Source organism: Melozone crissalis, unplaced genomic scaffold (assembly GCF_028551555.1).
Source record: "Melozone crissalis strain CALT ecotype California unplaced genomic scaffold, PUWL_Pcris_2 ptg000016l_1, whole genome shotgun sequence".
In the NCBI taxonomy this organism is placed as follows: domain Eukaryota; kingdom Metazoa; phylum Chordata; class Aves; order Passeriformes; family Passerellidae; genus Melozone; species Melozone crissalis.
Window position 1 is genome coordinate 22,168,620 of NW_026535794.1, and position 144,179 is coordinate 22,312,798.

Consider the following 144,179-nt stretch of genomic DNA (forward strand, 5'->3'; position numbering starts at 1 on the left):
ACATTTTTCCCACTTAAATCTGAATAAAATATATAATACTATGACACGTCCAATTTTTGTCCATATAATTTTTCTAGGCAAGGATATGCCTGGTGACATGGTAACAGTGCAAGTAATCCTTCCCTCACTGACTGGCTTTGATTGGACAGTGACCGTTTGCCACGCACAAAGAGCCCTTTGTGAACTGAGTAAACTCAGCTTAAAAGTGTTCAGCAGTTACTGATTAGCTACCATACATTATCATTTTTTGATAACTTGAATTAATGAAATACTAAACTGAGTGTTAATGCCCATTAGCAAGAAATAGGGAAAATCTTTGTGGGCCAAGGAGTCCTCAGTGAGGTAGGGTAGAGCTGGTTTCTGCTGCCCCTGGAAGGAATTTTCATTGGGACTGAATTACTGTCTTTCAAAGCCCTGCTTTTCCCTTAGGGTTTTATTTCTTTTCATGATGATATTTTTTTTTCTCTTGAATACCTAAACTGCCGCTTAACTCCATTTCAAGAGACGTACCTCTGTCTGCAACCTTTCTTACCTTGCAGAACCCCAGTTTTATCAATTTTTTTGCAGTTCTTGCTCCAAATTAAGCAATTTTCTTAAAGGTCTGAAAGATGGTTACACTTCTGTCTTGGATCACAGACAGCTGAACACCTGAGAAACAAGGAAAGGAGTGTACAAACTCACTATATATGAAATATATAACAGCATTGATTTAATAGTTTATGCAGAAATCAAAGCTATTGACTGATTCCCTTGTACAATATTATTTAAAGCCCTATTTTCTAAATGCTTGCATTCTATTCCATACTATCTGTGAAATGTCTAGATCACACAGGAAATTATAAGACTGAAAAACCTCTCATTCAGCTTTTCCCTAGTAATACTGAATTTCAAGTTTTTCTTTATTTCTATAGCTACAGTTCATTACATTTGAAAGTTCATTATATGTGGAAGACATATAATATCAAAATGCTGTCCTGTCCATCCTCCTTCCTTCAGATAATATCAAATATTACATATTAAATTCTTAACAGGTGTTTGAATTCTGTACCTTCACTGTTAGTTTCCAAAAGCAAAGATGGAGAATTTCAGACTATCTGAACTACTTGGAGTTTTTCTGGATGTCTAAAATGAATTTTTCTTGAGACAAGTTAGACCTGTTCCCCCTTCCCTGTCCACAACAAATAGGAAGAACTTCTTCTTTCACTTCACTTTACAGTACGTTCAAAGTTTTAATGCTGTTTTCACAAGTGTTGCTTGTCATCTTTTGACAAAAAAACCCAACAAAACCAAAACCCCAAACCAAAAGAAACAAACACCCCCCCGCCCCCCTCCCAGTTCCTATAACCCCTCTAGGCAGAATTGGTGTTTTTGGTCTTTGACATTACTACCCTCTTGACACAAACTATTTCAAAGATTTGGGGTTTTTTTTCAGGAAAGTAGCCCCAAACTAAGGGTTATTTCAATAATAGGCAAATATTTTTAATTTCTCTAAGTAATTTGACTTCCACTTTCTGTGGCAGTATGAAAGTATACTTACTTATTTTATTTGATCTTAGACTTTGGATTTCATAGCTGTGGTGAAGTGACTAAAGATAATCCTCTCATAAGACATTGGTTACAGCACTGTGACCATGTTCTGCACGTTGTCTTTAACCACAGTCAAATTGCCTTGTTCCTTTTTGATATTTACAGTAAAACAAATGATTGTGTGCTCTAAGGTAAATGTGTTTCTGCAGGCAATTGGATACCGTGCAGACACATGTTCACAGGCTCCAAACCTTTCAAACGGCCATAACCATAGACAATAGAGGCAATGCTCCCTCATATAAATTTTTCTTCCAGAAACATCTGCCACATGCCACACCTCTACCTTACATGTCAGCACCAATGATGCCTGACAGCAATCCCGGGAGACTCACCAGGAAGATTCCAGTTATGATATCAAGATATGTCTGCTTGTGATCGTTTTGCAAGAAACAGTTCTAAAGAGACTGGAGGAAATAACTCTTCAACATGCAAGATTTCAGCAAAATTAGATTTCTCTATTTTGTAGCCAGCTACATTGTGGCTACAGTAACTGAACAGGCAATTACCTGCAGTCTTTCTAGTGACTCAGATTTGATGCTCTCATGTCTGATTAATCTACCTGCATCTTCTCTAAGTCCCTATTTTCCTAATTCCATAAAGGATCTTTAATCTTAATTTCCATAAATTCATCATAAGATCATTAAAATGTATTTGGATTACAACAAAGTTTATCGTTCTATCTGCAGGTATTATCCTTGTTAAGGGAAAAACATCATTTTCCCATACACTTCCCACTGAAACTTGCATTTATTAGACTATGCATAGCAAATCCAGATTTCAGGGCATTTTTCTTATTTATTTCTTACTGATGCCTAAGTATAAATTTTGTGTAAAAGTGACATAACATATTAAACAGTAATGCAATCAATGAAACTTAAGAAGTGCTAATCACGGCCAAACTCATTTGAGTAATACTAGTAAATTCAGACCTTCCTGCCAAGAAACAAGAAAGTACCCACATAAGATATTTAACTACTCAGCAAGCCTCAGAGGTCTTCCTCCATGTTCTTCCCCTTCCCTGTGTGGACAGTGAAGTCACGACATGATTTCCTACTTCCCAGACAGAATGGAAGATAAAGGCTGCAGTTCAGAGGCAGAAGGACTGGCAGGTGGCTCCCAAACGTTGATATTCATGGGAACCCTTGAATCACAAGGCTGTTGCAGCACCACAAAATGATAATTGAAAGAACAAAGTGATCTCTGCTCATATTCCAACTTCCTCACTCTTTGCACTCTAGACATCCTCCTTTCTGACTCAGCCCTGTCATGACCTCTGTGCAGTTTACATTCTGCTTGCATGCAATGACACGTGAGCCGGTGTGAGCGCCCCGACAGTACATGCAATTCCTTGATTTCTTTTTATAGTCAACAATAAATCACGAATGATTAACAGCTCACCCTGATTGAATAAAGTGTTCAGAGCAGTCCTGTTGCCATAACACCACTCACTGAGGACAAATGAGTTTGTTAGTATGGAAAACATTCAAGAAAGCAACTCTCAGCATCTCATTTGAGCACTAGTCAAACCAAGATATCTCCTATTGTAAGGAGAAATCTACTCTCCTTGCATTCATTGTCTGCACCTGGCATGCAAGGAATGCTGTTCCAGTAGAAATTAGAGAACCTAAGGCAAAGGATCCAGAGAATCGCTGTGGGCAAGGTATGCTCATTAAATGCTAATTGAGATTCCTCAATGGGAGCATCCTCTGGGGTTCTCTGAATTGTCAGTACTATGAAGCAGAACCAAATTTAGAAAATTGATCTCTTTTAAACTACTTCTGGTGAGTATCTATGAGATTTGGCATGCAAAAAAAACCCTTTTATCTAACCAATAGAAGAAAAAATCTGGCAGTGACTCCATGTCATGGGCCATTTGCAAAAGACATTATAGGACTTTTCGTGGTGTCTGTAGATGGATATATTGCTAAATTACCCCACACCCTAAAGAAGAAATATGATTTCTGCAGTGATCATGCATGGCTGACAATCAGTTAATGAAGACATCCACCGAGCTGGAAGTTATAAGCAGGTGTGAGCAGAACCAGGCCAAGTTCTATAATGAAACTGATTCCATGGTACGGTGCACAAGAGGCAGGAGAACGTATCTGCCTAGGTTATTTATGGAACACCTTGGCAACACATTAGGAAAGAAAGATGCTTATTACTGTATGTGACAAGACCATAAAAATTACTCACACACTAATGGCATAATCTAATGTGTATATGAAATGGTATGTTTACAAGAACAAAAATAACTGAAATTCAGTACTTCATTTTGTTCCAAATATATACGTGATAAAATCTCTTTCTGAATACTGGTGTGATGCATTGTTTCACAGAATAGACTTACAACCTACTTTCCTAATAGATTTCCACCTATAGTCACATATCAAGTAAATAGAACTATTCAAGAGTAGTAGATCTCTCAAGAAAAGCATGTGTACATGTTTCCTTCAGGCCCAAAAATGAAACTAAGTCTAAGTCATCATGAGTGCATGTCTTTTCATGAACTGGGGGTTGGATTGTGTTATCGCATTTAATTTGTTGCAGAGTTCACCTTGCTCCATTAAATCCAGAACTAGAACGGACAATTTCCTCTGTTTCACAAAAGGGTGAAGTTGGGCAGGAAGAATAATGCTTACCTCAAGATTTCATAGTAAGATGTTCCCCATAAACATTCTAACCCCAAGAGCAGTAAAAGTTATCTTGCTCCTTTTTATGTGCCACCACTATGGTAGTCATCAAAACATCTTTTGTGAGACCACAATATTCATAGTAGTGGCTATTCTGCAAACTGATCTCCTCACAACAGATAACATGGATACAGATAAGAACATGACTGTCATGCCATATCAGATGACTCATATACATTAATGTTAAACCATGATAGGAAATAGAAGAAAAGAATAATTACATTGTTCAACTCTAAAAATCCCTTCTTCATATATATTTAGATGAATACATGAAAAAAGAGGGGTGAACAATAGAAAAGGAAAAAATATATGTATATCTTCTATATCAGCAAAATATGAATGGAAATAATGGCAAATTCTTACAAAAAAATGTTACCTCTGTTTTGCATCAGTTTTAATCTAGCTGATAATAAGAACATTCAGGCTTTTGTCTCTCTTTGGATCTGTGTGTATAATACTAGTCTAATGGTGTTTAAAAGTAGATTCTCAGTTTCTGATTGCTAGGTTTACCTTAAAGTTTCTGCAGTTAACCATTTACTAACTTGAAGACACACCCTGAAACCTCTACTGCACAGATGGATTCTGCACACTCAGAAAGCCATTTTACTTCATTACCAGTCACCCAGAACACAACTGACAACTACACTACAAGGATATAAGGGAAACTCAAACCGTAACTATACTGAAAATTCAGGTTAAAGTGAAAACAAAATAGGCTTTTAAGACCTAGTTATGATGTTAAAACCAAAACAGTGGTAAAAAAAGAATGCACCCTGCTGGTTCCTCCTGATTGGGTTTTGCTGTTCCTAAAATGTGGGAGATTATTATAACAATAGCAGCTGACCTGACTGCAGAGCAAGAGGATTTGCTTAAAACTTGGGGCCACTGAATTCAGAAACTTTTAAAATGGGGGTTTCGGGGCTAAAGGATTAGTTTTCCTTAACTAGTAAAGATTGTACAGCCTCAGAATGGAGTATGATTATCAGCTATACTGCAGGAACAATTTTCTGCAGGAAATTAAGTAGGTAGATGTCTCAGAACAGTTATCTGAGCAATGCCAAGAGACTTGGCTAGCAGGCTATTCCACCTAGAATGCTATGAGACTGTAAAATATTGTGAATTCTAAGATAATTGTTATTATTGGCATCTGGGAATGTATCTGGTGAAATAGAACCACTGTCTTTCATTTGGCAGTTTTACAAGACTTAAGCTAGAAAGAGTAATTATCAGATGTGGGAATCAAGCAGAGCTACAATGGAAAGAGCTGCAAATTCAGCTTCAGCAGGTATGGACAAGGAAAATGGCAAGGTGACGGAGGTAAGAAAGAATACAAGGAAATCCCAGTTCTGTGGATCTCCTAAAAGGAGATGTCTACACACTGTAGACTATAGTTTTCAGAAATACAGCCTTAAATGACCCAGTCTCCATTTAAGATAAGGATAAAAAGGAACAGAAAAGGAAAAAACAATCTTCGGTGTGGGTTAAGCTCTTTATGTAAAAAGAGGTTGTAATGGTAACTGCAAAATATTTTTGGACAATACAATAAAAACTTCCTTTAGGGGACAACATTGAAACTGCTGGAAGAAAACATTGTAAATTTGAGAAAAAGAGGCAAAGCTTTCAGAAAATGGAATGGAATACATAAATTCCTTGCTGGCTCCTTTTGTCAAGCAAATAAAAAATCATGAGGAATGAAAACTATGGAAAATTATAGGTCCCTCTCAGCAAAGCCCTCAGGCATCATCTCTTCGTCTCAGTAACAAAGTGTAGGGAGACTCTGCTGTCTATTTGCCCTTGGTCTAGGGGTAAAATTGCAATATAACCAATGGAAATGGCCAATAGCCATATCAGTACTGGGTAGTCAAGGGAAGAACATTAACTACCACTAGTGCCATTCTGTTAATTGATACTGTAGTGTCAATAACCACTCTCCTCAACAAATATTTATTCCAGCTATAGCTCAAGAAAGAGGGAAAATAATAAAACTTGCAGCACTGTATGCATGAATGGATGTTCAAGTACCTGTATTAAGATCTCTGCCTGCAGTTAAATAGCTGCCAAGTTCAAGAGTCCTCCTGTTTCTTCAGGAATGGGAGGATCCCTTTTAGGAACACCAGGGAATTATTGGCACAGCCTTGTTGAAACAAAATGGATTAGCCACAGATTTTGCTACGGATGTTTGTGAAATTGGGCCTGACCAGTGGGAGGTGAGGGTGGAGTGATTCCTGCAAGTCATTGATGCTTTGTTATTAAGAATCCGGAGGAAGCAAAACCAGTGGATATTTGGGTAACAGAATTTCCTCAAGTTTTGTGTGTCTGTAATTTAAAATGTGAAAAAATAGAAATTGTGTTTTAATAGCAGAGGAAGGACTCCAATCCACCATCAACAAGTTTACTGGTAAGCAAGATCTTAGTACAGAGACCTATTATTTTAGCATTCTATTTGTCCAGGGTTAAAAGCAAAAAAAAAACGCTAAAAGTGAGATTTTATCACTTAAATAATGTAACCATCTCTCAGGTTGTTTGTGTGCCTGAAATTTGTGTAATACTAAGCAGATTATTTGACTGTTATTTTGTTACTGATTTAGCCAGTGCTTTCTTTGCAATTCTACTAACAGAGCACAGCTGATAACCACATCTAGCTGTGAAAGAAAGTAATGTTGTTTTATCCATGTTCCTCCAGACTTTCAGACAAAATACAACACATACGCATGAAATTACCATCAGAATATGCTATGTCATACCACACATGAATGATATGTCAGTACATGGAAAAACTAAAAGTTTGGGAATATACTCAAGAAGTAGCCAGCATTACTCAAAACAGAGGTTTCAAAGCTAATCATGACAAAACTCAGGTACAACCTAAAGTGAAATACTCAGTCATAGTTTTAGGTCGAAGGAATGGTGATGCTGGCACCACCAAAGGGTAGAACTGACTATGAGAGTCCATGCATGAAAAAATTGTATTTGTTTCACTTTTGCAGCTGCTTACATTTTTGTGAGAATCATATTTGCAGAAATTAGTAAACCACTAACCAAATTAGTGAAGAAATCTCACAAAAAAAGAATAAAAAAAAAAAAAGAAAAAAAAAGAAGTAAAACTGCATTAGTTCAAATGCTGGCTTTTAGATGTACATTACTGTAAGCTGCTTCATGTTCAGCTGGCCACTACCAATCTACACGGTGCTGTTTAAAGAACACAGAAAAAAAACTATTTTGCTTCAAGATTCTTAACATTTATGGGAAAAAAACCTCTATTCCTTATTAAAAACCATGTTTAGCATTAGTATAGGCAGTTAGTTTTGGATAGGCATCACTAGAGGCTGCTTTGCAGCAGTTCATATCACACATGCTCCACTAAAGTACATAATCAGTGGAAAAGTAAAAACTGAATATATAGCAAATCTAGGCTAGCTGGATGCTCACTGGCTTTTATAAATAAGAGTTTTCTGTAGAATAAGGCAAGACTTTATCACTAGCTCTATAGGGTTTTTAATCACTGGAAAGAACAGAAGTGCACTTTACCTTTTTATGTGTCTCTCACCGGATAAAAGCTCCGTTACTGTCTTTGTGCCACAGGTTATTCTGTGTGGTTCACAAATGGCTCCAGTTTTTATCAAAAGTATGGAAAATCCTCTATTAGATATGCTGGGAAAACTAAAAAAGAGCTGTCTGCCTTCACTCTGCACAAGCAACAGAGCCACAACCTCTGCTAATGATGTTAAAAGAGAAACCCAGAGGAAATGACCTAGCTTCATACTTGATTTCAGACCGGATACATCAAGCTTTAACTATTTGGCTACCAAAGTATGGAAATCTGGTGGCCTCTCCATCACAGAAAGGAAATCCTGAACATAGGTTAATAGAAGCACAGAGAAAAAAAAAAAAAAAAGCAGGTCATGTAAAAGCCTACCAAAAAGAAACACAGAGATAGCAGTCTTGGAATAATAGTCAAGCACACACCCATGCCAAGATTGTGGTAGTCCCAGTAGATTTGGCATTGGAAGAAACAGCAAGCTTGCAAACAAACTGAAGAAAATCAAACAAACTGAAGAAAATACAAAGCAAGGTATAAAAAGATAGAGCAATTTACAACATAGAAATGAGGGTTAATGTAGGAAAAGTTTAATAACTGGAGCAAAGTAAAATATAACAACTACAACAATAATAATGGTAGCAATAATAATGAAAGAGAGAGGGAGATAAAACCCAGGAGAAATTAGTGATGCACAAGATAGTTGCTCACCACTCAGTAACTGACGTCCAGCCTGTCCCTGTGCTGCTCCTCCTGCTCCTCCCAGCCAACTCCCCCTCTTATAGGACGTTCTGTGGTAGGAAATATTCCTTTGGCCATCTCGGGTCAGTTGTCCTGACTGTGCTCCCCCTGCTCCCAGCTCCTTGTGCAGCTCTCCACTGGCAGAACATGAGACACTAAGAAGTCCTTGACTTAGGGTAAGCATTACTTAGCAACAACCCAAACATCAGTGAGAAACATCAGTGTTGCGGTGTGTCATATTCCAATACATCAGAAGAAAATGAACTCTATCCTGACCAAACTCAGGACAACAAGTTAGGATACAAACAGACTACACCAGAATATGTGCATTCCTACCTTAGTCCCACATACCATGCAAAGTGGGAGTAAGCATGGTTTCCTAATTCTAGACTCACTGACAAAGGTGGTTGAGGTAGTTCAGTAAAGATAGCTAGAGCCAAGTGTACCACCATGCAGGCATTTTTCATTGTATTTTTCAGATGCAATTTAAACCAATAAATTTATTTGAGACAGGGAACATATATTCCAGGGAAAATCATCAAGGAATTATGTGGAAGCCTGTGAAGAAAAAAAAGGCACGTGTTGCTGTGAACTTCCAGTTCAAGGTAAACTGAATGGCCCAATGGGACTTTAAAAATAGCACTAAACCAAAAAGTGAAAAATTACAGAAAGGTTTGGGATATTGCATCATCTTGTCATTGTAATGACTTGTGAGCCCCAGCTTCTCCCAGTTTCATGTGATTTAGAGCTATGCCTGGGAGAAAAAAAGCCTGCCCAATGTTTTAACTGAAGAATAGCTACTGACCCTACCTAAACACATGGAAAGAGATTAATGTTGCTATAGCAACTCAGATGGGAAGGAATGCTCAATGCACTAATAAACAAGCAAGAATAAACCACTACTTTGCAGAACGGCAAGGAGGATGGTGAGTAATGCCGCATATTTCCCACTCAAGTTTACAGTCTAAACTGTAAATGGGATGAACTAGCTCCAATTATAAACAAAGCAGGATCTCATGTATATCAAGATAAACTCATAAATGGAAAATAGCCTAAATAGTTCCAGTTTCAATTTTAATTATGGCAAGGTAAATAAGCTAACAATAGCTAGAATGTCATAAGTGTTGCTGTTAAAATTTAAGAGTACATATGGGAGGTCTCACCAGAATTATAGCCAGCAGAAACGCTTTTAAAAGATGCAGCATAAATTAATTTTTAAGTTTTGTCTGAGTGAAGTCTGCCTGTTCTTATTTTTATTATTAACTACGTCAGGTTCAAAATTGTGACTATTTGCTTGCATAACAAAGGAAGTAGCAAGCACCCTGCTCTTTATTTATAATAGACCTTATCTGTAGTGACAGTGGAAAACGCTTTTGCACCAAAGACAACGAAACATTAGATACATGTCTCCACTACTTTAAAATTGTGGTAAACAAATGTGAGGGCAGAACATATAGACTGCTTTTATTAAAGGGCCATTGCAACACTGACCCAGAAATGGATTTTGTGTGACTGAGTACAACAAACCAAGAGTTTTTATGGGTACCATTTTTTTTTAGAGGGAGTAGAAATGGTGACTGGAATTTTGAACACAATTATGTAGAAACTTTGAAACCTGATACAGATACACGTATTTGTTTATTTGTATTTCAGTAGAAATTGTCAGAAGATTGTGCTCTGTGTAGAGAAATAAGTAAGCCATGCTTCTCATCTAAATAATTTTAGGTAGACATTTACAATGTTCACCTACACCAGCAGAATTATAATATCCAGAACATCAGCACCCTAGGGCTAACTGGAATCTTTATAATTAAAACATAAAGGAATCACAGAAAACTGAGCAAATAGCTGAAAAAGAAAAAGAGTCACGAGTAAGCACCAAGTAGTGAAAAGACATATTGCTTCAGAGAATCAACAACCACTAAGATCAGGAAAGAATGAAGAAACCCTGAATCTACTATGGTAATTTTAGAGGAGAGTCAAGCACTGTTACAAGAATACAATATTTTAGCCATAAATCATTATCTGTGTATTAACTAGAAGTCTTTTTGTTACAGCTTGCAGTATGTCTTGTAGTGTGTGACAGAAGACCTGGGGCTATCTGGAGCTATTGCAAAAAAGACCAACATAGATTTTGCAAGAAAATCACAAGACTGAAGCAGGGTGACAGTGCACTTACCTGTTCTGAGGCAGTAGCCAGCCTTGAGCAGGCAGAGTGTGAGACTGGGTTCAGAATCACAGAATCACAGAATGGTTGAGGTTGGAAAGTCATTTGGTCCAACCTCTCTGCTCACACAGGGTCCCCTACAGCCCATGACTCAGTATTGCATCCAGATGGCTTCTGAACAGGTGGTTTCCCTTTCAGGGAAGGAGACTCCACAACCATTCTGGAAAGCTGCTCCAGTGCTCAGTTACCATCACAGTAAAGAAGTTCTTCCTTATATTTAAGGTGGAATTTTCTGTGCATCAGTTTCTCCCTGTTGTCTCTTGTCCTCTTCCTTGGAACCACTGAGAAGAGGCTGGTCCATCCTCTTGACCCCCTCCCTTCAGATACTCATAAACACTGGTGAGGTCCCCTCTCAGCTGCCTCTTCTCAAGGCTGAACAGACCCAGTTCCCCCAGCCTTTCCTTGTAAGAGAGATGCCCCTGTCCCCCAGTCATCTTTGTTCTTCTCTGCTGGACCCACCCCAGGACCTTCAGGTCTCCCATGTACTGATGATCTCAAAACTGAACACAGCACTCCAGATGTGGCCTCACCAGGGCTGAGTAGAGGGGCAGGACCATCTCCCTTGACCTGTTGGCAATTCCCTTCCTAATACACCTCAGGATACCATTGGCCTGCAAGGTCACAAGGGCACTGCTGGTCATGGACAGCTTATTGTCCACCAGGACCCCCAGGTCCTTCTCCTCAGAGCTACCTCCCAGCAGGTCAGTTCCTGGCCTGTACTGATATGTGGGATTATTCTTCCCCATGTACAGGATCCTGTATTTGTCTTTGTTAAATTTCACAAAAGAACCTGAATGAGAGATGCAGGACTCCAGGCAGCTCTTCAAAACACAGTTTATTACATCAAAGACAGTCCAGGGTTGTGAGCGACAGAGCCTGTGCCTACAGCTCTGTCAGCTCCAGCTGCAGGCAGGCCTGGAGACCCTTTGGTTTTGGTTACAAAGCAGTATATACCTTTTTTGCCGAGCATCTTAATACAGAATAACCAATCTATACCTTAACTTTTACCTATAGCCTATCATAACTGCTATAATTACCATATTCCTGTTACTATTCTCCAATCACTAAAAGTTAGGATGTTACAGTTTAAGCTAGAAGTTGTTTTTCAGTTTTCTTGCAGTGGAAAATTCTGAGACCTTTTTTCTACTTGCAACATGTGCTGACTTGTTTGCCTGTGCTATCTTTCTGCTTGGTAAAAACATCTTCTTGTTTGAGGTAGGTTTATCCTTTGCTCTAAGTTATAAAAACCTCTTCTAACATACCTTTTGCCTTCTTAGTTATCCAGTAAGACTGGCTCAGCCATTCTTTTCCTCTATATCAAAAGTTGCTTTCATTTCTATTCCTTCTTCAGATTCTACATTCAAAAATCTTTCTGCCAAGTATACATATCTCTGAGACTTTCTTGTCAAACTTTTATCCTTCCCAACACAAAAGGTTCTGCTCTGCCAATCCCTCCAGCCTGTCAAGGTCCCTCTGAAGGGCTGCATGGCACTCCAGGGCATCAGCCACTCCTCTCAGCTTCGTGTCACCAGTGAACTTGCTGAGGAGGCATCTGCCCCTGCATCCAAGTAACTGATGAACAAGTTAAACAATTCCAGTATTGAACCTTAGGGGACATCACTAGTGACAGTCCAACTAGACCCTGTGCCGCTGCTCAAAACCCTCTGAGACCTGCCATTCACCAGATCTCAACCCACCTCACCATCCACTCATCCAGCCTGCTCTTCCTGAGCTTGCAAGGCATGGGGAATTGACAAGAAGCTTGCCAAGGCAGAAGATTTTTATCAGTAAATATCCTAAGCATGATATAATAAATATTTGCTTGCCTTGAACCCAGACAGAAATACACTAAACCAGCAAACCCAGCAACAACAAACTAGTATTTTGTAACACAGCTAATTGTACAGATAATATGGAACCACAGAGGGACAGAGACTTGGGGTACAGTTTCCCACAAGTGATACAGAAAAACATTCTCAAGTAATAAAATCTGAAAAATAAGAACTAAAGATGCAGAACAAGTGGGAAAGAAGCCTGGCAAAATCAGAACAAATTCTAGTCCTAAAATAAAGAAAAGTTAAATTATTGGTAGCAGACACAATCCTCTGCTTGTTTTGATTGAGAAGGGGTGTGAAACATTAAAACTTCAAGGATGGGAGAGCAAGAACAGAGAGAAAAATCATTCACTTAAGTTCTACCCTTACTGAAGAGCTCTTAAATCTGGCTACCCCAACATCAGTGATTGAAAACCTTGAGAACTACAACAGCAATTGCCACAGCATGCATCTATTCATTGCAAAAAGGGATATATTACTCCTGTGTGTGTAGGAAAATCATGTCCATGTTTGAATTGCATACCCATGAAAAAAAGGGATCTTAATTTACATTTTTTGTCTTCTATTACTGATCAAATGAGGCCACCAAGTGGCAATGTAAATATTTTAAATCACAAAGGAAAACGGTAATAACTTTTAATAACATAACTTTAGAATATGTAGAAAAAATAATCAAGAGAAATGAACACAGATCAAATTTTATGTGCCATGTCATAAAGCCATTTATCTCACAAGTAATCTCATAAGCATAACTTTCAAAAGCTACAGTCTTTTAGTCAAGATGTCTTCAAATATTGCTTTCTTACTCATTTCAGGCAAGCAACCTTAAACCAACTTGAGTTTAAAAACTCAGAGATTGAAATATACATCCTTCCAGTCCTAAATCACAAACCTACTTCATATTTTAGTGTTTCATATTACTTTTCCTTGGCCATCTCTACTACAATGATATAATTTTGTAAAATTCAGGTTTGTTCTTATTCTCCTTCTGGTCATGACTGTCACCCAAGTATGCTCTAAAAAGGCATATGGTACTCTGCTTTCCTCAATTCCTTTCACTCCTTCCACAGAACTAAGTATCAGCAGTATGCCAAAAAAAGAAGGTGGGTGGAATTCCATGTTCTAACATGCCTTCAAACCTTCCTTTTAAAGGCTCCTGTACAGATTTTCTAAGATATAAGGATAAGTGCCAAAGGATATAAGGATAATAATGCCAAAGTACGAGATCTACAAATAACCTGAAAAATGGACCCATTCTGAGAATTCTCGTAGGATAGAGCAATTTGGGAAAGTGCAACTACAACTTCAAATTATACCTATTATGTTTTAGTACAAAGATGTTGGCAAATCATATTTGTAGATACCCAGATATGCTGCCAAAAAAAAAAAAAAAAAAAAAAAAAAAAAAAAAAAAAAAGCCCAGCAAAGCAAAAAGTAAAAAAGTAAGCCCAAACAATTTCAAACCATGAAATTAAAAACAGCAAGGGTGTATGCCTCCTACATACACAGAATCACAGAATTGTTCTGGTTGGAAAGGGTCTCTGCAGGTCATCTTGTACAGACCCCTGCCAAGACAGGGTTGCCTGGAGCAAGAGACACAGGAACATGTCCAGGTGAGTTTTGAATGTTTCTGGTGAGGGACACTCCTTGACCTCCCTGGGCAGCCTGTGGCAGTGCTCTGCTGCCCTCAACATAGAGAAAGTTCTTCCTTTATGTTGAGATGAAATGTCCTGTGGTTCAGGTATGGTTCATATACAAAGCCAGGCAGCTGGCTGGAATCCATGAGATGTGTTCTGAACTATCAGTATACTCAAAATTACCCTAAAGCGCAATAGTAAAATATATCACATCTCACATCAATTTGTGTTTTGCTCCTAACTGAGGGAGTCTTATGTGATAGCTTGAGATCATTTTCTCCTGCTATAAATGACAATACAGTGCCAACTTGTGGACTAATCCTGGTCAGCAGCTAAGGCCCACACAGCCACTTATTCACTTCTGCTCAGTGGGATGGGAGAGACAGAATTGTACTGGAAAAGGAGCAAAACTTGTGGGCTGAGTTAAAGACAGTTTAATAAGGGAAGCAAAGCAGTATATGCAAGCAAAGCAAAATAAGGAATATATTTACCGCTTCCCATCAACAGACAAACCTTTAGCCATTTCCAGGAGAGCAGGGAACAGTTACTTGGGAAGACAAATGGTGTAACTCAAATGTCCCTGCTTCTTCCTTCTCTCCCTGAGTTTTTGCCACTGGACACAATGGCATATGGTATGTCATGTATCAGCTGGAATCAGTTGTCCTGGATGTGCCCCCTAACAGCTTCTTGCACATCCTCAGTGCTTAAACATCTTTGCATCAAGAATTTTTCCCAATATCTGTCTTTTGTTGCATCTTTTGGCAATTGCCCCTTGTCCATTTGCTCCGCACTCCTCAGAAAACCTCTTCCTCTATCCTCACATTGGATAATTGAAGGCAGTAAGATTTTTCCTTAGTCTATTTTTCTTACTGAGAGGCTTTAAAAATTCAAGACTTACCACTGTATACTTCCAGATAAACTTATTGAGCTTTCCAAAGCAGCTGATGATATTAAAATTATTATTTTTTATTCTTTTGAAGTCTTCTAGAACCTTTTTACATTTTCTACTTTGATAAGACAGTAGTGGAAGATAAACTATGTTTGAAAGAAAGCAACAATTTTTAAGGAAATCCATTTACTTGAGGACAAAAACCTATTAATATTGAAAGCTAAGGCTTGGTCCAGCAGACAAGTCTGTTTTAATCTTAAATCTCTTTCAAGTATAAAAATAAAAACTTGCAGTTTCTGGGGGAAAGGTGAAGAGAGAAGATACTTCTGGTTTTGATCTATGTAGAAAAGTTCTCCTGGCTTTTTTGGTTAAATACCAGTAATTATCTAGTATGTTTATCATCAGTTCAAGAACAACAAACCTGGCACCTGAAGTTGCTCATCTGCAGAGATTAAATCTACTTCAGCCTTAGCTTGGATTTAATTGAAAGTTTACTCAATCTGCACAAATCTCTTAACAGAAGCTACAGAAACAATGGGCCTTATAAAAGCCACTGGGAAGAGAAAGAAACCCGAAGACAGGCTTTTAATTTCTGAGAGGCAACAAGTAACACATGCAGCATTTCCCCCTGATAGTTTGAAAGAAAAAGTAAAGAAAAACAGCTTGTTTCAATCTTGTACTGGTAAAGCCACCAAAAATGAATTGTAAAGGTATTATTCTTGATTCCAATGTAGAAAGGATATCATCCTTCAGATTCACCTATGCTTCTACTTCTTTATGATGTTTCTGGAGCACAGAGGAATAGAGGCAGAAACAAAATAATGAACTACCTTATAGTGAATTTGAATGGTAAATATGCTTGGAAAAAAAACCACTCAAGCAAAGAAAAAGATTTACTTTAGAGAAGGCACAACAGTTTATTTACCATTTCATATGAAGTTCAATGAAGATAAAGATTAGGTCAAATTTACTCAGTTACATGTTGAGAGAGGTGAGAAAACAGCATATCAAGTAATATATGATGATATTGGAATTTTTGGTAAGTGGTAATACTTTAATCAACTTATGAGATATCTTCTGATAAAATAAGTTTATATGCTACTACATTTGAAAAAGAGCCATCTATATGGTAATCTACTTTTCAAACTTCTTATGTTAACAAAATTCCTCTTCAAGTAATAAAATTGTGCTGGACACATTTCTAGTTTGACAGGAATTGTCAGAAATAGGTTCATATCTACAAGGGATATTCTCCAAAGAAACCTAAATCCAATGGGGTTTGCATGTCAGTAAACAGAAATTTTTATGCTTCATTTATAGGAATGGGTAGGTTGGAATTTAACAGAACCATTTAGGAGTGTTATGTATGTAACTCAGTAGAAGGAAGAGTTGTGCCAAAATTTATTTCACCACTCACTCTCATTGCAAACAAATAAAGTTTGTAAATCAAACAGAATTATTTTCTTAGGCTGAAAGGGAACTTCCTCCCATAGAGGAAGCAAATCAAATTAATCCATACCATTTCACACCTCCCCAGCTAACCAGCCAAATCTACTCCTTCACAGCCACAAAGCACAATTATTTTACTGCTGGGCTTTCTTCTGCAGTGCTTTGTCTTCCTGTCTTCCAGTGACATGAACGTCACGCAATTCTGCGTCCTGATGCCAAGGCAAAGTCCTGTAGCCAGAGCTCTTCCAAGCATGTCTTAGTTCAGAGCTGGGCCAGCCATAGTTTGGTGGCAAAGTGTATTCCCACAAGCATGGCCTGTAAAGCTGATATATTTCATAAAACATTGTCCAGCACTGCAACAGACTGCCCAGCGAGGTGATGGAGCCACGTCCTGGAGGCATTCAAGAAGCGAAGTGGCACATAGTGGCATCTAGTTGACATCGTGGTGTTCAAAGGTCGGACTCGACCATCTCAGAGGTTTTTTCCAACCCTGTGATTCTATGATCCTAATTAACGACTGACAGCATTTCAAACTCTAAAAGCTACAACCAGGGAAGGTCTCACATTCGAGACGCCAGCGGGCTAAGCAGGGAGAGAACTGGTAACAATTAAAGGAAGACCACATTTTCACGGGCGCTTGCAGAGCCGCAAGGCTCCCACGGGGGCCCCCTCAGGTGCGGCTCTCCCCTGAGGAGCGCCCGCCGCCCCCGGGAGCGCCGCCAGGCGGCGCCGCCGCCGCGCCCCCCGCGCGCGCTGATTGGCTGGCGGCGCCGGCGCTCTGCGGCGCTGTGGCGGCCCGGCTGCCGGGAGCGGGGGGGCCGAGCCGCCCCCGCCGGGGGACCCCGCGCATCCCCGCCCGACCCGCCGCTGCCTCGGGCGCGCCGGGACCGGGCGGCGGGAGGAGGAGCGGGGAAAGCACGGGGGCCTCCTCGTCCGCTTCCTTCTCGTCCGCGTGCCGCGGCGGCAGGCGCAGCATCCTGGAGAGCGGGAGGCCGGGAACAAAGGCTCCGCGCCAGCACCGGCGGCTCCACCTGCCCTGCCCAGCGGAGATGGCGTCCCTCGGCTTAGGGGGGCTCAACGTCTCCGCCCGGAGGAAGAGCGTCCCGTCCCGCAACGCCGCGGTGGAGAGGCGGAACTTGATCACGGTGTGCAGGTGAGCCGCGGGCCGGGGCCCTGCCCCGCCCGAGGGGACCGTGCCCCTCGCTCCCGCCGCAGCCCGCGGGGCCCGTCCCGCCCCCGCTCCGCACAGCGGGGTCGGGGGCAGGAGCGCGGGGGCGGCCCCGCCGCAGCCCTGTCCGGGCAGGGAGGCCGGTGCCGGTAGAGCAGCCTCCTCCATCCATCCTGACTCAGCTCCTGGGAGCGTGTCCGGGCGGCGGGGAGGGCAGGGGCTCACGGGGCAGTGCCTCTGCTGCGGGGCGGGAATGGCCCCATCTGAAGCGGGGGACTGACGGGTTTGTTGCCGGCACCATGCTTGCGTGCTCGGGCCAAAGGCGGTGCGGAGCAAGGCAGGGGAGGGTGAGCGCTCGTCTGCGCTGGACTCGTGCGGGCACGGCTGCTGTAGCTGCCCTACGATTGACGGTCCGGCCGCGGGTCCGGCTCCGAGTCAGTGCGGTGAGGATCACAGTTAATGGGATGGATCCAGGGGAAGAGGTTCGGGCCGCTGACCGAGCGCTCCTGCGAGCGCGCCGGTGCCGCAGGACCATCCCGAAGAGGCTGCGCTCCGGGATATTTTTATCTACGAAATCTAGATCAGGAAATCTGCAGTACTAGAGCTACTGTATTCAAATTAATTTCTTTTTTCTTTCTTTCTTTCTTTTTTTTTTTTTTAAGCATCTTAGTGCTGAGCTTATGCAAGCTCAATAGCAGTTCTATGACGCTCTATTTAAGCGTTTCCACTGCTGTCACTGTGGAATTTGCAGCATTTCCAGGTGTGCAGCAGTGACCTGTAACGTCATGGCAAACTTTTAAATACGTGGATGTGCTGGTAGCAATGGCTCCGTTCGGTCGTTTGTTTCAATTGCTCAATTTTGACGTTATTAAAGTAATTTGAATATTATCTGGGAAAGGTTTTCAACAGATTCAAGAGCGTTATGACACAATTTTAGTTCTCACAAATCTTTCTGAAGTGACAGGACAACTATTGGATAATTTTGTACCATCATCACTTAATGCTGCAGCAGGGTTTTTAAAAACCCATACAACCTCATATTTTCCACTCTTTTTTTGTTTTTTTTCTCTTGTGCTATACTGTTAGCAGGTTTTACAAAGGTTGACTGTATCATCCATCTCATGAATTTGCTTCAGTATTCCTTCCAGTCATAGTATCTGTGTTTGAGTAGCATCAGCACTATTCTGTCTTTTCCTGGGCTTGTATGCTTATCTCTACTCCTACCTGTGAAAAAGATACGCAACAAAAAAAAATTGAACAAAGTTTTATCACACCTGCTGAAGCAGCTTAAATAATAGAAATAGAAGTTTTCAGTTTCAGCTGTTGTTACAGAGATGCAGATACTGCCAGTCTGTGTGCTCAGGAAAACACCGGTTTTATCAAGTAATTACACAATTGTACAGGATATAAACAGTTCTTTTTAAAGAAATATATTGTGTTCTACAGAACTTGGGGGTTTTTTTGCCTCCCAGTTGAGAAGAACTCTTCTGTACTCTTGCTGTTACATTGTTTATTTGATGTCCCTGTCCTGAAGTTGAAGTGATGGTGTAATATATTTAAAAATGCCTAGAAATCTGAGAGAATTCACTTAAACACATATTAAAAAAAAAGAGCTACTGCAGAAACTGCTTGAGATTGGTGTATTTTTATTATTTTCAGTAAAGCGACTTAATTTTGCTGTTCTTCACAAAACCTGAAGTTCTCAGTTTGTGAATACACATAAGAATTTGGAAAAAATGTTGAGGAGGAAGGATTTGCATTATTATGATGTATGTGCATTTATTTATATTTTTATTTTGCCAGTGTAAGAGTGTTTAAAATATCTCTGTGCTTTACTGTAGTTATTACACATTTTCTATTCTAGAAAAGTGTTACCTGTTAGGAATGGCCAAGTTAGTATTGAAAAGTGTAAAATAATAGTCCTTTCCAATCAGAATTCTATGAAAATAAGACATTGTTCTGGTAAAAAATAGCTCCAGTCAAGTGAGTCAATCAAATTTAGATGGTATGGACTGTTCCCCAGTGAAGGGGAAAGATCACAAGGAAGATACTCCTCTGAGTTGCCATCCGTTAACAGTCTCTGATAATTTAATGAATTATTTTTTTCAAAGCTTCAATTTAGCATATTTTTACTTAATAGTTATACCAGACTTTAAGGTTTTCATATTTTCTTACAGTGATGATATCTAACTCCTCCTGCAGATGTGGATAGTTTCTTATATTTGCAGTTTTGGAAGGAACAGTTTATTGCCACTGAAATGCTGAGTGTCACTGTAGCCATGGAAAGTGACATAGATACTTAAGCTCCATAAACCAATTGCTTGTGAAAATGAATGGCTGTGGTTTTGTAACTGCACAGCCCTGATTTAAATTGGAATACTTCTCAGGACTTTTTGTGAGTACATAATGCATGTTCTAAGCTTTTTCTCTCCCCTTACCTGTTTTCCCTTAAGTTTGATCCCTTTCATGTTCCAGTAAGTGGCACTGAGATTTTTTACTAGTTATAGATTGTTCAACTTGGTTTAATCTAGTCTTCAATAGGATCCATATAGATACAGAACAACTGAGACAGACCTCAGAAGTGACATTCATGGCTTAAATACAGAGAATTGAACAACTATTAGGAAATATGCTTTTAAAAAAGTGATTTTGCTAATACACATAAGACCTGATGCAGTGACATGGACCCTTAGCTGAACTGTCTGGTTTCATGATTGCCATGTTCAGCCTAAGGCATATTGTTTCATAATCTTAGGGATTATTCTATAGTAATAGTTTGAATTCTTTAAAATAGTATTTTAATGACACTTCCCAAATTGCTGGCTAAATAATCATGACAAAATCTGCTGTTTTGGAAATAAGCCTATAAATGTGGGATGTATCCACAAAATGTTTGGCTTTGGTTTGGAGTTATTCAAGAAACTTGGGAGACTTCTTGCACATCTTGCAAGGATGTCGTGGAACAACATCTTGCAAAGTTGTAGTGGAACAACGTACCCTAAAAAGATTGGTTTAAGTCTTTTTTATTCAGGAATGTCTCCATCTTACATAATTCATAAGGTCTTTTTAAGGTTGGGAGAATGCTGCTGTTCCTACATCTTCTTTTTGGCTCAAACAAGTGTAGAGAAAATGTGACAGAGAAAATGTGTAATAATCCAAAAACATCAGAGCTCATAAAGGTAATTTAGAAACATTGATATTGAAATCTCTAATTGCAGTTACTGCATTAAAAAACAAGTAATAAAAGTTGGGGAGTAAAAGTTGCAGTAACACAATGAGAAATGTTGGATAAAATACTTTATTTTAAAAAAGTCTTGAAGCAACAGGTGTTATAGCAAGAGAAGCTACATTACTCATCTGCTCTTGCAGTCCCCTCAGGAGTTAATCTCTGATGTGTAAGCAGTCTGGTGCTCTGGAGTGCAGTGCTGCTGTGGCAGCCCAGTGGAGAAAAGATAGAGTGAGGTGGTGCTTGGGCTTTTTCCCAGATAGCAAGTGACAGGACAAAAGGAAAAAGCCTCAAGTTGCACAAGGGAGGTTTAGATTGGGTATTCAGAGAAATTTCTTCACAGAAGGGGCGGTCAGCCATTGGAACAGAATGCCCAGATAAGTGGTAGCATCACCATTCCCAGAAGCGTTCCAAAAAAGTGTGGATGTGGCCCTTGGGGACATGGTTTAGCAGTGCTGTTAACGGTTGGACTCCATGGTCATAAAGGTCTTTTCCAGCCTTAGAGGTTCTGTGAAGATGGGAGCAATACAGGGAACCAAGGAAACAGCTCGAGCTGTTTGGACCTTTTTTCTTCATAGCCCTTGTGTACTTTAAACCTGGCCTTCTGTTTCTTGGCTTTCAGTCTCCACGTGGCTCCGCATAACTGCAAGAGCGTGGAATTTCTGGTCTGGGGCCCCACACACTGGAAACACCTTCAATGACTGAGGAGAATTGCTTACTTAGTGCTTACAGTGTAACCTTTTTTCAAAGGCATAACTTCTATATACCCTTAATCCTTTTTCCAATATACATGGTAAACATGGTGTAGTGTGAATATCTAATATGCAAAATGTGCTCATGACTTTTAATTTGCACTTAAATACATTTGCCTCTTTGTAGTATTTAGAGAAAAAAAGATAGCAAATCAGTATTTGCCTAAAGGGTTATTTTTAAATCTCAAAAAAATGCTTCTAGTGAATCAAATTTTGCTTGGTAGTGCTGTTATCTTCCTGGTTTGTAGAAGTAAGTACGTACTTGCACTCCCTTTAAGTTCTCCTAAAAGCCAGTCTAACCCAAGTTGACTATAAAAGTTTAGGGTTTTGGTGAAAGGGTAGAGTAGACAGATTAAAATTAACATTTCTGATGTTATGGAAGTAATATGAGCACTTAAGCACCATTTTGATGATGAGCTCTTAGACTGCCTTTTATTATCAGACCCTAGGTATATAAAATTTTTTTTTCTAGTATTTTTTCTTTAAATACTAGATATTTTTTTTCTTCAGTCGAGTAGCAGAATGCTTTAAAATAAAAAAAAAAATAAAGCTTATCTATGATTTTTAAAGTGTTTGTGAAATTGCTCTTAAGTGTTTCTTCTTGAATATATCTCCATTTCTGAATAGGTACTCTATACAATATTAATTAGTGAACTTTCAAGTATGACATTGAATACAGGAGAAGTAGACATATCTTTATATTGTACTCTACTTGATTTTGCAGGTTATGGATGATCCTGTCTCTGAGTTTTATGGTGATATTTCTGCATACAGGGCAGTACATCACTGCTAACTCACTGTCTATCTTGTGTATGGATCTATGAGTGCTGTGCTGCACTGGATCTTTTTCAGACCTGCATGGTGTGGGAGGACTTATCTTGTTACAGTTAATATTAGCTTAGGCATTTGTTTTTCAAAATGAAGGGGTTTTTTTTAATCAAAAATTTCTCAGCTCTGATATGGCTTTGAGGAAGCAATAAGTTCTGCCATTAGAAGAGTCAATAGCATTGACTGGTGGGCATGCATGTCTCTCACTTACTCAAAATTGGTTAAAAATATGGAGGAGTTCAAAACTGAGTCATAATTTGGCACTGCAGGAGAAGCTTCCTCCTCCACCCTAATTCACTCCTAATTCCTGTTCTGCAAAAAACTCTACAACAATAGAAGCCTGCAGGAAAGGTAAAATAGGGAGTTGTTATTCAGAAGTTTACTGAGTAAAACATAATTGAGTGGAAACTCTTGAGCTGTGTGCCAGTTCAGTTTGAGCACATTAGTTTTGTGCTGACTCCACTAAGGAGGCAGGTACTGCTGTAGTGCAGAGCATTTCAAACTACTACAGGTGTCAGGAGCTTCATTCCTGCCCTTGCTTGTAATGCTGTGCTGCTTCTGCAGCTGTGCCATAGAAGTGCTTGTGTTGAGATGCTGTGAAGGATCTTTTTTATGAATGTATCTGTATTTAAGAGTCACTTCTCCCCTCCTTTCCAGTACTGAAAATCTAGAACAGTTCATAGTGAGCACCATAAAAAGTAGAAGTGGCAAAGCTGAGGAAGCCAGCGCTCGCTCAGGTGTGGGATCTGGGAGGAGCAGGCAGAGTGAGAACACCCTGAGTTGATACTGTTGACATCTGGGTGTTGTGAAAGCTATCTCCTCAGGCTGAAGTATGCCTCTATTAATACAAACAAGATTGTTGCAAAAAACATAGTAAATGCTTCAGATTTAATACCTTGAAGTTTGAGAAATTTGTCTTGAAAATGAAAACTGGAAGAACAAGCTGAAGAAAGGAAAATAAAAATGGATAATGATAAAAATTATGAAGGCAAAAGAAAAATATTTTTTGTCATATTTGTTGAGGTTTGAACTATCCTCTGAATAAGAATAAAAGTTTGTATAAATGTAACTAAACACAGCAGGCTGGCCAGTTGACTAATTACATCTTGTCTGCATTTTACAGTGACTTGATTCAGCCTTTCCAATTTTAGGTGTTGGATCATTGAAATGGAAAGCTTTTCTAGCATAATAATGAAGTAATACAGTGCTGAATAAGGATTACCCTCATTCACAGGGAAATCAGCCTAAGTGAATGCAGATTTAACAATGCATAAAAATTCATTGTTTTATACTATGTCTAGATTATTTTTGAATTAGGATGAAATTAGTGTTCTCATAATAGGATAAAGTTTGTATTTCTGATTATTGAACATAGATTTTGGGAATAAAAGGAGCACTGACAAAATGTCAAGCAAAAGTATTTGTGTTTAGGATTACATAGAAACTGATATTGGATGTTTTTGGGTGCTTGTTTTTCTCCAACTGCATTAAAATACTTTAGAGAAGAGAAAAATAATTAACTCATTTCTGTGTGGAAAGGGTGGGGATTTTTGTTTTCTTTCTGTTTTTAAGGCTTTATGCCTAAGACCAACAATGCCAATTGCACTTCCATGCTATACCTGAACATTTTGTGTGTTCCTGTTGCCGTGACTGAACTTGATATCCTTGGTTCCTTGCTCTTTTGGTTTACACCAACTACTGCCCTGCTATAGAGAACCACTAATTATTCATATAATATGTGATTATCTCATATTTTTTGCTCTAGGTTTTCAGTCAAAACTCTCATTGACCGTTCCTGTTTTGAAACTATAGACGACACTTCCCCTGAATTTAATAATTTTGCAGCCATTCTGGAACAGATTCTAAGTCATCGACTGAAAGGTATGTTAATTAACTTCCTTATTGATGATGATTTTGCCATGAGAATTTGTTTATACAAAACCCATGTGCATCTGTACAAACTCCTTGATGCTGAATGAAAGCATTGGCTTTCTTTGTGGGTCTGTCCTATTGCTGTTACCTTCCTGATTTTCTGCATTGGTATGGAAAAGTGAAAGCAACTATTTCTGTGAAACATATTTCCAATGATCCTGTTGGAAGCCTTCTGGGCTGGTAATTAAGCAAGTGAATGTTGCCATGGTGCTGAGCTCTGTCTGCTTTTCTGCTTTATGATAAGGCTGTGTCCTAAGAGTCTGAAAGACAATTATATTATCTGCTTCAATAGGAGCTACAGAGTGTATCTGGTGCTGCTCCCATTTCTTCCTCCCTTGCTTTTGTTGCCTTCTTTTCCAGAGACTGTTTTTAGGTCCTTTCATTCTGTTGCCCCACCCTTCAGTGAAGCTGTTTTTTCTGCTGGAATGTCCTGAAAGAGATTGCTTTTTAGAAAGGTCAGTTGTTGATTTTCTTCCTGTATCAAGTTCTAGTTCCAGATAATGTCTGTTTGCATTTTCCAGTTGTTCCAGAGGAAGCTGCTTTGCTCAGAGAACAGTGTGTGCTTTAGTAGTAGCAGTCACTAGAAAAGGACCTTGGATGAGTCTTCTCTTTCCTCAGTTCTGTGTACAGTTTCTGAAATGATTTGAGGATTATGAAGAACATCATAATCATCTAAATATAGATGTGTAATATGACAATCTACTCATTTTCATACTTTTTAATATTCATAACCAAGCTTTGTGAACAATACTGTGTGTAGGCTGACATTTGAATAGCACAATTACTACCTGCTGTGGTTCTGTCAGAGGAGGAAAGAAATGGTGCACAGTATGGTAGAAACATAGGGTTTGTCACATTGTGACAAAGATTTTTGGAGTGATTATGGGTACTTAGCAGCTTGACTCTGCAGGGAAATTGCTCTCTTTTCTCCTTCTCCTGCTCCTCCAGCTTCAGCAGTATTTGTACAAAAGTCATTGTAAATTCTTTTTTTTCACCTACATTCTTTTGCTTCACAGTCTTTTATTCAGAACAGGCAGTACGGAGAAGAAGCCTTGACAAGTTGGCAAATGGAATTTGCAAGTAAAAAATAATTTCAAGTAAGAAATAGAGAAATTCAAATAGCTAAATTTTCTTTCAGTCTTCCCCTTGTAATTGCTAGTATAGTTTTCTATGTTTGCAGAGTTAAAATTACAGAAAAAGGTGGGAACTTGTGGATTGTGTTGCAAATGGAGAATGTTTTGGTAATAAGCTAGTTGACTGCTTGTAATTTTTAACAATTTTAAAATAATAAGGCAGAAATTGAGATAAGAAATGTACTGTGACACTTCACATTTTAAGAGGGTATGTATTTTACAACTCAGAGCTTGAAAGAAATTGTATTTTATTGATGAAATTTACTAATATATTCTGAATGCATACTTAGTGTCAGTAGGAAGAGACTATATGTAAACTAGTGATTGCAGTGAGTTGTATTAAGTGTTTTGAAACTGGCAGAACATACTTGATCTGTTAGTCTATGGTAAGATAAATAGCTTCTTTGTATCAAAGTTGTCAGGATAATCTCATGGCACTATAGTTAAATGGATGATCCAGATTTGAGAGTTTAAGTATATTACTTTAAGGCCATGGCAAACGACAGTTCTTAATATTTAGCTTCCTTTGGAAGTACTGGGTGAGGAAGGAAGAATAAAAAAAAAAACACTTTATGTTATTAAGTATGAAGTTTGCCTTATTAGAAAACTTTTACTGCTAACTCTTCTGACGTTAAATTTAATGTATTTTTAAGGAGCAAAGTGTAGTCTTGATGGAATATAGTGACGGTTTCTGTTTATTGGTTTCATGCTTAATTAGGATCCAGACAAAAAAATCCAAACCCAAAATGGCAGGAAGAAGGATGGTTATTTTAAAGGGAAAAGAGTTCAGCTACAAGGATTAGAATTTTATGCTTTTCCTAAAACCGTTGCATTTAAGAATTCTGTAATAGTAGTTGTCCAAGCCTTATCTTCCTAGTTCTGGAAAAAAATGGTCGTTGTAGAAACACAAGGACCATGTAAAATGGATTTTTGTTAGGTACCTGATCTGATGCTCCCGGTAGCAAAATGGTAATGAAATAGCATTTTTTATTTAACCACCATGAGTGGTTTCATTGTTTGTTTTTTTTTTTTTTTTTTTTATATTCACTCTCATTGAATAATTAAGTTTTGGAAAGTTTTTAGAATGTCATCCAGTCCAACCACTTGCTCAAAGTAGGGCTGTCACAGATTACTCATGACATTGTCCAGTTGTAGTGAAAAAGTCCATAACATTTCTTAAACTCAGTGCAGTTTGCTACAGATTTTTATTTTCCCCCTTACTGCCCAGCTTTGACTTTGCACTTACCTTTCCTGGCTGTGGGGCCTTGTAGTGAGCCAGACCAGGAAGTCAAACAGACAGAAAACTGATGACTTTCCCCATGAATGCACTCTTTAGCCCAGCTGCTCATATTCTTAAGAATATTTTACATATGGATATTTACTTAGTAGTAAAATGAGCAAACCAGCTCACTACAAAAGTTCTGTAAATGCTGCTTGAATATATGTATCTGTTTGGGTGATACAGAAGACTTGGCACATATGGCACCAAAATAGTGCCAAAAAAGGTAGCATAATAAGCTATGGCACTGCCTTACAACTACATGTTCTGGCAATAAGTATCAGTCAGGAATAGGCCACTGTTGACAGTAAAAGCAATCTGAATTGCCCTAAGGATGAGAGTTTGAGCAAGCTGTACTAACGGGTTTTTAAGGGACTGCCTTAAGCCCTGGAAAGGGGAGAGCTGTTTCCCTGTGCTGTGTAACACTACATGTGCAGTGTGCCTGCTACTTCCTACAAGTGCTGGAGGTATTGAGGACATGGAGGCAACCAGAGATTGTAATGAGGAGTTTATAAGGCATGTGTTCTTCTTGTCATTGGAGTAAACTGCAGCATCCCTCCTGGCAAGATGTGATACTACTGGACAGGGCAGCTGAAAGTCTTGAAAAGGGAGGAGAGAAGAAGTAACAGAAAAAAAGATGAGTGACTAATTACTTTTATTTCTTCTTAGGAATAAGCTTTTGCATGGTTTTACAATACAGCAGAGGTTAAGTGTTACTCTTGGGGGGATACAGGGACAATGTATTTGAAGGTCCAAATAAGACCTATAGTCCTAAAAGGGGTTTTACAAATTTGTGTACGTGTGTTTGATAGCCTTTAAAGCAAGGTGAATCCTGTCAGGAGCCATTTTTTTTCTCATACAGTTGTTTGGAATTTTTTCCATTCCTAATCATTCTGTACTGTGGAGATGAAGCAGTATCTTGTAGTGATCTGTGTGGTTTCTGGTTTTCATTTCTGGCCACAGATTTTTCAGGTATATTTCCTGTAAGTGTCTTTTTTATCAGGTAGTGCAGAAGTGGTACGACATCAAAGGTGTTCAACAACAGTACTTGGGATTTGATCTCAGATATATCCAAGCTGATTTAAAACCTGAAGTAATTTCAAAATGATGTGTATTATATCTTTACTATATAACTAGGTTGTATTTTTTTCTGCCTTTTCTTATCACTTTAAGTTAGTATTAAGTGAGTTACTACTGAAAAACATGAATAACTATTGTAGATTTCTATGGCCATAATCTCAAACATATCTCTGAAAGCTAGTCTCCTGGATGTATTTGCTGCCTTACTATGTTTTCACTAATATCCTTTGTGCAGCAAAAATGTTGATATCCAAACTGCCAGACAGCATGTGTGTTTATAAAGAGTGTCAGGTGTCAGTGTGTAAATGTATCTAGTGCATTTTGCTTGTGACTTGTGTAATTTTTGCATGTCATGGTTACTGTGAGCAGACTTGTCATCTGTACACTTACTTGCATTTGCCACCATGAGGACACAGAAAATGTGCTGTACTGTGCTATTTTGACATGTTCACAACTTTGTGTACCTATTTTCCTGTACATTCAGGAGGCACTATAAACATGTCAAAAGCTTCTGCTAGGATTGTCCGTGGAAGCTGCTTTTATCTATCCAATTTATGTAACTCCTAAATTTCAGGAGTTCTTTGAGTCAGTAAAATGCCGCTTGTAATGCTCCTTGTTCTGAGAGAAACAAGTCTCCTGGATTAAATAATTTAGGTAATGGTGATATAATGGCAGTGAAAAAGGTAGGTTAAGGATATAAGAACTAAAGGCACTACTATTTTAAAAAGACAAAATAAACATACTGCTGTGGTAGCCCTTTAATTGGTGCAATAATGTTGTTAGCAGAATAGCTTTTATTATTAGATTTAGTATCTATACACATATACTGAGTTATTCTTTTTCACTAAGAAGAAACAGGAAAGCTCTTGTGTAATTTGTGGTTTAGTTCATTCTTCTTGTATGGAGTAAATATGTAAATGAACTCGTAATTGTCTTGGAGGACTGAGTTTATGAACTGCTCTAAGTATTTAATGACCAATTCTGTAGGCTCAAAATAAAGGTAGGTATCTCAGAAATTCCTCAAAGATCATGCCAGTTTGTTAGCAAGAAGTTGTACTAAAACTTACTTTTTATTGGATAGAAAAAATTGCTGCTAACTAAATAACATAGTGAAATATGGAGAAGCCTGTCTGTACCTTGGAACATCCTAGTCATTGCTTCTTTGCAACTGTGGAACTTTGTAAATTAAATTGGACAGTAATTGGATAGAGATCAGACTGTTTAATCTTATTTGTGAAAAATTTACTGAGCATGAAAAGGATCTGCGATAACTGTGGATGTTTGTGTCTAGTTGTCGAAACAGAAATGGGTTGATACAAGTAGGTATGCAGCAGTTTGCAAAGATGTGGTGAAAGCAAAAAAAAATCATAGTTTGTTTCTATTTTCTTTGCAGTTCTGTAGACAGGAATGGAATTTATTTGAGCAATGTTTAATATTACACATGCAGCTTCCATGTTTACCTAAGGATTTTATTTGGCTGACAAAACCAACATCATTTCTGTTGGAATACCTTGTCAGCTTCTACATCTTCAGGTGACATATGAACTTCACAGCAAAGACCACATGCTCATTGCCCTGTGCACCTGCTGAGAAACTTCCTCTTTCCTTATGATGTACTTTGACAGAATGTAAGTTCTACACTAAAACTAGCTTTCAATTTTACTGCAATGTTTTAAAATTTAGATATGATTTTGAAATAATAAAACAGCCCAAGTTGGAAGGGTCCTTGAAGAATCATCTGGCCCAATCATTTGAGGATGGGAGTCTAGATGAGAATATGTGGCACCCTGTCTAATCATATCTTGAAAACGTCCCGTGATGGAAACTCTATCACCTCACTGGGGATGTTGTTGCAGTGACTTTTGGTTCTTGCTGTAAAAAAATTTCTTTCTTGGGATGCAACCTCTCCTGTGCAACTTGTATGTGCTGCCTTTTGTCTTCTGTGTGGCTCCTTGTGAGGAGGGAGCCTTCACCTTCTTTAAGTACTGGGGAACTGTGATGAGTTCCCCCACTGAGCCTTCTCTTCCCTAGAGAGAAAAAACCTAGTGTCTTCAGTATTTCCTCATGGGACAGGTTTAACAGCCCTTTGAACATTTTGTGACATTTCTTTGGACCCTCTCCAATCTGATCCTGCCCTTGAATTGTGGAGACCAGAACTGGACACAGTACTGCAGGCGAAGCCTGACAGGTGCAGAGTAGTGGGAGCTGTTTCATTTCTCATTCTTGAGACCTCTCGTGGCTGAGTGCATTGAGTGCATTAAGGGCCAAATACATTTCACATGCTGAAAGATTTTAAAAATTTAGTAAATCTATAGTTTAAAATGTTTTTTGGTATTTCTTAAAATACATTCTCACTATTCTCAGTCAGTCTTTTCCAGCATTTTTCTGTGTATAGATAGATTGAGAAAGTTTTTTTCAGATTATATTAATTATGAGAATGTGGGCAAGATTTAAAGTTGTAGGAACAGAATAGTGAAATATAGGAGACCTTGGTTCACAAAAGGTGCTGAGCTGGCTGTGAGTTTCAAGTGAAGAAAATTCCTGCTGAAGTCTGAAACCCATTGCACCCTCTCACAGAGCTGGAATGAGATGGGAGCCCACTGTAATGTCAGAGTATGTTGAATTATGGCCAGCTGGCTTTCTTGATCAATGTAAGTCAAGTAAGTGCTGGTATGGTTTTCTGTTGTAAAGTTATTTCTTGTTTTAAATGGTCATGTCTTTTTCAGGTGTTCATTTGTAAAAGGAATTGCCATGAATTAGGAGCTTCAAAACACTGGAGTGAAACTGTTTTTTGCTAAATATATTCTGCTCTTAAGATAGTTTGAAAAAAACCCACAAAGTTAATATATCATATGCCTGCCTTTATTAGTTAGAACTGGAACTGATGATATGAAGTCATCTTTACACCATAACTGCATTTAATTTTGTAGATAAAATTTCTAGGGCAGAAATGTTTTTGATTTGATGAAGAATATGAAAAATATCTGTAGCTTTTTCTGCTGTTAAAATGCTGTTGAGTTTTTGTTGCTGTCCACTAAACTTGGCATTTCAACAAAAATTGTAAGTTTGTAAAATTCCACTTACCTTGTGGAATTTCTTTTATTTTAGTCCTCAGAGCTGAGCAGATCTAAAACTACAGTAACTGTGGCACCTTGGAATTCTAATTTTTCTTTGTCATATTGGTTATTATATATGAATTCTTCCTGCTTGTGCCTTTTTCTGTGGTTTTTAAAGTCTTTTATCATGCTTTGAATTTAATAAATGTATCTTTGGTGAAGGAAGCAGATGGACCACCAAGTGACATGCACCCTCTAGGGGAAGAAGAACCTGCCACTTGAATTTCTTCAGCTCGTAGGGGACAGACCTTTGACACTACTTTGGTTATGCTTGAAGCTAAGTCTAGTCATGTCAGATAAAAATGCATATTCTGACTTTTATTTTCAGTATGTATGATTTGCAGTATCGCTCTAATGTATTCTTTCTTGAAATCTCAGCTTTCTACAGAAAAAGAGTAAGAAATCTTTCTCATACATTAGTAAATCTTTGTAAGTGCAATTCAAGACTTGAAATAAGATAAAATCAGCTTGAAAAGAACTCATTTTATATGGAGACAAGGTTTTGCACATAGCAATGCTGGAAGTCATCAGAGGGCAATATTAACCTTACTTGTTCCATACCTGTTTGCAGATATGTCCAAAGTGAGAACAGTGTGATGTTCCCTCTGAAAAATGGGGTTGAGCTGTTGTGCTGCTGATGAAATTTATGTGGAGATGTTGCAAGTGTTATGTAGTTTTGCCTTTCATTTTCTAAGTGCAATACATTGCAAACTGGAAAAAATGTGAGGGATTTTTGTTGTAGTTCCAGAAGGGGTAATGATCTGCTCAATTATTTTCTCTCAGCTTGAGGGAATGTTCTGTGTATGCTCAAAAGAAATTGTGATTGCAAAACTTTTTTGCTTATGCATCAGCTTCTCTTCCAATGAAAGTACCTTTTGAAAAAATACAATCTGTTCCTAAAATAAAGATAACACTATCACAGCAAAGTGGTGGATTTTTTTATTTATGTAATTTTAAGAACAAAAATCTCTCTACTTGACTCTATTAGTGCTATGTATATGCTGCCTGTAGAAAAAGCATAAATAAATAAATACTTCTTGCCTCATACTTTTAAGTCACAAGTTTGTGCTCTGTTGTGATTGAAGGGTTCTGTGAAGGACTCTTGAGTATTATTTTAGCATAATAACAAGAAAAAGCCCAAGAAAATACATGTATATACACAAAGCCCACAATAAACTTCTCTTTGTGCATCACTTTTAAACCAGGATGAACGGCATAATGCAACTTTTTTTACATCTGTGGGTCAGTTTTCAGTAGGAATTAATTTATACATTGTTTGTATAAAATCTTTTCAGTAAAGGCAGTGTATTGGGGAGTATTTAATTCCATTTATCTCCAATAAGAAGAGAGGGAGGTCCATAAATCTTTCTGTGTCTTGTGTTTTGATTGAAGGTCAGATCTCCTGGTTTGGCTATGAAAGCCCTCGCAGTTTCTGGGACTACATTCGCGTAGCTTGCCGAAAAGTCTCCCACAACTGCATCTGCAGCATTGAGAACATGGAGAATGTTAGCTCTTCTAGAGCTAAGGTAGGCAAGAGAAAGGCTAAAGTGACTCTTATTACATCTGTAATTTTTGTGACATTTCTGTACCTGTAAAAATACCATAGTACTTAGCTTGCTCCACATATTTTTTCATTGTTCGAATTTTTTTTAATGTGCCTAGTAAATATTTACTTTTTAAAAGCCCCACTTTTAAATCAAAATGTGTTCCCTTTAAGATTTCTTACTCAGTATGAAAAATTCTCTCAATTCAGTGATTGTGTTCTGTTATAAAAGGATTGTCCTCAGATTTTTTACTTTACATACTTTTCTGAAAACACAGTTTTTTAAGGGAAATTAAGTTCTTCTGGACATGCCTAAGAAATATTAAAATTGTAGAAATTGGGTGATTTTTTTCTTTTCCCTTCTAGTAATTTTACTTCATGTAGAATTTATGCACTGATAAAATAGGTGTGGTCAGCTCTTAAGATTTATTTTGTAGGTTTTTCTGAATTCTGAGATTTTGATAGATATGAATATTTAAATTCAGTAGATAATAAGATGCAAGGCTATTTTCTGAAATATTCTTATAAATAAATAAAAGCTTTCTATTACTCTGTGGAATACTTCATGCCAAACAGCAGACAGAGAACCTAATTTGAGCAGTGAGTGTGGAGAATGGTGTTAAGTTTTTAGGGGAGTATTTTGTATGTCTGGATATGAAAAGATGGTGAGCATGTTGACACAAATACCTATCACATGCATCAGTTTGACTGGTGTCCAAATAAGTGTCCTCCTCAGCCTGGATACTGTCAGCAAGGGTTTTCCTGTGCTAGTTGGCTCTGCTTTCACTGGAGGTGCATAGGCTTTAGTTCTTAGCTAAGCAGCATCATCAGTTTCATGGTTTCAGTCATGTTCTAAATAAATGCAACATAAAGGCAACTATCCAGGTAAATATCCTTCTAATTTCAGTGAGATTTAATTTAGTTTCTATGTTAAATTTTTTGCTGTGCTGATGGTATTTATGAAAGCAATTTTATTTATAATTTCATAGAATCTTGGAATGGTTTGGGTTTGAGATCTTGAAGACTAGCTAGTTCCAATCCCCCTGCTGTGGGCAGAGACATCTTCCTACTCTATTTTAGCTTGAAGCTACTCCCCCTTGTCCTGTCACTACGTGCTCTTGTAAAAAGTCTCTCTCCATCTTTCTTGTAGGCTCCCTAGAAGGCCACAGTTAGGTCACCCTGAAGTGGGATTATAATCTACTGCTGGTTCTGGTAGAATGTCTTATATTCAGCTAGATGTCAGTAAGCACCAAATATATTAAGCATAAAGACATCTTACTACTTTGCATAAGTGTTTCTAAGTTTATATGGTTTACAAGAAGAATTCCTGGTGTTCCCAGAAACACAGTCATAGCTGTGGCAGCCATTGAAATGTCTCCCCCTTGTAAGGCACAATCCCGTGCACCAGACCTACAAACACAGCACAACATGCTTTCCTAAGGGTTATTTTTTGTAGGTATTGCTGTTGTTTATGGAACTGTTCCAATGAAGTTTTGCTTTTGAACTCTGAAGGATTTAGGCCTCTTGGATTTGAATTTCATGTCTGTATTTTATGTACATGTTGTTAGTGAGGGGAAAAAATATTGTACAACACATTTTTTTATGTAAATCTCTCAAATATTTGAATGAACACAAAGAATCACTTTGAGGACAAGTTGCTGCCACTTTACTGTGGAAACAGCTGGATGCTTCCAATGCCATTTGTTTTAAAATGTAAAGCTTTTTGCCCTGATCTGCTGCCTCTCACATACATGAGCTTTTCAAAAGGCTGGAGCACATAATTAAAGAAAAAAACCCTCCACCCTCTCCTGAAAATTTTGGATGACTTAATTTCACAATAAACTTTGTGTCCTTGTAAGAATGCATTTTTTGTTTTCGTTATTGCTGTAATGAAGTACATCCTAGCAACTATTTCTGTTTAATGTTATTTTTGTTAATCAGTCATTTATTCAGGTAAACCAATGGTATTAGTTTTCAGAGTGTAAAACTGTTTCTTTCTGTAATGCTTAAATATTTGATACCTGTTTTGTCTTGCAGGGTCGAGCATGGATAAGAGTAGCACTTATGGAAAAACATTTGTCTGAATACATTTCCACAGCTCTGAGAGACTTCAAAACAACCAGGTATACAAGAATTCTATTTTTGCAATATTTTAGTAAATAAGGATGTCATTAATGAAAGACCTATAACCTAGTGAAAGGTATCTAGAGCTGGTATGGATTTGGTTTTAGCATGGGTAAAACTGGAAAATTGAAAATCTTCTCGTGATTTAAAAAATGTGGAAATAAGCCTGGAATTCTTGAAAAGTCAGAAGCAAAGATAACCTCTCTGAAGTAGGAACTAAAGCTGAAATTGTGGTGTAGTAAGGATAGATGTAGTGTTCCTTTCAAAATTAATAGAAAGACTAAGGACTCAGTGAAAAATAATTTTTATAGAACATCTTTTGAAGAAAAAAGGAAGACAATTCCAGGAACCTCTTGAGAACTGTAGAGCAGCAGAATTAGTGATCAGGCATAGCTAGGATTCTTGATATAATAAAAAAATGTGTAACAGTTTTTTTTTTTAGCTTCTAATGATAAAATCAGGGATGAGAATGTTCTTTGTGATAGGGAATACTCTGGCAGTTTTTAATTGGTTTTAGATAGTGTGATTATTAGGTGCTATTTTATCTCATAACAAGTATGTCTTAGAGATTTTTGATGAAGTCATCTGAGTACAAGTGGATCTGTAACATGTACTTTGTGTTGAACTCTAAAAGTTTAGACATAATGAATGGGCTATTAAAACAAGAGTTTTCTCTAAAAGGACTTCTGTTCATTTAGCATATTGTTTAATACTGTTTGTCCAGAGATCTCCCTATAGTTTGCCAGTATTAAGCTGACTTTGAAACACAACTGGGTAAGCATCCCATTTCATTTCAGTTTCTAAACCTGTTGTCTTATTTTACCCAGATTTGCTTGTATTTACAGTAGACAAGAAGCACGTAAAACAAAGAAAATCTGGAAAAGATTTACTAATATTGCTTCAAACTGAAAAGTCACATGGGTTTCTGAGGAGGAGATGAGGAAGAGTAGGGTCACAGATTATGTAGTTCGGTTGTACATTCTTGGTCCCTGTTTCAATAGTGTAGTTTGTTAGTGGATAGCAATGGTCTTATTTGATTAGCAGTTTCAAATTCATTTATTTAAAAATGTTAATGTTCAATATATTTGAATGTTCTTTCAGTGGTATATCTTTTTGAAACAACTTCTCTTGCATTCCAAACATAGTAATTGCAAAGTTTCTTTTGAAGTAATATTTTAAAATACATCTAATGGAAATAAAAATTACATTTTCAGGTTTTGCTTGTATGGATTTCGAAGCCTCTAGCAGCAATGGACAAATTTTCTTTTCCCATGTGGGATTTCAGATACCTAATAACTGACCTGGATTTTGGGTGATGCTTTGCATCATTTGTTTAGCATTTTAAAACATATATTTTACTATATGCATATTTAATAATTATTAGTATAAACTAAATTTCTTGTGTTACATGTATATGGCATACAAGATTATCTATCATGCTGATAGCTCTTTTTAAACCTCACTGTTGTGTTTAGCTGCCTGGAGTTAGTACTTGAATGAAGCAGCACATTCTTAGTGCTGTATGTGCATATTACACTTGGAAGAGGGGTTGGATTAAGCATGGGCACAAAATTATTTTTTTAACTTATTGGTCAGCCTCTTAAATTATAGCAGGCTGTTGTGTTGTGAGATGTCAAGTGTATATCACTGAATGAAGGTTTGTGGGTTTTCCAAGGGGACTGTTGGTTTGGCTGGATTGCTGCAGCTGTCTTTAACCCTGGCACTGCCAGGCTAACTTCTGGCACTCACCACTGAAGGTGTGCCTTGTCCTTTTTGTGTGATTTCTCCCAAGGCATTATTTTACAAGAGCTCAGTGCAGATTGGTACCTGGCAGTGATTTTACAAACACCAGTGGAATGGCTGGCAGTCTGCATGTGCTGGGGCACTGCTGTTTGTTCACAAATAAGAGTCACTGTGCTGAGTCAAACTGGAGTCCCTCTAGCTCAGTGCTCTGGCTCAGCCAGCCTAGCCTCCTAGTGCCCTTCCTGAAGTGAGAGCCTGCAGAGCTGAGTTTGTACTTCCTAGCCTCATTACTGGGACTATAATCTCTGTTTTGTGAGAGGAAGTCTTACAGATTTATTCCTTCTACTGAGAACATCTGAGATCTTGGACAACTCATCTCTGTGTAATGAATGGGTGTTTGTTTAAAAGCTGCAAAAGTGGGATTTCTCACAGCATGCATTATAACACAGTTCAATTTCTGGAGCTGTGCCTCAAAACATGTGTTTTCTGGATGTTCACCATGCAGCCAACTGGAGCTCTCTCTGAACTACCCAGAAGCTTTCATGCAATTCTTAAAACAGATGGAGTTTTGGTAGGGCAGTGTTGCTGGTATTTGTCTGGTTGTAGTCAGTAATCTGGCACCTTCCTGCACTCATCCTTGCTAGAAGATAAAGGTGAACTGTGCATCTCAGTTCTTACTAAGTGACATTTCAGCCTTGGCTCTGGTACTGAGCACCTCTTGGTTTTCCTCTTACCACATGCAATTCTCAGGGGAATTCTGATGGTTTTCCAGCATGCATCTTCCCAGCATGCAGTATTTTAAGAAAAGGTAAACTAACTGAAAAATAGCTGATTGGTGAAAATACTTTTTTAAAAAAGACCAGCTACTAAGAATTAAAATTGAATGTTGAACTTTAAAGGAACCTACAAGTACAGTTGTGAGAGAGAATTTATTTTCATGTGATGGAATAATTTCTTTATGTACATGAAAGAAATTCTTCCTTTCAGAGGTAAAGTATAACATACCTTCATAATTTTTTTTGCATTTTATTCATCTTGTTCTACTAGTTCATAGGACTAATATTGAAAATTCTTTTTGCTTATGTCTAAATTCTTCTGTGTTTTAAGATTGTGTTGTTTTGTGCTATGTAGTCTATTAGCTTGCTTTCTTTGAAATGGAATATGAATGCCTCTGGGGTTCATGAATTGTTTTAATTTAAACTGGATTTCTTCAGTTTTCTGCTAAATATGAAAAATAGCTGAATTAATTTCTTTTTTGTTGAAGGAGGTTTTATGAAGATGGAGCAATTGTTCTTGGTGAAGAAGCAAATATGCTTGCTGGTATGCTGTTGGGACTCAATGCAATTGATTTCAGGTACTGTATTTGTGTGCTTCACAAAAAAATGCTCAGGGAAAGTACTTACAAATCAATGTATTGTGGAAAACATTCTTAAATTCCTGTGGTAGGTTGAGAGGCAAAACTTAGGTTGAGGCAAAGATGAGGGCAAGGGAGAGATCTTGAATGGTTCTCCTAGATAAGAACCAAGTTGTGCCTTTAGGTAACTGCATGATTATGGGGTAGTTTTTTCAGGTATCAAAATCTTAAAAGGAAAGAAGTATAATTGCAGAAGATATTTCAAACCTATTAAATGAAGCTTATAGACATGACACCTTTTATTTTTAAACTGTAAGGAAAACTGTGTGATTAAGTACTTGGTTGTGTCCTGGTACTCGAGGATAGCACTGTAACTGCAAATGTAGAAGGTAATCTTTAACTTTATCACTTCTCAATTTGAAAAATATAACTTACAAATGACCATTTAATATCAATTGGTGTTAAAATTACCTGCAGCTGAACTACTTACATTAATTGACCTTTGCAATTTCTAGCCAGGCTTTTGTGGGTTTTCCTATATAATTAATTCTGTGATTTTGAGGTAACAAAGGTGCAAGCACACCCTAGATAATAAAAAAACCAACACAGCATGTCTATATATGTACATATATTAAAAAAAAACCATCAGCAAGATATAAAGATTGCAGTGCCTGTAAAAAGATAGAACCTGACTGGTGCAAGTCCTTGTTCATATGCCTGATTGGGCCAATTTAGCCTCAAGCAGAGCCACTGGCAGAGTTTCATAACCCAGCACAAGGAAAAGGAGACTGATAATACTGTTCTTCATTCTTCTGTCAGTTCACTGTTAGTATTTACCTTGTCACAAACCAATATAGGAGGCAAACTGCCAGAAAACAGAATGGATGCATTGAGTGACTGACCATTGCTAAAAGGCCCTTCAGAGATTTACTGCTGTTTATGTACCTTTGTGCCAGGCTTGTTGGACCCTTCTTTGAGCCAGCTAAATGTTGAAGAATGAAAAAACATCCCCAGTAAGAGGACTGGGTAGTTCTTTTTTTTGTTAGCTATTTTGGTTCACAGAAGCCTCCTATTAGTGGCAGAGATTATGGGAGAATAATGCTTAGAGAAGAAAAGGAACAAATAAGAAATGGGCAGTGTTTTCCCTTTCTGGTGGTAAAGAGCATTTAGTTCCGCTGGCTATGGAGCTGCACCTGGGTGGAGAAAGGGGAAAAAAAGGAAACAACCTAAAAATGCAGGTCTTGATGGCTGCTGAACCATCATGGAGTCAGGTAAGTGCCAGTGTAAGGTGGGGAATGTCGTGTTTGCATTTAAGAAAAAAATGGAAAAAATAGGGAGGGAGAGGTTGAAAACACAGGATAGCTTCTTTTTCCAGCATTGTGTCATTAGATTGGCTTAACTACATCCTTAACATATGTTCTGAAAGAACAGAAGTGTGCTGCAGGATGATAAGAGTGCTAGTCTTGTGTACAGCAAAATTCAAATCTTACCAGATTTTATTCGTTTAAGCTTTACATAATCTGAAATTAAACTGCTTCTGTATTAGCCCTGTACTTGGAAGGACTGCAGCTATACATGAATAAGCATTGCAAGATTAGGTCTGCATTATGTAAATCCTCTCATAAATAATCATCAATTGACTGTGTTTGTCCCTCAAAAGCCTAGGTGGTACATACTAGGGTATGAGGGCTTAGTTGTATGACTACTTGTTCTTTCTTTGTCCTCTGATTTCTAATGTAAAGGAACCTGTTAATGGTATTCAGACTGCTGATTGGCTCTTGAAGGCATTTACATTTTGTCAATGCAGCTTTTAAGAGTCTGAGAATTTTCTGTGCAAAATGGGAGCTTAGTACTACAGGAGTGTTTTTATTGTGCCACATATCCCAGAATGGTTCAGGCTGGGAGGGACCACAGTGTGATCCAACCTCTCTGCTCAGGCAGGGTTATCCTAGAGCACATGGCACAGGATTGTGTCCAGATTGTTCTTGAATATCCCCAGTGAGGGACTCTACAACCTCTCTGGACAATCTGTTCCAGTGTGGGTCAGCTGCACAGTAAAAAAGTTCTTCCTCATATTCAGGTGTAATTTTCTGTGCATCAGTTTCTGCCCCTTGACTCTTGTCCTATTGCTTAGAACCACTGAGCAGAGCTTTCATAGGATTGTGATTTGAATGGCTGAGAAGCTGTATCCATTCTTTGCATGGTATATAGGAGATTTTTTTTCAGTTCAGTATCTCTTATAAATGTTGACTAGCTTATCTATGTGGAACTGTAAATATGAATTTGCGCTGGAGATGAGCGAGCTTGCCTGAGAACATAATCTGATTTTTTTTTTCTCCCCTTGCAGCAACATGAAATTAGGTAATTGTGCTCTTGGAGGACTGCTTTTTCACTTTCTTGTTTTTCTTTTTATTTTGGGGGAAAAAACAACAACCCTTAGATGTACTTCCTAAACAGCACTTAAATTACTACATTGTCAAAAATGGCACTTTGCAATTCAGTTAGCAATAGCTGTGACTAACTAGAATCTGTTTATCAATAACGGAGATAGGAGCAATGAGGAATATGAGCCTTGTGGAAGCAGTTTTGTCACTTCTGTGATAATTAAACATAGTTGAAATGCAATAATTTATTTCCAGTAAAAAAAATACAGTGTAAACGAAAGCTTTATAAAGCTACAGCCATTTAAGAACATTTTCCAAAAGTTAGGTTCACTTATATTCTTCAGCTTCATGCACCTCAGCACCTGTAAGTGTCTGAAGGGAGAAAGACCCTGAAATGTTTTTGAGAAAATTACTTTTTACTTAGTAGAATGGTTATATAACCACTCTGCAAAACCTTTAAATTATGTTAAATGTGGAAAATTCCAGGCTTGTCCATAATTCTTCTGTTTCTGCTGCTTCAATTAGTTTTCTGGTTATTCTCTTGCCATCTCCCTGTATTATTGAGAATAAAAGTGAATGTTTCAAAATTAGGGTTTATAGCACCAAAAAATTACAAAAAATGAAGTTTCAGGTTGGTAATATTCAACTGTCACTGTAATTTAATTTTCTTGTAATAAACTTATTGTTGTTGCTCTGTTTTATCAGTTTTTGTCTGAAGGGTGAGGGATTGGATGGAAGCTATCCAGCTGTCATAGATTATACGCCATACTTGAAGTTCACCCAAAGGTACTTCTTAGCTTTACTCTGCTTTTTAAAATTTTATTTCATTGGCAAGGTTTTACTTTTTATTAGGCCTCTTATTTTTCATTTCATATGCAAAATGACATTTATTTCTCAGTACAAACCTGTACACTCTGCTACCTCACTCTTTCAGACTGTTGGGATTGTTACATGATTCATGAAATGTGAGTCATGCTAATTGTGTTTCCTTGATTCAGAATAACAGTTCAGTGGAAAATGAGTGCTGCATCTCCTTTGATGATCACCAGACCAAGCTGTCTTTTTTCTTAGGCCTTTTCTGTGTAGCCATAAAACGAAATAGATGTTTTGTAAATAAAAATAATATATACCCTGATAAATATAAAATATGACATAGACAATATAAGCCATTAGCACATCACAGAAAGTCGTGACCAGGCTATGTAAACTGATTTTTTTAGCTGCATTTTGCTCCTCTGATCAGCCTTATGATTAATAATAAAAAGAATTCTTACTATCTAATAAATCAAGTAGCAATTTGACATCACCAAAAAGCATGGAAATTAATGTTTTCTGTTATTAGGTTTACCAAAAGGAGAGAAGCAGTTAGGAATGGTCTTGAAGATGTACAACTGAACAGGAAACATCCTAGTTACTCTCTTGAAGTTCTTACTAGCTTACATGTTAGTGACAAATTGTGATTCAGTTTGTATCATGGGAGTATCACAGGGTTATGGAAATCACTACTTAAAAAAACCTAGCAAAGTCTGTTAGTTAGGGGGAAATATAGTTGTAAGGGAAGATTTTCAAGTGGGTACTGGTATAAATCAGAATCACAGAATTGTTTGTGTTGGAAGGCACCTTTGGAAATCACCTGGTCCAAGCCCCTGCCAAGACAGGGTCACCTGTAGCAGGTGGCACCTGGAGCAGAGAGGGACACTCCACAACTTCCCTGGGCAGCCTACACCAGTGCTCTGCCACCCTCCATGTAAAGAAGTTCTGCTTCATGTTGAGGTGGAACTTCTTGTGTTGTAGTTTATTGCCATTGCTCTTCTTCCTGTCACTGGATCACTGAAAAGAGCTTGGCAGCATCCTCTTGACACCTGCCTTTGAGATATTTATACACATTGGTGACATCCCCTCTGTCTTCTCTAGACTAAAATAAATTCTTGTCTTTGAGACAGATGTCTGCATTCTCTAGCATGCATTGATTATGGAAGATATGAAGATATTTTTACAATGAGTCTACTTACTATGTAGGGAGATACTTCACAGAATGTAACAGGCACAGGACCTTTGCTATAAACATAGATACACGTTCTGATTTAAATTGATCTTGTTTTAATGGCAACCACTTTTTTGGGTTTCTGCTTTTTTTTTTTTAAGAAACAAAATCTATATTGTAATGCATTTACCCTTTGTACTAAGGAAAGTAGCTCACATACAGTTGTCTGACTTGGCAAAGATCACAAGCAAATTTTTGTCCACTTTTTTAGGTGGTTATAGAAACGAATGCTTGAAATACAAGTTGTGTTTAGCAAACCATCATATCCCAATGCTTCTTTTTTTTTTTGTTTGCAGAGCTTTTAAAGAAATACAATATTTCAATTTCAACCAGAATTTGCATTTTTATAAGCACAGCTTTTGACTTGGCTAATAAATATGATTCTTCAGTTCTGACAGTATCAGCAGTGATGAAGAAGAGCTAAGAACGCTGGGCAGCAGTGGCAGTGAAGGCAGTACTCCAGAGAACATTGGTCCTCCTTTCATCACAGATGAAAGCAGTTGGTACAACAAATGCAAAAGGGTAGAACAGAAGTACCGGCTTGCATTGGAACAGAAGGTAAAAGATTCGTTTTGCGTGGGGGCTAGGGAACCAAACTCATCACCAGCCAACTGGTGACATATCCATCTAAGTCAAGGCAGGAAAATATATTATTAGATGCTGTTTAGCTTCATGTAAGTGGTCCTAAATTTTATGATGCTCAGAGTATCCAAGCATCTTTGCTCACTGATTTAAGGGAAAAGAGGCTTGATGAGTTGGGGAAGAGAGTAGCAATAATTCAGAGATCAGATTTCACAATATAATGTCAAAGCTTTGGCTTTATCCAGTCTTGGAGTTACAGACACTGTATCTCTAATACTGTTAGGTTGTGAGCTTAAAGTTCACATGAATTTTCTCTTCCTTAGAAGTCTCAGATTTTTATTGTAGGCAAACTGACAGTTGAAGTCTTTTTGATGATAGTGATGTTAAACTTTAACACTTAGTCTTGAACTAAACAAAAAGGATCAGCAAAGTAATCTATTTAGATGAAAGGTGAAACTATCTTGTCAGTGATACTGGGATGTGTTTTTAGAAAATAGGTAGTTTTACAACTTGATTGAAGCAGAATGGGAAAGGAAAATGTGAAAGGATGTGTTTGTGTTGGATTTTAATCTAGGTGGCATATTGAATGTAACTACAGAAACCAAAGGTGTGTTTTCCATCTACCACCCAACATACCTTAAGTTAAAGGTGAAGTGAAATATATGTCCAAACCTTTTAGTAATTTAGCATTTTCAAAGCAAAGTACTTGTCAGTTTTTCATAACAGCATTATTACATCCACAGTAATCACAATGCATATTAGCTAGTAGGGAGAGAAGAGGGCAGGCTCTTCATACACACCAAAGAAGTAGTACACAAAGAAAGAAAGGAGGAGTCAGGAAAAATTACAGGAAAAAATTAAATACAACTGGTTAAATTTTTTAAAATTACTTCTATTAGTATTTTTATTGTTCTGTTTTCCTAGCATAAGAATTTGATTTTTGTGAAACTCTGAATAGAGTCAACCATATGAAGGGCTGCAACCACACAAGGATGCTGGAAAGTGCAATTATTTCCCTGAATATGGTATAGGTGGAATCAAATTTGATTTATTTTAATGCACTTGAAAGAAGCTGGAGTTTTTCTAAGTAACAGGTGAAAGAGTCAGATTTACTATGGGATGGTGGATATTTAATATTTCTTTTTATTATATTTTTAAAATTATGCATACAATTATTGCTTTTGTGTTTTGGGTCTCTTAGACTTTGTTTTTGAAATATAACCCTGTTGCATCCAGGTTTCTGGTCCAATCTTCTCAGCTGGTATGGTGTCACTTTCCGTATGGAAAGAACTTGTGTTCCTGGGGTCTTTTCTGGTAACAGAGGGCATTTTCCCTGCTTATATAAAAGCAAAACATGCTGTTCAAAAGGAATCTCTTCAAATACATAAATGAAAACCTTTCTCTTGAACCTCTAGAAGAAATTCCCATCCTTGCCAGACAAAACATAGGATCAGTTTGAGTGTACATTTTTCCCCACCATGAGGAGAGTCTTGTCAGTCTGGAGAAACATTAATGAGAACAAAATAGGTGAATGTTTATTTTTCTTGATATATCCAGGTTGTTAATTTCCAAAGATAGTCCATCAAAGTTGTGACATTCATGTGTAGAAACATGTAACCCACATTCACAGTCAGAATCTCTAGGAACCTTTGTCTGCATAAGCACAAAGATTGTCAATGGCTGTAATGGCAAATGGTGATTTTGGTTTATTCATGAGTCCAAGATCTAGAACCATTCCCATTCCATGGAATGTTATTTCTGGTAACATTCTCTTAATGAATTGCTAACTTCTATAGGTAACTAATATAGAGGTGAATTTAATTCAGTTGTAGGATAAATCTTTGGAAATTTTTGTGCATTTAAACAATTTTCAAAATGGTAGCTACTCTGACAGCTGTTGACACTTTCCTAGTTGTCCTCCTTTGGAATGCCTACTTACAATTGCAGCAGCAAAATAACTTACTTTTCCTACAGTCAGAAAATTTTCTGTTCTCTAATTTTCATTTGGGGATGGGCCTGCCTAGTTTTTATATGATTCACTTCATCTGTACTGCATCTGTTCTATTACAGCTTGAACAAATGACCATTAAGATGGACTGTGTAATAGAGCTCCTTTCCCAAGTGTTTCTCTCCCTTCCCTTTTTTCATGCCAATGAGTTGCACCAACGACTGAGTTGCACTCAGTGCAGTAGGTAGCAGTTCATCAGAGACTTTTTATTTGAACAAAAGGGCTTTCTGACATTCTGTGTCTTGGAAAACTGGGTGTTTGTGACAAAAAGACCAAGTTGTAAATAATGTCTTTAGTAGCTGATACAGTAGGTCTGATGGATCCTTCTTTTGCTCTATTGTCATTCATTTTGCCCAAACAGTGATAAATTCCTTTTGTGCCTGTGGTAGGGATGGGGTCAGGTGTTACTTCAGCAAGCTAAATCCTAGCATTGCTTTATTGCTACACTCTGCAGGTTTAGACCAAGACTCCTTGATCATGCTACTGTCCCATCTTGTGTACTTGACCAAAGCAGATGTGGAGGAAAGAATAAACACAAAGTACATGATTATGCCCCACTTTTCTCCTAATGCACTCGTAACCAATGTACGTCAGCTGAGGGGCTGCCTGAAGCTAAAAAGTTTGTCTGTGTAGTAACCTCAGATAAATGTCTCTGCCAAATACTTGTCAAATATCCCCTCGATTCCATGTAAAATTTCACCATCCAAACATTCTTTTTGGCAAAGCATTCTGTGAATCTACCATCTGTTGTGTGAAAAACTACCTCCTATTCTGTCTTTTGAAATCTGGTTCCTAAGAGCTTGATTTCATGGAGCCTAGCTCTTGCTTTTTAAAAGGTTAGGAACTGTCTCTTCCTTTCTGCCCTGCCCAGGCCACTCTGGAAATATGACAACTTTGTCTTTTCCAAGTTGTCTCCTGTCCAGATCAATGAGTCATACTTTACACATTTGTTATTTATGTGCAATTTATCCCTTCCCTCTTCTGGAATGGTTTAAGCTGTTCACTTTTGAATAGTAAACTCCTGAATTATTTGTGCACTCTTTATACTGGAAGTTTATACGCTTGTACTGATGGGATGTGCATCTCCATGTCATTATAGATAGAGGTATTTACTGTACATAGGATTATGTTTCTGATACTGGTGCTTCCAGTCTAAAATGTTTCTGTAAAATGGTTGGGGTTTTTAAATTTTGTTTTGGAGTTTTTATGTTTTTGAGAGGCAGGAAATTTGTTATGTTGTAATGCAGCATTTAGTACTTTCAAAGTGCTAACTTAGAATTCCAAGGAATATATACTGTAGGAGTTAAGATAACAGTAATATTTGATGAGGCAGAACTTAGGCATACTGAAAAGCTCTCAAGATTCCTTGGAACTTGTACTGAGACTAAAAAGTCCCTGTCAAATATAAATACACCAAATGGATAGAACTATATTTAACAGTAGGATCACAGAATAGTTGTAATCACAAGGCATCTCTGGAGATTGTCTTGTCCATCTCCCCTGCTCAGAAAAAAAGTAGACTAGAGCAGGTTTCTGAAGGCCTTTTTCAGTCAGGCTGTTAGTATCCTGGGGATACACATTCTCTAGCCTGTTTGGACAGGCTCGTTTAGTGGAAAAAAAAGGAATGAGGGAAGAAAAGTTTTCTTTAAATAGTTTCCTCTATGCATGTATTTCAGATTGTGCCCATTGCCTCTTTTCACTGGCTATCATAGAGAAGAGTCTGATTCCATCATGCATACACTCTCCCATTAAACACTGATGCACATTGATATGATTCTTTTCCCTCTTCTCTTCGGCCCTGAGCTGAGCAATCCCAGCTCCTTCTGTTTCTTCTCATCCCAGAGATGCTTCAACCCTTAACAGTCTTTATGGTGATGAATTATACTAGTAGAACTTTACCTGCTAATGTGAACCTGTTTTCTTAACTCAGGAGTTGAGAACAGACACATCCATTCTGTGTCTCTGAAAACTACCTTGTTTTTAATACCTTTTTTGAAACGTGGGGACGTTATAAACAGTTGCACATTTTTCCACAGGTTTCAAGGAATGTGCACAATTTTAGTGTAGACTTACGGTATCTGGTTTTAATTGACAATTTCTAAGAAGTTACTAACACCTGACATGCTGGAACCTTCTTTGTCATTTTAATGTGTGATTCAAAATTTCAAAGAAACTTTAAAATAACATTGGATATTTTATTAATAGTAATTGTGGATCTCTTTCATTAACTATAAAGATCCATGTAGACATAGTCTACTCTTACCCTTGTGTATTATCTAACATCCTGCACCTATTCAGTTGTAGAATTCTGATTTGTTTTCTTGTACTTGTGACAGTTGTTTTTGAAAGATGAATTAGTGTTTCTTGCTGGTGGCTTTCCTGTCTCATTTTTTCATCCATTTTTCTACTCCTCTGCAAGAGTATAAATAAGTATATGATTTTCCTGTTGCCTACTAGGAAATCTCAAACTAATCTCAAGTCAATTTACTAGTCTGTTTAAAAATAAATAATTAAAAAACCTACAAGAAACCCAAAATAAAATTGTGTATATCATAAACCAACAAATATGAACATGTATAATCTAAAGTGATTTTGATAGTGTGTTCTTCAAAGTTTTCTAATAACTTACATTTTCAGGGTTATCTTGAAGAATTGGTACGACTCAGAGAAAACCAGCTGTCTGAATCTGTCTCACAGAATAAACTGCTGTTGCAAAGAATTGAAGACATGGATCTAGCCCATAAAATGGAGAAGGAGCAGCTGGAATATATCATTGTGGAACTGCAAGACCAGTTGTAAGTTAGCATAATAGAGAAGCATTGCTACAGCAGCATTACTTAAATTATTTAAGTTATATAACTATACAATATGTGGAGTTTCTAATCCTGTGGAAATGAGTCAACTTCTTAAAGAAATTGATGTATTTTAGTTTTTTTTTTTTTTTAATCTGACAAGTCTTAGTTTTGGGAATGGTTCCCTGGAAACCGTAGTAGTGTAAAACAGAATAATTCCGAGATAAAATATTTAAATTTTTAAAATCTGAAATAACTTACAGTAACTTGCTTAAATTTTATACACATTTTTATAAAATGTTCTTTATATTTCATTACTTCCAGTTTTAAGGCTACCCCTAAAAGTATTGAAACAAGCTACCTTGTGAAGATCATTTTTTAAAAGTTAGGCAAGAGGGGTAAAAAATATTTATTTTCTTTGGCTAGATTTTAATTTATTTGTGATGGCTCAGACACTGTAGAAGTTAGTCTGTTAGTCCTAAAACTATTCAAATTGGCAAAGCAGTTCACTATCACCTTTTCTTCAATGCAAGGCAAAATGCTAAAACAGTAGAAGGCTTATTTTTTATTTTTATAGCATATGTGATTTCTAGTATGATAAATATTGGAGTATCTTACGATTATTATACAGTTTATCCTCTCAGCCCTGTCTGTTGGGTGGGGAGGAACTCTCCTTTTGCAGACATTGCCACATTGGATGGGTCTCTGAGCAGCCTGGTGTAGGGGAAGGTGCCCCTGCCCATGGCAGGGTGTTGGAGCAGGATGATCTGTAAGGTCCCTCCCAACCCAAGCAGTTCTGTAATTCTGTGTTTGAAGACCCAGGCAGATGGAAAACTCAGTGATAGGTTGCCATGAAACTGCCATTCAACTGCAGCAGTTGAATGTTCTCTTCATAACAAATATAAAACAAATTGTTTTGCCTTAAATCTGGATTAATTTGTTAGTGTCTGAGCCCTGGAGTAACAAGGCAGCCTTCTGAAACAATCCACGATAAAGAGAATAAATGAAGACACCTCCAAAGGGGTCTTTACTATGAAGTAAAATATTTCAAGCTTGTAAGCAAAGCTTTGGGCTTTTTTTCTGCTGCTCTCGCTCTCATAATGGATCATTTTATTGCCAGTGCTTGAAATGGATTTTATTAAAGTGTTCAGGAATACAGAATTGGTATTTTATTTAGGCCAAATGCAGAGTTGATTAAGAAAAAAAGATGTTTTTCCAAGTTTTTTTTTTTCCTTCTGATTGACTGTAAGGTTTTGAGACATACCTATTCTTGAACTCTTCTCTGAACTTGCTGATATGCCTAATGATTCATGTTATACTGCTTTGGCATCCCTGGTTATTTGGGGGATGTGAGGGAAGGTGTAAACTTATTTAAACCTACACTGATGCTGGAAATTTTGAATGCTCATACCTGCTGTTAAATTTTAGCTGAGATGTCAGCAGTCAGACTGTTCTGAAGATCTCAGCCTTTCAGGTTTGATTTTGTTTCATGGCTTTATTGTGTAAAGGCTCAAATTGTGGAATAACCTCTGTTGTATCTTGACAGTGCTCTTGTATATCTGTTTGTGAGACACTGCAGTCAGGAGTCTGAACTACTCTAGATATTTGGGGTATAATTTTACATTTTTATCGCTGTGAGTGTAGTGTGCCTGACAGGTGAGGGAGGGGAAGAAATATTCCTAGCAGGTTTATAATGGTAAACATCAGTCATAATTAGCTTATTTTAACAATATTTGGTGTTTATGTTGGGTCTTTTATTCCAACCAAAGGTAATCTGGCAACAGAATGTGTTTTATCAGTAATATGTCTGTAACGAGGCATGAGTTTTGGCCAATTGCTTTTTATGGTCCAGCCATTTTAGAATGATGTTAAAGTAATACCAAAACTTAGTGTTTTGCTCCCCTACCATCACTGACATTTTGAAGCAGTGAATGTAAGTTGTAATCTGAATTCTTCATCAGCAGATAAGAGCAAATCTGGGACTGTAATTCTGCCCAAGGCGTACTGCATTGCTGTTTGTAAAACACTTTGAGATTGGTTTAGGATCGTTTGCTGTGTAATTGAAACTATTATAAATAAACATTCTATACTTCCTTTTTGATGATGCTCTTCTATTCTACTGGCTGCAGGCATGAAAAGCTAAATGTTTTATGTGTCTTGTCAGTGGACTTGACAGAATCTGAGTCCGTATCTATTTCTGCCTTCTTCCACCAAAAAAAAAAAAGAAGGTGAGGAATAGAGGTCTGACTTTGTTGACAGTATAGGCTGTTGCTGTTGCTGACTTGGAAACCAGTTAACCCAGGATCAACAGATCAACAAGGCCTTCAGGTTAAACATTAGATAAACATTAGATTTCCTACAGAGAAGCTTTTCTATATGCACGTCCACTAAGGGGGCTTGCTGCAAAGCATGAAATAAATATGGGGATAGGACATCAGAAAAATTTGGAAGGAATTTTTCTTTTACAGCTGCTATGCTTCATGTTCTGCAATTTTCAGTATTCTTAACTTTGTCTCACACACTTGAATATTCAAACTACAATGAAAAACATAGCTTCCAATTTAGTTAAAAGATCTCATCCATTTTACAGATCTCATGAATACCACTGTTTGGAAAATGGTGAAGCTGAAAATTTATCATTTAGTTATTCACAAGAGTAACTTTTTTTTTGTGTCTCTCAGCTTAATTGCATTCCTTAGCAATATGCCCACCCGTCTGGGGATTGGACCTCTTACTTTGTTGGCAGGTGTCTGATGGCAAATCTAGGTGGAAAAGTGAATCTGCAATAGACAACCTGATTATCAGTTCAGCACATTTAGGCTAATACACGGCTCATCAGGAAGAAGGTTCAGGCTGGACATTGGCAAACATCCCTTTACCCAGAGGGAGGTCAAACACTGCAGTAGGCTCCTGGAGAGGTGATTGATGCCCCCAGTCCATCAGTGTTCAGGAGTCATTTCAATTGTGTGAATTGTAATAATGATGAGCCACTCAGGGCCTTCATTTTTTTCTTCAGATGTCATCACTGTCATGTGATTTTTTCCCTAGGACTCGAACACTACAGAACAGTGCTTTTGGCTCCACTCTTCTCTAAGAATAGTGCATTTTTACAGTGAGGGTGAGGCAGTTCTAAAGGCCCTAAAGTACATAAAATAAACAGCTCTGAAGTTCTTGAAAATGACAACTCACAGGAGAACATCCAGGAGAAGCCTGTGATCCATGGCATGCCTAGATGAAGAAAATAGTTCAAATTCTGTAACATTCAAATTACAGAATTATCATTTGATGGGATAGGGATCCCAAAGCATCAAGAAACTGGATCATGGAGTATTTGAAATGTGCAGAGGCAGACATTCCTGCCTCCTCTATGTTTCTGGAAAGAAGTGTTGAATGTCTCTTGAAGCACAGGGACATTTGATCGCACACCCCATCAGTAAAAAAAAATTCTAAGAACCACCACAATATAGGTATAATTATTTATAAATTATATTAATATACTGTTGTGCTAATATATTATTTGCATTCTTAAACATACAAAAATAGAAAATGAAGAGTATAAGATAAAGATGAAATAAACAATTTACCTTGTTATGTAAATGTTACATTTTAAAAAATTTGTTAGCAGTACAAGAAGGGTTTTTTCCAGTACCCCAAAGGATTATCTTCTGCGTCCCACTTTGAGACCACTGCCTTGAAGGACTAGTTAGCTCAGTCAAAAATATGACTGGACAAAATCTGGAACCAGTGGCCCACAATATCCTTGCATTAAAACTCTTTAGCTCAGCTTAAACAGGCTTTTTTCCCCCCTTAGGGTGATGTTTAGTATTTCTTTTGACTAACACACAACCTGTGTTACGACAAAATCTGCTTTTGTTACTTTCAAGTTCAGATTCTGCATCTGAAGGTGATATTTATATATGTTAAATATTGATGTATGATTACAAGAGAGATTCATCAATTTCCTGATGGGCTCATTTTCTGCATATTGACTCACTGATGTTATAAAAATTGATCTCACTGATGTTATAAAAGTTGATCATGTCAACATGCAACATCTTTTTAAACAAAGTGAAAGGAAAAAGGAAAGCATTGTATGCAAAGCAGAAAAGCTCTCAAAATGCTTTAGAAGTTTTTTCTTCTGTTTTGATTTTTGCTGAAATGAGAACGGTGATTTGTATAATGTTTACCACCACAGGTTTCCTCTGAAAGAATTTTTTTAAGTTTTCAGGTTGGTGTGCCTGGTGTAAGAAGTTGTGGCCCCTTTGTCCCCAGTGGTGTAACTTTTTAATCAGTTTATCACATTTATGGGAAATTTGTTTTGTACATTCAAAATAACATATGTTTTATGTACATACAACTATGCTATATTTTATACCATTCTTTTTTATCTCCCACTACTGTTTCTTTGTAGATCCCCATCTTGTTATAGTATTCTGTGGAGGGGAGAAAAGTTAGGGGGGAGAAAAGTCAGTCTTCCGTGTTTGGAATTCTTTTACTGGTTAAGGCATAGATAAGCATCAAATTAAATTGAAGGGACACTCACATCTTATACTGTATTAAGCTTGACTGTGGAATTAAGAATTTTTTTAATGTGTTGTCATATCTTAAAGATAGGTTTAATTTGTCTGGCTGTTTCTTCAGAATTAGCCTTTTCAAGGTCCAAACTATGCTGTTCCTCCATTCTTAATGTCAATATAATGTAATATTTGATTATATTAATAATACTTAATATTTTAATATCCAGCAATACTACATTTTCTATCTGAATAATACAGCTGTATTTGTAAAGAGAGTAAATTCGGATGTGATTAACTCCAGGTAAAATTGGCTTCTCTGTTTCAAACACACCATGACCTACCAAGTCTATTATGGACTACATGAAGGAAGATACACTATATTCTCTGTTAGCAAAGATGATTTCTTTTCAGTGCATGGTCATGCCCCATTTGGTTAAAAACTTGCTTATTAAAATAGTATCTCTGCTTGTCCTCGCTTTGTCAAAATGCTGTTTGTAAACACTCTGGAGTCTGCAGCATGCTGCTGTGAGCAGGCAGGGCTCAGAGAGTCAGAGGGGAAGGCACAGGGCTGTAGAGGATGCAGGCTGTAGCTGGGCTCTCAGGGACAGGGCTGTAGAGGATGCAGGTTGTAGCTGGGCTGTCAGGGCTGTGGAGGATGCAGGCTGTAGCTGGGCTGTCAGGGCTGTGGAGGATGCAGGCTGTAGCTGGGCTGTCCGGCTGTAGAGGATGCAGGCTGTAGCTGGGCTGTCAGGCTGTAGAGGATGCAGGCTGTAGCTGGGCTGTCAGGGCTGTGGAGGATGCAGGCTGTAGCTGGGCTGTCAGGCTGTAGAGGATGCAGGCTGTAGCTGGGCTGTCAGGGCTGTGGAGGATGCAGGCTGTAGCTGGGCTGTCAGGGCTGTAGAGGATGCAGGCTGTAGCTGGGCTCTCAGGGACAGGGCTGTAGAGGATGCAGGCTGTAGCTGGGCTCTCAGGGACAGGGCTGTAGAGGATGCAGGCTGTAGCTGGGCTGTCAGGGCTGTGGAGGATGCAGGCTGTAGCTGGGCTGTCAGGGACAAAGCAGAGAGAAGCTTCTCCTATGAAATGAAAGCAGGAGGGTCTGAGCAAAGGCTTTGAAATTGTGTGTTGTGTCTCCTTGTGAGTAAAACTTTATTGTGGGTTGCCTGGCTTTGTAATCCTAGCTCAAAACCTAAATCATCTGGAGAAGTAGAGAAGCTGGATCAATTTTTTTAGCCCTCTTGCTTTCATTTCAGGCAGTCCCTCTTTTAAGGCTTTTTTCAAAGAAACTGAATTCTTCAACTGCTTAAGTACAGTAAATCCAATTTGTTGCAGCTGCTTTACTTCCTCACTGAAAGGAAGTTGAAGATTAAATTTTAATCTTTGATCTTGGTAAGTTTCTTTCCTAGAATGTGAAAACTGAGAATGCTAATCCTTTCCTTTTAAAGCTTTAATGGATCCTGCTATCAAACCCTAATTCACATTAGCCATGCTTTTATTTGTAATGCTTCCTGTCTGTCCTCTGCTTCTCCCTCAAGTTTGAGCAGCACTTTGAAATCCTGTTTGGTTGATTTTCAACTTGTATGCATGTGAGTTTTGGGTTTGTTGTTTTTTGTTTTTTTTTAACATCACAGAAAAAATATTACATAGTCTGATAAAACTTATTTTTGGGCAGTGTTTTGAATTTTTTTGGTGTAACTTTTGCGTTTCAAGTTTGCTGCAATATCGTAATCCCATTCTATTTTACAAGGGTGTGACCTGACAGCAAGAAGGGAAGTTCTGTTTTTAGTGAGGTGGAAACCCAAGAAGTCATGGGTGTTTCCTTTTTTGCAAATATAACTAGGAAAAGTTCAGCTGGGCATAGGACATAGAGAGATTCCTGCAATTCAGAGAGAAACATAAGGGCAAGGTACAGAACTATGCACAGTTAAACAATGTGTAGTCAAGCCTCCAACATGATTATTCTGTTCTTAGAATCCACATGGGTTTGTTGTGCAAAGGGAAACCAAAAGTTTCTGGGCTGATAGCAGCCTGAAGGAAAGGGTTTACTCTACAGGATGCAGTAGATAGGGAGGCATTTATTTTTAACCCCTCATATTTTAGTATCTTATTCCAAACTACTAAAAGGGGGTGTTAAAAGGTCTATTTTAAAATAAACCTTAACATTCTAAAAAAAGTTTAAAGTTTTTGAAGCTATTGGTGTCTTCAAGGATGTGTTGGAATATTTACAGGAAAATGTTTTCTGACTCCAGAATGAAAAATACTTTTGTAAGGAGTCTGCCTTCTGCTTCCTTCTGCTCTGCATTCCCCTTGGTGGGTTAGAGACCCACAGGGACTTTTCTTTCCCCATTTTGCATACTTAATGACATTAGCATGGCAGTGTGTCCCCTTCTAGGAATCTAATGTGTAATACTAAACTCTGTTTTTATAGTGGCATCTTTTCTCTCTTCTCCCATAGTTTCACTTCTATGGATAAAGGTATTGCATGGAAGTACCAAGCAAGAAAGCTTTAAATAAGTTACTTGGACATTAGCATCTTATGCATTCCAAAATCCAGAACATTTGTCCAATGTAGAATTAAAAGATTGGGAACAGGGAAAAATAAGGCCTTTCAGAATAATAATAATGACAAGTATTGAGCCTCTGAAGGCGTCAGTGCATTGCAAATGACGTGCATTCATGATAGGAAAGCAGATTGTGTGGATTATGAGTTCCATCCTCTGTCAGTATACCTGAACTGTGGCAGAAGAAGGGTACTTGCTTTGGCATAGCAATCCAGCACACATCTGTGTCTTCCTCTTCTGATTTCACAAGAGAATTGTCTCGTGTGTGGAACCTCAGGTGAACTTGAGGCTTTGTTGTCATGAAAGAGTTTGAGTGACTTGATGCTGCAAATGGAGGGATTAAAAAGAAACAGATAAAAATTATGGTAAATTAATCATGGTGACTGCTGGATTGCAGTCACAGAGCCTGAATTTGATTTCTTTGTGCTTTACCTGTTTAGATAAATAACCTTGCATTACCATTTGCTTCTGAGAGTCACAGGGTTTTGTGCTTAATTTCTTCACCTTCATATTCATCTGCTGTGCATTTGCTTCTGTATTCCAAAAAATACTGATGGGAAAAGCAAATATTTCATATTGCTTATACATAAATGAGAAAAGTTGAGCAGAATTTAATATTTTCTAATATTTTTAATGCTAGTTACATGAAATTCAATATCAAACTAAATGGGCTTTACATGACAAATAGTGAAAAAATCATCATTTTTTAAGGGTGGAAGAACAGTACCAGGTTAGAATGGGGAGGAGAGGCTAGTTCTGTATTTGCAGACATTTTTTTATCATTGATATACTGAAGGAGTATCTCTGCAATTCGTCAGACAAAAGAAATTGATGTTTAAATTATCCTAGCTTCAGATTTATCTTATTAGATTTATTGGTTTAAATAAATCAGACCAGGAATTAAGTTTCATCCAGTAGGAAAAGAGTGCAAATTCCTTTTATACTTTCAAAACAAAACTGTAAGTTTCTCTAAAATACAAATAGTTTGTTCAAAAGAAAGATGAGTCACAGACCAGTGTGCATACACATGAGTGCAAAAATGTTGGAGGTTTTTAAAATTATGAATGGTATTTGTAAATTTAGGTTACAACTTGTTTTTCGAGTTTTAACTGTGTGTCTTGTGTTTCTTCAATATTTTGTTAAAATAAAGCACAGTCTAAATGAGTTCCAGAAAGGCTTTAAATAGATGCAGGGAAATGCCTGAAGTTATAACCAAGAAAATACAATCAGTGTGCTCCCTGGTTCCTGAGCAAGAAGCTTGTATTAGCTGCTGTCCTCTTTTGGCTAGCAGGTGGTTGAGATACAGACAGGTGCTGTTACTGTTGGCCATTGAGATGTTCTTATGCAACCACTTAACACTGTAATTTTTCATTTTGTTGATTTCCAAATTATAACTCAAATTATGTTGGCAGATATTCTGTTTCTAGTGTTAATATCTGATTGTGGATTTTTGCTTGGTTTTTTTTTTTTTTTCATTTCTTTGCCTCTGAATCAGACTTTTGCCTCCTCTTTTTTTATTCTGCAATTTCTAGGATTTGGAAGCTCTGCCTTACTGTTTGCATAGTTTGGCAGCTTTATTAATTCACATTCAACTGCCAAGAAGGACTTATATTACTCAAGGCTCGCTGCTAATAATTTAATTTTTTTGTTTGTAATTAAAACCTTTGTATTTTGAAAGAGATTATATATGCTAGTTTTGGGAAGTGCTTGCCTATGTATGTAGAAGATTAATCTTCTAATTACCCTGTTGGACATCTCTCATGAAACTCTTGCTGTCTTAACATGATAGTGGAATTTTAAAGAAAAAAGTGGTCATTCAGTAAACCTGAAGTTACTTAACCATTTTGCAGTTGTTTCTCCTGTTTTTACTTAATTCAAAGGAATCAAGCTAAAATGATAAAAAACTTTTTGAGAATACCAGTTTTCCTGATCTGTTAAGAAGAACGTTCTTGATTTATTTTTTTCCCACACCCTTGTAGAAATGTTTTTTTAAAAGGAATTTAGCTATAAACAGATATGTTGCATTTACATCACTGATATAAGAGGAAAAGAATCCTTAAATGACAAACTGAGCCTGAGATGATATTTACAGAAGGCAAATTAGACAATCTGTCAAAAGAAAGCTTGTTTGCTAAGAATCCTTCATTTCCCAGCAGAAATGAGATGATAGTTGAAGAACTGAAATCTGCTCTTTACTTTCTCAGTAGTTTAGTTGCTGGTCAAGTTCATCATTCTTGTTTTCTGTCAAGACCTACTGTCTGGGAAATTTGCTTGTGTTGTGCCTGCTGTCCTCCTCCAGAGAATCAGGCCTGGTTATTTGTCCATGGACATGAAGAGTGTCAGTCACATACTGCAGTGCCCTTTTAGTGAGCATATGCAAAGTTAACATATTATGGTATGTTTTGGTCCATTCTGGATGTTCAGAAGCAAAGTCTCCACTGCAGTTAGCCTAGAACTCAGGAGTTCCAGCTGCTGGTATTTCTGACAGTGTAAACTCATTCAAGTTATCCAAAGGTCAAGAAAATCTAAGCCTGTATAAAACTGATAACTAATTTTGTTAGGATATAGTTCAGGATCTCTCTAAGAGACAATAAAAGAGGATTTAAAAAATGCTGAAAAAGCTTCAAGGGCATCTGTTCTGTGGCCCAAATAGTGCCATGGCTGTGACACATGAAGATCTGTTGGTCAGTCAGAATAAGAAAATATGTTGCAGTAGGGACGTTCCTGCTTTTTTTTTCACTGCAGCAACTGCCTTTAGAAAGTCCTGGCATCTAACTGGTCTGGCATCTGGTTTGGGGAATGGTGTGTCAGTGTACAGGGCACAAATCTGAGAGAGATGCTGTATTGCAGCATCAAAATCTACTGGTAAGTAACTTGTTTTCATACCTGCTGATCTAATTTCTCAAAGTCCAATGACATACCAGTCCAGACAGCTCACTGCTCTGCTAGAGTACTGACAGCTTGGGAGTTCCCTTTTTATTTTGGAGTTGCTTTTACAGATTTTAGTTATATTCATGTATGCTATCAATTTGAGTTTGCATTCCATATTCCCTGTCCTAAATAAAGGTTTTTAAAGCTTGTTCTTATGCAAATGTTTTTATTTTTTTTAAGCTTTTATTTTCACTTTTACTTTTCACTACTCAGGTAGTTCTTGAACTGGAACACCCATCTGATGTAATTCCCTTTCTTAGGGAATTAGTCTGTTTGGTTTATTTCCTGTCTTCATCTGCTGGTAGGAGGGCAAATTGCCAACTGGACTGGCATTTTCTGGATTTGGAGAAATTAAGCTTGCAGGTAAGAAGTTACTGGTTTTTCATAGGTATAATTGGAAACAGAACTGACTTTTTTTTTGTTGAACAAAAAAAAACTTATGTAAATGGAACTTGAGCAAAAGGCTTCCAATGAGTCTGTATTTGATGCAAGGGAAATTGGAAATCTGGTATAGCTGAAATGACACCAGAAATTCTATGTAGTTATGGAAAGGCTTTTCTATATTAGCTTGGGCTAAGCTTGGATTGAATTTTATTTACTTACTTATTTTTAAGTTCCCATATAGTTACAGTATAGTAGTAAGTGACCAGCTATAGTCACTTATATAATTTCTGTTGTGCATGCAGGAACCCAACATACAGGTTGTCTTATGTCCCTCTGTCTCACTGTTAAGTCAGGTCACACTTTCAAGATGCAGAAGTCTCAGATGTGTTAATTCAAAGCAGTAATTTCTTAATCTCTTGAGAGGCAGCTGAGCTGCCATAAGCAATGCTAGTGCAAACAGAAGTGTTTCTGGGTTTATCTTAAGAATTAAATTTTAGAAACATAAACACAAACAAACAGAACAACAAAAAAAAGCCTAGTAAAAAAAAAAGCTATTTTTGATGCTTCATTTATACAGTGGCCCCTAACATGATTGTGCCAGAACTTAAAGGCAACATGGATGGAAATGGGCAGTAATTTGTCAATTGTGTTTTATTTTTTTGTGTGTACTGTACAAAAATATATCCTGCATGTGCTTAATACTCTCACAAAATGTTAAATCATTAAATAAACATCTCGAAATAATAAAAGTTGAGGAAATGTGCAAGTAAATATTCTGGAGAGTACCTGACGAACACAGGACAAGTGAACAGTAGAGGAGAAGGATGTTTATTGGAAGACTTCACCAGTCTTACATTTCCTAACTTCTTAAATACACAATGAAAGTCAAGAGCATGCAGAGATATTTCTGGGAATAGCTGTGTAAACCTGATTAATGCTTTGGCTGCTTCTGTTACTCTTGAATAAATGTAAGTAAATTTACAGGCCTGGAGGGAGCATATGTATCTGCAGTCACTTATTTCCACCCTGGGAGTATGTTAGTATTGATTAGTCTCATCAGTAATAGGCAGGAATTCTTCTCTTTTGTAATAGGCAGGAATTCTTTAGCAGGATGTTTTTACTGAACAGGTTTTTTTTTGTTTTTGAACAGGAGCTTAATTTTAATAGTAGTTCTTGGTATCGAGAAAAAAAAATACAAATGTAAGGCAAATATTGGTTAGTTTTTAATAATGTACTTTAGTACTAAGATGGTCTCATCTCTTTTTCTGGTTGTTTTGCCAAGGAAATTATTACTTCCAATAGTATTTTCAATTTGTGTGGAGTTTTTTCTTTTTTTCAGATATAAAAAAATCCCACCACAATTCAAGTGGCCTAAATGTTATCCTGGGACAACATGGGAGACTTTGTATATTATACTTCCCATATATATATATATATATATATATATATATATATATATATATATATATTTATGTTTATGTTTATGTTTATATGCATTATGGAAAAATCTATGCTGTGAAGTAGTACAAAGGGTATTTGGTCATTTTAAAAGAAATGCCCTGCTTTCAGCTGGGATAGAGTTAATTTTCTTCCTAGTAGCTGATACAGTGCTGCTTTTTGGATTCTGTTTGAGATTAATGTTGGTAATAGACTGATGTTTTGATTGTTGTTGAATGTTCTTTCTCTGCCTATCTCTTCACTATTTCTTTATTTTATAATGTTTGCAGAACTTGAAACCCTATATGAAGTTATCTTACACAAGTGTTGTTTGGAGTAAGGATTGCTAAGGGTACATCTGTTAACTTTCTGCAGATTATGGAACAGCTACTGCTACTGTTTTTGCCAACATGATTGCAAAGAGATGGAAATAATTGTAATCACAGAGGATACCACTTAGTTGGATGAGAGAGGGGAAGCTCACAGGCTCTCAGGCAATCAAAAATTTTTTCATGGCTAGATTAGAGAACGTACCATAAATGGATTTAACCCCCCTGCTCTCATAAGTTCTTACATAATCCTCCTGCACTGCACAAAACCTCTGCACTCTGCAGTCCCACTGTGTGAGTCCAGGATACCCTGTTCAGCCATATCTCACACACTGCCTGTCTTTCATCCAAAACACAGCCACACAATCTCTTATCCACTGTATTCTCCACTGCCTTCCTGAGATCACTGCTTTTAGCCACTGTTTTTATCTTCTTTTCCAGGCTGAAGAAAAGGAGTTAACAGCTTGGTGTATATGCTTGTTTTCACTCGGGTTTAATTGTATTTCCTTGGTTTTTAACTTCCTCCTTTAGTAAATGCTATTATTTCTCTTACTTACCCTCTTTTCATTTTGGAGTGTCCTTGCTTTTACTCCTACATTAAATGGCTTGACATACTGTCTACAAACCTTATATTGCATCATCCTTAAATCCTCACAGCTACAACATCAATAGAACCATATTTTATTGAACTTTATTGAAAAATGGAACTGCATACTCCTTCCAGTCCTGGTGCAAGGAAAAGTCCTGCCTGAAACCCTGCAGCACCTCTGCACAGAACTGGCCAGCCTGGTTACAGTGTTTGCATTCTGGGGAACAAGAGCACCACTGCAGAAATTCAATATGCCTTGGATAAAATAAGTTGCTGTCCTTGGAGAGCTCTTAACCTCTAGAAAGTGTTTTTCTTGTCTGAACAAGAGCAAGACAGCACTAGATAGCCTTGCACAGCTTCTTTTCACATTGAGTTTTGAAATTTGTATTTGCTTTTTTCATTAAAACTTGATCATATTTTCTTCCTTTTTAACTTCTTCTGTAGCAAATGCTTTTGTATCCACCTCTTTTCCTGTTTCTGAATACTTTTGTAGCAGGATCATTTTTCCTCATGGTGATTAGGAGTGTGAGGATTCTGTATGCTGTGTCCACATGGCACTTAGGGAGATGGTTTAGTGGGGGACTTGGCAGTGGTGGGCTTATGGTTGTACTCAGTGGTCTTTTCCAACCTAAATGGTTCTGTATTTCTGTGCTCTTTAATACTTTCACTCTACAAATAAATTTGGTTAAACAAAAGCAGTGCCAGTTTTTGCATAGCAGGAGAGTTGCTGTCTGCAGGCAATGCCTCTATAATGGCTCTCTGCTGCAGTGGAAACTTATGAAAAATGTCTGCAGAAGAGCTAAGAGCTAAATAATCTACAAAGCTGGTAAAATAGATAGTAACTAATAGCAGCTGGTGTGAATATTTTGTCTAAATTTTATTGCCTATGCTACTATTTTAGATATATTTGATACTATGCTTGGACTGATTTTATAATTTCAAATCTATTTTTACATATTTTTAAAGATTCAAAATAAAAGCTCTAAGAGGACAATATTTAGTTCTCAAGTATTTAAGAGGAGACTATTTAGTTCTCTTCAAGTTTATTCAACTTTATGCCTGGTTTTCTTCCTGAGCATGGTAGAGTGGTTTAAGAAATGATTAACTGAAACTATCTTTAAATGTTGTGTTAAAATTCTTGGGAAATTTTGGTGACTCTTTGCTTCAGAATTTCTTTGTTCACACAGTAGGATGTAAAAATTTGTGGAATATAGAATATAGAAATATTAGATATATTCAATATAGAAACCTATATCAAATGCAAAAATTCCACTGTTATTAGGAACTTGTCTGCAGATGTGTGTCTGTGATAATGTGTCTGTGATAGCTTACAGGGGTTGTCCAAATGGAAATTTTCATGTCCATGTTACATGTGTAAATTTGTATTTAGACCCTGTGGGCATAGTTGCTCATATAAACTGTGTCCTGTTTTGAAACTCCTGTGAAAATATTCAAGATGTCCTTCTGAATAAGGAGGTGATGTAATGTACCTGGCAAACCTCAGAAAAACTTGCTATCTCTGTGTTTCAGTTTCCTCAAATCAACAAGCTCTGTGTAATGCTCAGTGTTCCCAGGGGATTGGGGTTTTTACATGGGGAAGTGAATACCATGCAAGATACTTGAAATTATTGAGAGCTTTGGGTCAGCAAAGTGGTTATTCCTGAAAACCTCTTAGGAGGGTGAGGGTGTGGATCTCTAGGTAGAAAGGTTGATTCTTTACCTGTATGAATACTGAGGGAATTAGTCATCTTGTGAGAAATTCAAATTCTTGAAACTAGTTTTAATCACAGTTGTGCTTCATCCTCTTTTTGTGCAATAAAACTCAGAATCTGTCTCCTCTGTGAAACTCAGCTCCTAAAAGTTCCTTACTGAGCTTACTACTGTCTTTGTTTTGTTGGAAATTTTGGCTCTTTGGGCACTGTTATTTGCCCTTACAGAAGTTCCTGTCTAAACAGTTCAAATATCACCAGAATAAAAACTTTTTTGTAAAAAAAGACCTGTTGACAATGTTATTGGAAAATTCAAGTAAATGTATGTGTGCCATGAATAGTTATTTAATTTGCTGTGCAGTTGGCATTTTGGATAGCAACATGGCATTTGGCTTTGAACTTCTGAGTACATTTGCTATGGAGATGAGTAAATTAGCTTTTTGCTTCAGAGATCGTCAAATTCCTTGTAGAGCAACATTTTACTATTGTCTAGTATTTTGTGGATTGGAGGACTTAAAAAATCCAATTACAAAATGCTCTTGCTTTTAGTTCTAATTATTCTACAGCAGTATAAGGGCAGATCAGAGGTTGCCTTGTGCTATTGGAAAAAGCCTGATCTTGTCTTGGAGCCTGAAAAACTAGGTACTTTCCTTATTTCAATATATTTCAATATGACTTTTGGCAGGTGATTTCCAATACTGGCATATTAGCTTCTTCATTTCTAGAATTTTAGAAAACTGTTTTGCTTCCTTGGGAATATGAGGCAAAACTAATTTGAGCATTTAAGGTCTTCAGTTTACACTTTTTCATATCAGTTATAGACATAGTTACTAGAAATTGTAAGGTGATAGAAAACAGAGTAACTAAGTGCTATATTTTGCATGAAAGCATACAGTGGACTTAACATGTCCGGTTTTTAGTTCATTCTGGAAAAGTATTGAAGGGGGGATGCAAGGGTGTTCAAACTGCAAAAAAAAATTGGTGTTGTGGGAAGCATATCACATTCCCAAAGTGGGCTTGCAAAAGAGCTGGCCTGTTAATTACCATTATGCTGGCAGAAAGAACCTTCTAAATGCAGTTGCAATTCTTTATTGCTTTTGTAGAAGGATTCAAATGTCAACTTTTTTTTTTTTTTTGGTTCCAAAATATGTCTTAATATGTTTCTAAGTTGCTTCCCTTAGGAAAAGCGAACAGTTTAAGATGCTTTGTGAAAATTGCAGTCTGTTGGTCACTTGAAATAGAACATCTGGATGTGGATGATCACTAGTGGTGTTCCCTTAGGCTTGGATTTGGGGTCAGTCCTGTTTAACATCTTTATTGGTGATCTGGATCATTCTCAGTCAGTTTGCAGATGACACCGAGCTGGGTGGGAGTGTTGATCTGCTGCAGGGTGGGAAGGCTCTGCAGAGAGATATGGGCAGACTTGATCAATGGGCTGAAGACAAGTGCATGAGGTTCAGGAAGGTGGAGTGCCAGGTCCTGTCCTTAGGTGACAACAAGCCCCTGCAGTGCTACAGGCTGGGGAAGGAGAGGCTTGAGGGCTGTTTGGCAGAAAGGGGCTTGGGGTGCTGGTTGGCAGGTGGCTGAACGTGAGCTAACAGTGTGCCCAGATGGCCAATGGCATCTTGGCCTGTATGAGGAAAAGTGTTGATTGCTCTGTACTCAGCACTGATGAAGCTGCACCTCAAGTACTGCATTCAGTTTGGGGCCTCTCCTTCCAGAAAGGACATTGAAATGCTGTGTGTCCAGAGAAGGGCAGCAAGGTTTGTGAAGGGTCTAGAACAAAATCCTGTGAGGAACATCTCAGGGAGCTGTGGGTGTTTGGTCTGGTGGAAGCTCAGCAGGGACCTCACTGCTCTCTACAGGCTCCGGAAAGGAGTTTGTAGTGAGTGGGGGTCGGTCTCTTCTGCTGTGGCTGCAGTGACAGGACCCAAAAAATGGCTTTAAGATGAGACTTAAGAGGGGAGATTCACATTAGATATTAGAAAATTTTTTTCGCTGTTCAGGTAGTCAGGGGGAAATAGGTCGCTCAGGGAGATGGTGGAGTCACCATTGCTGGAGGTGTTTAAGAGACATCTGGGTCTGGCACTGGGTGATGTGGTTTAGGGGTTACAGGGCAGTGCTGGGTGATGGTTGGACTGGATGATCTCGAAGTCTCTTCCAACCATGATGATTCTATGATCATCTATGTCCTGTCTTTCCTTTATCTTAAGGAATTGCATGTAATAGACTCTTTTTTTTTTTTTGTATTCACAGAACTGTGCTAAAGAATAATGACTTGAGATCAAGACAAGAATTAACTACTCACCTCACCAATCAGTGGCCTTCCCCAGGAGCTCTGGATGTCAATGCTGTTGCCTTGGACACTCTACTCTATAGAAAGCACAATCAACAATGGGATGAGTAAGTATCATATTTATTTTGACTCCCCCTTAGAGGAACAGGGAAACTAACAATTATATATTTCCTTCAGCATACTTTGGAACATATCCGATTGGATATAGTTACCAGTGAAAGATCACTGGTAACTAAAATCAGTTTCTCTTGCTTTCCATAAAAATTTTCTTCCTTTGGATTAATTTTTTTAAAAAAGGCAGAAAAATAAATCATTGCTTTAGGAAAGAACTGGCTTTGGAAATAAATAAGAATAGTGTTTAAGAGAAGAAAGATTAACTGCATAGGATTATTTTAGAAAACTCTTTAAGGAGAGTTGAATATACCTAGTTAGATCTTTAAATGTGTTGCTATCAAATATTACTTGCTTTGCAGAAAAAGTTTTCAAAGTCTGGACCAACTTTCAGCAGAAGTCAGTCTTTCTCAATCCTCTCTGGATCCAGGTCACTCACAGGATGGGAAGCAAGATGGAATTAACTTGTTAAATGAAGGTACAGAGCCAGTCTAATGTCCTCCTTTAATTTTGTTCTTCATAGTTCTGGACTTCAGTACCTGTGAGACAAATTTTCAGCGTGAAGAAGATACACATTGAAAAACATGTTTTTCATTGTTATGCCAAGTGTTTCAGTTTCCCTAAGAACTCTGCTTCAAATTAGTTTGGATTTATGAAGATACACACCCCACTCCTCTGTATTTAAAGCTAAGCTTCAAATGTCTTGCATGTCTTCCTTTTCCATCACAGAATCAGTCAGCTTTACCACAAGGGAGATCTGCTGATATCTTTCTGCTCTAACTTCTTGTGTTTCCTTTTTTTGGTTTTAAAATAATGATTAAATGCATTGGATTTGCAACTACCACTTTCATTCTTACATCTTAACATTTATCTGGAGATGCAGCCTGACAGTGTTTCCATTAAAATAGAGAGAGGAACATGATATGAACTGTCTATATAAATGTGACATATACACACACCCCTTTCAAACCTGGATGCTTATCAAAGCTTAGCTGCTCCATCTTGTGGGCAATTCTGAAAAAGCAGGAAAATGTTGGAAGAATTGTGAAATAGTAGTATTTTGGGTATAGAATGTAAACTGTTAAAAAAGAATCCTTTCTGTATCTCATCAATTCTAAGCTTTAAATAGATTTGCCAATACAAAACCTTAGTGTTACATAAGTGCTAAAATGTCTCTTTTTTAAACATCAAGGATAATTTATTTTTTTTAATTGTAAGCAGTATTAAAATCTAATTTAAGGCATGGGTAGAGATCTCTGTACCACCTGGATGGGGAAGGTGTGGTGTAAGTTGTCCTCCCAGTCACATTTATGAAACTTGCCTGTGCTGAAGCATACCATGGAATTCACAGTGTGTAGATTAAACAGCTTTTTGTGTTCTCTCATTTTTTATGGTGAACTAATCTTGTGCTGCAAAAACTATTAGCTGAATTCTTATTTTTCCTCACAGGAAAGGAAGACACTCCATCATTGCTTGGTCTTTGTGGCTCTCTTACATCAGTAGCAAGCTACAAGTCTCTCACAAGCCTGAAATCAAGTGAATACCTTGCAAGTCCCACGACAGAGATGACAAGTCCAGGCTTAACACCATCCTGAGATGCACACAAGAAGGAAGAGCTTTATGTTGTATGCATTTGATTTATGTTCCATGAGATGACTTGCAGTGAAGACTGCTAGTTGCAAGTTAAAAAATAAGCTGCTTTATTTTTTCTTGTATCAGATACCTTTATAATTCACCAATTTGGTCAGTTTTCATTTGCTTCATCTTTCCCCCAGAGGATTTTTCAGATAATCTATTTTAGTCTGGAATTATTTCAATCTCTTGTTCAAGTACAGAATGTATAATCTGATGTTTATGACTGGTTTTTAAAATGAAACAGTTGAAAATCAGACACATACTTAAATGCCATCAGCTTTGTTTCTCCTTGCACTAGCCTGGACTGGCTCTAGCCACTGTACTCTGCAGTGCTTTAAATATTTATCAACTCCTGCAGAAGAGACAGGGAATCCTGAACACCAGTTTTTGTAGGAAAAAAATACCTAAAAATCCAGCTTTTCATCTGTGTATGTTGTGTAGGACCTCAGATAGCATATTTAACCTATCAACAGCTTCTCTCAAGTTGACTCAGTGTTAGGTTTTGCATTCCTGTTAATATGGCACTTAGGAGATGTCCCAGTCACACTGAAACACAAACACTTGAAATTGCATGTGAATAACAAATGTAACTTGATCATATAAATGAGGCATACATAGAGATTTGTAAATGGTGAGCAAACTCACTAAAAATGCTTTTAAGTGGCCTGGGTTACAGATAATCTAACATTATACAAAAAGTTTCTTGCTGAAAAGATGGGGGCTATGGATGATGGGGATAAGCATCTTGCAAAGTCTGGATTCTGTGTTTATTGGCAAGATCCCAAGGAGAGTGAAAAAGGGGAAACAATGTAATGACTGTATTTGTGTGTTAAAAGACTTTTCTCATCCCTGTAGTAGTCCAGTAGGTATTTTTCTTGCTTAGGTAATGCAGCAGAAATTCTCTTAAGTCAATTTTCTCAAAGTATTTGCCATTGATTTAAATTACTGATAGGAGAAAAAAAAAAGGGAGACATTTTTTAAAATGTAACTAACTTACCAGATTACCCTACAGTTTCAAAGTTTGCAAAATAATTTTTGAATTGCAAACTATATTCTTAATTCTTTGTAAGATACAATAGATCCTTTATCTATGAATTTTGCTAATCAAGGTAATGCTTATCAGTATGATTAGTAACTTTTTAAACAAAAGTGAAATGCATGTAAGTATGTTGCATTTATAAGTGCTAGGGAAAATGCTTTTTTGTGCCAAAGAAGTTTCATAAATTGTTTACATGAGTAGCTGCAATACAAGACAGATTTTTAATTATTGCTTACTCCTAGGTGTTTACAGTATGTCACTACACTCTGTACAGGATTAGTTGATTTGCCTCTTGTGATGGTACCTTGGCACTACTACTTTAAACTGGACATCATAGGGTGGGCTTGAAAGAGAGAAGATTCATTCTTGCTTTAACTGAAATATTTAGTCTTTTTAAGTAGGAGGCTATGCATTTCTGGAACTCAAGGCACTGTTGGATTTAGCTAGAGGATAAGAATCCATCTCCTCAACTCTCTAGTCCATGCTGCTGGAGGACACTACATCCATGGCAGGGTACACAACCACTGATGCTACTTTAATGCAAAATTTTAAAGCAGTTTTAACAAAACCACCAGGTCTTTCAAGCCCTTGTGTACCCACACAGGTAATTTCTCTGTAATAAACTCTGACCATTAAATCCTTTCATACACCTTCGGAATGTCCATTACTTCATGGAACTTTTTTCTGTTATCACATTAAGCACCTGTTTCTTGAGTAACATTAAATATAAATTTGTAAATTAGAGATGCATTTTTACTACAAATAAAATGAGGGAATCCAGATTCCACATGTTAACATTCTTCATCAATGTACAGTGATTTAATCGGTCTTGTTTGCTGTTAAACACTTCTCATGCCACATCAGTGTTTTGGGGGGGCAGTAATCATGATCTTCAGTCATGTTCACTGATGGCTCTTTTCTTAGAGCTAAATGTGTTGTTTAGCTGAAGTCTTTTATGTAGTCTGACACGTGTTTCTGGGTGTCATTTTGTGCATGGGCAGTCAGTTATGTGCATCCTTCTCAGTTCTAAACATTAACCATTTTTTAAAAAAGAATTTTAAACCACCAAACTGTATGTTTTGTTGCCTTGACGTTCTATGAATGTTGCATGTAAATTAAAAATTTTGTATCATCACTAGTTACAACTTGTTGTCTCTGTTTTAATCACACAGGATAAAGTAAACCATTCTGTAAATTACAGCATTACTGAGTTTATAGCAAATACTTTTCTTGCACAAGGGGGAGACTGGTTTTCTTGCTCTGTATCATTGTCATCCAATATCTGCTGCTACTATGTTCTCTTGGGCTTTATTTTGTAAATTTACATTCAAAAGTCACAGTGGAAGAACAGTGTTAAGCATCTCCTCTGGCAGCACCTCTTGCCTAATGTGGTACCTAATGTCTTTACAAGTAGAGCATTTTTCAGTGTGTGAAGAATTTTCATCATGAACTCCATTTCTTGGGTAAAGCACACCCAAATGACAGTGTCTTAATGATCTGACTACCGAGTTATTTTTGTATCAGCACCCCCTCATTAAAATACACAAAAAAAATAGAATTCAACAACTGCATTGAAAATGCATGAGAAGAGGGAGGTAGTGAGGATAGTTAAAAAATGATTTAAATCACACAGAGGCAGCTCTGATTTAGTAATTTGAATGCCTACAGGCAAGTGCAGTGCTGCAGCTGATCCTACCAGGAGTGCAGCACAGTGGGCAGAGGGTGGCTGTGCCTGTGGCAGCAACCTGCACACGCTCTTGCCTTCAGAGGGCACGGGGCTGAGTCAGGCTGGCACACCATCACCTCTCCTTATGGCGGCAGCCTTGGCCTTCCAACACAGGGGGCCCCACACAAAGTGTGCATGAGAAGTGTGACCGTGACAACTGGCACCTCCCAGAAACAGGTGCAGGAGTGTTCCTGCAGAGCACCTGGACAGGCCTTCGGCTGCAGTGCATGCGTGTGCTTTAATTTCAAGTATTACCTTAAACAAAAAGCCCCTGCTGCCCTAGCACTGTATGCACCATGCTCTCTCAGTGTCTAATGAACATCAGTGTTTTTCCAGTTTTACAGAATTCTTCAGTTAAAATAAACCTGAGAAGCTTTTAAAATATGCACTTACACAAAATACAGAGCTACGAATAAGAAACATGTACAGAATGAAACACATAACAAGCAGCAAGAATAAATAAGTAAGTATTTATTGAATTCACTCTGTATAAACCTCCTTACTGAGAAATAAATATATCTTACAATTAGAAACCCAAAACATTTTTAAACATAATTTTAAAACCCAGCTAAAATCCTTAGGTTAATTTAGTTATTTTCATGACTAAAATTTTACACAGTGGAAGTCATTATTCTTCATTGCTATGTCCAGGCTCAATTTTTCTTCTCTCCCTCCTTTCTTTTTTCTTTTGTTCTTTCTTCCTTTATTTTTTCTCTCCAGCTGCAAGAGAAGTCATAAAATCTTCAATGATAATTTAAGGGTGATGTGTATTTTCTTATTCTTAATAAAAAAGTGAATTAATCCTTTGTGAAAGTTAAAAATGAAGCTTTATTAGTTACCAAATGTAACGGTAGAAATTCACTAGGAATTCTAGAAAACATCTTCACAGATTTGGATTTGGCACAACTTCCATCATACTTTGCCTTCATACAATTGGACGAAGAAGAATTATGGATGTTGATTCTTTTTTTCATTTAAATGAGAAAAGAAAGACTTTCCATATTCATATGTGCTGATCATTATGGCACAAGCAGGAGCAACTTTAAACAGCCGTGGAGTAATACCTGCCCAGAAGAGAAAGGGAAGTATTCACTATTACTGTTTTCAGACCCAAGTGCTGCAGTACAATGTGTTGATCACAATATATCTATACCACAGTGTATCAGTTTAGACTGGGATTCTACCTGCGCACATGCCTCAAAATACTGAATTTACCAGCTGTAGGTATTACCAGTGTAATACCCTTATGCCCTCACCTCTGCTGTCTTGTGTGGTCTGCCTGCCTCAAGTCCAGTGTGTCTCTGCCCCTTCTGACTCCATGCAACTGGGAGCACCTGGGCCTGCAGGGCTCCTGTGCTCCAGCACACAAGAGGTGGCCTCTACTAAAATGAACCCTGGTCACAGGAATAAATGATGGAATGTAAGTGTTAAATGGCTCCCATTATAGTCAACTGTGATCTTGCCAGTGGAGGTTAGACAGTGATTCAGTTTAGAGAAGGGGAATAAGGCCAAATCCCCTTGTCCACACACAGCCACCCTCCACTTCCACTTGAAATGCAAAGATGTCTGCTGAGAGCCAGCACAGGTGACACAGGACCTATGCAGAACTTGTGTGCCTTTGGAGCAGCAGCAAGGAGCCAGGCAGGCCAACCCCAGTCATCTCAGCTACGTGTGGCCAACTGAACTGAACTGGGCCTGATCAAGAGTATCTCTAAACTCTGCTACCCATGTGTCAAGACTGAAATGTGTTTTAATCTATTAACTGAATTCAGTATCAATATTATTGATACTTTGTGGTGTCTTGCATTCTGTTAGCATCCAGTGGTCTGAAATATGCAAATCCTGTTACTGAGCTATGCCATCACTGTACAGCAAATAAAGCAGTTTAATCTCTTTCAGCAAACACAAGTCCTGCAAGGCTTAACCACCTGTGCAGCCATTCACACCAGGGCCCCAATGAGCCAGTGCAGTGTGGTGAAGTCTGGTAAGTATCCTGGATTTGGAATGTCTCTTGCCAATAGTCATTTCAGTATGAGCTACAATAGGATTTTATCTCAATATTATTTTAATCTCAGCATCTTGTCATTTCTGCCTCAGCCTGCCAGAGTCAGGCTGAGGCAGAAATGCAACAGAGGGCCAATGTTTTCCCTTGTCTTCCTCTGGTCACCTGTAGAAGCCTTTCTTGCTGCCCTTGACATCCCTGGCCAGATTCATTTCCAAACCTGATCTCTGTCTACTTGGACCATTTCTCTGTGACAGGTTACCTGTCCTGGCTTCCTTATTGTGTCTGAGCTTGTCCAGGAGCTCCTTGTCCCTCCATACAGGCCTCTTGGAGTTTTCACCTAACTTTCTCTTTGCTGGGATACATTGTTCCTGAGCCTGGAGGAGATGATTCCTGAATATTAATCAGCTTTCTTGGGCCTCTCCTCCCTGCAGGACTTTATCCCATGGTACTCTACCAAGAAGATCCCAGGAGAGGCCAATGTCTGCATGTCTGTTGCTTTATATATGCAAACTATTGCATAGCTGACAGTGTTCACAGAAATGGAAATATAAAACTTACGCACTTTAGAATCTACAATTAAGAACTCTCTAGTCTGAATTTTTTTAGAGATAAGAAAAAATTTACCTGCAAATAATCCAGTAATCCCATTTCTAGCAGCAATTTTCCTCATAACTGCCCAGGTTGATTTACTGTCCCTCTGTGGAACTCAATACAGTACAAGACAACAGTGAATTAGGCAATCCATGCAATGCCACAGAATGATATTTTTAGAAATCAGAGACAGTCACAGATATAATTGTTAGGTTTAACTCCTTTTTTTGTTAATTTTATCCATCTTATTTATACAGTATGTTAAATTAATACAGTATGCAAATACACAAATTGAAACAGCAAGGCATGGAAAAGACCTGTAATAAAACCTAGAATAAGATGAACAGCTACTAGAGTCTTTACTGGATTGATGACACAGGTGAAAAAAGCCAAAGTAGTTTCATAGAATACATTCATCAGGAATACCCCACAGCCCTTGGAAGCCAAAAAATATTTATGCATAGACAAGAATATCATCAAATATTTTGAGAGACAAGATGTAAATGCATAGTCAGTGTCTAACTCTAACAGTAACTGGATTTGGAAAGAATTAAACTGGCACAAATTAAAGATTACCATAATAGAATTTTAAAAATATAAATTAATCTTATTAGTACTAACCTAATAAATATATGGCAGACACATGTTTCGAAGTGGTGTTAGGAAGGAATTCTTACATTCATCAACACAGGAAAAGAATTAAAAACAGTAACTATTTATATTTAAAACTTTTTTAATACTTGTTCTGCAATCAAATAATAATAATTTCTTTCAAGAATTACTCTAGGAAAAAAAAAATAAACTGAGAGAATGAAACCTCATGCCAAAAAGTGAGCACTTATTTTCTAAGCAGAAACTATTTGGATACTCAGCCTTTTTAATGGTCTGTGTTCTTAAAGCCATGATATAATATTTATTTAGGTTAATGTAAATCCTTCACTGGTCCACATCCCAAGCAATGGAAAAGAAAGGTATTATATACAACTTCAATTTTATAAAACAGAGCAGTGCTCTACTGACAAGAGCAAAACAGAAACTTCCTCTTTCATGCTTTAAAGATGTTGGAACATTCATTAATATGCCCTCAAAAATAATTTTTTTGAAATCTCATAAAAAGAAGGTGAAAAATACACAACCTGAGCACAATATTTCTCTTTCTACTCTAATACCTATCACAAGAATATTGCTATGTAGGAGCAAGTGGTAGTGAATGTTATTTTGAAGACTTCTTCTATAGATCACTGTTCACCTGAATGTTTGCTATGAAGTTAATTTTTTGCCGGTTTAAATATAACTTACTTCAATCATAGAATACTTTGGGTTTAAAAGAACCAAAGAACCTTTATTGGTCATCTAGTCCAACATTCCTGCAGTAAGCAGGGACATCTCAAATTTGCAATTGGTCTGCCTAAATGTAATAGCTTTGGATTCCTTTGTTTCAATTTTGTACCGTCTTATTAAGCTAAATTGTACTCAACACTCACCTTTTCCCTCTTCCATGCCATTAATGAAATATGGTATTCTCCTAGGAGATAAAATGTATCTTATCTAGATACTGCAATTTGGGGAAGAAAAAATGCCTGAGTGATAAAATGTTTGCATATACTTTAGAAGTGGCAAATATTTACAATTCGTACCACAAGCCCTACCCAAACACTAGGTTTTATTTTTTAAAACACTACAGGTTTATTTTTATTTTGAAACACTAAAGGGTTTTTTATTCTTACCAGCAACTTACTTTTTAAAGTCTCACTCTCCCAAAGCTGAGTCTGCCTATGTGTTTTCACTACATCAAATGGCTGAGTTACAACAGCTGCAATCTATCAGGAAATCAGTTTTAATGTTAGTGCACAAAAAATTAAAATTTAACTCTAAATTTTTAAATTAAAGTGCACACACAATTTAAAATTAGATTTGATATTCCAAGCACATTATATTTTTAAGTCTTTTATGTCAGACCACTGTAGTTTATTCAGATTTTTTTAGTCAGGTTGAATGCCACACCACATGTGTTTAAAGTACAAGCACCCCAAAATATACAACATTTCTGAGAGAATAATCTAAAACCATACATTTTAAAAATAGTTTATTAGTGCTAATAAAGAATTGTACTAGAAATGAAATTATATACTTACAGAGCCAGATGCTGCTCCTGAAGTAAAAGAAACAAAAAATGTGGGTTCATGTGCACCAACTTCCTTGCACATCATCTTCTTGAAACGTTCATAATTATACCAATACATTGCTATGATTACAAAAAAATAAACTTGCATTACAACAGATTTGTATCTCAAGTACAAAAATTCTTATATCAAGTCCAGATGTAAGAATTCTACTGTGGCAATAGAAGCAAACAGAAACAAGAGCTGAAAGCATAATAAGTGTCCTATGTGATAACCCATGGACAGATTGCTGTGTTCTCCTTGTTCTCCATATCCCAAATTTCTTCATATGATACAAATTAGCCTAATCAGTTTGTCATTCCCTTAGGTAACCCCTACCTTCATGCAATCTAAACCAAGCCCCATAAAACATTCAATTTAAAATAAATCAAAAGGTAGTCTTCTAATTACTCGCTATGTTTTCAGGCATATTTCACAGATCTCAGTAGTTCTATAAAAACACATTTAATACAAAATGAAATGTTTCTCAGGACTGCCTCATACTTTTTTGAGGCACAGTATAAAATTTATTTCTGAGAGAACCAAAAAAATATGATTTTGCTCCCTGGGGAGCAAATAGGCAAATGCCTCTCTGGGGACTGTCAAAGGAAAGTCCAGCAAACAACTTTCAGGAATAACATCTGTTTCTGTGACCATCTGCTGAACTAAACTGCACTTTTTCTGCTTTCTAACTAAAACTTCAAGTGATATACTACTAGGCTGAACTAGAGAGTAATTCCTCATGGCAGCTGGTTGACTAAATATTGCAAATGACAGCTCCATATCCTGAAAGGTAACCATGTTCAGAACTGAGTTCTGGAGTTTGTGCCAGCAGAAAAATTGCACAGCATTTCCTTGCCATGAAGACTACCAGCACATATACATGGCCCCCAACATTTTACAAAACTAAAGGTAGGCAGTATCTCAGAAGGCATTCTGAGGATTTGAGGAGAATGTTGGAATGTACAAAACGTACATTTATTGAAATGTACAAAACTCTAATTTAATATAAATTATCTAAAGCCAGAATTTTCTTAAGAACCTACAGGACTCATTTCCCTGAATACCATTTACATGTATATTGTCTGTGACACTGCTTAAAGAAGGACTCAAATACTATTATTAAACCAGTTTTTGTGTTTATAAGCATTCATAACTTAAGTTTTGTTCAGTCCAGCTAGCGTCCCAAGGAACATGACTGAAACATGGCATGAACACTTGGGCTAGGAATAGAGCAGAATTCTAACTATCCTGTGCTCCTTGAGTCATGCTGTGCTGTTTGCCTGTTTGCAGTAGGACCTGCTTTCTCAACTCCATGTTACAGTGATTTTAACTCTTGAGATAGCCGACTTGAACTCCCTGCAGCAAAGGTGCAAACTGAGAACACCAGAGATTCAGCTGCTGTTGGGCATCATTCAAACTGAAGAGCTCAGACTGGAGGTACAAAGGGAGGACACCATAGCAGGGAGAGAGCAGTTATGGGGAAGAAATTACCAGAAAACACAGTTGGAAAAGGAATTAAGCAGTATTAAACAACCTTAGCTTTACATAAGCTGAATTTTGTGGCATTTGGGGTTTTTTTTAAATACATTTTCCTCTACTCATGCTTCTACTTGCCTGCTCACTATTGGCTGAGTAGTTCTCAACATGCAGCTACTGCCTTATAGGTTAATTTGTGCCTCTACCATCATGCCCACAAAGTACTGGGCACAGATGAGTGAGTGGCCACTGGCTGTCCAGGGAATGCCAGAGCAGTGTGGAAACAGATTAAAAATCAACAAGCCTGGCTTGGAGCAGTGGAGGAACAGCAGGCATGGACACAAGAACTGAAAAGTGCTAAGAAGAATGCACATCACCTTAGTGCCCTCTTCCTTGTGCACTCCCTGTGATCTTCCCACTCTGTTAAAAGCAGCAGGGGGAAGGAAGCTCACAAGCTCCAGCCACACTGCTACAGACAAAAATCAATAAAAGAGTAAGAGTTTCCACTTGAAGTCAGACAGCAGGAATCAGATGAAGAATTTGAGAGTTCCCTTACAAACCTTACAGAACAGCCTAAGAGAAAATTACATTTGGCAGAGAAGAAAAATAAGTTAATTAAAAATAAAAATTGAAGAGGAAACACTTCAGACCATGTACTCATAGGGTGAGAAGCCTTCCCTATCACAGAAGACTAAATAAGGTCCCATCAAGGAACTGGATCTTTAGGCAGGAAATACATGCCAATCACAATTTTCAAACACCTTCCAGTAGCTAAGTGAAAGAGAACAGAGCATTATAAATTCTGAAAAGAAGACAGCTTCTTCTGAAATAACTTGGTTCAGTTTACTCAACTACCAACAGCAATTTTAAAGTAAATATCCTCATCACACCCCACTTATGTCTCAGTTTGGTTCATGGCCAATTTAAAATTTACTCTAAGTACACACATCCTCTAACAGCCCAAACCAATGACTGGCCCCCAGTCATTGATTGGAAACACAAATTAAATTAGATATCAAATCATCTTAAGAGTGAAGTAAGACAACAGAGATAGCAGGTCAAATACTTCAAGGGTTCTCTGACTCCAAAACCAGGTTTGAATAAGAATCTTTCCAAAAATAGGTTTGAAGAATTTTTCTGGGCCAACACAAAGTGTTTAAAGATTCCTGGTACTACCCCAATGACAGAAACTGCTTCAATGACAACTGATGTCTGATGATCCAAAAGTATTCTGACAAAAACAGGCCTTAAAGGGACAGGGGCTTGCTGGTGCTTTAGCAGTCTCCCCTGTACCATCTGTCCCAGTTACCTTAAGGAATAGCCCTAAGACCAGTTATGCTTTGAATCAGACTTTTCTTCTTCGAGGCTTTCAGCTTTCGAGTCTTGCTAAAGAGTTTTTTGGAGCAGTTATACAAATGAATTCATCTTGATTTAAAAAAAAAAAAATCTTGAAGACACTACTGTGTCACTCTCTGTACATGTTTCCAAAATTAAAAAGTAAAAGAACACTTAGATACAGCATGTTTATCAGCCACTATTTCTATTACAGAGAAAATTTCCAGCTGAAACTCTTCAAAAGCAGTCAGTGTGTAAGCTAGAGATGAGAAGAAAGTCTAAGTACAGGGAAAGGGAATGTAACAATGAATCCTATCTGGTATCCACAAACAAAATGGGGAGAAAAAAAATCACATCTTCAGAGAATTTATAAATAAAAACACTCAAAAAAGACAAATCTCAGTCATTCCTAAAGCCAACTGTTAAAACTACTTAAAAGCACAGAAAAATAATATAAAAACATAAACAAAAACCTGCATGGGAAATAAACCTTACCTGAGAAAGGTACATCTCTCAGAATAGTCGAAGCCCAGCCCTGCCACAGGGAGAGCCACCCATCCACAGTCACTTTGGTGCTGACACGCAGGTACAGCTGCTTGTAGGACGACCTGCGATACTGCATTTGGGTTTTGATCAGCTCCAGGGGACTCACCACGGTGGCAGAACCAACTGCAAAGGAAACATGGCTTTTTTTAGAAAAATCAGTATTTAACAGTTCAATTTCCTGAGCATTCAAGTCATGCCTCACCTTACTTTATATATTTGATTCTTTTCAACTCTCCCATTTTCCTTGAACTAATTCCCAAAATAAGTTTCCTTTCCAGAAAAGAAAAACATGCCTATTCACAGTGTCTACATTTCCAATTTAGGGGTTTTTTCAATGCTTGCATATCGTAAACAATGTAACATGCTGAGAATCCTCATTTTTCAGCCTAACATAAATAGGCTGAAAATTTCAAGTACTTAAACTCAATTGTTTTCATGGCTATTTTAAACTGTAACTTAAGAAAGCGATCTTGATGTTTAAGGCTTCTTTTTGTGTTAAAGACAGAATTGTGGTTACAGATTTAAGCTTTTATTTCTAAGCACCTTTGGCACTCTTATTTTAAACTATCAAGAATGATTAGCTGGCAATCTGTATCTGATAAAGTAACTCTAGCATCTTGCACAATGTCATCATTAAGTAACAAGCTACCACCACACATCTAACAGACATTAAAAATTTTACTAGATTCAAGAATTTTTCTTCTCTTGCTGGAACAAGATTTTACACATGAATTTAAAATCTGGAACAGCCTAATAAGAACAATGTGCTACACCACCACAAAATAGCAATTCTTTTTCCACTAGTCTGCCAGTGCCCCCAGGGTTGTCACAGGTAGAACATGGAACTGCATCATCAGACCTGTCTACAAAAGCCCTAAAATATATTATCTGAGTTAATTCTACAAAAAAAGACAAAGAAAAGGATAAACCAAAGTAAGAAAATACACAAATTCCATCCACATCATACAGCAGTAAAACCAGTACAAGTCCAATTTTCATCTTTGTTATAATTACCTATGTACCTTCCATGATAGCAAATAACAATGTTTATTATTAGATTGATGGCAGAACAGAATTAAATGAAACTGTCCTTGGTAGAAATCTAGAAACATAAAATTTTGAACAAATTAAAAATGTAGTGAAAGTGTTTCAGCAAAACCAAACCTCAGTCTTCCAAGTTAGAGGGTTTTGTTGCCCAAAAAACACCGGGTAATGACAGTAATCCTTCCTATCCCTCATTTAAACCCACAGCATATTTACTTTAAATAAAAGTCAAGAAAATAGCATAGAGGTATTATGTTCCAGTTTTCTCTTTAAACAGAGGACAACTTACATCTGCTTAAGGAACCTGCAATAACTGGAATGTGCTCATCATGCTTTCCTGGTCTACTTTTCAAAGCTTCACACAGCTGATCATAGCAGGTAAAATAGATTGCTGTGGTAGGAATTGCCATTATTCTAAAATATAAGAGAAGAAATTTAAATTAATACCAGGAAAGCAGGAGAATAAAGTCAACTATCTTGTATTGATATTTTACTTATATGTAAATAAAAATTAAATTTCCAGCTGTGTGTAATGGATTAATTAAAAAAAAAAAAACAACATTAATCCCATAGGCTTTGATTCACGGCTTGTAGTTCAGAGTTTCAAACCCACACATTTCCCAGGCTTTCATTTCATTAGGGAAAATGGTAAGTAAAATGATGGTAGGTTATCTCTGTCAAAATCTATCCCATACCAGCTACAGAATTATTTTGGTAAAGAATGGCAAGTGAAAGATCTGAAAATGAAGAACCCAAACAAAATACTACACAAGTACTACTAACTTTAACTTTTATTTATGTAACAATTGGATATTATGCTCTTGATCAACAGCCATGATATTCATTACTTGAGAGACAATGTAGTATGCACAAATATAAGCTTTTTCCATACCAGCATAGTACAGGCTGTAGGGGCAACAGGTAGAGTCAATAATCATTCAGTGTAGGGGGAAAGCACCACATCTTACCATAATCTGGCAATTACACTTCTGTGTTATGTCTGTGCCAATACAGCATGTACCACCATTAACAAAAACCACCGTTGGTTTTTCATGCTTGTAAAACCAACATGGCTTAGTTTATATCTTCTCTTCTACTTGTGTGACTTTCTCCAGTAAAGAAGTTAGTTCTCTGCTGGAGAACAGAACATGTGCTTTGTAAAAAACTGTAGTGACTGGAACATTTCAGTCAGGTCCTAAGGTTTATATTTTGAAATTGCCACATACTGGAGGGTAAACAAGGCTGAACTCCACCATGCTTTGCTTTTTTTGTGCCTATACACTGAGCACTGTGTGCGAATCGAAAGTGTACCAGTGCTTCCCACTGGGCACTTCACAATTTGTGCCTTCTTAGATTTGAAAATTTTCTTTTCAAATCTAAGTTTATGAAGGAGAACATAATTATAGAGGTCTTAATTTCTATCTGTACTAGGTTAATATGAATAAAAAGATAAAACAGTTTGGGGCTGTTAAACCTAAAGAGAAGACCAGGAGGAGATCTGATTGCTGTGTTTAAATATGTAAATTGCTCTTGTAGAGAGAAAATGAATTATCTGTTTATCCAGATAGAATAAAACCCCGAAGTTCTTTGAAATAAAGATGATGAGTACAAAAATTAAGTGAGGGTAATGAGGTGGAACACCAGAGTGTCTGGAAACAGCTGTGCTGCTGATAACAAGTCATTAAGTAACAAGATACAACAGGAATGTGTTGAAGACTGACCCTCTCAAGTGACAAGGTCCCATCCTGTGATTCGATGATGCTATCAAAGGAATAGTTATAGTAGGGGAAAAAAAAAGCAGAATGAGAAGTCTATTAATCCTGCTTAAGTACTGAGAATGTATCAGGAAATTCTAAAATCTGGTAAAAATTATACTGTCCATAGACATTTCTGATTAAACTGATTAGTCTGAAACTTCAGAATTGACCAAATTTTTAAAATAACTTAAAAATAAGCATAATAATTTCTCAAAAATAATTAAGTAATTTTTATAACAATAACTTACAGCATGTTACCAAAAAACCCATTCAACTTACAGTGTTGGGGGAAGCCCACTCCACAGCGACTTAATTCCCTCTATTCGAATAATTTTCACAAATGCATCCTAAGAATACAAAGAGCAATAGTTAGCTACAAAGTTTTGTAGCTAGTAATACATTTTAGCTGGCAGAACACAAAACTAATGTCTTTAAAAGTATGTTTTTAAAACAGCTTAGCATTGTAAGATCCCAATTTTATAACTGCTTACACAAGCTATCACACTTAATCATGCAAACAGTTCCACTGAGCTGAACAGAATAATTTATGTGACTGAAATTAAGAATTTCCTTCCATCTTTAAAAAGGCAAAGTACTAAGTGTTAATCAGTGACTGACAGCCCTGTGAATAACTATTTTCAGTACTGATACGGTATTGCCGCAATTTGTGGAAACTTCCCCAAAAAATCCACTAATTTTTTTTCAATATGTAGCAGAGTTTCTAGGAGTGAAATAGCAACTAATTCTCAAAGATTCTTCAATACTTCCTCTGACAATGCGATCCCATACATGCAATGTGTATACACTATACCATACACAAGCTTTCAATTACTATTACAGCTGTCCTGTATATTCCCAGGAGACTGACAGCACAAGAACACTAAACCTTGAAGATCATTCAGCTGAAATCACAAGCAAAACCACAAACTCTGTAGTGTCAGGATATTAATTTTCTTAAAACATCTGGGGAAAGAGGTTGGGATTCAATGGATTAGAATATGCCTAAGACCAGACATTATTACAGAGCCTCACAAGAGTCTGGCAGACCAGAGAAAGGACTTAGAGGAAGAAAAAAACAAATAGGTTTAGAGGAGACAGCCTTAATGGACTTATAGTGTGAGGTAAAAAGTTGAATGGAAAAAACAAAAAAATGGTTTATTACAACAAACCTGATTAGCTTTGAAAGGAAGCCCAGAATCCCTAGAGGTCCTAACATGGTTTAACAAAAAGACACTTTTATACTAGCCGGTTAATATGTTTGTAACCCAGCTTCAACAAGTTTACAAAACAGGAAGGGATAGATGAAAGTTAAGATTCTTTTTTTTTTTAAAAAGAAGTTACATGATAGTCATTCTTCTTTAAGAATCACCTTTTATGGCAAAACCAGGCATAAATTCATGTCTAATAGAAAATTATTTAACTTTCTAAAATTACATAGTAAAGGTAACTGAAAAAAATCACACTTGTAAAGTTATTAATTTAGAAAAACCTTTTAAACTGAAGTCACCTTTTGCATTAACATCCCATTCTCAAGATTTTAAATCTGAAAAATCCTTGATCATAGGTTTAATTTCATAGCAGAGTCAAAACAAAATTGACTAATGAACCAGCATGACAGTATCTGCCAGCAAGTCTGGTTCAAGTGTTTAGGAAAATGCCACTCCTACAAGTCTAGATATTTGACAGGATAGAGATTCTCTGGATAGAGAATTTGACACATTAACTTAACTTTAAACACTATCTGCACCAATAGTTCAGCTCAGAAGCATATTGGGAGATGCGTGGGCACAAGGGATATAAGCAGGAAAGAGAAAATTATTACCTGCAATCAGCAACTACTGCCAATATAGCTGAAGTGGGGAAAATGAAATCATAAAGCCAGTAACCTGGGAGGAGAGCTGTGCAGCTGCCTCCTTGCTCATCTTAAGGAAGGAATAGGTATTTTTTTGCAGACAGTAGAAGGTATCATCAATCATCAGTGTAACCACATGAAGGCCCTCTCAAGTGATAACAGATTCCAGTAGAACCTGAAAAAACCCTGAAAACTTTAGAGTATGCTACTTAAAAATGCACAGTTTTATATAAATGTAAAATTTTCTTACCAATGTCCCTTTGAAATGCCCAGGTTTTTTATACCAGGCTTTGCTGTCCCCATTTTTACAAACATATACATGATCCATATGGCCACTGGAGTTTACAAGACATTTTCCTAAAAAATGGTGTATAAGAATATAGTTAATGCTTATAAGATTGTTTTTATGCAGCAGCAATTTCAAATTGGATAAAATGACAACACAGACTTATCTCTGGTTAGACACAGAGGGGCAAAATAATTTTGTTAAGTCAGTAATGACAAATTAGGTCAAAAGAGAGGGGGTACAAATTTACTCCTCAGACTGCCCAACTAAATAGAACTGCCTTCACAAGGCTCCAAGAGACATGTTTAGGTTATATTACCATCTGCTGAAAAGTAAAACTAATACAAGACCTGAATGTCACTATTATATGTAACTGTGAACATCTTTCAGACTTTTAAATCTTTTATTAAGTAGCCTCAGCATCCACTTCAAGTGGAGGTATTGTATCTTATCTGTATTATTATTATTGTTGTATCTTATCTTGGTCTGTATTTATACTAGATCATCCCCTCCATTTGTTTTTTATTTCTCCTACATTATGTACTTTCAACCTGTTTGATAAAATATTATTGCTATTAGAAAAACACACTTCAAGCTTCACATTTGCAGATTTCTGAAGGTTTTAGAACTTACTCAAAAACAGGATAGAAGGCACAAGTATTTTTCCTAATTTAATTTGCAAGTGTGACTGCAAATACTCACCTCCACATTCAACATGAAAAACCAGTCATCTTCTTTTCTTTTATATCTCATATACTAAGTACAAGTAAATAGTAGGAACCATTAGCACATCTTTGAGAGCACAATATCTTCATCTATTTAGAACCCAAGTGGCAAGTGACTTGTTAAGACTTCTCCATTTCAAAAATCTCTGGATTCTGGAGGAGATGAACTTTGATATAACATCCTGACCACATAAGCCCTCTGATGAAATATTTATTTATTTAGTAACAGCTTTTTATTGTTCGACTCAACTCAGTATTAGCTGTATGTTCTGCCATAATGAAAATACTAAGACAGGGACAAAAAGCCTGTTTAAAATGATATGGATGTATGGGACTTTTTGCTGTTGTGTAATAGTACATATGGTGTGTTGCTTTTCCCCCCACCCCCCCAGTTATACTGGAGAAACAGACTCAAACATTCTGCACCTCAGCACAGCATTATGACAACTATCAGCTAAATACAAGAGCAAAAAGCAAACTGTGTCCCCCATTACACCACACATTTGTTTGTTTACCGTCGTGGAATGGATTCCTTTGGGCTTGCAGTCGAGTTTTGATAACATCAAGAGGAGTTACTAAAATGAAACAGAAGGAGGCATTTAGAAACATCCTGGATGCCTTGAAATTGTAGAAGTTTACAGATGCCTTATTAAGAACGTCTAGAACCTTTTTTTTGTTTCCAAAGTGGGGGGGAAACACCTAAAAGATGTTACAATGTCATTAAGCAGAGAGAAAAGGGATGTCAGCAGACAAAGACAATGCTATCAGACACAAAGGACACTACACACCTTATATGGTTTGCAAAATATCAAATCTGTCTTTTCTAATTTACTAACAGCTGCACAGGCATGAAATATTACTAATGCACAAAACTCATTCAAAAACCACTGTATCATGTTGTCTAAAATTGCTTTTATAAGTAGCATACCACAAGGCATACAAGATCAAATTTTGGCCTCCGGCATATAAAATAGCACAGCATTTTCTTCATGTGTTTGTTCTTTTTCAATTAACTGACCATAATACAACTTTAAAAAAAAAGTTAAATTCATTATGTACTTTTCTTTTTTGCTGCATGTAGCCAATATGTAAAATATTGGGGTTCTTGAAAAGTAAGTGAAGGTTTAGTGAATACCTCACTGCTTCCACTGCAGCCCTTACAACTACCACAGGCTGAGACATGCTGAATGCTGCAGTGCCTGGGCAGCTGGACCATCCTCCTCTGAATACATCGGCTGAGGGCTCGATTCCACACATTAGTGGAAACATACACAAGCAGACATCATGGTGAGTCAAACTGAAGAGTAATTACTTTGTAAGAGTCTCTCTTACAAGTAGTAGAGAAGAAGTGGCCAGCTTCATAGATTGCCTTACCAAATAATGATGTAATTATAGCTCCACAACAAGAGGCTATTGCTTGCTGAACAATGGTTAGTTTTTGTACATGGATACCACTCATTTCAGCCATGGCTTCATCCCCAGACAAGAAAAAACCTGTTAAGGAACAGAAAAACATATTGTAAGAGTACACTCAAAATTTGCAGAAAAAAACTCAAGGGATAAATATTTTCAATTTTCAGCAATATTACTTTTGCAATATTACTTTTCTGCTCACGTAGAAGCATCTCAGTAATTTTTGAGATATTTTGAGCCATGTTTTGCAAGTAAGCTTTCTAAAGACAATAAATCTTCAAAATCCTTCCTAAATGAATTACAACATTTACATGCTCTTGCAAACCACATGAAATGTTTAACATTTCATTTTATTGCCTTTAACTGCAACAAAGTATTTACAAATGGTCCTTAATGCCAATAATCCTTACAAAGATAAACTCCCAGTCTGTAGCCCATAAACTGAAACAATGCAGAACAATTGACCCAGCCCTTCTCTTGCTCCCATCTCTCCTGAGAGAACCCCGAAAGGTCTCCTGGCTGCCACAGCCTGCTAGTGATGACTGTGCCCTGGCATGCTCCTGGTGTAATAGGCAAGGACTAGCTACTAATGATGACACCACCAAATGTTAATTCCTTGAACGAATCCTGCTCTACGGCTGCATAGGCATGGTCACAGCAATTCACGAATGCAGTCACAATATCTGCAACCAGCCAGGACAGGAGAAGATAATAAAAGAAGATAATAAAAACACTTCAGAAAATAAAGTCTCCAAATAGAGGTGCGTCTTTAAAAATGCACCACTGTGCTTAAGTGCAGCCCAAACTTTGTTAGAAACACTGATCTAAGCTCTTCATTGACTTCACAAGAATGTTTTGTTATTTTCACTACGCCAAAAGTTAGATAAAAAAAGATTAAGTTGCACAAACCAATTCTGGCCTCTCAGGTGCTAACAGCTGCAACGGTGGGTGGGGATATTGTTTATTTTTCACGTATCTTTAACTCGGAAGGGGACCGCTGCCCAGAATTGCGTACATACCCGTTTACCAGCGGCGCCAGCCGGGGGTCAAAGGTCTCCACGACTCAAGGACAGTCAGGGCTGCGGCGACGACAGAAGAACGCTGCCATTCCTATACCTCCTCCAGAGCCAAGCCAGCCCAGCTCCGGCCCCACAGCCTCCTTCCCTCCTTCCCCTCCTTCCCCTCCTTGCCCGGCCTTCCGCCCGCCCCTCGGCGGGAGGGGCCGGCCCGCGCGGGCAGTTGGTGCGGGCGCAGCAGTCGCTGCGGCGGAGGCGGGAAGGCGGCGCGGAGTGGCTGTGCCGATCGGGGCTGCCGGCAGAGCAGAGCAGAGCACGATGTGACTCCGCGGGAAGATGAAGCCGAGCGCTGCCGAGGCCGCCGACAAAGGAGCGCGTCCCCGTAAGCGGCGGGGGGCTGTGGGCAGCGCGGGGGAGCTGCCGCCGTTCGGGCCTTTCTCAGGCGGTGCCGCCATCCTGGCTGGGGCTGTGAGGCGCCGCCGCCGCCTCGTGCTGGGCTTGGGCCCCGGCCGCCCTCGGGCTGGTGCTGGAGCGGGGGCGGCTGGAAGGGCCCTCGTGTGTGACGGGAGTTACTCGTACGAGCATGCCCCTGGTGTGTGGGACATGGCCGGGCCGCCGCTGGGCCAGCTGCTCCCCCCGGGCTCCTCTGGTGTCTGTGTGGAGGGCTCCTTAGGCCCAGGGTGTGAGAACGCACCCCCTTTGCGAGAGAGACTCTTCATTGCTATTGCAGTCCTGTTAATGCGCTCCAAACTTTAGATTATCCCTGAGAGGTTTAATCTGCGTGCTCCAATATTAATTCCAGTGTTTGGAGTGTTAATTTTTAAACGGTCCTGGCGCGTGTGTGTGGTGAGTATGACGCTGTATTTAGTCGGTGATCATTACAGAATTTTCCTTGCACGCTTGCTTATCATCCATCTTTTCTGTTTAGATTCTGGGTCAGTTGCACCAATCTCCTAATTTTCTTATTTTTCTAGGTTTTTTTTGTCTTCCAAATCCTACAAAACTGAGTGCTGCTCCTCTGTTATTTAGTGTGCTCATAAGCCCTAGAGGATTTTGCAGCATGAGTAGTGGTTCTGCTCCCTTTCCTACCTGGGACTCCTTCAGGGAGGGAAGGAATCAATCCCTAACGGAGGGACTGTTTTGCATGTTGCCTTTTTGTCTCCAGAAGAGGCCTGCTCACTTCCTGTGGCAGCTCTCATTGTCTTGAGCTTCTCCAAAAGAGAAACAACTAGGATTAGGCGAGTGAGGAAGAAAAACCAGTGTAAAACCAATACATGGAGTTGTGCTTTGAGCAATGTGGTCTAGTGAAAGGAGTCCCTGTTTATGGCAGGGAGGTTGAAATTAGATGATCTCTAAGGTCCCTTCCAGCCCAAGCCTTTCTATGGAAGCTTGCTCCATCCATTTCCATAGTTTAGGAATTTTCCCTTTCAAAAAGAAAACCAAAGTCCAGTTCTGTTTAAATTGCCTGTTGTTTTTTTTTTTTTTTTTCTTTCCCCAGAAGATGCAATTCAAGCAAAACCAGAAAAGATAAGATCTTCCCTGAAGAATGTGAAGAAAGACACGGGAAAACCAGAGAAACTCAAATTTAAGCCGCTCACTGGGAAAGTGTTTTACCTCGATATCCCATCAAATGTGATCTCTGAAAAGTTAGGAAAGGACCTCAAAGAGCTGGGAGGGGTAAGCTAATAATAGAGACTTATATGAACCTAGAAGGAAATGTGCACATGTAGAATGCCTTTTTTGTGTTCTTTGTAACTGCATTTTAATGTTACTTGTCATTACCTGAGATGGTGTCTTATTTTTCCATCTTTGTCTTAAAGTTTAATCCAAATTAAGGAGCTTATCACCAAACTATTCTGTGGGTTTTCAAGAGAAGCTGCTTTCCTGATTGGAACAAAAGTTCTTATTAGGCAGTTTTGTTTTCAGCTGATTGTTCACCTGGTTTAAGATTTTATCCAAATTCATAAGGTTTCATTGTTCAAGGTGATTTTTCTTCTGCTGCTTCTGACTGTATTGACATGTTTACATGTTACAACTCACAGTGTTCAGCTGAACCTGAAAGAGACTAAAGGAAGAGTTTTGTGTCTGTTTTCTGTAAGTCAGCAGCTTCACTAACAATGTTTTGCACAGGGTATCTTAGTGACTGTTTTTGAATACTATTAAACAATAAATTTTATAAGCACCTTAATAATTTTTTCCTAATTCTTCTTTCTGTATGGAGGGAGCTCTTTGATACAAGCAAGTACAGAATACTTGTGTGGAGGGCACTTAGAAGTGCCTCTCTCTGTATATCCTGTTTCTGTAAAAGATCCACAGAGCAGAATTGAAATGCACAGTTTCAAGCTGTGTGATTTGTGCTTTCCACAGTGATGAGTGGAAAAGAGGAAAATACCTCAAACTGTACAATCTGACATGAAATAGCGAGGCACTTGGCTGTTGGTCACACTGTAGTTGGCAATGAAAGACTGAAAGAGCAAAATGGAGGAGTAAACTCAGAATGATGACATTTTTATATTGCTGAGTAGGAGAATATGAATCTACTTGAGACTTTACCTTTTTGAGAAACGTTATGGAAACTGTAGGTGTGAAACATGATAGCTATCCTGAAATTTTAGTTTTTCTGCTGGTCCCAAACTCAGTGAATGTATAGCTTCTTGAAGACTGTAAATCCCATTTGCAAACACCTGTCTTTAAGTGTCACTGAACACTTCTGTGTAATTTCTGTTACATAAAATTAGAGAGTTGCTTTCCTTAAATTAATATGTTATTTTTTTTGATGGAGTGTTGCATTCTTGTAATTGGGAAGTATTACAGGTAGGTAGTATAAAATTGTAATAATCAGAACAAAGCAAAACTCTTTTAATAGTTATTACAAAATTAAGAAATTTAAATTACAAATTAGAATTTGTGACTGGTAAGATGCTAGTATAACTTAATTGTCATTGTTATCCAGATATGTAGAAAATATTTTCTTGTTAACTCAGTGTTTTTGAACTTAATTGTTTTAGAAGTTTTATCACTTTCCTTTAAAATAGTCAATGTAAAATTGAGTTACCGTTCTATTGTCCTGAAAAAATTACTTGTTTTATATCTTTATATTTAGAGAGTGGAGAGTTTTCTTAGTAAAGATATCAACTATCTGGTGACTAATAAAAAGGAGGCAAAATTTGCACCAACTCTTGGCCAGATTTCTCCTGTTCCTAGTCCAGAATCTGCACCTAATGGAGGAAATGGTTCACCTCATCCTAGCAGCCGAAAAGATCAACATGATGGCAGTTCATTCAAGATAGCAGATACAGTAAGTTTCTTAGTAATAATACTGCACATCAGGTGCAATCCATGGGATATGCTCCTACAGTTGTTCTCTGATTTTGTTTCCTAAAGGTGGCAGCAGTTCCTTGGGTGAATAGGGATTTCTCTTGAAAACGTTCTTTTAAATTTATTCAGGCTAACTTGTTAAACTTAACTAACTCAAAATAATTCAGCAAATTTGTTGGAACTTGTTTTAAAAAGGATCCATTTTTGCAAATAAGAGTCTACTCAAATATGTTCTGATTTACTATGTCTGACTTACAACACTGATGTCGTGTTTGACAGCTGGATCAGGCACATCCAGTGATTCCTGTCTCTTTAGCAACACAGCCTATTAAAATTTGGCTGATTGTTAATGCTGATATCTGCAGAAACACACTCTGATAGTAGTAGGAATAAAATTGAGCATTATGAATATTAAGTTTTTCTTACCTCTTTCTTAGGGAATCACATTAATTGCAACAGTTAGTATCTGAATGTATGCAGGTTTATGTGAAGTTTCTTACATGGGCCAGTCTTGTGTCCTTTCAAAATATAGTTGAAAATCATTAACTGTACTATATATATGGTTCTTGTTTAGAAACATGACCAGGCTGCAGGCTGGTCTTTTTGTTGCATGGGAGAGGTCACCTTATTTTGCAAACAACCTGAGTAGGTAAAGGCAGCTCATTATGAATGAACAGCAAAAAGTGGAAAAAGGAAATGCAGTGGTGATTGAAAAGCATGGGATAAGACAGAGGCTGTGATTATATTCATGAATATAATTCTCACAAGCCCAGCTGATGAAACCTCATCTTTTAGTGTGTATGTCACTGGCTGCTTATTCCCACCATATGTTTTGTTCCAGCACTAATATTGCAGTGGCCTTCTTTGGCTGAAAGAGATTACTTGTTGGGGTTTTCTTGGTTTTGGGTTTTTTCCTTTTCACTGTATCAACCATAATCCTGTGAGAAAGATGCACATTATTGAAAAATTGGCAGTAGAGTGAACAAAAGGAGACCCTTGTAGCTAACATGTATTTGTTAAGAGCAATGTCAATTATCTCTCCTCACTACAAACTTGTTTCTGTTTTAATGTAGGTACGTATGAGCAGAGGAAAGTCCTTGGTTGAAAAGGCAATCAAAGAACAGGTAAGCCAAATAATCAGCAAACTTGTGCTTCAGAGCTTTGGTGGTTTGTTTTTCTAGAAAACAAGCAGTTGCATAAGTGGCCTTAGTGGTTCTAGAGAGAAGTCAGTCATGGAATACTCAGGCAGAAGTTGAGGGATTGTCCTAAGTGAAGTGTCAGGCATGTTTTCGGGCTACTTCTGAAGAATTGAAAGTCTGTGGAGTTTTAGGAAAAGTAGTTCAAAAACATTTGTTAGGATTGCTAATGTAACTAGCATTTTAGAGGTGCTCATGAAGTTAATGTATATATTGACAGTCTTCAGATCCTGCTGTAAAATGTGACCATAAAGAGCAGTGTTGGTTTTCTGAAGGTTAAATGTATTCTTTTGATGGCGAGGTGCTGTAATACAGAGAGAGACAGAAGAGGAGTCTAGGAGAGTGGTATTCTTTTGGCTAGAAGCAAAGCATCTTCATTTTAATCTCAGCTTTCATATCATATGTTATATTTTTAATTATTTTAAGTAATTACTATGCGTTGTTTAAGATTATTAATGTAGTTTATTGCTTGCAGGACTTAATCCCCTCTGGTAGTATACTATCCAATGCTTTGAGTTGGGGAGTGAAGATACTTCATATTGATGGTAAATATTTTTGCTGACTTCACCGTGTAACATTCATTTAATGGCTTTTATTGAATTTAAAATATTAGAAGTTATGTCAAACATACAAAAATTGAGCCAACTGAGTATAATTCTCCCACTTTTTGCCAGATGTTAAGAATTGCATTGAACAAAAGAAAAGGGAGCTCTATCTAATCAAAAGAGCAGGCAGTTCTTCTAAAGATGTGGTAAGTGCCTCTCTGCCATTTATAAAAGTGCCATTTGTTTCGTTAGCTAAGAAAACACAAAGTACTGAGGACTGCCTACTGTGAATCTTGTGGATTTTATTTTAATGAAGCTATTGCTCATTTCCAGTTTTTCACAGACTAGTATGTCTTGTGAATTGATTTTAAAACCATCTTGGATAATACAAAGTGTATGCTGTATATTTCAACATTATTTAAAAATAACTTTATTAGTAGCATTGATTCTATAGTGTGGAGAGCTGTGCTCTTACAAAGGGTATCTGAGAGTCAGAAGTGCTGAAGTGTCTGAAATTTCCATTCTTCAGGCCTCAGAAGTAATTATTAAAATGTATTGTTGTTTTAGTACGATGTAGTTTTCCCTGTGACACAGTGATTAGAAATTCTTTCATTTTGATGGGCTATTTTGAAGAATCATAGTTATGTTTCCTGAAGATGCTGTCTCTATGAGGAATCTGCAACTCTTCCTTCGTAGAGAACGAGCATAAAGCATCTTGAAGCTAATTTGCCAAGTATGTGGAGTTGGCAGAAAGGGAAAATCCCCTTTTCTCAGGTTTTTAGTCTGTGATGTAGTGAGACATTAAAGCTTGTAGCTCTTGTGTGCTCCATCTGCAGTTGCTCTGTTATTTGCACAATTGTCTGGTTTAGCCACAGGGCCTGATAAATAAACAGAACCCAACTACCCAGCATGTGTTATATTGTTTTGGAATGTAATATTGGCTAGTTCTTGAGGCCACATAAGATCCTCTGCCAAATCATCACTGTGTACCTGGATAGCAGGTGAGGATTTTTTGCAAATAGTATAAAATGAGTTTATACTTTTACCAGAATCAATTACATTTAACAGCTGATACTTGAATGTAACTTCACTTTTTTCTGAAGACAAAATTATTCTTCTGCATTTTAGTCTTCATTGCTAAAAATAATAAAAGATGCAGCCTGTGTAAACCCATTCAAATGAAAACAATTGTCTTTATTGGAAATACTTGCTGTTCTACAGGTTTTGGTGGCATTTTGCAGCTTGCAGTTAATTAGGATTTACAGAGTGTTGTAAAAATGTTTTCTGTACTAAAGACTGAACTTTCAGGAATGGCAAGGTATTTTCAGGGTGGAGGGAGTAAATGTAGAAATTTACCTGTGTTTCTTTGTTTCGATTTGATTTTAGAAAAAATAAATTGAGGCATATGAAGGAGAGCACTTTCTTTTCAGTGTAGCAAGAAATATTTATTTGGGAAACATGTTGTCTTGTTTCTAAGTACTAATGAGCTTAGTTTCCTTAAAAATTCATGTTGAGTGTATGAGGTCATGATTAACACAAGGAGACTCATAACTTAAATTATCTACAGCTAAATCTTCCAAGTACAGTGCTGAATAATACTCACAGGGATTTTACACCATCTCTCTTTTTTCAATAGGGAAAACACGTTACTGCTCCAAAGTCAAAAAGTAAGTACTGCAACAATTATAGAGGTTTTTGGCTTGATTTATTTTCTGAATGCTTAGAAATGTGCTACAGTTCTTCTGTGGTCAGATGTGGTGTTGTACTCCAATTTGTATGTCCTAGAAAAGCATGTAGAGAAACTTCATGGAAATCAAGGGTTTCTGAAAACCTGTATATAACGAGTCCTAAAATAAAGTCTGCTTATTTATTAAGCTACTGGAGCAACTTGATACATGATGAAAGGTATTTCTCTATTGATTTCCTTTTCTCCCCCTTTGAGCAGGTAGACTGAAAAGTCCATTTATCAGGGTGGAAGATAGGAGTTGGTAAGTGTTCTCTTCATGCATTTAGTAATGTGGTTCTCAAACTGAGTAATTCAGAATTACTTGAGGAAGTGTGTCCTTAAATCTCAATTCCTTTCAACTTCCTGACTTTAGATGTCAAGTGTACTGAAAATGACATACCAATGTGTTTAGCTGCCAAATGAAATTGAGCAAGTAGAAGTATAGTAGGGAATATTTGCAGTCAGGTGAAGGAAGGGGCAAGTTAACACCTAACTCCAGTTTGTAGATCATGAGAATGGATTCTTTGGGTTACTTCCCACCAAGGAATGAAAGGAAATCATGAACCTTTACATCTTTCCTTAGATCCAAATCTTGTAATGCAAAACTTTGCATACTGAATTCCACTCCTGTAGTTCCAGCTCAATTACATTCATCTCCTGCTGAGACTTTTTAGATGTAAGGAAAGTGAAGTTGTTAGTTAAAATAATAAATTGAAATTAGGTTTAATTTCGTGTTCATTCATTTATTTTTAAAAGGAAAAATTAATGGTTATTAATCTGATTTCAATATCCACTCATAAAAGGTCTGATACTTTCAGCCTTGAAAAGTTTCACATCTTTCTGGTCCTGTAATCAGTCTTTGTTGTGTAAGAAAAGGCCAGTTAGCCAGAAGTTGAGAGAACAATGAATTGTAAAAAAAGTTTGGTTCTGCACAGCATAATTTGCACCTTTTAATTCCTAAGTAACTTCTGAGTTATGGTGTTGTTTATAAGCACTAAATTCTTTGACCTGATATCTCTGACACTTTCCTGTTTAAAAAAAAATCATCTAAACCTGGTTGTACACTGTGGGTTGGCAATAGGTATGAGGGACATGCGGATAGTGGGGAGAACTGGACCAACAGAATTGTAAGGATAAGAAATTCATGTATAAATATGTGTGAATTTCATAATGTAGTGAAAACACTTGAAACACTTCTAAATATTTATGTAAAATAATGTTTTTTAATATTTATGCAACATAAGTAGCAGTTCAGAAGCAGAAGGTGATGCTTCACTGGTGTATTATGTTTTCCACACTTGCTCTTGTAGTTTTGCCTGGGTAGCTTACAATAGTAATGTGGGGACAAAAATTAGACTGAAATCTGCCATCAGCATTTCAGTCAACTGATTATTCAGTATGTGACTTTTGACATGTCCTATTTTGGAAGTCTTTAATCTGTTCAGAGCACTGGTGTGGTTGCTAGTTCTGGTAGCTCTGAATGTACAGGAATATTGTTTTTCTGTAAAAGGTCTGTTTTAATATTCTGAATGGTGAATTGATTTTTTTTTTTTAAGAAAATGCCAAAATAAATTTTAAAAGCATTGGATGTTGGGAACTACTGTAGCTACTTCTCAGGAGCACAAATGCAGTGTTGTCCAAATTGTTCTTGGGTTTATTGGTTACCTGACTCACAAGAACTAATAGGCACACAAGGAATGTGTAAGACAGCTCTGGAAACTGAAGGAAAGTATCAAGGAAGAAATGAATGACTTATTCTAAGATATTTATCTGTTTCGTGTTCTGTATATGTCATATGTAAAAGAGAAACACTTGTTCAGTATTTTGGGCTTGGAGTAATGTATGCAGTGAAGCCCTTTTCCATTGTTGATGGTTCTCATGCACTTGTTTTGTGTTACTACAGCCAGTACCGACCGTTTTATCTGCAGTTACTGAGTTTTCCATTTCTGAACTATTGTGTTCCAAAGCCATATAGTCCATTTGAGGTGGATAAGAAGTATCCTGGTCAAAAGCAAACTCAGTCTAAGGAAAGGTTTGTTAAAAATTTTATTTTATTGAGGTGTGGGTAGAGGAGAGATTTGTTCTCTGAATTATTCCATGACTAAAAAAATTTGTGTTCTAAAATAATTTCTCAACTTCTGATTTTCTGTGCTATGTAGTACTATTAGACTATTAACCATATCTCATCAATGTATCTACTGCACTGTTGGTGTCTTTCTATCTGTACCCTCTTTATGCTGTCTTTAGTCCTTTTTTTGGGCACACAGATCCATACATCCCAAAATGTGGCCTTCTCCTTTCACTGTGGGTCAACATAAGATATTTCTTTCCTTTCTCCCACTGGTTTCTTCTTTGTCCTCATCTTGGATGCTGCTCAGTAAGTATTTCAGAGGAAGTGGGTTTCTTAAGACTTCTTTTGTATTTGTTCATATAGTGCTGAAATAAGTAGTTGAACTTTTTAAAGCAGTGCTATTCAATCACAGTGCCTACCCATTGTTGATAGAGTGTATATTGTTGATAATTCATAGAAATTAGATAGACTGCTAATACAGCTTCAGCTCTTCAAAGATGAAAAGTGGATGCCAGCTTCCCAGTGGAATTGCAGCTGGCTTTACAGCAAGTGTTTATGTAATACATTTTGGCATTCAGGACTGATTTGAGCACTACAGATGCAATTAGAACTTCAGCAAATCAATTTTATGATTTGAAACTATTTAAGAGTTGTAATTAACTGGTTTTTGTGAATCAGTGGGATTTTAAAATTTGTTAACACCTGCTTTTTTCATTGACTTCTAAAATTGATTCATGTGAGAGATGAACTCTGTTTAGGTGGAGGGTAGCTTTGCTCTATGTGGAACTTTCTGTATTTAGTAAGTTGCTGCTTTTCTGTCCTTGTGGCTGGAGACTTACTGAGCTGTGATACCTGTTTTCTTTATGAAGTGGCTTCTCCACAGTTCTGTCCAGTCTTGCCCATAACACAGTGCTGGAGGTTTCAGCTGATATTGCCATGATGCTTTCTTTTTTTTCTGTTTTTTTTTTTTTTTTTAATTGCAAAGAAGATAGCAGTATGAAAAGGCAAAAAACATATATTGCAGGGGTTACTGCTGTATTAATAAGGCAATTTCTGATTGTCTCTTCAGAGGATGTTGGAAAACACCATTCTTTTTAAAGCATAAAAAAACCAAAAAGGCAGTTTCTGTTTGGATGGATTAAGGAACATGATATATTAAAAAATTCAGGATTTATATTTCAGTAAATATTCCTAATTAATACTTCATGTGGGCACATACCAAAGAGATGTTTAGGTGGGAGAATGGTCACATTCACCTGCTGAGTATGAAACAGTGTCAGTTTTGGGGGCAGGGGGAATGTTCACTTGTTTTGTCTTTACCTGGAAGAAAAACTTGTTGAAGCAAAGTTGTTAGTTCTGCTTGCTTCTGCATTGGGCAAGACCTGCAGACTTATTCAATCTTCAGGTGATGCATTCTATTGCTTCAGTCCTGCTTGCCTGGTTCTCTCTGAGTTTTACTGTTTCCAGAGGGAAGGTGTGAAGGCTGATGTAACAGTTAAAGGCCACATTAGAGTTCCCTGGCCTGGGGAACCCAAGAAATGCTGGGGCAGGGTGTTAACAATACATTGCTGTGCTTTGTAAGCATGACATTTTTCACAACAGATTTTTAGATGTAAAGTCTTGAGCTTACATCTGTGCAGATACTTGGTAAAATCTGTCAGTGATTTTTGGCTAAACAGGGAGATGGAACTATTCCTTCAAAGTCAAGGGAAGTAGAGTTTGATGACTTTGCTTTACTGCTGGCATGTCAGCTGTAGGTGGTTTAATAGTAGATTGCAGCAAGCAGTAGCTCTTCCCAGGTGGGGATTCTGAAGATCCTGGAGCAGCTGTTGAAGATCTCTTCATATTTTAATGTCCAGACAGAACTTTAGATTCATTTTTTTGCATTCCCACTTAGCGTTTACCTAGAAAAACAGGACAAAATGGCATCTGGTCAGCATATTCTAATTATGTACAACCAACAGTAGGTGTTAAAATCTTAAAATCTTTTTTTTTTTTTTTTGCTGTTTCTAGTTTGTGTTTTATCAGCTGTGCACAGAGACTTCTAAATGTCCTTTGACTTTTATTTGTTTAGCAATTTTGTTTTATTTATTCTGAGTGAATGGTAGTAGTATGTCTATACTAACCTGGATGTTCTATGCTTACATATAATTCCACTTGGTCTGCCTGTCTTCTTGCAGTAAATGTTTTTGGGTTTTGTTTGTTTGATTTTAAATCTAACTATAACTCTTCAGGTTTTTTTAAGCATTGACTAAAGTAATGTAAATAGTTTAAGGGAAAATAAAGGTTTGTTTTGGGAGTGGTTTTTTTAAGTGGGTAAAAATGAACCTACTGTGAGGGGCAAGTTGAGCACTCAGTTCCATGTTTAAGACTCATTAATATTCTCTTAACAGAAACAAAGTAAACAGTGACAAGGATTGTGGAATGCCTGCTCAATTTCCTCAGAAGGACAAAAAAAGGAGAGGATATTGTGAATGTTGTGGGAAGAAATATGAAGATCTGCAAGCTGTATGTGAATAGTCAAGTATATGCTTTGATACCATCAATGTGGTATCACCAGAGGTTTCTCTGTAATTTTTTTATTTTAAAATATTTTTCTGAATAACCAGCAAATTAGTATTTTTTCCTATGTTAGAAGCAGCAATTAAGGATTAAAACCTATCTCTGACAGCTGTAGGCACTAGTAATTCATGTCTTACAGATGCTGGTAGTAGACTAATGATGTTTTCTTGCTCCTTGTTGTGCTGTTGATTTGTTTATTGATATCTGTAATGTTAGATTTATTTCATGTTTTTTCTTTATTGCAGCATCTTGAAAGTGAGCGGCACCGAAATTTTGCACAAAGCACACAGTATAAAGTTGTTGATGATATCATCTCAAAGTTAGCTTATGAGTTTGTTGCATACAAAGATGATGAGACAGGAAAAATGAAAAGGTGAGTTACATATTGTAAATTCTAAAGACTCTGTGAGTCAGGACACTAAACATAATGATAGTTTTGAAATTCTTGATCTGAATAGAACAGGATAAATTCATATTTTCAAGGCTGAAATAAATTATGGAAATTTTCTGTGAGGTTGTTTGTGGCAAATCAGTTCTGTAAAGCAGAACTTGGGAAAAAAAATTAAAAGTGCAGATGACATTAGAGAAAGTTGACACTGAAAGTTGCCAGAAGTTGTTCTACTTGTGTTCAGCTCCTGTAACACAAAATCTACTGTACTGAAATATTGCTAACAAAGACAGCAATGTCTGGACATCTTGTTCTGAATGCTTTGTCTAAACAAAGCATTAGCCAATCTGGTCTCCTTACCTGTGGAAAAACTTCCTACCTGTACTCTAAGCCTCTTTGCTTTTGTGCTGCCTGTGGAGGACAGAGAAAGCAAAGTTCCCTTCTTTGTGCTCAAGAGCTTGAAAGGGCAAGAAAGGCTTGTTTGGTGTCTTGGGCTGTAGGCACCACTTTGTTATGTGAAGCAGTAACACTGTTCAAGGTTGCTCTCATTTTTTGGAAATGAGTCAGGAGATAAGGAATAACTTTCTTGTTTATTTCTTCATTACTTGCTTTTTTTTTTTAATAAATATGTTCTTAGTGAAATCAAAGGAAATGCAAATAGAATCAAACAAGTGATAGACTAATGAAAGCAAGCCTTTATTTCTTTTGTGGTTTCAAAATACTCAAAGTTGTTAGGCTTGAAATCCTGTCAAGAAAATCATATTAATTTTGTGTGTAAATATCATAGAACATTTGCAAGTATTTATAGTAATTGCATTATATTAATTTACTTCTTTTGTTCTTAATGCCACTGTAAATTGAGATTTTCTGAAGTACTAGACTACATTGTGTGTTTTTAAAGCAATGTCATGAGCTGTAGAAATCAGTAAGAAAACATCAAAACTATGAGGCACTCTGCTCATGTAGAAATAGTGTGTTGCTACCCTAAATATATCTTTCCTTGAGGAGTCAAAACAAAAGCCCCTTTGTCAGTTCAGCTGCTTTTCAAGAATCAGTTGCATATCAAGTTACGTTGCATGGGGATTTTTATGTTTGCTAATATTTTTAAACAATTTCATTGTAGGACAAAATGTAGCACAGGATGTTTTTCTCCTATTATTGGAAAGATAACCAGACCAGATGAGCTGAAAGAGCGACTGAAAAGGCAACGCATTGCTTTGAAAACTTACTCCTGGAAGGATACTGCAATGCAGGCTCTCAAACTGGATTGCCAGACTGCAGAAGTACAACCAAATTCTGTGCCAATACCTACCCCTGTTTCTACATCTGTCTGTTCAGTTCTTTATTCTCACCCATCACAACCTTCAGAACTAAAAAGTAAATTCAGAATTAATAATGAAAATAATAAGACTGATTGCTCCTGTGCTGTGAAGTTACCAGAAACTGTTGTATCACCAAATTCCATACAACCATCCCTTCAGAAAACTGACAAAGTGTACACAGAGAACTTGTCTCAAGCTTCTGAGCTGTTCAGCAAGGAAATACTGGAACCAGATGAAAGTAAAAAGAAGGTACAGTGTTTTCAGGAAGGAATGGACACTTACAATTCTCATACCCAAGTTACAGATTTTAGTGAAAAAGACAAAAACTTACTGCAGCAAAAACGCAAATTAAATAATTCAGCAGTTCTACCAGCAAAGTGTTTGAAAAAAGCAGATGCCAATCCTACATTTGTCAAGAAACATCACGATGTATGTGATAGTCATCAACAAATGCAGCACAATGTCGTTCTGGAGGCTGAGGTATCTGATCCTGCTGTGAACAAAGAACTTAATGCATCAGCTGCCAGCACTGCCCACAGTTCACCGTCTGGAAAGCTGCACAGAAAAGTGAAGCTTAATTTGAGGAAGACTAAAAGAGAAACTCAAAAACAGAATGTGGAGTTGAGAGTAAAGAATTCAGATGGACTGTCTGTTCCTGAAGAGAAGAGAAGCACTTGTAGCTCATCACTGCAGACCCTATTGGAGTTATTTCAGACAAGTGAAAGAAACTCAGAATTTGGAGGTTTTTCAAGTTACACTGAGAACAAATGTTCAGTGAGCATAAATGATACATGGGAAGGGCAGAATGCAAATGTTTTATGGTCATTATTTTCCTCTTCATCCTCATCCCCATTTTTTGGATTTTAATACTGGTTTATTTAATATAATGATTTTTAAATTGACTTGAAAACTTAAGATTCTATTCATGAAGACTTAAATTGCTGTATTATATGTACAGATTATTTGGTTTTCAAGTTTTTTAATGTAAAAGCTTCTGTATATATAAATAAGAAAAATAAAACTGTGTTTGGCTTTGGTCATGTGTTTTGGGTTTTTTTTTAAAAGGTACTGCTTTATTGTGTCTAGTAAAAGCCTCTGACCCCACATTTGGATTAAATTAATTTCTAGGTAAAGCATGATGCTGCTGCATTTGGATAGAGTACTTTCCTAAACTCTATAAAAACTATGATACAATCCAGGTAACCACATTAAAAATAACTGGATGTTCCACTGCAAGTAGTCCATTACTCATGGATTATTGATGTTTTGCCAGCATTTGGTTGCTTCCCTTTTCTGTTTCTTCTGCTGCTTTAATAGAGAACACAGTGACAAAGATGTATTACATTCTTTGACTACTCTGATGTATTATTATTATTAAATTAAAACTACTTCTATTGTGTGTTTCAGCTAGTAAGAAAGCAGTTAGATGCATGTGTTTTCAGTGGGGGAAAACAAACAAGAAATCAACAGGACAGGTAGGTTTCTGATCGACTTGGGTCATTTGTTTGATTTTTCTTTCAGAGTAGCCAGCCTGTGGGATTGGCTTTACTCCTAAACTCAGAACACAAGTGAGAGTTGGGAAGACTTTTTTTTTTAATAATGCACATCTTTACCAGAGCTGATTTCTTTCAGAATTTCCATATCTGTAAATCATGAGAGGACACAAATATAAAATTACAAGAGACAAAGCTTTATTAATACATGTAGAGTGCCTTAAGGTCATATAAGAGATCTCAACCACAGAAATTACTTTCATTAATTTTTGCATAATTACTTGTTTGCATTTTCGTCTTTTGCCCATTTAATATTCTCAAATTCAGTGCTTTTACAGTTAAAGTGCTTTAATGTTGCAGGCTATTGTATGTCCTTTATAGGCTGTTTTCTGTGAGGGGTAGGTAAAGCTGCCTGGAGTGCAGGAATAGGTGAGGAAAATTATAAAAAATATTTCTTTTACAGGGGATATGAATTGAAAGCCTAATGACAGTAGTTGCTTAGGGTGTTACTGTCACCTTTAAAGGTGACATCCCTTATTCCTCTGTTAATGTAATTGCATGTACAGTCTGTGAGGACTGCTTTTGGCTTCAGCTTACTGGTCACTTCTGGCTTGATTTATAGTTAATTCTGATCTGGATTCACATCCAGAAAATATAAAAAGCCATTACAGAAATGAGCAAAATTAACATTTTAAAGAGGACTTGATCTTGAATGTACTGATCTGTATTTATTTTTTTGCCTGCAAATTACCAGTATATAGTACTCTAGGACTGGGACTGGAAAGTAAAAGATTGAAGCAGCTACTTTGTTCTTCATTTTGAATGACACTTTAGTGATTGCTTTCTAGTTCAGTGAGTTCAATATATTTTAGGAACAGGTGTTGTGACTGTTTTTCTTCTATTGAGATAATTTTGTTCAGTTGGAGGTTTTTTTTGTTGGGTTTTTTTTTGGGGGGGGGGGGGAGTTCTGTTTGTGGTTTGGTTTTTTTTGGTTGGTTGGAGTTTCTTTGGGTGTGGGTTCTTCCTAGCTTTTCATTCAGTCTTGAAAGTAAAAGTTAGAAAAATTTGCATTTCCCTCCAAAGCAATCTGCCAGTAAGTCTCTCTTTCTTCTGCCTCTGCTTCCATCTCTGGGGCACACATTCCTTAGCTGCCCTGGTGGCCTCCACCTGTGCGTGGCTATGGATACACATAAGGACTGCTGCAATGATAAGGATGAATGTCACTGTTAGTAAATCTACTCATCAGATAAACAGTGTGTGTGTTTTGCGTATGATTAAATGCAGTCCTAGAACATGTTAGCTCAACAGGCGCTGCTAAGACTAGTTTTGAGCACATTGGAATATGGCTTTAGAAACTTGAAGGGAAAAAAAATTGAGGTTTGTCATTAAAATATGAAGACTATTCATTGTAACCCAGAACAAGATTAGGAGAGTCGCTGCTACTGGTTGCAAAAAGCAGTTCTAGTCATGAAGCAGATTTTGTTTACTGGTCACTTTATGTGTGTTAGAGTCTCCTTTGGCGCATGTTCACTTGGCATCACAAGCCACAGTAAGCCTATTAACTATTTCTAGAACAGATTTGCTCAGCATATTTAATTATTTTAATGTATTTATTATCTTTTAAACTTGTTTAAAAAAAGCTCCCACAGTTTTTCAAAAGTTTGAATGTGTTTATGTTACAATTTGAAAATAATAAATGAGGAAGGGTAGTTACTAGAACATCTGTCTCTCTCTGATTTCCTCATAGAGAAGAGAATTGAGTATTTTCAAAATATGTGGCAGCGATTGGGAGAAATGTCAAACAGTTCAGACAAGGCCTACCTCTTTGGTTACTAAAACTGTACTTCTAATGGCAAACCTTGATTTATCTGCATGTATTTGTGATAATTAGATACTGTATAATTACAGTTTGAACTTTCTTCATAAGAATTTCTTCTAATGCACTTCATTTTTGAATTGTCTTGCTTTCTGTGACTGAGCAGAAATGTTGTGCCTGTTCAGGTAAGTTACAGTGTGGCTGTAAGGAGGAGAGGAAGCAGTTCCCAATCTCTGTGTGTGCACAGGGGTGTTCATACAGACTACTGTGGGGATTAGCAATGCCAACACCAGTCACACATGGGGAGGTTCTGCAGGGACCTCTGAGGCTGATGCAGTCAGGTAAGCCCTGTGCTCTGCAGCAGCATCCCTGTGGGCAGCTCTTGCCCGATGATCAGCTGCAGAACACTTGGCACAAAGCAGGAGGTGACTGTAGGGCTGGCTTTCCCCTTCAGCATTGCAGGGAAGTTAGTTACAACCTGAGGTTTTGGCTCCTTAGGTGTACCTGTGAGGGTGTGTGCACCTTCATCCCACACCTGAAGAGGCTCAGCTCTGACACACTCAGCTAATGTAGCTGGTGATGGTGTCTGTGAAGCTCTTGTGGCAGCCTCTGAGTGAAGGAATGTTGAAAAAATGGTAGCTGCTCTAACTAGTGGGGCATGTAGACACGGGACAAAAATATGAATCCCTCCATGTTCTCCAGCTGGAGAATCTTTGTCCATGTGGCCTCTGGGCCATTGGCTGATAAGCACCAGGGACTGATAAAGACTGTTCACACTGGGCTTTTTTACTCATGTTGACAGTTGATACCACAGAAGCATCAAATCACAGTCTACCTTGATCTTACACTGAGTACTCAATGGTGGAAAGCCCTTCCTTGCCCCAGTTTCATTCTCTAGATGCTTAGAATCTGAGAACTTTAAGACCTGCAATTAAATTGTGTAAAGAATTATGGGAAATTCCTGAAATAGTGAAGTGTAACATAAAACTACAATTAAATGTGATCAAGCATTCATATCCTTCTTGCATGACTAGTTTGGATGTTACTTGCATCACAGCAGGAAATGGTCTCCCCTTTATCCCTCTCATTTTTTCCATGATGCTTCATCTCATGTAAATATTCTTCTGGAAAATAAGCTATTTTCTTTCAAGTGCTTACTGCCACTCAGATTTAGCTGTAACCTCTATATGCATCTAATCATCACTCTTGAAGACAAATGAGGGGAAAATTTAGCAACCAATTGATCCAGAGCAATTGTACAACTTTCTTACACAGAATATATGTAGGTGGACTAGAAAATTAATACCAAAATTTATTTCTTAGCATAGTTAGTCCTCTGGACCCTGTAAAGAGATTATTTATGCTTGTTCTTAATAGCAAAAAGAAAAGTAAATCCTGTTGAAAATAGCACAGAATCACCACTGATAATCTGAAGCAGGTGAAGATAAATGTGAGTAAAGTCCATTAACCAATTTACCATCTCTAAAGGTGACATAAGATGAACAACTTGGGTTTTTTACTGAATTCTGCAAATGTTGCTTTTTAGTTCTTTGTTTTAGATAGTGCAGTTATCAAAAATAAATGCAGAGCACCCCAGATACAGCACTATAAAAAGATTTGGTAAGGAAAGCAGGTGTTTGGTTATAGTCCAATTTAATTTGGGATAAAGAAGTTAAAGATAAGAAGATAAAGAAGTAGATTCAGGTGGCTGTCTATAATATTTTTATTTGTTTGGGGGTTTGTCTTGGTTTTGGTGGGTGTTTTTGGGGGTTTGTTTTGTTTTGTGTTGGTTTTTTCATTGTGTTCTGAGGTTTTTTTGTTGAATGGAGATGTCACTTCAAGATTCAGTATTAAGTATTTGTTGAGTATGTGGACAGCTGGGCACAAATCCCAGACTATCACTGTGGCCTTCAGTACTACAGGCAGTGGAGAGGGTGGTGCTGGTGTCCTCTCTGGGAACTAGAGATGGGACACAAATGGGAGGCAGCTGCAACTGGTGATGCTCAGATTGGACATCAGGACCAGGTTCTTCACTGAGAGGGTGGTTGGGCACCAGAACATGCTCCTCAGGGAAGCAGTCCCCAAGTCAAGAGTTAAAGGATTGGATGACACCATTTTGTGGTGTGTTTTTAGGTAGTCCACAAAGAGAAGGGAGTTCGACTTTATGAGTCTTACAGATCTCTTCCAACATGAGGTATTCCATTAGTTGCTAGAAGAAGAAAAAAATCTGTCTCCTGATGTGAAAGAGCTCGTGGCTCAGAGGTGGATAGTCTGCCACAGTCCACAGCAATGTTGAGGAACTCCCAGGAAAGTAAAACTAGGAAGTGAATCTCAATGTTCACTGCCTGATTTCCCAAATTAATATGAAATTGCCACCAATGGAATTTAAATATTTCTCTGTTATAGACATCTTTTTGTGAAAATCCTTTCTTAGGATTTTTTCCCTTCTGAGATGCTAAGAAGCCTCAGAAACAAAATGTAAACAATGGTTATCTGCTGCTGTAGAATGCAACAGGTGGATCCCTGATTGGTCTCGTGTAGATGTTTAGAATTAGTAACCACTCAGGGCAGAGCTAGCTCTCTCTCTCTGTCCGAGCCACAGACCTTTGTTTTCATTCCATTCTATCCTTAGCTTAGCTAGCCTTCTGAGATGAAACTTTTCCTTCTATTCTTTTTAGTGTAGTTATAATGTAACTTATATAATGAAATAATAAATCAAGCTTTCTGAACATAAAATCAACATTTTCATCTCTTCCCTCATCCTGAAAACCCCTGTAAACACTGTCAGATTTCTCTGAAGAATTATGCATGTCAAATCATTCATTTCTAATCAGTTTGTACAATTAAGAAGGGACTTCAGACATGCAGATCAGGATTTACTTCCTTCAACATAGATTAGATCCTTCAACATAATAGTGATCTAGATAGTAACTTAGATCCTTTAGCATAATATAGAAATTTTTTGCAATTTATTTAAGTTTTCTCTTAAGAATTAATCTTTAGTGTTTACCACAGAAGTGATAAATAAATAAGCCAAAGAGAAGAAGATATAAATGAGAGAATTTGCAAGGAGAGGAATGTAAAACCTTTTTCAGCTGTGTTTTGGCTAATTGCTTCTAGCACACACATTTTTAAATGCTTTTATCTTGGTATTAGTTGGTTGTATTTCTAAAGAAAAAAAAAGAAAATTATAAATATTATTCTTAAAATTAGTGACGGGTTTGACCAACACAGAGTTTGCATACTAAGAAAAGAACTGCATTTATGAAACATATGTATCATACCTCACCATACCCACAGAGGACACAGACTGGATAAAACTCTGCATTCATAGTTAGCTTAAAGCAGCCAAGCTTTGGCTGGCGCTGGGTTGGTGAACCTTCCATGTGTAACACCTACACTACATCTGAACACTGGTGAGCAAGAGAAAAAAGAATTCTGTGATGTATGATCCAGGAAATGAGTGTATAACTGTTCTGTGTATCTGCTGCTGAGTGGTGTAATGTATACCCAATGTCATGGATTCTCGCAGAAATACTGACAGAAGCAGCTGTGAAATAGTGTGCCAGTGGGGAAAGTTTGGTCTAACTGAAGTAACTGTAGGGGTTGGCTGCAGCCTGAAATGCAAGGAGTTATGACTTTTGTTAGAAGGTTGAAGCATCATATTATAGTACTTTTTTCTTTGCTATAAATAGCACTTTCTCATTTTATTTACTCAACTCACTCATGATCTTTTTGACACCCCACACAAGAGTTTTATAAGCTAATTTTGCACTTTTTCAGCAGCTGCTTCAGGACTTAGTGGATACTTTGAGATAGTATTGCATCTTGCCTGTAGTACCTGGCAGCAGTATAAGCAGGACAGCACAAAACTTACTTGCCACTTTCTCCTCAAAGTTACTGTATATTTCCACATGCAATACTCTTCTGTTATCTTCACCTTCTTGGGCTGTCATTTTGGCTGTTTTCATAACAGAGAAACAAACTCTGAGAAACTGAATTTCCTTCATCTATCCCCTAATTGGTTCCTTTAAGAAGATTATATATGTAAGTAAGACAAGCCCTACAGAGCCCTACAGGGGCCAGGAGCGCCGGCGTTCCCTGTCGGGTGGCTCCGGGCAGCCGCTGTGCCCGGAGCACGGTGCTTCCCGCGGGGAGCCGTGCAAGGCAGAAGGGAAACGCTCCAGAGAGCAGAAATGGAGGTGCCAGGTGTCCTGGCTGCTGTCGGTGCAAGCAGCGCAATTAAAGTTGATCTGCATAATGGTCTTAAGATATTTTGTTTGTTTGTTTCCTCTTTTAATCTTTGAGACTACACTGAGCAGCAGCTTTCAGTGGCATTATCTGTGATGCCACCTCCTCCTTTATTATGTGTTTACAACTGGTACAAGCCCTGCAGTGGGTAGTTAGGCTTCGTATTCACTTGCCTGGATCGGTAGCGAGCTGCATCGGCCGCTGCCCTGCCATCCCTCCTCTTCTCTGCGCTCACCTCAGCTGCGTGCCATGGCCGTCCTTGCTATCGCCCCTTCCGAAAGCGGCGGGCAGAGAGGGGCCTCAGGCGACCGCCACTCTTGTCCCATTTTCATAAAGATGTGTTGTTAAGGGAGGTGGGATACGCCGTGCTGAGAGGCAGCGCTGCTGCTCTCGGCTTCCCGGTAGGTGGGAGTGTAGAATTGGGTTGCAGACGCAGCCAATCCCTCCGCTGAGGGAGAATTATTCTCGCGTTTCAGGGAACGGACATCGTGGGGACTCCTTGACACCTCGGCCTCTTGCTTAGTGCAGGAGAGCATGTTGTAACGTGAAAGGAAAGATTCTCTCTGGTAATCCTCTCGTTGTTAAAAGAGAGAGGAAAGAGTAGGAATTTAAGAAGAAAACAAAAAATGTCATAGAGAATGAAATTAAGGATTGCTCAGAAAATGAGCACGTAAAGGAGGAGAGAGGGGCTGACGGCGGTACGGGCAGGGAGGGAGGGAAAACGCCCCGGCTGCCTCCCCGGAGAGCCCCCGCCCTCATCCGCAGCTGTCAGCGAGGGCAAGTTTTCCGCGGGGGTTCTCTCTCCCAGCCCCGGAGCGGTGCGGTACCTACGGGGCGGGGGCGACTGCGGAATCCCTGCGGCGCTGCCCGGGCTCCGGGGCTTCCCCTCCGCTCTCGCCCCGCTCCCTCACGCCCTGGCAAACGACTACATTTCCCAGCACTTCCCTCTTCAAGCGGGCTCTGCGGGGAGCCTCGCCGGCTCTCGCCATCTCCTCCGCTGGCAGGGGGCTCGGCGCGGCGGCGGGGCGGAGCTCGGCAGCCCCGGCCCCGCGGCAGCCGCGGCCCCGCAGCCCCCCCGCCCGTGCAGGCGCGGAGCCGGCGGCGCTCGGCGGCGAGCGGGGCGGCGGGCAGCGCCATGCGGGCTGCCGCCTGCCTCCTCTGCCTGGCGCTCGGCGCCCTGACAGCGGCCGCAGGTGAGTGGCGGTGGCGAGGCAGCGCCGCCGCGCTTGGGGCGGGGGCGGCGGGGAGGGGGGGACGCTGCGCCGAGGCTGCTGCGGAGCCCCGCGGAAACGGAGCCCCCGTTGCAGCCTGCGCGCCGGGGGCGAGGGCGCAGCCGGGTGACAGTGCCTCTCCCCTGCGCAGGAGGCGCCGGGCCGGCCACGGCGGCAGCGGGGCGGCAGCGGGGCCAGAGCCCCTTCGCCGAGCGAGAGAGCATCAGGCCGCTGCGGCTGGTCTCCGGCGAGGGCGGCGGCGGGGCGCGGTGGCCGGCGCTGAGCACGCGGGTGCGGAGCGAGGCGGCGCGGGCTCAGGTAAGCGCCGGGCGGGGGCAGAGGGGCCGCGCAGCGGGGCCGGCAGAGCGGAGCTCCCGCAGCCTCCGCCACGGGGGCTTGCACCGCCGGGGATAACGCTCGGGGCAAAGCGATGCTCGCTCGGCCTCCTGCAGGAGCGCGGGGAATGCCCGTCCTGGGCAAGGGCGCTCGAATTGGTTAAGGGGGTCCCCGTGCCTGCCAGTGCCCTCCCCCGGGCGGCAGCGGGGCCCGGGCCGGCACAGCCCGCTGCCTGCGGCCGCCGGGGCACCCGAAATGAAAGTTGCGGTGCCTTTGCGACAGCGGGGCTCGGGACGCTGCGGCTTCATTTCGGCTTGTGGCTGAAGCGTGGGCAGGGTGGGTTTGTGTTCTGGGGACTCGGATGTGTTTTTAAAAATAGAAACTGTACATCGGAAGGGAATTGCTTGAAATGTAACATGTGAGCTAAGCACAGGATTTAACGTACATATTGCCTGCTGCCCAACCCGGGGTGTATTTTCGAATTCCATAGAATCATAGAATCATTGAGGTTGGGAGAGATCTCTAAGATCATCGAGTCCAACCATTAATCTGGCTCTATATGTGTTAAAAAAAAACATATTTTGATCATATAGAGCCCAACTCCTATAACTTTTAACAACCTCATTTTGTACTAAAATACTGTGATTTTCATCTTGATCGCTTTTGTTTGAGGTGGTACATGGCTGTTACATCTGAAGGAAAGAAATATTAAGTCCATATTGTATTAAATGTAGAACATAAAATCTGAACATCTGAGGTAACTGCTGACATACAAGATGAGTTGCAGGCCTCCGTTTCCTCCTTTTCTAATTGACTATCGTGTGTTTAAGAAACAAAATAGATGAAAAATTGTCTCATATTTCTTTTTTATAATCCATGAAGTATAAGAACCGACAACTTGCATTCTCTTTGTTTTGTTAAATAATAAACAAGCTCTTCATAGCATATGTATTTGCCTCTGAATGTGACTTACTCTATGTAAAGGTTTTTCAGATATGATGACCATATTTACGGTACAATAATATACTCTTCTCAAAGTTCATAATGCTTTGTTCAAAGAAGAAAAAGACTCCTTTAGGCATTTCAAGATTCTTTGAAGACCCCCAAAAAGTCACAAGTTCAAACACTTTGTGACATGTCTGTTTTAAACTTAGTAATGGTTGCATTTAGTTTTAGTATTAGGCTTAAAACACTGGTCATACAGAACAAACTGCTAATTAATGGGTTTCATTTTTCTGAATGTCTCAGCTTTTATTCACCTAATATTAAGCTCATGAAATTTTCAAGTCATCCTGATCTAGTTAAGTTGTTAGTATGAATATTAGTCTAAGCAGAAAAATATTAGTAACATGGATGGTTTGGAAGGGGTTAAATATGTTTATTTCACAACAACCTCCGCAGTAAACTAATGTTAATGTGTAAAAGCTCTGATGTAAGTGTAAAAGCTACTACAACTTTTCTTCTTGATCAAGAAGTTTCCCCACTGCTGCTTTAAATATTCCCAGCCTCTTCCATGGTATCTGGTTGTTGTTACTCATGGAAGGATACAGTAGCTGACAGTGCTTTGGACAAAAAAAATTGCCAAGCAGGCCGAAGGAACTGGAGTGAAGCAGTGGAGACTTTCTGTGGTTCTGGCACAGAGCATGGTCACATCCTAATTGCAGGATATTTCATGCCCTGCCCGGGGATCTGAGTCAGCTCGCCGGTGATGGGCCAGCAGCAGCGTGGCTGACTTTGCTGTGCTCCAGTTGTGTAGGAGCTGCTTTCAGGAAGGTGCTCGTCAAAGTTATGGACTAACTTCACAGAGAGAACTTCTGTGGTGCTTTTGGGTGTCTGGTGAATGTCACATGAAGTAGAAAGATGCTGGATTCTCCTCCCACACGAAGAGACACGCCATGCCTGCCCTGAAGAGTTAACAGTCAGTGGCGTATAGAGAGTAGGGAACAGAGGTGTCCTCTATATCAATAATATTTCCATATCTCTTTGACTGTTTTATGGTTAAATACACTCTTACTGTCTCCATGTTCTGTCCATTGCTAATAGTCTTTGAATAGCTGTATTTGAGAGTTAAAAAAGCTGGTCTTGAACAGAGGTTTCAAACCAAAGCTAACTGCCTTCTGGGTTAGTTAAGGGAGCATGCTTCTTTGAGGAGGTAAAAGCATTCGAGAAGAGTCCCTGGTGAGTGAAGGACTAGCAACCATGTCAGGAAAAACAAAGATTCCTGAATGGGAAGGTGCATTCAGACTAGCCAACAGGACTGCAGTTGAATTAATGTAAAACAATGTAGTTGGATTTGAATCGGATAAAGATAAAAGGGGTGGGGGGGGAGAGAGAAATAAGCTGGAGAGAAGGAAGTCACATTAAATCGGATTGGATTCCTTTAATTCCTGGATGAAAGCTTTAGCTGCAGAAAGGGCAGAAGTTGAACAAGAAGGATGCAAGCCTGAGTTCAGAAATGCACAAAGGCAAATGAAGATGATCATACAGAGGAATGCAGAAGAAAAGCGTGGCCTTTGCAGATCAGGAGTTTTAGAACAGGATCATGATGGAATTGAGCCAGAGGATAATATGAGAAAAGGGGATGAGGGGAGATAATTGAAGGCAGAAGTGACTGGGATGTGATGGATGGCGGATTTCTTAAAAGTAATGGTTTGTTTTCAGTATTTATTGAGGTTTTTCTCTAGCAACTTCCTCTGTTTTGTTTGTTTTGGGGTTTTTTGGGCCACTGCCATCAGAGTTGAGTGACTTTTCTACCTGCATACTTTACTATTAAATAATAAAGGAAATAGTCTATATACTCATCTTAGAAACCCAGAATGTAATTACTTAAAAACATAATTAATGTGCTCACAGTTGTGGTTGTCCAAGATTGCTGAACCTCAGAACACAGCACAAGGCAAATGTTGTAGGCTATTACATCTTCATGTCATTAATATTCTAATGTACAGTATATAGTGGACATTGGAGAATTCATGTGACTTTGGGTTTGTGCTTTTAATTCCATTGCAGAATGGAGTCATTACTGGTATCTGTGACAGTCCTGTATTTCAATCTCTCTGTTCCTCAAAGGGCACCTTTGGCAGCTGCACAGCACTTAATGTATAGAATAATCAATATAAGATATAGCTAAAAATACACTAATATTATGTTGTCATTAATGCAATCCAGGATCTTAGCAATGGACACCTAATTTACTGGTGCATAAATAAGTGTATTAGAAGATGAGAGTCCTCTATGTCAGGGACATTCAGTGAAGGCTAATCTTGTATTTTTGTGTTTAAAAGAAGGAAAGTTCTCACCTTTGACATTTTTAAGGAACCTTTTAACTTTGTGCCTTAAGCCATATTTTGGTATTGTAGGAAGCACATGAGAAACCACAAGTTTTGTAATATTTTCCTTTAGTCAATACTGTGCAGGCATATTCTTTGTTAAAATGTGGGAATGTGTAAAAATCCCTCCCCACTGCCTATATTGCCATTATCCATTTTTAATACATCTAAGTGTTACATGGAAGTTTGTGAGATTTTCTATGATTTTCAGTGGGAACAAGGTTATGACCTGCTATGGACAGAGCTTCACTCCTCTCTTCTGGTTGTGCAGGACATCCATGATAAAGCAATTTCTGTTTCTCAAGCTGATTTTCACTTGCTCATTGCCCATTGTCATTAAGATACATTGGATTCCTTCAAAGAGAGTAAAAGGGATGACCTGGTTGTAGGGAGAGCCTGGAGGGGCTCCAGGACTGAGCTGCATCTGGAGGCAGAAGTGCATGTTGTTTGTAGTCAGAGTGAGTCAGTGGTTCTCAGTAAAGAAATTACTTGTCTTCCGCAGCCTGCGTTGTTTGTGACCAAATGATACCATTGCACACATCTATTTGGAATTATGGCTTGCAGATTTCTTAAATGATTTCTTATTGCTAATAATGAGTTTCAGAGGAGCTTTGCTCTGTCATGCTGAGTTTGCATAGCTCTGCTTGCTCTTGGATTTGAAATCTTCATTAGTTATTTGAGTGTTGTCTAGTCTTTGCTATTGGATTCTCTGATTTATTGTCATCTCACTCAAGTCTTCAAACAGGATATCCAACTTCTTTGCAGGTGCTTCTGAAATTGCTGACTCTTCCTTTCTGTTCTGATGCTGTCAATTTCTGTTGGTATTGTAGATTACTGTGTTGGGTAGCTCCAACGAACTAATTTTTTTCTTAAAAAAATAGCTCTGACTGTTGAGTGGCTTATAAAATATCAAGAGTTTGGGACTGATGGATGCTGAAAAAGAGAAGTGTCATCAAAAATTGCTTGATTTAAAAAATTATTTTCTGCCCACTTAATCAAATGACTTGAAGAAACTTAGGCACAATTTTTGATCATCCTAACAGAAAACCAAAGGAAAGGAAACTAAACTGGGAAAGGGGCTATAGTCAGTAATAACATGCATTTGGTTTATTGCTGAATTTGGTTTTCTTCCTCCCTTGTTGCCTTTTAAGATTTGTAAGGCATTAGGAAAAATGTGTGTGATACTTTACTGTATGTTCAGTGTATGCAGTTCTGCAATAAGATACTTCACCAACATGGCAATTTTTTATGAATATGTGAATGATGGTTAAAATATTCATACTCTAGATGCAGGTCTTACCTTCCTGAAGAAGAAAAAACTGCTGAAAGCTAAACTTTGCTATAGATTGTGTATTGAATGATGTAAGGACATTGAGGGTGTCTTTTGATTTCTGAGATACACCTTTTTATAAAGAACTCAAAATGTGTTTTAGTATTTTATAGGCAAAGAATATTTCAAATTCCTAATTTATCCTTCTTTGCAAGCTCATATCAGGAAAAGTCTTTCCCTGCTTGGTAATGAGATTTGTTATGACAGTAAATGTGTAAGTCCAAAAAATCATCCAGCAAAAAATCTCTGGTAGCTGCTGCTTCAGAGTTCATGTTTTGTGTCATCTTCTCATGCTTGTGCCATAGCAGCTGGAAAAGGGAGATATTCCTAAAGCTATGGCTTAGCCTCATAAAACAGGCTTATATACAGCCAAAAAGGATCATAAAGGCTCAGATGTAACAATTTGTATAGAAAATATTTTCCCAACATTTGCTCATTGCATGATTAGTGTAGTGACTGCAAAGTCTGACAGAGGAGTTCTTTCCAGCTCTGGTGATGAATGTATCTGTATCCTGGTCTGTGTTGGTGCCCCTGAGTGCAGGATCACACTGAGTATTCTTTCTGCCACAGTTTCACTGTGTACCTGTTTAGGGACTCCTACAGTGGCTAATCAGCTATATTAGCTATAACATATGCATGGTGTAGAAGTGTGTTGCATCCTGAGCAGTGTCTTGATAAACTTTGATAAGATTTATCCATGTTCTGGAGGAAGTACATGTGAAGTTAAGATTCACTCTGAAATGTTTGCCATGAGAGCATTATGGACTTTTATGTTAAAAGGTCATGGTAGATATATTATCCTGCTGGTAGTCCAGGTCCCTTTTGTGGTTTTCCCAATAATCATGCCAGTCTTTAAGTGACTCAAAACGAACAACTTTTTTAGGGCTTTGCTTCTGAAAACATTATCACAGTTATCCTGTCAAACAGTGCTTAAAGGTCAATCAAACTGTATAAAATCTTCAAAAGCCTGATAAGGTTCAGGTCTGTAAATTGTGGGTCCTTCTAGCCAGCACTGGCTCAGTGCTTTTCCCTCACCAATTAGCTCTGCTGAGGTTTGTGGTCCTTCCACTTATTGCTGCCTTCCGCCGGGTTTCCTCCCTGGAGAGGATGGAAGATGAGGATCCTTGTCTTCTGCTCCCATGGGTTTGAGCCAAGGCTGCCTCTCCCAAGCAGACTGTTCTGCTTCAGGGGAAGTAGCTCACATGTCAGATGATTTAGTTGCCAGCCCAGGCCCATGTGTATTCTCTCAGTCTGGATAACTGTGGATGTAGAAGATGAAATCCAATACTGTCAGAGGATCAAGACTGGACACAGGATTTTGGTGTCTTCCTATGCAATCTATCTTTCATCTAATGATATTGTTCAGTTAGATAATATTTTTTCAGTATTGTTTTTTCTAGAAAAAAAATTGTTTTCTCTTGCATGTTAACCAAAACTACTGTATTCAGTGTCTCCAAAAATTACCGTGACTCCCGTCTTGTCTTCCATTTTTCTAGTTTTGTCTTATTTAGTTGATTTTAAACAATGCCAAATTTGCCCTAATTGTCTGTGGAAAAATTTCAGACAAGAGAGCCTTCAGTGTCCCTCTAATTCCCTTCTTTCCTTTGGCTTGCCAGTGGTCTCCTAGATAGTGCATGGATACACTGTTCTGTGGAGATGTCTTTTGGAGCACATACAGCATCCCAGAGATCTGTCGCATGAAATTTAGCTCTTCATAGCTCCAGATGCTCCCTGAAAGTGCTCCTCTGGAGCCACTGCAATAGTTGCATTAATCTGCAGAGGAGAAAACATTGCTGCAGGGGTGAACTGTGCAGCGGCAGCTGTGCTGAGCCACAGCCAAGCCTGGATATGGAACAACATCGCTCTCCTCAGATGGAAGCATGTTCAGTGCAGATGAGAGCTTTGGACACTGAAGATTACATCTGTGCAAGCTTTTAATACTTCAGTGGGAGGACTGTGTGAAGGAAGGCTTATGTTTTTTTCCCAGAAGCTTTATTATTAAGCTGAACAGAAAGGTGGCTGAAGTGCACGTACACACGGTCAGGCTGTGTTCTGCCAGGCTGTGGCATGCACTGCCATGATGGGGCTTGGCCATTTGGGTGAGTCCAAGTGGAAAAAGTGGAAAGTCAGTGTCACTTGAAATTGAAGAATTATGAAGAAATCAGAGAAAGTGGCCAATGACATAGAGCGGTTTAAATTGCTGAGTCACTAGGAGTCCAGCTTGAAAATTTAATTCACTTAAAGTAAGTTAAAAGCATGGCGTTGTTGCTGTATGTTTGCCCCCAGACAATGAAATTTGGTGATTCATCTGGTAATTTGACCAGCTCTGATTTCTCTACCTAGGCTAAATTTACTCTTAAGTCTCTCTTTCTTCCTTGTTTTTAAGTGAAATGGGTGTTACCAGACCAGAGAACTGTAGCAAGGGACATGCTTTGTAAAAAGCATACTCCAGAATGTGGTCTTAATACAAAGTTTAGAAAAATTTGTGTGGTAAATGCCTTCTAATGAAAGTGTGATGTGGAGGAATGTGGAGGCTAGAGCCCTGACTTACAGCTCAAAAATTGCCCAGAAGAATAGCAGTATGTGGGAATGCACTCTGTTCCAGAAATGCCTCCTTAGAGTATTTCAACTCCTGCAATTCTGGGAGAATGAAAAAAAATCTATCCATCAGTTGCTTCAGAAAATATATACAGTGAGAATGTTGTTTCATTTTGGTCTCCTAGGCTGTATCAAGGGAAAAGCAAATTTTTGAAATTTGCTTTTCTTGCACTTTTCAACTTGAAGCAGGACTTTGATACTTGAATGTAGAGGGTGAGTCATATTTAAAAAGTATTATCTGTGGAATTGATTGAGCAATGTATTGGCATGCTTAAGAGTCTGCAAGTTTTGTCAAGCTTTTTGTTAGCCTCTAATACTGACAGGAGGTTGGTAAACTTTCTGTTGGTGCCCAGAGTCCATTCCTGGGAGAAGTTAACCTTGTTGGTAGGCTTTAGGTGTCAAAGAGTGCTTGTTACTTTGTATGGGCAGAGCTAATCTTTTGGTGGCAAGCTTTCATTTGTATGTAAGCTAAATGGAAAACCAATTGAAATTGTTTGGAATATCTCACTGTGTTGCTGAAAGAAGGTTTGGTCACTGATACTGGTATAAAGGAGCAAAATTAGTGTGGACTCCTTTTACTACATTTGAATGCTTCATTTGTAATGTAAAGGCAGCTTAGTGTAGATTGCTACTTACTTGGAGGTTTCTCTCATAGTGGAATTCTGTTCCTTCATTTCTGAAGACTACAAGAGATGCTGAAAAGGGGGCCTTTAAATGTTATTGATTCCTTTCAGAGCTTGGAAAACATGTAGCTAAAAATGACCTCAAGGCACCATCTGCTTCAGCGAAGGAAATGCCTTCACTCCTCCTGACTGCTGGATCCGTTGAGTTTTCCTTGTTGCCTAAATGGTGCTGTTGGACAATGGTCCTTTCTCCAGAGCGATGACACAGAGATGCAGATGGGCTCATGCTCAAGGGCTGCCCACAGCACGTGCCTTGCTGCCCTTGTTTTGTCCTGTCCCCTGCAGAGGGGTGATGTGCTGCCTGTTTGCCTCTCGGCTGCAGCTGTGCGCGGGCAGCGTCTCGCTTGGGTTCTGCCCACCCGAAACTGCCAGGCAGAGGGGTATGGTACTGAGGATGGATTGTCCTTGCTGGAGGCCTTTCCCTCTGGTCTCATCTTTCTTCACAAAGTTGTTTCCCCCTCTGATTGCAGCCAGGTCCTGGGCTGCTGAGCGATACAGATGGAATACCTTGCACTACTGCTGCTGTAGTATTTTTTCTGACTCCTAGGCATGGCAGTACGCTGCTTTTCCTGTTAGATCTGGCTTTCTGAAAACTACGGTCACTGTGGGGAGCAATGGAAACTGGTGTTTCTGGGTCACACACTGGTGTTTCTGAGTCTTTGGTTGCTGTGCTCCCTGTCTTAGTTTAAGGAGTGTGATCTTCAATGGTCATCAAAGTTTTGTATGCATTATGGCAGGAAAAGATTCTGAACTTTTCAAATTTTCATTCACGACTTTTCTTTGTTTTCTGTGTGTAACGTTGTACTTGATTAATCACACTTATAACAACCTATTTGATCATATTTCCCCTGGCCATTTGATGAAGAATTTTTTTAGTGTGTTTTTAAAACATGAGATTGAGCAGTAACCAGTTGTCTGTTTTTGCCCCAGTAGTGATACATTTAAGACCTCTGGCACTCTAGTTGGATGTAACCTTTTATACATGAATTCTTGCTGCTTCTGTTTCAGAAAAAGGGAAAAAAATTTGACTTCCCAAAAGCTCATGCAGTTCTTCCTTTCATAGTGATTTGAAGACTTGCAGTAATTAGTCTCATAGGAAATCAAAACTTATAAACAAAATTTCAGAATCAAATTAACATCATCCTCTACGCTTAAAAGCACAACGAGTGTGAGATCTGGTGCCACAGGGCTTTACTGGTGCTGGAAGGAAGTGTTAGATTGCCTCTTGGGAAGCAGCATCTTGCCCATTCATTGCCCACAATTGTCCTATTAGATGTGTGAGATCAAATGGTAGCTCGTGCTCAATTTGCTGGCAGTGACAGCCCAATAATTTTCCTCTTTTCATTGTTCCACTTAACATTTAACCTGGGGTGAATTTTTGAGAAAGATGCAGTGGAGGTGAGGAGGGAGAGCAGGAAGAGAAGCTTTCAGAAGGATCCATGCTGGTACCCAGGCACTGACTCTGCAGCAGTGGCACCTGTGTAACGTCTTGCACCAGTTTGTGCTGGGGCTTTTATCCCTTGTGCTCTTCCCCAATATATATTGAATAAATTCAAGCAGTGTCTGTGTTCAAACACACAAATATACAAAATAGGGGAGTTTGTTGTGATTTTTTTCCTACTGGGAAGACTAATTACTTGCATTTTAGAGGTACAAGTGGTTCTTGCTTCATTGATACAATGATGTTTATATGGAAAAAAGCTATTTTAGGTCATGTTTACGACCACAAGGGACTGGGCCCTGGCATTCCACTCTAGCTGATGGTGTTTAGCTCTCGCTGTGCTCCACCCTCACTTGGCATGGAGAACAGATGTGTGATCCAGGACTTAAAAATGAACATGCATCTATTAAAATATATTCTTATTTCTAGCTTTGCTTCAGAATAAACAACTGATTTACTAAATGTGCCCCAAAGAGGTAGTTGTAAAAATGTTTTTATCAAATCATGATCCTGTTCTGCAGTTTCTTCATTAAATAAACTCCACCCCACCAAATGCCCCAAAGATATTTAGATTTATGCATTGGATAAAAAGAGAGAGCTTGCATGAAGAATGTCAAATATTGATGATTAATGCAGTAAATGAGTGCCTATAAATATCATGAAAATGCTAGGGAAAATAAAAAAAGAGATTTTGCAGTTGTTTAATATGCAATGATATGTGGATCCAGTTCAGCGATCCTGAACTTTTCATTAAAGTCTGATATTTTCAAATGGCAATAGAGAAGACCTGAGGAAATAATTTTGCAGTTATATTTTATTGTGTATTTTTGAAAAAAGATTCTTTGACTTGGAATACATATTTTTAATATTAGACCTAGGCTTATTTTTGAATTTTGTCTCTTAGAAAAGTTTTATTTTTTTTTTCTTCCCAGTACATATGAAAAAGTAATTTTTTGAAGAGATTTCTTATTTTACACAAAGCAACAATATACTGCATAGCTCTGGATTAATTACAACAAAACTGAGGCTGAAAATTTTCTTTTTAGAATGTGTACATTTTATATATCCTATTATAGAGTGCTAATTGGTGCTGTATTTCTCTACTTTAACATAAATTTATTTGTAATGATTATTTTCAAAACAGCAAATGTAGGTAAATCTACGTAAGATTTTTAGTGTGTTTTTCATTTAATTTCATGAATGTATTTATTTTGATTTCCCACTGGCTTATCTGTGTCCTGACTGAACTTATATCATTTCATAAACACTTAAGAGACTGTCAACAAGCTGAGGTTTCTATTCTATGAAATGGGGAGGGGGAATTAAATTAATATCTAAGGAATCTATTACTTTGTAAATGTGACTGACTCATTAAATTTCTGCCATAAAATCTCATTGTTCTTACAACCTCTGAAGCACACTTTTAAAGTTTTTTCTTCCTGTAACATCCTGTATTATTTTATCTCTTGATTCTCTTGATGCTTTTCTTTCAAGTCGACAAAATTGACCAGAATATTTTAATTAGAAACTACAATGCTATATATAGTAGTAAATAGAATTTTTTTACATCAAAGGGCAAACATATAAATAGGATTTTCTCCTCAATTTTTTACAAGATTTGCTCATTTTTGACAGAAATTTTTGTAATCTCTTCCAGCAAAACTTACTTAAAAGCATCTAAGTGCTTTATTAAGGATACTTCTCAAGGAAGAAGTAATGAGGAATTGCACATTGCATCACAACAAGTTTTTAATTATCTTTCCTTATTTTTTGAGGAAAAATATTAGTCATCATATTACTGTGCTTCTTTCAATACTCAGCTAATTATACACAATGTGAGGAAAATGTCTAGATTTTTCCCTTTAAAATTCTTGTGAGTTTGATTATTCCAGAAAGTGCATAGCTTGTAGATGTTTCACTGGTGGTTAAGATATCTGCCCTATTTGAGATGGAAATCTTTGAGATACATTTAAGGTTACCTCCGGAGCAGTGCCCTGATGTTGATCTGCAGTGATGTGTGTTGGTTGTAGTTGATGTGTTTGTTCCCTTTGCAGATGCTCATTCTTGGGGCCAGGGTCTGCAGAAATCTGATCCCCAGCAGGAGTACTGAAGGGACATCATTATTATGCTGTTTCTGTGTAGTGATAAATAGTCATATTTGGTACTGATTGTCCATCTCCTCTATTACTGCAGTGATCCCTGAGGCATGGAACAGGTGATTTAAAATAATTGGAATCACATTGCTCTTGGTTTGGCAGGAAGGTTTGCATACCACTTTTGTTTTTGTAGAATTCAAGCTTTTAATCTTTGCTTTAGATAAAATATATTTGTGCTTAGTGATTTGAAATAATCTTTTCCACTCCATTTACTCTTGATTCCTTTGACATTCACTGACATGCTTAAACTTCACAGTCTTTAACAGAAGTTAGCTCTGCATAGTTGCATTAGGTGCATGGGGTGTTCAGTATTTTCTGTAGTGGGCTTTGCAGGTCAGGGCAATTATGCACCACTGAGTACTGCACCTGAAGCAGCTGATTTCAGAGCTGTTATTGGTATTTTTCTTCTTCAGTTGCATGACATAAAAATTTCAGAACCTTTTGATTATGTCGGAGGCATTGCATTGCACTCTTCCATTAAGTTGTTCAATTGTTCTTTCCTGGCTCTTGTTCATGTCCTGCACTCAGTGCGTCTTCTGGTGCATCTTCTGGTCTCCAGGAGCTCCCCTTTCCTGACTCAGTTGTCAGCCACTGATGTGTCAAGCTGATGGTTGTTGCAAAAGCCTCACGTTTACTGAGAGAGTTCCTGGGTTTGAGAACTGAATGATGTAGTTTATTGTCTTTGATGGTTTAAAGAGGGCTTTGCGGGTGTTTTTCTTGTTACTTCTGCTTGACTGAGGTGGTGTAGATGGAAAAGTACTCATTTCCTCTCTTTGGGTTCTTTTACTGATGTATGTCCATGAATGTGAGCTCCTTTGCAGCTGGCCATTTTACCTATTCACTGAGCAGACAGGTAGAGGTGCTTAAAGGTAATGCAGACCCAAGACTTTTTAAAATCCATTTCTTTATTTTGTGGTTCTTTAGCAGATATTTAGAAGAACTGTTAAACTGAAAAATGCATTGTCTGGAATTCTTAAGGTGCAGTTTTTTGTTATGGTGGATGAGATTTTTAGCTGAAAGGGAGAATCTGTTCTTCCTCTTCATTCTCTCTTGGGTGTCCCCTTTGACTTCTTTCTGTTGCATCTACATTGTGGTTTGTTTAGATCAGTTTATTTGTCTGACAAAAACCAGACAAATCTCCAAGTGATTAATTTTGTGCTGCTGATCTGACTTGCTGGCTAGCCATGAGCTGACAAGGGAGAGTTGGTGGGAGCACATTGCCAGGATGGGGCAGAACTGTTCATTTTTGGCAGCAGCCCACAGTGTGCAGTGTGACGGTGCTGTACAAACACATGTCAGGAAGGGATGCAGTTTCTGGAAAGGGATGAGTTTGTCAGGCTATCCAGAATGTCTTGGTATCTTGGTAGGCTTGAAATGCCCTTGAGATACACTTGATTGCACTTGAGCTTAAACTTAATGGTAAGTTTCTGGGTTGGCATCATGTATCTTGGGGAGTGGTCACATCTGTGTAATGTTTTTCATATTAATTTATTCATACATATTTTCTCCCTTATATCCATATTAACAGTTTCTGTCAGGGAACAACTGTGGTCCAGGGTCACCTTAGAAATACATTAGCTTGTAGTTGTTTATCTTAGAGATGTGTTCAAGAGAGGAAATCTCCCAGACCAAATCGATATGCTGCAATATACCTAGCAGTTAAAAGCCAAACCAAACCGAAACAATAGAGTAGTTTTTGCTCTGATGGGCTCTGAGGTGGATATATTTTAATGACAAATGTTACATTTAATATATGTGCGTTTAGAAATCCAAGCTAGGCTTTTTATATTCTTTCTTACTCACTAACTCTCTTCTGGTACCAACATATGGTCATATAGAAGACTTGGTTGTACTCTGTGTAGAGATCTAAATGATGGCATATGTAGCTATGTTGTTAACGAGCAGGAATGATAAAATGCTGTAGAATGTTCTTTGCATTTAATAATGTAAGGATGAGAATCAAAGGGCTGTGCTGTCCTTTCTCCTTTGATCAGAAAGCAGTTGCTGCAGTGCAGGTGGCTGCATGAAGGTGAGCTAAGGTCAGCAAATGGGCTGCAGTGCAACAAGGGAATGACAGAACTGCCACTGGTCCCTTGTACCTTACTGGATTCTTGGCCTGTCACATCCTGTTTGTGAACAGCAGCCTGAAAATTCACATCTAGCAAGAGAAGATGAAATTTTAAAATCATTCGAAGCAGACTCTGCTGCCTGAGAGGTGGAAAAGAAACAAAAATGGTAACGTGAGAATTTGTTGATAGTTGTTTTTGCTGTATTTATGGCTGCACTAGCTGCTGCAGGCCAGAAGCAGCTAAGTGATGGTCCTGCATGTGGGTGCCATATGTGCTGAGGGTGTCTGTACATTCTGTGGGTGTCATTGCAGATGTCAGCTGGATGTAGATTTTTTTGTTTGTTTATTTTCTTTTTAATTTCTTCATGCTTTCTTTTTGATAGAAAGTAGGATTTTAATATTGATGGTAATTAACCACCTATTATTTACCCAGATAAGGTGAACTATATGCAATATATATATTTATTTGGTGAAAAAATGATACATTTGTTCAAAAAAAAGATGATAAATTATCCATAAAGAACTACTTAGCAAAGACCTGATGGCCTGTGTTACAAAGCAGGTTAGATATAGTGGAGATAGACAAAAGGATATCTGACACTGAGTTATGTCTATTGAGGTGTCTTCTAAGGAGCTTTCCAGTTTTACTGCATCCTTCTGAAGTGTAATGTAAATGTGTAGAGTTTCTTGTCATGCAATTTTGTGTGCAAGTCCACAGTAGAGACACAGCCAGGTGTTTTTATAGAGGGCCCTCAGCCTGAGCATCCTCTAGTAAGAGAAACTGTCCTAACTTCTGGGTTTTTAAAAGATTCATCTGTTTATATATATGCATTCATGGTTGTTGTCTTTCTTATTTATTAATGCTCCTGCTTATATATGTAGACGGAACAAGAAAATTTTGCTGTAGGGCAACTAAAAGATGTAATAAACAAAAATGTCATGATTCCCTCAACTTCCCTTTTCATTGCTGCTGTTCAACTCCAAGGAAGCTGGTATTCTCAGCTCTTCTGGATTTAATGCCTATTGAAAGCCTGCCAGGAGTTTTAGAAAGAGTTAATTTGATGATTCACATTATCCCATCCTGTCCTGTGTTTCCCAGACTTTTCAATAAATCATTTGTTACAGTTGTACTATCCTGTATTATGTTTATTTGGAGAAGTGTAGTTTAGAGTTGTAAGTGGCTCTTCAGCGTTTCCTCTTAGGCCCTCTGTCTACATGCTTCAAATCTTAATGTGCACATTTCAATGGAAAGAAAATAGGAACAAAGTTGATACTGTTCCAAAATGTCTCCAAGTAGTTTTCTAATTAATTAGTTAAATAACATGGCTGTTCCCTTTCTTGGGTGTTTTCAGGTCTAGAAACAAGTGTTGCATTTCTATTGGATAGCTGAATATTTTCTTCCACTACTACTAAAAAAACCCCTCTTGTTTCTGGCAGTTGGGACTTAAAAAGTGTTCCCATGTTTGTCTGCTATAGGACTGAATTAAAGGAACCATTTGGGGAGAGTATATGGTAAAGAAAAGAAGAAAAGAAAGGAAGCAAGCAAGCAAGCTGTTTCTCCACCACCAATTTTTCTTTGGTTTTAGTAGCTGCTCAAAGGTTTGGAGTTTTGGGAACCTTTTAGAGGGTTGTAAGTCAGAGTTTTACAGAAAATACAGCTAATTATATTTTAACCCATTGCTATCCCCTGGCAGTATGAGAGTCTGTGTGAATGAACAGTTTCTTTCAGGCAGTGTTGGTGAGATTTGTGAGCACAGTTGTGTGACCAAGCCAGTCGTGTCTCAGCTGTTCTCTCTGGTCTGTGTCCAGAGTCACTGTCAGGAACCTGTGAGCCAGGGAGGGCTCACCTCCCTTTGCTGGGAAGTTTTGCCCAGGATGGGAATTTGAAGAGCTGTTTCCTACCATAGATGGTTCAAGATGGGGGGCTGCTCTGAGTCACAGATTGTGCTGTTGGGAATTCTTGAATAAAGTCTAATAGATTCAGAAAACTGATCTTTTATTCATTATCATAGACTGCTTTGTCTGTTTCAATGCAATTTTATTTCGTTAATGACATATTTTTACTTAGTGTATATATTTGGTTTCTGCATTTTCAAACCAGTACGAAAGGTTTTGCCATGACTTAATAATAATACTAGTCTTTTCCATATTGCAGTCTACCCACATTGCTCGAGCCAGCTTCCAAGTTGATGCTTTTGGATCATCTTTCATCTTAGATGTGACACTAAATCAGTAAGTAATGACTGTATCTTACACTACATTTGTCCAAGACCTGGTGCCTGTGAATTGGAATTTTCCAGTGGAGTTTTTAGAGGATGTATTATAGCCAAAACATGATTTTAGGTATTGAATTAATTTGTAATGGTATATTTTAGGTTCTTTTGTTACTTTCTTGAGTAGCATTGTAGGCTTTGATATTCCCATTGTTACCACTTGGTACCTATTCCAGTATAACTATCATTTTAGTAGCATAATTTCACTTCACAGAATCACAGAATGGTTCAGGTTGAAAGGGATCACAGTGGGTCATCTGGTCTAACTACCCAAGCCATGCAGGGTTATCCTAGAGCACATGGCACAGGATTATGTCCAGATGGTTCTTGAATATCTCCAGTGAGGGACTCCACACCCTCTCTGGACAATCTGTTCCAGTGCTCGGTCACCTGCACAGTAAAGAAATACTTCCTCATATTTGGGTGGCACTTCCTGTGCATCAGTTTCTGCATGTTGCCTCTTGTCCTATTGCTTGGTAGCACCAAGAAGAGCCTGGTTCATCCTCTGGGCACCCTCCCTTCAGATACTCATAAACACTGGTGAGGTCCCCTCTCAGTTGTCTCTTCTCCAGGCTGAGCTGGCCCAGCTCTCTCAGCCTTTCCTCCTAAGAGAAATGCCCCTGTCCTTGAATCATCTTTGCTGCCTTCTGCTGGACTTGCATCAGGAGCTCTGTGTCTCTCTTGTTCTCAGGAGGCAGAACTGGACACAGCTCTCCAGGTACGGCCTTGTTTCTGCCACTTTACTGTAAAGGCAAATTACAAATTTCACACAGAACATCCCAGGATGTTAAAAGGAGGATCTCCCAATAACTGGTAGCTCTGAGAATCTTAATAACCAAGCATAAAGTACTGAAGATACATCAATTGCGCAACAGCTAATCCTCAAAAAACCATGAATACTTGGGAATTAAGTTTCTCCAGATGTGTTTACAGCCTTTGGGAACAGAGAAGCATTGTAAGGCAGTAGCACTGTGAACTTCAGTCCACGAGGAAAGATTGAATGATAGTGAACTTACAGTGAAATCTGGTGTGTGGCTTTCACTAATGAGTTTTTGCAGTAGTCTTTTAACACAGCTGTTTTAACATAGGAATTGCTTTGCTTTTGTGTCCTGAAGTGAAAAGAGAATAAATAATAGAGTAAATAGAAGTGTTTTGTTAACTAATTCAGCTCCTAATAATTGCACATAATGTCTTGTGGTTTGGTGTAAGAGTTTGCATGCAATTGCTGCAAGTTTTTCTGCTGTAAAGATGAACTTCAGGTTGCAATGACACCCACTCAAATATCAGGTTCATTTTTTCACTTGTAAATAATCTGGAAACAGTGGCAATTTCTTTACATGCACTGACATTAGTTAGAAAGCACATGTGAATCCCTGCTGGCTACAGACAGGGGAGACACTGTGCTGCTGGAAGGAGAAAGCAAGAGGCTGCTTTAGAAGTATGATTTCACAACAACTGTATTTTAAAACAGTTATAGAGGAAGATTTTCCTGCTGAGAAGCACCAAATTCTTGACACTGAAATGTTTCTTGGAAGTAGAAATTTTGTATACTCATTCATGCATTACTGAGAGTAGGCTGCACAAACCTGTTTGAATTTGGCAGGTTCATGTTGTGGTCACAGTTAGTTTCTAAAACATCAGTATTGTCCTTACAGTATAAACTTCAGGTCATCTTAAAAGAAGTAAACACATTTACTAATGGTCTATGAAAAGAGAAGGCTTTGATTTTATGAGCTGCAGCTTTGTACGTGTTAGAAAACTTCTAGGTAGAATTTTTGTTTATGCACATAGACACAAAAACTTATGTTTAACATTTTATCTGTTTTGAGCTGAGTGCCATTTTTATGTGATTCCTTTATTGTCTTGGATGATATTGCACATGTATGTGTATGGTAAGACTGTCAAAATGCATTCTTATTGTTCTTGAGAGTGCCAGAATCCAACTCAATATTAAAGAGATTTGCTTTTTATAATATGAAAGAAATTCTATCACAAATTGTGCCAAATGAATAGAAGAAAGCTGCAAAGAAATCAGGATGTTTGGCTGCTGTCCTGATATCTAAATCAACTTCTAAACTACCTCTGCAATGTCATTTGCAGATCATCAAACAAAAAGGGGGCCGGGTATACCAGAGCAACATTTAAAATGTCATTTTAATTATCATTCCTGTGAAAAAATCTTTCATTCAGAAGGTTGTAAATATTTTTTTCTTTTCTTACTCTCCATATTATATTCTGTGTGTATATTTAGACCATAGTAGCTCTATAGTTGAAAAGTAGTTATATTCCTGTAAGCAGCAAGATTCAAGATTTTAGTTATCCTCTGCAAAAAATATCAGTTTAGTATTCATAACTGAACCTCTGCTAATATCTAAAGCATGCTGAAACAGGCTCCTGTTGTAAAATTAGCTCCTATGTGTAATACACATTTGAGAAATGTTAAAGCAGGTATGGGAGACACAGGGGGAGAAATAATTTAAAATACAAAGGTTGTCAGAAAGGAGGGCCACTCCTTGCCTGTATCAGTCTCCTTCCTTGCAGCCTTCATGTTGTTTACAGCTTAGTGTACCTGAGTATACCTGAGCATCATCTGTAGTTACAATATCAGTGGAGGTCAGTCACAGCTTTGAAAGTGTTCATTCTCCCATATGGTTCCCCAATTTATGGAGGGAAAAAAGTTCAAAATTAAAATGAGAGTAGCAAATGGGGAGCTTAAAAAAAAATCAGAAATTAAAATATGCTCCCAACTCCAGATGTTTTTCTGCAAATATTTTTTCTTCTTGTGCTGCTTTCTGTGTGGGTGTTATTTTGTCTATTCTTTTCAAATCCATATTTTTATCTGTCAGATTCTCTGTTCCCCCTGCTGCATTGGCCTGTGCTGTTTTATACATACTCCTGTTGTGTACCCTATTTTATTTTAGATTCTGTTGTGTTTGTGTATTTTTTTATCTCTGTTCTTATTTGGTTCTCTAGGGTCACACATTTCTTTGTCATCTTTTTCCATCAGGAATAGTTGTCCACTTAGTCACCACCATGGGTACTGCACAAATTTCTTATATTTCTTTAACTGTTTCCTTGTCAACTTTCTGTACACTCACAGTTGAGGCTGGCAGAAATGTTGATGGTGTCCTACTTTTCTCTCTTCCCCCATTGCCTGATTTTACCTCTTCTCTTCCCTTGCTGCTATTGATTTGGGGTGTTAGTTGAAGCAACTTTCCCTTATTCTGCCACCTCCCAGAGCAGTGGCTTGCAACCAAAGGCTCACTGATTTCTGCAGTGAAACAAGCAGAGAAGATACAGGAGCTGGGCAGGAAAGTAAAGAAGTGGAACTTACATTAACATTTCACATGACAGGAAAACTGAGGCACAGCTGAGAATACCAGCTTCTGCAAGCATTCTGCAAGTCCTGGGTGCAAGTGAGAGGAAGGAAATGAAAAATTTTCCAACTGGCATTAAAGTGTGGCAGTTCAACACTGAAATCTTATTTTGCTTATTTTGGATCTCAACCAGTTGTGAATGCACATTTGTTCACATTAAATGCAGATGTAAAATATCCTGAAATATAATCTGTAATGACAAAAGAAAGTAATAATAAGCTGCTAAAATTACAGTGTAGTTTTCCTTTTACAGTTTTCCTTAGTGATGGTGTGTTTTCTCCATATACATCCCCATTCTTTCTCCCTCCTTTTTTCCCGAGTTGCCATAGTGTTTCTACAATGAGCTTTTTTCTAAGATACAGTGTTTCTTTCTAGCTTTCCTTGCCTGTTCAGCTGGCTGTAGCATTTACAAAGGAGCTTTCAGATCAAATCAGCTGTGTTTTTAGGAGGTTCAATCCCTTAGGCAGAGGTGAGGGATGCATTGATGTGTTGGTGTGTTTATGAGTCCGTTGCCTTGGTGTCCGTACGCGTTCAGGGCTGCATCCAATGGAGTTTTCTCTGGCTATCCTGGTTATTGCTGCCTCCAGCAATGGCAGAGCCAGCAGCACAGGCAGGTGCTGCTCCACCTTCCCACCCTCCACAGGTCTCCAGCCACTGACCCTGATCTGTGCAGGGGTCCCACAGCAATGAAGTGTGCTCCCTCATTTCCTTATTTTAATTCCTTCCCCTTAAAGTTTTTAATGCCGTGGTGGCATCTGTGGCTCAGCAAATGGCTGTTTGTTTTTTAATGTAGAATATTTCTTCTTAAATGTAGTCACACAACCATTTACACTCTCCTGTTGTGTTGTAACTATGTGATTAAACAGCAGAGCTCATCAGGATGAGTTTCTGAAAACCTCTTTGAATCCCTTTTGCCCACATGTATCAGTCTTAGAGCACCTGAGGCAGGGCATGTTTGTTCATGGGTGAAGCAGCTGAGACCTGATGTCATGATGGCCCAAAGCAAGCTGTGGTTGTGGGCTGGAAGGAACGAGAGTGCTGCTGGATGGGTTGCTGGAAAAACTAGTTTTTGTCTGGAGGCTGGATGGGCTCTGACATGGGGGGATCACCCCAGATTCTCTTAGTGGAAACCATGATAGGCGAGAAAGATGATGCTGCAGCATCACCCTTTGTATAAAGGCTGTGGTGTCCCCATCATGGAGACAAGCAGAGAGTGTTTCTTGAGTGTGAGTTTTAAATGTGGTCACTTCTGAGGTGCAGTGTGGACACTAAAGAGTTTCTTGGCCTTCAGAAAGCTCCCTGGAGCATCTGACCACCTGTGAGTGACTTGGCTTCTCATGTTATAACAAGAAGAGCCCTCTCTGATCCCTGATCCTGTCCTTTTCTTTGTGAGAGTGAACACATTGGTAGCCTGGGATCTTCAGGTTTGTGGTGATGGGGAAGTGCTCTGAAGTGCTCTATTTATGGTCACAAACATAAATAAGGATTTCAGCCTTGTATTTAGTGCTTCAGGACTGCACTGTCCTTCCTGGTGACAGTCAGTCACTAGGATGGAGCAGAACCATCAGCTGCTTTTTCTTCCTGCAATACAAATTTAATTCCTTTGGTCCATGTTATAGTGGAAGTTTAATCTATACAGAAGTAGTAGGCTGGTTTAGATATGATCAGAAACTCTGCCACTTCAGGAAGCTCACACATCATCTGTTCCAACTGAGCACCTGCCCATGTCCTGAAGGAGGACCAGCACACTATAAATTGATGGTTGTCATGATCAACTACTTTCAGAAGGCTGAAAGATTACATATGAGGCAACTTTTAAAAACTCTTCAATAATTCTATTTTCTATGTGGAAAACAAACACCCTTTTCTCTTAGTTTATTAAATGGTAGGCAAAACCAAAACGGCTTATTCAGAAAATATTGATAGATTTTTTTGTATATGTCAATCTTAATTTCAATTATTTCTGGTTAGTGATACTGCAATGTTCCCGGCACCCCAGAAATTGGATTGTTTTGCTTTACCACAGAATGTGTTTTGCAGCTACTGCTGAGAAGGATACAGACATTCCTCATGCCTTGTGGGGAATCTTTATTAGGAATGTCTTTTAACTAGGGTTTTGCAAACCTTACAGGATCAGACTGTAAACTTGATCAAAAAATTCTGAAAAGAGAAGCAAAATAAAAGTCATCTTGACAGACAAGTGTCAGCTTTTTCATGAGATAAACTGCTGAAACTTTGCCTGTAATTTCTCTTGGCAAATGGTCTCCAACACTAATATCAATGTGTCATGTAAGCTGTAAATGAAAAACATATTCCTAAATTTGCTCTAAATTGTAAACATTTGGCTCTGTGGAATTCAAATGGATTAATTTCCCCAAGTGGTTTAAAAAATGCAGTTGCACTGTTTGTAACTCCTGTGGTTTTTGGTGAGTTGTTCTCCTGTGCTGCCTCTGTGAGTCTCGCGCTTCTCCTGGTCACCCGCAGGAGGGGAGTGAGAGAACCTGTCTGCCTTTGCTCCTCCACAGTGCTCTGTGCTTTCTGGTCTCTGTCCCTCCTGTAGCGATGCCTGGTAACTGTTTGGGCTCCTCCACAGTGCTCTGTGCTTTCTGGTCTCTGTCCCTCCTGTAGCGATGCCTGGTAACAGCTTGGGTCACTGTGTGGTGAGGGGTGGTCAGATCAAACCTGAGGAGGATCAGCTCTTCCTCTGAGCCCTTTTGGGCTCCCTATGGTCCCACTCAATCCCTTATTAGTTACTTTAGTGGATGTCTTGCCTGCACACAGTCCTGGTTTTTCTCACTAGTGGCTGCAATTTACTGGGGTCAAAGGAATTCAAGCTATGTTCACTTTTCTTGTTCATGTTGTGTTCAGGCTAAGGAGCGTCACTTGGATATGATCACATTTTAGTAATTGATTCTTACTTAAAATAATGGCCTTTTCACCATATGAGAGTGCTCTGAAACTTTGTTATTTATTATCAATTTATGTGTAGGACAATATAGACTGGGCTCAGGTCTTCTGAATGAGGTACTGAATCGTGTTCTGTACTACCTTTGAATTATTTGTCAAGTAATGTTCATTGTGTGCTCTGTGATCAGGACCCCAGCTGACCCAACAGGACTGTTCTTTCTCAGCCCTCTTTTGAGGCCATCCCCCATCCCACTCTATGTTGGAAAAGCTACTATGATCATAAGTGCAAAGTTATGCAGGCTTGAGAAACACTTTCTCGCTGGTCCTGTTGCTTCATTTCAAGTGTTGATTTTGTTGTCTGGGAGGCAATTATTCTGTTTGTTGCTAACACTAATTTGTACAAGCTGTTTTGAATGACTTACGGGTATTTTATGCTTAATGAAAAATGTTGATTCTGCAGAGATATCTGGCAACTGGTACTGTTTGGGCTGAAATACAAAGAAGGATAAGGAAAAAATTCAGGATTTTACTAGTGCATCACTAAACATCCTGAGACTGGGGAAGTTGCTTGGGGTTATGCACTTACCTGTTTGTAATCACTCAGGGTTCCTGCCTTTCATATTTGTTGGTTTGTTTCATTTTTGTGTTTAAGAAGGGTTGAGACTTAAGAATTTGTCAAAATATAAGTTGTTTTGATTGCTAATTAACGTAACTGATAAACATTTGAACCATAGTTTCTGTCTGAAAAAGCTCTGTAGCACGGAGTTCTCCTCCCACCTCCGTGTGTACAGTGTATCAGTTCTTTTTGTAATATTCAAAGTTTTACCTCCTGGATCTCTGACAAAATGGCACCTTTTAAGACCTTTAATAATTTCTTTGCCTTTTTGATGACCTCCCCAGTGTATCAGTATTCTTTGCTGAATTATACATTCACTACTGCCTTGTCTGTGCCATGTATAAAGGTAGCATAGCTTTTGCATTTCTTATTGAAATACTTCTTTCCATTGTTCCCAAAATTTGCCCAGGACTTAAATTTTTTATTTTTTTAAACTTCCATTTTCTCACTGTAGAGTTGACTATTTAGTAAATATGAACAATGTTCTTTAGTCTTATTGTATAATCACTATTACTTTTGAATTTGTAATCCCATGCAAAGAAATCTCTGACTAAGTTGGAGAAGAAAAATTTTCAATAAACCTATGTCAATTATCTGTAAGTATTTATCTTCCTTCAGTTTGTTTTGTACACAGTTCTATTATGCTTAAAACATCTCTCAAAAGGATAAATTGCTTTGATAACTTAATTATATTTTTTATGTTATAATTTAGTTTTAGGTTAACAAATTTCTGTTTCCCATTATTTCTGCATTATTGTCAATAGATTTTTTGATTTAGTAAAAGCTGCTGGTAAACACTGTTGAAATTCAGCACAGGTTTGTTGCTGACTTCAGTTGGATGTGAAAAGTTAAAAGTGATGTCTGTGAAATTCCAGTGAGTGCTTTATTGGCATCCTGGTTAAAGTGAGGACAAAAGGTAATTTTTTAAATTTACCTGTTATTTCCAAGTGTGTCACTGTGCATCCCTTCATAAGATACTTCCCTAGCCCATTAAAAATTTTATGAAAGGCCATTCCTTTGTTTTCCCCTCAATGGATGTGATAAAGAGTATTTTACTGTGTTTAGGCAATTGTATTTACTGGAAGCAATGTTTGTTGGTTTAGAGAGATTAAAATATATGGAACTATCAGCATTAAGTAAATTGCCTTTCCACAGTCTGAATTTTTCTGACACAAAAATAATTATAGAGAATGTATTAGTGTATATTTGTGTGTGTTTGTGTAGGGCAAAAAGAGATTAATTATCCTGAAGAGATATTATCATTCTATTAGCATGATGTTTTTCATTCTTGATGATATACCTTAGATTACCAGGTCATTTAGGAGAAATATATTTCACACACACATATACAGAGATATCTCATACCTACAGATCAGTCAGTGCTATATATCAGTGCAATATATCAGTGCTATATTTAGTGTGTTTTAAGTAAAATGGCTCAAACTAGGGGAAGAATCAAATAATGTTTTAGCACCTATGAATTTATCTTTTAAGTATCAAGTATCTCTAAGTGACTGTAACTTTAACAGTCAAATATCCTTTAGCCATTGTGAGAGATTTTACAAGAAAAATTGTGGTTTTTATTTAGCCTGTAAAAGGGGCTATGATAATTTAAGTAGAATTTCTGGATTTACTGTTCCTCTGAAATGGAATTATGTTTTTATATTCTAATATCAGTTTAAGCACCAGAGTTTTAACTTGAATGTTTGATTTGTATTTAGATTACTGCCAAATCCATAAATAATACAAAACAAACCCTTGACCTTTCCAACTAGTTCTTTATTTGGTTATGATTTAACAGCTAGAATACAATTCATGTTTACAAAAGCAAGTGGCAGCCATAGCCAAGTTGGTCTAATAGGAGCAATTATTTTTTCTTACTTGCCTCCTGCCACTTAGATTCTCAGACCACCATGGCTACACCACTACTATGGCGCTGTGAATTGGTACTTATAAATAGAAGGCAGAGTAAAACACAGGAGGAGGGTAGTACAGAGGAATAAGCATGAAGTGGAATGTGAATAGCAGGTATTTTCTCTACTATCATTTATAGGGCATCTCTTCACTGAGTCAGCAGCCTTCCTGCTGATAGAGTTTCCTTCATATGCCTCTTCTGGTGCTGTCCAGCCACTCTGCCCTGTTTTTCACTTTCTCCTTGAGAACTCCTTTGGCATCATGACCTTCTGTAAAAATAACACTTACAGAAGCAGAGGGAGTGCTGAAGGACTTTTAGCTTGGGGCTTAAATGCTTTCCTCAGCTAAGCAGTGAAATGAATTGAAATTTACTTTTCTAGATGAGGAGTCAAGGGATGCATAGAGCTAGGAATGAAGATATGAAGAATGAAAATAGTCAAAATGATTACACTTTCTGCTGGGGAATTGGAGGACCTAATGGATGTCTGGAAAAATCATCAGCATATAAACTCTTGGTCTTTAATCCTGTAAGATTATATGAGAAATAGGTTATTCAGCAATTTTCTATTCAGGATAGTGGTTCTTCTTAAATGTGTTTTTAATCCAGAATCTGAATCAACAGGTTTTATTAAAACAATGTGTTGTTAACATATGGAATATCTTAGGTGGCAAGTAACAATGCACAGCTTGCACACACAAACTCTGCTGTACCTAAGCATTGGACTTGTTTGCTGTCTTTGCAATGTCTGATGAAAGGTGCATCTTTGAAGCCCACATCTATTTCTTTCTGTGGTTGTGTGAAATTTATGTAACATTTTTAGCGTGTTTGCTAATGAGATGTGAGATGGATGTGCCCATGTTTCCTCCCTCAGTGGCTGGAACAGGCTTGTTCTGCCAGACAATCTGCATGGTGTGGTCTTTAATGAAATTGTTTGCATTTGGCTGGGACCTGCTAGTGGGTAAAGCTGCATTTGCAGACAATTGTGTCACCTTAGTGCAGAAAGAGTTTCCTTGAAGAAAACCACAAACAAATCAAATTCTGCACTTCAGTTTTAAAGGCTTTGCACACAGTGCTGCAGTTTTCTCCCTGGCTGTATTAGCATGAGAAGCAGCAGGTGATAACCCCTCTACATGGGTAGACTTCTTTCCTCTTCCAAAACATGCCCAAAAATCAGGTTTTCAAACCCCAAAGCACCAATTATCAAATGCAAATCTGTCAGGACACACTGATCCTGCTCGCTGCCCTGTTTCCCAGGGGTGCTGTGGCCAAGGGAGCCAGGAGCTCCCGTCACCCAGTGGGGCTGTGTCCTGTCCCACTGCTGCTGCTGCTCCCAGCAGCTGCTGGGCTGGGCCAGGGCCTTTGTCACAGGGCTTTCACCTGGAGGATGCACTGCAATTGTAGACTGGCTTGTGGTAGACAAATATTCCATTGGTAAACCTCTTATTTCTTCAGTTTGACCAAAAGCTGCTCTGTTTACATACTGTAGATGAGGGTTTGCTTGATCACGCGATACTCTCACATTTCAAACCCCTGGAGTCTTGATACTTTGCAGGCCTTTGAATTTAACAGCTTGTGATTCATTGTTATTGTGATTCTTCCGTAAGGCCCCATCTATTTCTCTGTTTTTTCAATTATATTAAACTCAAATTTTCTTTTTAAAGAATTTTCTGATTTGGACAGAATTCACTATGTCTCTAAAATTCTTCAAATATCTAATTGCTTCCTATTTGGTTGTTTTATTGCCCAAGTTGTATGATGAAACAGTAGTAGATGAATAAAGCAGTGAGAGATACTTTACTTGTGCACCTTATCAAAGGAACTCCATTTTAGCTTTTCTCTTTCTTTTCAAGGGTTTTAATGACAGATTATGGAATCTGCTTGTATTACTATGAAATAAAAATGAATTCATGTAAGCCAGAAACAATCCCTTTATCAACTGACTGAAGTACTAGTTATGTAATAATAGCTCTATTTCTTTAAAAAAAGACAAAACAATGTTAAAAGAGTATTTATCTTTTGTCCTTTTTCTGTTCCATTTACTTTATTTCTAGCATCCCAAAGGAAATAAAATGCTGTCATCTAGTGTGATATACAGTGCGATGATGAAGAGGAATCATCTTGTATTTTTATTAAAGATGACCTACAAAGACATATTTCTTCTAAATTGGGCTTCTGCCCTTTTTTGAGATGTAAAAGGTCATTTGAAAAGAAAAATCTTTTTTTTCTCTGGATCTTCACTTCTTTCTCCAGAGAAACAAACCCATGTAAAATCTACCTTTTATAATAGCTGAATTTATTTTTACCCAGTATTGTTTACCTCATATCAAATCTTGTTCTTGCTGAAGAATCTATTGGGGAGGGTAGAAACACAGGAAGAATTGCAAACATGTGGGCTGTGCCCATCTCCCAAAGTAAAACCCCTCCTGATGACATATTGAAGGTTGGCCTAAATATCAAAGATATGAAATTTGCTTCAAAAGAACAACATTAAAGCATTCATGTCCAAAGGGCATGACAGATTTTTGACTCTTGGTTGAGTGTTATCAGATATACCATAGTGAGAATTCTGAGACTAAATCATGGTAGAGACAACTAAATACCTCACCTTAAAGGTTATTTCTCTACAAAGCAGATTAGTTAGAGCAAAACTGTGCTCTGTCTGACTGTAAATGTGGTAATTCCATGTGGCAGCCATTCAGCCTTCCTTTCACAGGGGCAGCCTTGGTGGCGACAGTAAAATTACAATTGCCTCACTGCTTATTATTGCTCTTGTAATGAATCACGCTTTCCATTTGGCCTGTCAAATTTAGATAGTATTCAATGAGGTTTTGATGAGGGAAAGGAGAAGAAAAGAGCTTGATGTAAGATTTCTATAATAGAATGATGCATGTTTTCAGAGCAAAGACGTAAGGAAATTCTGATGTAGCTCTGCTTCCTAAAGGGACAGCTATTTCTACATATCATTGAAGGGACAAAAAGCTTTTTGTTTTGTAGCCATATGTTTTATCATTACCTCTGTTTTTGCTTAATTATAAAAGCAAGAGAATTCTCCCAATGACTTGAGAGACAGTAATCCATCTAAAGGCATCAGATTGTCAATGCATTTCTGCCTGTGTCAGGTGGCCAATTTGATTACAGAGGAAACTTCCTAGAAATTAACCAAGGAATAAATTTTGTATATTGTACTTCACTCCAGAAAGCTGCTCATCAGTAAGTGGCAATAAGGAAATGTGAAGCTGTAGAGAAACAGCGAGATCAAGCTGAATATGATACTGTAACAAAGCTGCCAAGTCCAGCTAAAGAGATTAATATAAATACATTTCCAGTGTTAATGAAAAATGATGGCTGGAACTTTTAATTTATATGTGCATAGCCTTTGCTTTGGTACAGAGTTAGATGGTTCCTTTTGTCTTTTTCTTTTTGGAAGAGTAGTTAAATCTTGCATTACAATGTATTTTGTGAGCTTGCTTGCTGATCTTTAGCCTCTACTTATCCATAATCATTCTTTGATCTTAATTTCTTTTTCACTGTAAGAGGATGTATTTCTCTTTGGTGGTTTGCCAGAACATCACTGCTAATGGATTTCTGGTGTGCTAGAATTTTTGCAATAGCCAGATAGAATTATATTCCAATGGCCTGTAAATATATAATGTACTGCCACTTGAATTAGGCAGCTATGCTGTAATCATAATTTGCTTTCCCCTTTGCCTGTCTCTTAGCTAGACTACAGGAATTCAAGAGATGCAATTCATCACTTATGGAATGTGTTTGTTTTCCACATTTCGTTGTATGAGTGATACCATTTTGCAGCTGGGAATCTCAAAGACTAGGAGCTGACACTTCTGAATTTCTGCCTTTCCCTCGGGGACCAGGTTCTTGCATGTGTTTTTAGGGCTTTTGAGCTGTGAAGGTCATCTGAGTTCACCTCAATCCTCATCCTGCTCGGTCTGGATGGCAGAAATGCAGCATTTTAGGCCCAAGCATACAGATTTCCTGTCCAATGCCACGTCTGCCCTTTAATCCAGATTTCACTGACATCCTGTTGCATTTCTTCCCAAATGGCCTGTTTAATTTTTTTATTTTTGCAAACTTACTCTTATTCCTGGATGAACTCATTGTTGAAATATAGTAATAAGTTTTAGACAGTAAATATTTGAAAAGTTTATTTTCTTTTCCTCCTTCTGTAAAATCTTATATAAATATTCATTAAACATGGTTTTCATGTAAGTACTAGCAAGGGAGAAAACTTCACTGAATGTCCCCTTAAGCTGCTGTCTAAGCTAAATTTCAGGGATACAGAGCACTTGCTGCTTCTGTTGAATTTTTGGACTTTGTACAGAAAATTATCCTCAATCAAAGAGAAAAAGCAAATTTGAGATAGTGTATATCTATCTATCTATCTATCTATCTATCTATTTATCTACCTATCTATCCATCTATCTATCTATCTATCTATCTATCTGTCTATCTATCTATCTATCTATCCATCCATCCATCCATCTATCTATCTATCTTGGAATTGTTGTGATAGCCTTCGTGTTGGTGCGTGGTGTAATGCCCATGGATTACACCAGTACAGTTTCACTATTAGCTAATGGTATAATTCCGTTGGAATGGGTAGAAGCTGTCAGAAAGTCCAAAGAAGCATCTATTATTTGACAGTTCTTCACAAAGAGCACAGTGAATTGTATCAGTATCTGTGATTTTTAAAAATAAATCTGTGTACACACGCACACACATATGCAGGTACATATACACACACATAAACACAGAGGGGAATTTCTGCCCTCCCTCCCTCTCCCCACAGGTAGGAATGCATTTCAGACTTTCAGTAATTCATGCATGGCTCCTGTTCCTAATAGCAGCATAGAAAGGCTGATACAATAGAATTGTCTAGACATTGTCTGGGTGTGCAGACAGCAGAGCAAGGTGGGTAATGCAAATTCTGGACTTGGCTTCTCATATGGGAGATGAACTTGAACACCTACCTCCTAGTGGGATCCTTTCAAATTTCCATTTCTGTTTCACTCCCCACCAGACTGAACAGGAGGCACTTTGGCACTTTGGAGGAGTAAGATCTTCACAACTTTTGTTGCTTCTGCAGATAAATTCTAAAGGGAATTTTTAGAATTAAATAGCCTGCTTTTATTTTGGTTTCAGTTTTTGCACCTTGATACTCATGCAGACAATTCCTGAGAGAAACTACTTTTTTGTTAAATGACCATGAAAAAAACAAGGTTATTATTGCTTGATCCTTGCAAAGCCTGTCACAAGAAAGGGCTTGCCCTTGCCTTCAAGTACAATAGTTCAGCACAATATGATTGAAATTAATTTTAATTCTTTCTGCACCTCTTTCTGTTATGGACAAATTAAAGCAGCAACATGCTGATGCTTTACTGTGCCACCAAGAATAAGGAAAATGTTCAATGTTCAAGCTGAAGTTCAACAAGGAAAAGATGTGGACATTTTCAATATTTTTGTTATATGGAAAGCAGCTTTAAACTGCTTTCAGAGTTGTTTGCAGGTGAGTGTAAATCACTGAGGACATAATCCTTTCACCCTTCCTACACACACAGGGAGAAGGAAGACCACCATGGTGCTGTCTAATTGACAGCGTAGGTCTTGGGGGAATGGCTGGAGAATGAAAAAATCATGAGTTGTTCTCTGTAATGTTGGCCCACTACTCCTTCAATATTTCTAATCTGTGTGCTATTCAAACAAAAATACACCAAAAGATGTTTTAATACTCTTGTTTCAGCTGTGTCACCCAGCAGAAAGAGAGAATGCTAGTGGAATTGCACAAGGGCTATGGCAAACTGTCATGCTCCTGCACTTGAACAACTGCTGCATTTCAGTTTTGCTTTATCCAGATCTAGTTCCTGGTTTTCAGTTATGAATTTCATATTATCTCTATTCAGAGTGGTGTATAACATAAAATAATGTTATATGTCAAATTTTGCCCTTCGGTGAACATTAATAGTTCTGGTTGACTTCAGCAGGAGCTGCAAGCAAACATCCTAATAGAAGAACTTTGCTGTAGACCTAAGTAATCTTTTGATACATTGCATATTCCAGGAATGTGCATCTCCCTGCTTTCAAAGTACAGAAGTTACAGGAGTTATTAACAAGTCTCTTTCACTTGACCTTGGAAAGCCAAACAGGAGGAGCTAAATACTGTGTGGGAATAAGAGGTCAATGTTTGAGCACCTTTGAGATCCCAGGCCCTGAAATCCACTGCCACCTTACCAAAGCATTTAGGATTTTGTATTTCTATGTGGACAATTAACACCCTAACCAGAGCCTAGTGGTTTTAAACACCAGCTGTCAGTAGAAACTGCTCTAGATATGCTTACTGGGACACTCTAAGTGCTTGAATAGTTTTTATTGTTATTGTACTGTAACTGCAGTCAAGTTTTCCCTGGGGTATCTGAATGTAGCTGACAACCTCTGCTGTGGCTTATTGTTGTTACTGAAGGGAAGAGGCAGAAGACCAATCTGTGGGAGGCACCTCACCACGGCCAGCAGTGAAGCTGGCACAGGAGCCTTTGGAAATCAAGAAACCTTTCCCTTCCACTTAGACCATATGGCAACCAAAATCTTCCAGTTCATTACAAGGGAGCTGTAAGATAAATTAATTTAAATTGCCTGTGAAAGACTAAGCCAGAGCTAGGAATAATCAATATACAGAAAAACCACCTGGAGAAGTTAAAAAGTTGAAGCTGTATTGGGTATTTTGCAGGAGATTCTGATGGTATTTTTATGCTGTTTTAAATGGGTAAAGTGGGATTGCCTGCTTGCTTGTAAACTGGGGACACAGCTGTCTGTAAACCGAAGCTGGAGTAGGAAATGTTTCTGTGTTTCTACAAATTTCTTCATTAATGAGAAGGAGAATTCCCAGTGCCTGATGTGGAACTTGGACCGAGTTTGTCATCCTGACTGGGGGACCAGAGTTGTTGGCTGCAGAATTTGCCTTTCAGGCACCAAGGCTTTTAAGCATGTATAGAAATCAAAAGCTTTTCAACGACCCAGTCTTTAGAGTGTCTGGGATGTGAGAAACCAGATTTGAGGTTTTTTCAGCAAATCAGACCAAGTAGGGATTTTTAAAAAAGGTCTGCTATCTGTCTTGTTTCCTTAGGTGTCTGTTTCCTTAGGTGTCTGTGTGAAAATTGACACTGGATAGATCCTGAACTAAGATAGAGAAATGCTTCAGGAATCTTTAGTAGCTGTTTAATAATAAGGCTGATGTTAGCATCAGTCTGAAGAACAACAAGAATTTGCTGCTTTAGTGACTAACAGAGGGTGTGAATAGATAAACTCCTGTTTATGTTTTTCTTGCTTTGCTTTTCCTTACTGATACAGTATCTATGCCTTGAAATAATTGTTTTTATTCAAACTGTGACCCTGTTTAGTAACTTGCAAATAAATGGTCATATTCCCAGTTTGTATAATAAATGAGTAATGAGATTATGTTAATATAATTCCCAGGCTGGCTTTAGTGCATGAAGTTCAAGATTGAGTAGTCCTGTCTAGTCCCCTTTATATAAAGGTAGTTTTCTACCTTAGAACAAACTCAATGTCTTTGGGGTTATTAGAGTTTTTAACTGCAATGCATTTTATAAAAGAAGTTTTTTCAAAATTAATTTTTTTAAACAAAAAAAGAGATGTTAAACATGAAATACAGATATGAAAAACAGCATTAAAATAATACCAACACCTCCAAAGTCTCAAGCTGAATGTCTGATAAGAAATTGGGAGAGGTGTAACAACGTTTGGAAAATGTGCCAAAATATCACAGTTTTTGGTCTCTTTCAGCATCAGTGCACCTGTGCTACAGAGAAGGCAGCTGGTGCTGCCTTGTTGATACTGTCATCTGCCTTCTCACTCTGGTATTGCTAGATCTCAAAAAGTTTAGAAAATGGCTGATTGCTTTTTCTGTCCTTGTTGCAGCTTGGTGCAAGCACTCTCTTGTCTCACTATTGCATTTTCCATTGCATCCTTTCTATACCTGTGTTGTTGCTCCCATTGATTGAATTAGTAATTTGGTATTATTTTATTTATTTTTTTTAGAGAGAAACAATGCATTCATATTGCTCTCCTGGTACCACACTGAGTCTGGCTGGTTTTTTGCTAACCTAGGCACTGTTTTCTGCTTGTTAACTTTGTGACACTTGGAACTGTACAGCTGGAAATGCATTAATTTTCAGTGTCACACTGGTGCATTCTTTGTGATAAATATTTCTTCTATTCCATGATGCTGAATGTGAGGGGTCTGTGGAGTTGGACACTTTCCAGCTGTCGTGAGAATACTTGATGCAGGAAAGTGCACCCTTTATCAAGGGCCCCTTTGAACTCTTCCAGTGTGAGTGCTGCAGTTGCTTGGCTTGACATCAAGAGCAGCATGACATTGCTCTTGCAGTCCCACAAGTGACTTTTTACAGCAGTCCCTCTCCTCCTCCTTCCCTTGGGACTTTTCCTGACTCTCTTCTTAGCTTACATGCTGGATTGTCTCTTCTCACATATGGTTATTTTTGCTAAGGACATCAGGTCCAGGACATTTGTGTCCCTTAAATTTATTCCACTTTATTCAAATTGCGTTTGCACTTGGAAAGAATGAACTGTCTCCATGCTGGAGACATAAGGATCTAAGTAATCAAAGGAGTTTTTCATCTTGCCCTCAATGTTTGCTTAAAGTTTTAATGTTATTATCTTAATTTTTAAATTTTCAGGTACCGTGTGGTATCTGCTGGACTATGGGGCTATTGTTCTCTGTATGGATCTTAGTCCTGTGCAAATTCTGCCAAAATACTGCAGAGCATACTTCTGGGTCCAAAAAGGGGAGATTTCAAGGTGACAATACAGGCATATTTATATACAGACATTGTTTTTTCTGTTCTCTTTTGTCCTTAGCTACTGTTATGTTTAGAAGCCTCATGGCGTTTTCACTGCATGCTCTGTACTTCTATCCCTCATAATTTAGGAGCTTGCCTCTATAACAAGGGTTGACTTTTGAAATAAATCACCTATTATTTCAAGGCAACAGTCTCCATGCTTTTAAACTTGTGTAAGGAAAGGACTCTCTGAGCCTCTGCTCCGTGCATAAATATCAAGTCATTTTCTTAGCAGCAGCCCCAGTGCTCTAATCCTCACCACCTCTCTGGAGTTGTCCCAAGATGGTTTTCAGGAGCTTGCTGGTGTGGTGGGGTTTTTTTCCTCAGAAGTCTTGGATTCATTTGGGGTTATTTTTATATGGTTTTAAATTGTTAGAGCACTCTTGTTATCCATGGGCTTTTTTATACAGTGAGAGCTTTGTTTTCTTGTACCTTTGTCATGTAAGTTATTGCCCATACAGGTTTCCAACTACTTATACTTAACAGAAGGAATACCTATCACATGCTGAAATTTGAAGTATGTGGACAACCTGCTGTGTTTTAAGCAAGGTAGCCTATCCTGCCTGCCCCCTCTCTCCTTTTCTTCTTTTCCTCCTTTCTTTGGGAGTAAACATTCACAAACACCATTTAATGTGGTGTATAAGATCAGTATGCAGCTAAACTCCAGAGAAATGTTTTGGACTAAAATCAACATGTGTATGTTTCTCTTGCAGTGTGGAAAAGTCTTCTAGATCTGACGCGTACATAGTTTTTATGAGGATTGTTCTTTTCCTGTTGTGGGGCTCAGTGCTGCTGCTTTTATAAGCAGAGGATTATTAAGTACTTCCAGGCCTGTACTTATTCTGGATTTCAATTTACAAGTGAAATAGAGAGTCAGGATCATTGTTGATTTTAGATTGGTCTCAGATACTTCTAATTGCTTCTTGATGCCCCAGAATGTTCATATTCTGGTCCCACTGATGTTTTTGTCTCGTGTGTCTGAGGAAGGATTGGTGCTTGCCCCAGGTAGGTGTTTGCATAGTGTATGTACAAGTGTGTGCAAGAGCTTCTGTGTTTGAGCTGCCTTGGTAGCCCACCCATCCTGTGTGTCCAGTGCTTGTGTGCAGCTGCAGGGAGAGCAAGGGTGGTCCAGTAGCCAGAAACACCCCTGGGGATGGGCAGTCCCCAGATCTGCCATTGCTTCACCCACAATCTCGGGAAATCACTCCATGTAACTCGGTCCATGCCTGTCCAGCAGGGAAGTAGACAATCTGTAACTTGAGAGGGTGTTGTGGCATTAACATGTGAAAGAGTGTGAGCTGCTCACCTAATAGGTGGGCTCAAAACATGGGGGTTGAATACAGAACTTCCAAACACAAAGGCTTTAAGTGAAATTATCTATCTATCTATCTATCTATCTATCTATGTATCTCTATATGTATATCTCTCTCTATATATCTCTATATATATCCTAGGACCTAGTGTGGTAGTAATTTGCTGTCTGAGTGGTGCACAGAGACTTGTAATATGCACCCTCAGGAATGAGCTATCCTCTGATACTTAGATGGTGAAAATGGGTGGGAATATGTCAAAGACAGCTACTAAATTGAAATGAAAATGGGAGAAAGCTGTGATGTCTTGCATGCTGAAACAATTGGCGAGAGAAACACTGTGGCTTTCAGCTCACTGCTTTTCCCATTTTCCCTTGGCGGGTTAGAGCTATTTTTAAACTCAGTATCTTTTAAATAATGCATAAGTTAACAATAGAGACTTATAGTACTGGAAAAAAACACACCAGTGAGCTTAAAAAACCCCAGAAAATCCTTCCCAGACTGCTTTCTAGAAGGGTCTCTGGGAGGAACAGAGCACACTTGTCTCTTCAATTTCCAGACGTCTTTTGCAAAATTCCTTTTTTAGAGCAAATCTCCTGTCTTTGAACTCAGATTTTTCATTTGCAAAGTGCCTTCCCAGTCAAAACAACTGAATAAACCCTCTGTTGAGAGAGGTACATCACTTTATGTGGCCTTATATTTCGGCATAGCTCAGCCCAATCTGACTTTGAAAGTACCTTGGCACCTTGGCATGTCAGGGGGAGTGCAGTAAAAACCTTTTCCTCTGGGAATAGTGTGCTTGGATGGTTCAGCTGAGCTGTGCTACTGCAGCTACTCTTGTTTTTCCAAGTAGTACCAGATCTGTGGTCCATGTGCTCCATGGCTTCCCCATGCACAGGCAGCCAAACCAGCACAGCTGGTAGATCCATGAACCTGAAGCACTAAACGGCTGCCTGTGGAAAAGGAAAGCCTAGGAATGGTGGCCAGCATGGCTGGTTACATCCACATGGCTTTTGCAGCCTGTCTCCAGTGGTCACACTTTGGTTTCTGTAGCTGGTGCACATCCATGGAGAAGGATCAAGGGAAAGTGGTGGCTGGGAACGTTGTCACTCCCAGACCAATTTATGTGGCCCTGATGGCTCTGAGAAAAAAGGGGTTGCAGGGCCTGGGCTGCTGGGCAGATGAATTATCCTGGCAGTCGGGGATTTGTGACCTCTGCGGTCAGGAGCGCAGCGGAGCCTGCGAGCCCTGCCAGCCGCTCAGGCTGCGCTGCTGCTGCTGCTGCTGCTGCTGCTGCTGCTGCTGCTGCTGCTGCTGCTCCTGCTGCTGCTGCTGCTGCTGCTGCTGCTGCTCCTGCTGCTCCTGCTGCTCCTGCTGCTCCTGCTGCTGCTGCAGCCCCGGAGCTGCTGGGGCTGGGCTGGGGGGCTGCAGCTGCTCTGCTCTGCCCAGCAGGGGCTCAGGCTGTGAAGCTGGAGATGGAGCAGGACTGTGAAATTAAGTGCGTTCCCAGGGGATTTGGATCTGCTGCATTTTTTATGTCATCCAGATCTTGTTTTGCTAATGAGACCTCTAACTGAAGGAAAGGGATAATGTCAGTTTTCAGTAATCCTTGTTTGCCTTTTTTTCCTAAAAAGTGAACTCTAATGATCTAAAGGGGAAAAGAGGGAGAAGTAGAGTATTTAGGGATCCAGTATCAATCATGTAATTTTATTCCCTTTCACTTTTGTCAAATGCTTTTATATTATCTTGTAGACGGTAATAAATATTCATGTGGGTGGAAAGATAGCACTTCTTTTTTTTTCCCCCAAGTACATTTGGAAATAATTTGCACTCTGGTTGTCTGAAAAATTACAGTTCTGTGCTGGTTTTCAAATACATTATTTTAATGCTTTGTGAG

The 144,179-nt window shown here is 38.3% G+C and overlaps 3 protein-coding genes across 3 annotated transcripts; 2 read left to right on the plus strand and 1 right to left on the minus strand.

The window, feature by feature from the left end:
• The first annotated feature begins 17,422 nt into the window (after positions 1–17,422).
• On the plus strand, positions 17,423–67,779 carry RUNDC3B (RUN domain containing 3B). Its single transcript, XM_054273730.1, has 11 exons — positions 17,423–17,749; positions 24,336–24,451; positions 32,503–32,636; positions 34,691–34,776; positions 37,785–37,874; positions 40,964–41,044; positions 42,692–42,860; positions 47,530–47,687; positions 64,395–64,541; positions 64,908–65,023; positions 65,995–67,779. The coding sequence occupies exons 1-11, from the start codon at positions 17,646–17,648 to the stop codon at positions 66,138–66,140; spliced, it is 1,347 nt and encodes a 448-aa protein (XP_054129705.1). The 5' UTR covers positions 17,423–17,645; the 3' UTR covers positions 66,141–67,779.
• Positions 67,780–67,870: 91 nt separating this feature from the next.
• Positions 67,871–84,273, minus strand: SLC25A40 (solute carrier family 25 member 40). Its single transcript, XM_054273737.1, has 10 exons — positions 84,102–84,273; positions 83,243–83,302; positions 81,967–82,073; positions 80,144–80,211; positions 78,397–78,521; positions 77,013–77,186; positions 73,677–73,786; positions 73,269–73,361; positions 71,575–71,647; positions 67,871–70,009 (listed from the first exon to the last, which is right to left on the minus strand). The coding sequence occupies exons 1-10, from the start codon at positions 84,241–84,243 to the stop codon at positions 69,894–69,896; spliced, it is 1,068 nt and encodes a 355-aa protein (XP_054129712.1). The 5' UTR covers positions 84,244–84,273; the 3' UTR covers positions 67,871–69,893.
• Positions 84,274–85,388: 1,115 nt separating this feature from the next.
• DBF4 (DBF4 zinc finger) lies at positions 85,389–99,269 on the plus strand. Its single transcript, XM_054273725.1, has 12 exons — positions 85,389–85,538; positions 86,655–86,833; positions 88,260–88,454; positions 89,548–89,598; positions 90,146–90,215; positions 90,345–90,421; positions 91,852–91,882; positions 92,161–92,203; positions 93,845–93,973; positions 96,406–96,520; positions 96,820–96,947; positions 98,086–99,269. Exons 1-12 carry the CDS (start codon positions 85,493–85,495, stop codon positions 99,149–99,151), a joined length of 2,130 nt encoding a protein of 709 aa, XP_054129700.1. The 5' UTR covers positions 85,389–85,492; the 3' UTR covers positions 99,152–99,269.
• Positions 99,270–144,179: the final 44,910 nt, after the last annotated feature.

Coding starts and splice junctions, on each gene's coding strand:
- RUNDC3B (XM_054273730.1), top strand. CDS start 17,646: ATGGCGTCCCTCGGCTTAGGGGGGCTCAACGTCTCCGCCCGGAGGAAG. Junction 34,777..37,784: donor AGAGACTTCAAAACAACCAG/GTATACAAGAAT, acceptor TTTTTGTTGAAG/GAGGTTTTATGAAGATGGAG. Junction 65,024..65,994: donor AATTAACTTGTTAAATGAAG/GTACAGAGCCAG, acceptor TTTTCCTCACAG/GAAAGGAAGACACTCCATCA.
- SLC25A40 (XM_054273737.1), bottom strand. CDS start 84,243: ATGTTTTTCTGTTCCTTAACAGGTTTTTTCTTGTCTGGGGATGAAGCC. Junction 77,187..78,396: donor TGCAGGTTCCTTAAGCAGAT/GTAAGTTGTCCT, acceptor TTTCCTTTGCAG/TTGGTTCTGCCACCGTGGTG. Junction 71,648..73,268: donor CTTTAAAAAGTAAGTTGCTG/GTAAGAATAAAA, acceptor TGAGTTCCACAG/AGGGACAGTAAATCAACCTG.
- DBF4 (XM_054273725.1), top strand. CDS start 85,493: ATGAAGCCGAGCGCTGCCGAGGCCGCCGACAAAGGAGCGCGTCCCC. Junction 88,455..89,547: donor CATTCAAGATAGCAGATACA/GTAAGTTTCTTA, acceptor GTTTTAATGTAG/GTACGTATGAGCAGAGGAAA. Junction 90,422..91,851: donor GCAGTTCTTCTAAAGATGTG/GTAAGTGCCTCT, acceptor TTTTTTCAATAG/GGAAAACACGTTACTGCTCC.